This window comes from Lepeophtheirus salmonis, chromosome Z (genome assembly GCF_016086655.4).
Source record: "Lepeophtheirus salmonis chromosome Z, UVic_Lsal_1.4, whole genome shotgun sequence".
Classification (NCBI taxonomy): domain Eukaryota; kingdom Metazoa; phylum Arthropoda; class Copepoda; order Siphonostomatoida; family Caligidae; genus Lepeophtheirus; species Lepeophtheirus salmonis.
The window spans coordinates 749,000-893,178 of NC_092584.1; the positions used below are offsets into that span (position 1 = coordinate 749,000).

The 144,179-nt window shown below is 33.2% G+C and overlaps 4 protein-coding genes and 1 pseudogene across 8 annotated transcripts; 4 read left to right on the forward strand and 1 right to left on the reverse strand.

Moving 5' to 3' along the window:
- The first annotated feature begins 39,727 nt into the window (after positions 1 to 39,727).
- Positions 39,728 to 54,590, forward strand: LOC121130572 (ionotropic receptor 25a-like). Its single transcript, XM_040726319.2, is given in 5 exon segments — positions 39,728 to 39,905; positions 42,632 to 42,904; positions 42,907 to 44,781; positions 54,125 to 54,303; positions 54,359 to 54,590. Coding segments are annotated over 5 exon segments (2,652 nt in total). The 5' UTR covers positions 39,728 to 39,742; the 3' UTR covers positions 54,521 to 54,590.
- A 3,001-nt stretch (positions 54,591 to 57,591) lies between these two features.
- Positions 57,592 to 62,354, forward strand: LOC121130321 (carbonic anhydrase 12). Its single transcript, XM_040726079.1, has 8 exons — positions 57,592 to 57,726; positions 57,791 to 58,317; positions 58,377 to 58,402; positions 58,454 to 58,603; positions 60,622 to 60,695; positions 60,765 to 60,956; positions 61,896 to 62,138; positions 62,204 to 62,354. Exons 2-8 carry the CDS (start codon positions 58,208 to 58,210, stop codon positions 62,276 to 62,278), a joined length of 870 nt encoding a protein of 289 aa, XP_040582013.1. The 5' UTR covers positions 57,592 to 57,726; positions 57,791 to 58,207; the 3' UTR covers positions 62,279 to 62,354.
- A 6,438-nt stretch (positions 62,355 to 68,792) lies between these two features.
- LOC121130261 (uncharacterized) lies at positions 68,793 to 93,138 on the reverse strand. Of its 2 annotated transcripts, XR_005868645.2 has the most exons (4): positions 92,672 to 93,138; positions 71,103 to 71,347; positions 69,619 to 71,048; positions 68,793 to 69,326 (listed from the first exon to the last, which is right to left on the reverse strand). XR_005868645.2 is itself a non-coding variant. In XM_040726020.2 (3 exons), the coding sequence occupies exons 1-3, from the start codon at positions 92,899 to 92,901 to the stop codon at positions 69,691 to 69,693; spliced, it is 1,833 nt and encodes a 610-aa protein (XP_040581954.1). In that variant the 5' UTR covers positions 92,902 to 93,097; the 3' UTR covers positions 68,793 to 69,690. The 2 variants fall into 2 exon arrangements, 1 of the variants encoding a protein (XP_040581954.1); XM_040726020.2 differs by having other exon boundaries at positions 68,793 to 71,048; positions 92,672 to 93,097.
- Positions 93,139 to 95,920: 2,782 nt separating this feature from the next.
- LOC121130420 (BTB/POZ domain-containing protein 3) lies at positions 95,921 to 98,131 on the forward strand. 4 transcript variants are annotated; one of them, XM_071893738.1, is made up of 3 exons: positions 95,921 to 95,939; positions 96,488 to 97,565; positions 97,630 to 98,131. In XM_071893738.1, exons 2-3 carry the CDS (start codon positions 96,914 to 96,916, stop codon positions 98,064 to 98,066), a joined length of 1,089 nt encoding a protein of 362 aa, XP_071749839.1. In that variant the 5' UTR covers positions 95,921 to 95,939; positions 96,488 to 96,913; the 3' UTR covers positions 98,067 to 98,131. The 4 variants fall into 4 exon arrangements, with proteins under 4 accessions (XP_071749839.1, XP_071749838.1, XP_071749837.1 ...); XM_071893737.1 differs by lacking the exon at positions 95,921 to 95,939 and adding an exon at positions 95,950 to 96,279; XM_071893736.1 differs by lacking the exon at positions 95,921 to 95,939 and adding an exon at positions 96,299 to 96,425.
- Positions 98,132 to 115,987: 17,856 nt separating this feature from the next.
- Positions 115,988 to 120,486, forward strand: LOC121130429 ((3R)-3-hydroxyacyl-CoA dehydrogenase-like; annotated as a pseudogene).
- Positions 120,487 to 144,179: the final 23,693 nt, after the last annotated feature.

The window sequence follows — 144,179 nt, forward strand, 5'->3', positions numbered from 1 at the left end:
ATGTTATCCAAGCAAAATTTGTGTGTTCATCGACTCTAATAACTCCTGGCAATGCCGGGCACTACAGTAAGTTCAGTAGTAAAAGAAAATTCAATTAATTTAATGAGAGTTTTTATTCTTTAAAAGCTTCGCTAATATGTCGAAAACTCCATTTCTTCCGTAGTATGACAATAAATAGTTGTGATACAACACGCATAACAATTTAAAGACAATTCAATTAGACTTGAGAATCCTGTCCCTAAAAGTCTTCAAGGTCCTAGTGTATATAAGTCTTGTGCTTGCCTTGGTCTTGATTAAGGTAAATTGTAGTATTACACTCAAAACAGCCTGTAACCAAATCCCTTGAATATTTTTTTTTTTTGCTCCTTTGTAGTTTGCAATATTTGACATTTCAAATCTTCAACATTATATATATTGTGCCAACATATTAATTATTATTTCAAAAACCAACACGAATCATTCTTGTTTTTTGACCTATTCAAATGAAATACTCATATTAGAAAGATGATGAATCTTAGAATAATTATAACAAAGAAGAACAATTAGACTGGAATTTTTGTAAAAATGAATGGAAATAATCGAGTTTATCAATGAGTACAAAATCCAAAGAAAAATTACCCTTAAAACAATCCTCAGATTAAAAGTCGGGTTAATCAAAATTATGTCAATGTGTTTAGTATGAGTAAAAAGTGTTTTTATTGATTCTGCATCTTGTTTTGAACTCATTATATTTACATTTTTAGGCTGAAAAGTGATGAAAAACGACACTCTTCCTTAGATCCTTATATCTTTTTCATAATACATAGGGATGAGGAATATCATGTCCTATATTCTAGACAAATATTCAAGGTATAATTTAAAAAAATATGCATCTCTAAGGATTTTTGTTCCACTTTATAGTGATCCCATAAAGGAAGATCCAGGTAACCGAAGGAAGATACTTTTAACTTGATCATCCATCTTAAGGGATGTTCGAACTCTGATTTCGAATTCCACGAGGAGAATTCATCCGAGGAAACCTAACATACCTCATAAGGAAGAAAATGGGCTCCTTCCTTGGGAATGAGATACCAGGGTCGAAACAATAAAGAGAACCATTCACGACGAGTAGATAATCTTAATATTTCAAAATGACTTCAACCACTTGGGTATTGACAATTTTCGCTTTTACTTTCTGATACGCTACAAACTTCGCAAAACAGTCTCTAAGATCCACCCTGACCTCACTATCGTTTACCCTGATGTCTACCCTAGTTGTGCAACCATCTTTTGGTGGGATGCACAGATCAGGGATGACACTTTTAATCTCGAGAAAAGTTGTCCCATCAGGATGGCCACCGTAGCCAAAGATACCTAACAATATTGTCCAAGTCAAAGGGTTCAGCGGACTTTCCCTACTACTCACACCAGTTGTTAGAATCCTGACTGAATATATCTGCTTCAAAAGCCTCATCAGCGTTTCGGTAACCCAACCCATTCTCTCTCTACTACCAACAAGGAGGAGCGAGTTATGGGGGGGGGCAGTTCTTAACGCGGAGAAAGATTGAAAAATCAAACAGTGTCCCTACAGCCTGGATTTTAATATGTGTGATCAATTTCCCCTCCGTTAGGTGAAGTTCCTGCTCATGGATTACGATTTTGATAGCCATGAAGACCTCATACGTGGTGGCGTTTAGTTGTTGATGAACTAAGCGAAAGAAAATGAGCTCTTCAGGCATATGAGCGAGTGGGAGAATCATTGTCACGATGTTATTCGAGCCGGAGGGAACTAGGTGATATGATTGAGTACTTTAAAAAAAAAAATTGAATAACTGTTCATATGCGGAATTCCATGCTCCCTTGTCAGGGGTGTACGCAGGATCATATTGGTATTCAATTCATCTGATCCAAGATCAAGCCAAGTCCAGACTCAAACGTGCTCCTAATTAGTCTACGCCGTCAGCAAGTCTAAAACGTTGAAGAGGAAGGAAGCCTCTGTTAAAAAGGCCAAAATGAGCCCCGAGGACTTCAAGAAAATATCCCAGGCCAGTGCCCTCAAGTCCATGTGGACTATGCAAGAGATCTCAGGATTTCTCATCAGACTGTACAGAGAGCTACCAAAAAAGTGTGCGTAAAGAGACTCGTCAGAGTGGAGAGGTCACACTTGACACCAAAAGTATAACAAATCATATCATTTGATGAAAGACTCTTTGTAATGAATATTTAGTACTCTTTTTTGACACTTTTGGGACCCATACAGTCCTTTTACCAACGCTTTAGTTTATACTTTTTCGGTGCGTGTGCGGGGAAAGGCCTGCAGTATCTGTCATCCAAGCACCGAGCCCTTCAAAGGCACCGTCATCCAGCACTTGGACTCCATGACAAAGGACTACACCTACAACGGGAATCAAACCTTCTACCGCCATTTGGAAGCCATCATTGCCACTAAATGCGGCTACATTAATGATTAAGAGAGCACATACTCAAATCTATTTATCATATTAACTTTGTTGAAAGTTTACTGTTGACTAATAAATGATATCATGTTGAACTATCAAATTCAAAGTGCTCAAATTTTAAGTGACCACTTCGCTGGTCCAGTTCAGTCCGGCATACTATTCCTAAAAACTTAAACAAATAAGTCCTTGATGCCCCTGCTCAACTTCATTTCTTCTTTGTTAAATTATTTCTAGTACTGACGGTCCTAGGGGCCGCATAAAAACCAGATAAAAACTGTTCCTAAGGCTGGACTGAACAGAAGAAATTTGGACCAACAACACACTACTTATATCTCTCAAAAAATAATCATCAGCAGTACTCTCTGTCATTCATGTGCACACTACAAGTACAGGGTCGTTCAGGTAAATCTGAGCTATCTCTAACTATATCCCGAGCATTTTTTTTAGCGGAAATGGCAAACTAATTCAATGGACTTTTTTTGTATTATTAGAACTTTTAAATATAATTTCAAACCTTTACATGCCTCCTTTATTAATTAGGATGCATAAAGGTAGTTTGGATTTTACTTGAATGACCCAGTAGTAACTATATTTCTTAGAATTTACAACTCTCTCAATGATTGATTCAGAATTACTGTATCAAATCGGCTCATTTTTTAAATCATCTTTCAATTGCCTTGGAGCCCTTTTTATTCCGCAGATTTACTTGAAAATTGACTTGAATTGTAGAAATGAGTGACGACAAAGAATTTATATGATTTATCCCCCTCCAGCCTCAATCATGACCTGGACCAGATTCCTGGAAGGAGGAAAGGGCGTAGACAAGATCATTCCTTGGCAAATCGGTCATTGTCTTCTTTTTTGCATTATATGTTTGATTTTTTAAGATGCAACTTAGCCCAAACAAAATTATCTATCAGATTAAGATTCCAACTTCGGGAAAGGGGGTATATTTCCCTCCCAATGAAGTAATATCAATGTTCACTCAGCTACACCAGCGACCTAGCCATTACATGGCAAAGCAATGAGTCTTGTTGCCAGACCTCTAGTCACATTTGAGACCTCCCATTTTGAAATCTCCATGGGGTTGTGGACAAAAAAAAATATCACGATGTGACGACAATCCTCCCTTCTATGTATGGAGCAGCAGTCGCCGTCGGATACTCGATATTTCATACGAATATTTTGATACAACAACGTTCCTAGTGGGGAAAAAAGAAACACCATTAGACAGCTGAATCATAACAAAATCGTCGAATCGTCTTAAGACCATGTATGTAAAAAATACTAGAAGTCGGGGAAGTGTAAATATCTGTGATAAAATATTAACTATATATTCTAAAACTACTCTGAGCCCAAAGGCCAAATTAATATAACTCTTTATTCATATGATTCTGGGTCTGAATCAAGTATGAGTCTATATGGTTCCAAGTGCAATCTAAGTCTGGAGCAAAAATTTCTCACAAAATGTATCTGAAAAAATTGGTACTAAGTATTCAAAAACGACACTTAGCCCTAAGGCCAAATGAATATAACTCTGGCGTCATAAGATTCCAAGTCCCCCTCGGGTTCCGAATTCAACCCTAATCTGAGTCCGGACTCGTGTGCTACAGCTCCGCACATCATTACTAGGAGGAAGTTACTCCATATTTGCAAACGCGCTTTTCAAAATCACTTACTGTGACAGCGAAATGAGTAATGTAAGGAGAAACGGAAATGAAAAACTATTCCTTTGTCTAATTGGTAAATGGAAGGGATTTATTTTTGGTAAAAGTAAGTTTTTGTCATTGTTAACTTTTTACAATGGGCTAATTATTTATGGACAACGTTGTATGTAGATTTGAATCAAATGTATCAAAGATAAAAATGTAGCACTCTATTACAGGAAATAAATGGAGCATTTGAACAGGAGTAACAGATTGTGTAATAGTACACCAAAAGAAACGTCATACCATTTGTTAGTATTTTGATAACAATTTAAACTATTCAAACCATTTTCGTAGAAAAATTATACGTAGATTAGATCTTTAGCAGCGATTATTAAATTTTCCCTTAATTGACTTTCAATAATTAATCATTAGTTGGGATTGCTAAGAAAAACATTGTCTTAGTCGCCAGCATGCGCACGTTGTACGAGAGGAGGGTTGAGATCGCAGCGCTCCTCCGCGTAAGATTGCCCCAGACTGGTGCCTCGTAAAAGACAATTTACAATATCTCCATGCGATGGAAGGCCGAGGAGGACCTCAGATACTCTCCAGGAACATCCAGGAAAACCTACATGTCCATTAATCCCCTGAAGTTCCCCTTCAAGCAATAACATAATTCATCAATTGTTGACATGGCCAAGCAGATGAACAAGTATTCATCGGCTTTTTTCTGGGGCTATAAAAATGCAAGCAGAAAATCTCTGCGGCATTTGTTTACAAAACAGCAGAGAAAAGTCCTTGTGGTGAGTGATAAAAACCTCAAGACTCATTATGATCTTTTCTGAAGATAAGATCTTTACTGTCGACCTTGTTTCAACAAGCAGAATGATCGATTAGTGACAACTGAGGAAGTAGCAGAAGAGCACTGATATGTCTACACCAACAAACACCCTGTTTCTGTGATTATTCTTGGCCTGGTTACATCCAACAGAAAAACCATCAATCCCATGTGGTTCCCTTTAGGATACAGGCTGAAGTTGATGAGTTCGTCCAAATACTAGACACCAAAGTTCCTCTATGGATCAAATCCATCATTGGCAATTCTACCAGGATGTTCCATTAAGATGGATCACCTACCCATACTGCAAAAGAATCCCCAAGAGTGCCTGCAGGCCAATATATATTTCTGTGTAAATGACTTTTGACTGATACAGATCCCAGACCTCAATCCCTAGATTATACCATCCAGGTGCATGTAGAATCAAAGGGCCACATGACCTCTCTCAACATGGCCTGGCCCTCCAAGAGTGCCGAATACATCGAGATAGTCTAGCTTTTGCAACCCTCTGGAGCTCGCTATAATTTCTAAGGGGAGATACATTTACTAAAATATGGCCTTTGGGTGTCAGTTAATAGTTTGTAAACTTACTTTCTAATTCACCCAAGATCCTGCCATAGATGTCAATACATTGTATGTTAAAATGGGTAAATAATAACGGTTGGCCTGGTAGGTCCTTGTTGAACTTGGAGTAGAATTGAGGATCTACATCGGAGTAATCCCTGCCATCATTGACCTGGTAAGATACGGAGTGGTATTTGGATCCATTTCCTTGCTTGGAGCTAATCTAATAAAACGTCAATAAAGATATGCTACTCTTTTCCTAAACATTCTTCTAATTGTGTGGATTACCACGTTAATTTTCGGTATTTTATAATTTTATACACCCACAGGTGATATTTTATACAAATCTATACATAAATCACGGATCATATTTTTTTAATTCTAAACATTAGGTGGACATAGGTCAAAAAGGGATAAAAATAAAGTTTGACCCTTACTGATTAACAATTCTGTAGATTTCATCATTTTATACAAAATTCAAGTTATGCCTTGCAATACTTTTGATTAACAGGTTTAAAAGGGGCAGTTATATTTTAGAAAAACATGTCAAAATGTATGAACAACATATCTTATTTTATTATTGTTGTCGATGATTTGTTGATAAAATAAATTAGAAGTTGGGGATTTTGAAAAGATTTTAAAATGTTGGTTTTTCAACATATATCCAATTTCAAGGATCCAATTTGAACAAATTGAACTAATTTACCCCATGGCACCCATTTCTATTCACTATCATCATTATGCGTTGAGTTATTTGATTTCAAATAATATTGTACATCGTACAAATTATGAAAATGAATTGAAAAAATCGTGGAATCCCAGTACTGATTGACGGTGTCCATGAGGCTTTTGATATTTGGGTGACATACGGTGCAGGCCTTAGACTCAACATACACCCAAAAATGGAAGTCTATTGGGTTGGCATTTGGTGAGTATGGGGCCACATTTTCTTGGGCCAGAAAGGCAAGTTGTCCTCCAAACACTTCTGGGTCTTTTTGGACGTGTGTACAGGCGTACCATCTTACTAGAACACTGCATTCATGTCCGGATAGTTAGTCTGGGCCACAGATAACAATGCAATATCTGTTTGTTTTTTGTCCACGTCCAAAAGAGTGCGGACCAAAATTCGCTTCGGCTTCTAATGCACTTGGGAAGAGATAGTTTTAATTGATTATTTCGTTTTTGTTTTATTTTCTGTATTTGACCGGAAAGATTTTACGGAATTCCCAATAACCTTGATTTATGTAGAAAAAACCGAAAGGAAACGATTTATAACTATAACAATATACTATTGTAGAATTATATCAAATTATTCGGGGAAAAAAGAAAAATATATTTTTGACAGAAAACGCACGTTCCTCACTACTCCAAAGGATGATAGATCTGACATGTTTTCAAGAAAACATTATAACTCTAGAATGAAATTACGCCCACTCTAAAACTACATATACAGCCTGATTTCCAAGCCTTATAGATTATGCTGCTACACCATGTAAACAGCTCAGAGACATCCAAATTGTATTTCACGTTGTCGAGTCCCATCCAAGAAAATCAGAGATAACTTACTAAAAAAAGACTACAATCAACTGATATCTTTCATGTACTAATGTCTTCAATAATTGTATTAACACATTTTACACAAAATTTATATTTTATGTAAAAAAAAAGTAGGGTTTGTTTCCCCCCTTAAAACGATTTTCAAAGAAAGTGTAAATATCTTAGGTTCGACGTTCCAAATGGCGTTCAAATTCATAGCAATAATTCATCATTTTCATGAATAAAAAAGAAGGAAGGGATAGTATGTCTCCAAAATGGTCGACTTCCATAACATTATGGAAAAAAAAAAAAATATTAAAACGTAGATTTTTTCCTCACTTAAATAAGTTTTTCAATGAGAATCTAAGGATGTTATGTTTGTAGGTACAAATGGCGTTACAATACACGGCAATCATTCATCATTTTTATTAATAAAAAATGAAGCAAGTGTTGCTTTGCTTCCAAGATGGTCGATTTCCATATCACTATAAAAAGTATTTCTAAAAATATAGGTTTTTTGTCACTTAAAACCCATTTCCAATGAGAATCTAAGGATTTTATTATTGTATGTTCAAATGGCGATCAAATAAACGGGGAAAGTTCATCATTTTTTTATTAAAAAGAAGCAAGGGTTATTATGCGTCCAAAATGGTCGATTTCCATAATGAAACTTTACTAATAATACATATTTCAAGATTTAAAATAAATGCGCGAAATGCCCCTTCGCAGAATTTACCTTGCTTGTTCAGATACAATGGTGAAGTATATCCCTTTGCACTTTGGTTCTCAAATGCATATATATTATGACAAAATGGTATCTCCTTACTTGTAACTTAAGGTATAGAATGGGGGTTTCCTCCACTTGAAGTCATTTGTAATGCATTTTTGCATTTATGTGCGTAAAATGTGCCCATTTCATTCAATTTTAATATATTTTATATATGTTTTTAATAACAAACATGAATGTTGCACTTTTTTATAATGAGTGCAAACATACATGTAGATGAGTAGTTGCATATATTAAAGTTGATGTAATTGGACAGACTGTTTTTATTTGTTTGTGTTATTTCTTCCTTTTTTTCTTTCAGGTAAAGTACACCGGTAAAATAAAGGACATTAATGAATCATAATAAGAAACCACATTCATTTAATATTACCCCGTTCCAAAATGATTGAGACAGGTTCATTTAAAGGGAAATTTATCAGCATCTATTTTCTCTTGAATTATAAAGTAGGAAACGATTCCATAGATATTCAGAGACTAAATAACTAATGTCTACATAGCACATTCTCACATGTTTCTCCATTCCTCCCTGAATGTTCACCCCTACTTTTTGATACGCTATAAACTGGGCAAAACAGTGTCTTCTGAGATACACATTGAACGCACTATCGTTTACTCTGATGCAATCTTACGATGGGCTGGTGAGATCTGGGATGGCCCTTTTAACCTTGAGAAAGGTGTATCTCATTAGTAAGTCCCATGCAGACAAGGACGCAGAAGAACATCGTCTAAGTCAACTACCTGGGGAAGAACAACTCCAGATTGAACGTTCAAAGGGTCGTGCAGGACCTTTCTCTGCCACCCACAGTGGTTTTTAGAATCCTGACTCATGATCTCCGCTTCAAAAAACCTCCTCAGCCTGAGAGTACCCCATTCTCTCTCTCTTAAGCCAACACGGATAAGTGAGTGAAGTGCTATAGGGGCCTGATTCAGCTCTTCCAGGACCATGGGAAGTAGTTTTTGGAGTCTGACTTGTTTGTAATGGACGAGTGCTGGTTTAGGAGGAATGTCCGGGCCCGAAAGGAGGAGCAGGTGTTGACGAAGATGTTCTTTGGCATGTTGGTCATTGTTTCTTTGATGGAGACAATCAGAGTCCTTGATGCTATGAGATGTTCGATTTGCTTTAGATTCAACGTTCCCCCAGACAAATTGAATTAATATGTCTTCATTTCAAGCTATGACATGTAAAAAAAATAAAAAGTACAATGGACTTACCGTCAAGACCCACTTAAGCCCGAAAGAATCAGGTGAAGATATAGTAATGCTATAATGTATATGAGGGTGAAACTCCCCTGGGTGAAAATTCCTGGCACTAATCTTCCTGTTGTTTGTTGTAAGTTATGTAGTGGTATTCAAGTATACTAAACATCACTTCCTTGAACAAATATTGATCACATGGTGTTTCGTTTCGCTATTAGTTTTATAGCTGTAGTAAACAGCCGATTTAAGGACATTTTTGAGGTGGAATAGTGTTTTTAAAAATATATAAAAACTTTTATGGCATGGAATATTTCTTTATCAATTGCTACTCACTTTAATCTATCGTATTATTTATCCAATTTTAACCATATATGGTTCATTAACGACTTAAATGAAAATAACTGCAAATAAAGTCATACAATAGTATTTTATCTTCAATCATTAATACACCAATAAATGATAAGAATCAACAAATAATACGTTATAGCTATGTATACAAAATCCCAACTTGATAATAATAATCCATGTTAAAAATCCAGTATAATATGTTAGAACGAAATTGAGTACAGTACTTCACAGATGAGTAATTTATATTGCATCAGCCCATGACAAACCTAAGGTAAGCACGTGGTTAGTGAACGTTGATCAAGAAGGTGCATTTATGGTTGTAATAGATCAATTGAAATGTCTTGTTCCGTCCGACAACAACTTCTAGAATTGAATAAAATACAACCCATTGGTTCGTAAAAAATGAAAAGGGTGACCCTCTCAATTTTAATAACGTAGATCAGCTTAGCAGCCACACCGTTTAATTATATTAGCTGCAAGCACCTATGAGTTGAAAGACATGCACACAAACTCCAATCCGTATCTACCAATTATTTCAGCGGTATCTGCAGGGGAAGGGCTGGAGGGGCTGTATTCCTCTCCAAATAAAGAAATTTGTGCTTTTAACTAGAAAATTTAATATTTGAAGTTTAATTTTTCAAATATTTTTCCAAAAAAAATAATTTTCTGTGAATAGCTATAGATTTTTGACATTTTTCTCAAATAAATTTGTAACAACTGTAGATGTTAGAAATTTTATCTAGTTGAAATTTAATTTTTTGAGGAAAACTATGGCTTTTTGAAAATAAGGTACGCCAAATTTGATCAAATGTCAAAATTTTGCAAACTATTTTTTTCGACTACCGTGGTGTAGTACACCAGGAGTTCTTACCACTTGGTCGTACGGTGAATAAAGAGTGTTGTCTTAAAGTTATGCACCGCATGCGTGAAGCAATGCGAAGAAAACTTCTGGAATTACGGAAAAACAATTCATGGTCTTTGTATCTCCATAATCGGGAAAAATATCAAATATACGTTGCCTGCAAAATATAAAAATGTAAAATTACTTTTTGAATACACCTCATCAAAGGCCAAAATGTATAAGTTTTAGGCCTGATATGCTTAACTGAACTGGACTTGACGGACACTGAATTAGATGGGTCTTCCGTCCTAAATGAGGATTGACAAAATATTATAGAACAATATTTGCTGTGTACCACGTGACAACTTTTTCCGTGCATACATTAACACAGGCCAACTTTCCTTTATTTGTATAAATTAGATGCTACAATAATTCCTTCTTCTAAAAACTGTACTCTATAAGATCTGAGCCATATGAAGGTCCTAATAGTCATTTCAATAGTTGGAAAAATATAAATATATACAATATTGATAATATACGATTACACGTTGACATATTTTACAATATTTATCTTTTAAATCTTTTAGGCACAAATCCCTTGCATGGCCTTGACTAGAGTGTTCATCAAAAACCAGTTACGAGAAGCAATGTAACAATATTGAAAATTTTAGAGTCCATATCAATATTGATGATTTTCTTTATGTCCATATTTCAAAATAAGAACTAATATTTAGTTAAAATTTTATATGCGTTTTTTTAAGGAAGTTGAAATTAACTTTAAATTAGAAATTGACTATATAACATATAAATAGGTAATTAATTTGATTATTTCAGGGGTGTCCGCAAGGGGTGGGCTGGAAAGCCTTACGGCACCTCCCACAAAAAAAAAAGGAATATTTGTATTTTACTAAATAATTTAATATTTGAAATTTAATTCAATTTTTAAAAGTTTTTTTCCAAAAAATATAATTTTCATTAAATAACTATGGATTTTTGAAATTTTCCTCCAAAACATTAAATATTTGAAGTTGTTTTTTTGAAAACAACGTTAATTAGAATTTTTTTTTCTTTTTGAGAACACCTTTGAATTTTGAGATGTTTCACATAAAAATGTAATTTTTGAGAATAGCTAAGGATTTTTAATTTTTTTTAGAAAATGTAATATTTGAGAATATTTTTTTTTTTTCAAAAGCCAAGCCTCCCCCAAAAAAAAAAAAAATACAGACACCCTTGAATCCATTATAAAAATCGTATTTTTTTTTAATCTAGAAAATTTATTATGTTACTAATTCAAATTGATATTATTTATCTTACAACAAAATAAACTGGAATGGCCAATTTGTAGAGTGCAAAACTCCGTATAAAATCATTTTCTTATTAATAGTTTATTATAACACACTCTAAACTTTTTTTAGATATTGGGAGTTAAAATGCACCTCTCAAAATTTAATTTGAGTTACGAATCCCAATTCGTAACAAAAGTAAATTTTGCGTTCTTAACGTCTTGTGTGACCTGATCCTCTAGAAATTTAATGGCGTTGATGTGTGAACATAATTTATCTTCCTAAAAAGTTTTACCAAAATCGGTGAGTAGCTGTTTTAGCCATCCTGCATTTAAACAAACAATGTGAGACGGTGAAATATCCGACTGTTCGCCTTCGTTGGCTAAGGGAATTACATGAGTTATTATTTTTCCTTCTGGAATACTAACTTCAGAAGGCATTGGCTGCATTGAGAGTTATCCAATAGATGAATTTTTTATTCTGTACGGACTTCCCAGAAACCCATTTTAGATTCAAACATCGTTGGTCTTTAATGAACCTTAAACACTTAAGAGCTTTTAAAGGTTTTCTGGTTTTTTTAAATATTGCTGTAAAAATTAAAAAATTTTGAAATTTTGTTCGAAAAATTGAATTTCTTTGGAAAAAAAAATCGAAAAATTTAATTTTTTTTTTAATCTCAAAAATCTAAAGCTTTTCACAAAAAAATTAAAATTTTGGTAAAAAAAATTCAAATAGTAAATTTTTTAGTAAACAGCGAAAAAAAAAATTCAAAAACTTGTAATTTTTCGGGTTTTTTTAAAATATTGATTTAAAAGTAAAAATTTTTTGAAATTTTGTTAAAAAAATTTAATTTTTGGAAAAAAAAGTCCCAAAATCTACAGCTTTTCACAAAAAAAAAAAATTAAAAAAAATTTTTGTAAAAGAAAAAAAAAATTCAAATAGTAAAAAGAAAAAAAATTCAAATAGTAAAAAGAAAAAAAAAAATAGTAAAAACTTGTAATTTTTGAATTTTTCTTCAAAAAAAAAAAATCAATCCAATTCTATTTCATTTTTCTTTGAATAACGTTTCATTAAGACGTTTTAGAAGAATAATTAGTTTATAAAATAATATGAAAAATTTAAGCAGCAAAAAACAGTTTTATAATTTTGAATAACTAACTGATTTAAAAGTTAATATTTTGCAATGAACTAATTGTACCAATTTGGAACTTTTGCATGGTATGAAATCTGATAGCAATTTTTTAGCTCTTTAGAATCGATATTCGTCGTCAAATAATTTTGCCAATTTCAAATCAGCAATATAAATTGAAAAAATTGTTTTTTGTATATAAGAAATTAAAGAAATTGTGATGATCAAAACTCAGGAGGTAAATTGAAACTAATTTTATTTTGTAAAATATTATGTCAAATCATTTTTTCGGCCAATTTTTTCTATAGGTGCTAGGTAATATAATAGCGGTAGTCTCAGGCACTGCCCTGTGTAACTAGACCTGGGCTATAAGGCATACTTTCCTTAAGTGATATAGAAGATAACTCCCAAAGAATTCTTCAGTGTTACACTCTGTTTTCCATGATCCCACTCAAACGTAACTACTCAATACCTATATCAATTCATGTATATATTCTCCTCAAGAATAAAAGTATATTAATGAGAGTTTGAGGAAAAAGTGTAATATAATGTGATGAATAATGACCGCGGAGTACTTTATTCTCAAGAGCACTCACCAACAATAACAAAAAAAAAACAATGTCCCATGTATACATGCTCGATGCAGTATGCATCAGTCCTGAGATATTTCATTAATATGACTACATTGTTCTTTCTTAGAGCGCAAGTATATAAATATTCCATATTTTTATTCAAAGATGCATACAGAGTGCAGTTTTACAATGAGGAATTTTTTAAACCGATTTTTCTTAGGACCCCTTAGTTGTACAGCTTTAAAAACACGTTTATCAGATTCGACAGACAATTTTGTATAAGTTATGTTCACAAAGTGTTGAAAATATCCTTCGAGTACGACCGTTGTGCAGTGATCATTGTTGCCCTACCATACGATCCGTCATAAGAGATCTTCCACTTTCTCAATTTGTCCTTTCGCACCCTGTGCAAAGTTACAAAGGCGTTGAAGGAGTCTTGAGGGATGGAAACACTACCAAGAAGTAGGAAGATACGTACAAAATTGGTTTTTTCGACAATTTGGAGATATTCTGGTCTAAGGAAAGGTAGCCCCTAGCTCCCCGGACCGCAATCCTTTTGACTATTTCGTGTAGGGCGTCTTGGAAAGGGAGTCAACAATTTGTCTTCTCTGAGAGCCTCCATTATTGAGGCTGTGGACAATATGAATAAAGATCCCCTGATCAAGGGGTGCAGCATGGTCTGCGCCAGGTTGGAGGCCGTAGTTGAGGCTGAGGATGGTTAGACTGAATGATAAGATTCATGGAGGATCCCTACGTTTCCATATAAATGGATTTGTAAATATCTCTACTAATTTATGAAATAAAAAGGTTTATGTCCTTGACTCGAAAATTCTTAATTGTAAAACTGCACCCTGTACATTATTTTTTACTCTCTAGATAGCTCTTAGAAATAGCTAGATTTTGACGTAAAAAAAACCCCCAGAATGGATTGGAATTGTATCAGCTCACTGAAAACTCAAATAGTCAAATGGTTATTGAAATTATCTTTAGATTAAAAGAAGCAAGTGATGATGTTATTATCAATATCCAGGTGTGAAATTTAGATATAGCGTTAGAAAAAAGTTATTAATTATAATTAATGTCTTAACTCTAAGTCTTTTATTGCAAAAAAGGTGACCTTGAATGAACCAAAGGATGGCATTCAGTTAAGAGGCATACTTATTGCGTCGGCGTCATGATACATGGCTTTCAATTCAATATACCTAAGGACGATACATTGACATTCGATTTATCGTTGGATATTAGACGCTATTTTCCGGAAAACTCAATCAAATGCATTAAAATTTTATTATTAAGATATTCAGTAGACATAAAAATAGGAAAATCCTAGATACTTACTTTTGAATTTCCAATTTTTTGGTTATTTATTGTATAGATTTTTAGTGTGCTTTTGTAACTAAAGAGGTCTCTGTCACTGGGAACAAATTTTAAACTACAATGTTTATTTATATTTATAATAAAAATTATTAAAAAAACTAGAATGGTGACTCGGTAGACACAAAATCTCCCCCTAAAATCAAATTGAGTTATGAATCTCAATAAGTTCGAAGTAATGTTAGATTATTCATGTTTTTTGTTTTTTTTACGTTTTGTTTACCTTGATCTTGATTTTTGAGATTGCCAAATTTAAAGACCTTTTAGTGCTACTATATAAAGGGAGCGGGGATTAAATTGTCGCCAAAATATTTTTCTACAAAAAACAACACAAAATATACATTTTTTAACTTTTTTATTGAAAATTAAAACTATGAGGAGCATATAGGTATAGAGTAGCCATTCATTCGATATAATCACTGTTGGCATCAACTGCCTCAATACGACCTCTGAACCAGCCGCAGGCTCTTCTGACCATCTCATTGTCCATGTTGCCGAATACCTCCTTGATGGAGTCCATCAGGCTGGCCTTGGTGCTATGGGGATGTCTGTTGGTATGTTTCTCGACATAGCCCCAGACAAAATAGTCCAAAGGATTAAGGTCGGGAGAGTTAGGAGGCCACAAATCCTTGGTTACGACGTCATAACAGTTCTCGGTTAACCACTGCATGGAGATTTTGGACACATGGCAGGGTGCTGAGTCCTGTTGCCCCACCCAGGGCCTGTTTTTGGCCTTCTTGGACCTGGTAGGGTCATCCTTAACCATCTTCTTCACCTTGTCGACAAAGTCGGTGTCCCTGACCTTCCTGTCGGCGCCCTCCTCCTTGGGTGCCCTCTTTATGGTGGCATCAACATCCCAGGTGTCATCTAGCTTCTTAAGGATACGCTGAACAGTCTGTAAATTCACTCCTAAGGTTGAAAGAATCGTTGAATTGGAGATTTCACCTCTATTATTAACCAGTGCTATGACTACGGCGGACTTCGAAAGCTCCTCGCTCCACTTATAGCTCTTCATCTCCTCATATGATGACGGCATGATGCTAATTGAACTACGTATCGTCAGCTGAGGAAAATAGCTTTCCTATTTGGTAACCAGTTTTTTATTTGATAATGTCGTCTTCAAGTTATCAAGGTTTAAAGTAGGCGACAATTTGATCCTCGCTCCCTGTATAATCTTCGCAACAAGTTATATCAAAGTCCATCCCTAACTTTTGGTGTAATTCTGTAGACTAACAAAAAAATACATAAAGATACAAAAATGTGGAAAATATGCCTTGCTTAAAGATATACAAAGCCCTCTAATATATACGTGTTGGGTTCATTATCCTTTGATAACTAACTCTCTACCAACAAATAGTTGGATTAGCCAAAATGTGGCGGATCGCCTGAGACTGTGTAAGGCAGAGAGAAAAGATGCTATTCGTCTTTACCAGAAGTTTATTTAAACTAACAAAGCAAGAGAGAAGATATCTGAGATTTTAGGACGCCGCCTTGATGACTGGGCAACACGTTCAAGGGTACAAAATGCTCTGATCCTAAAATACACTGCAACGGTTTACATAATTATTTTACTAGGTAAGAAGACTTATGAATAAATTTTATCTAATTAAATGATGAAAAAAGATGTGTAAAAACCTATTTTTTTACTTTATCATTATATTATTGTGTGTTGGTTTAACATTTGTGGGCCCTTTTAAGAATTTAATATGTGAGATGTTGCAGTGTGTGATATTCCTTTTGTAAATAAATAAACTAATCAAAAATTTAAAAAAAAAAAACTAGAAATGGTAATCTCCTCCTGAAATCAAATTGAGTTATGAATCTCACCTATTAATCATAATGTAATTTACAACCGGTACATGAGCATCTGATTTCATAATTAATCAATTCGTCCCTAAAACGAGTTGATGTAATCATAAATATATATTTCCTACAACCCCCACAGGTTTCCAATTATGGAAATAAAGAACTTACTAAAAAACACGTTGACACTTTATTGAGTTGTTTTGATTCCTGATTCCTATTCATATTAATATCAAAACATACCCATGTACAAAAAGCCGTTGTGTTGTTGGCTTAAAATTGCAGTATGCGTAATTTTTTAGAGTCTGACCGTTAATATATTTTTTTCACATTTAAATACATGGACCAGACAATTTGTCTTGATCACATGTTGTTAAACAAGAAAATATATATGAACAGTAATTGTTACCATTCGTATCAGGAAAGAAAAATACAACTGGACATTGAGAGGTGTATAGAAATGTTCTACTTACGTTGATTTTTGGGAGAACTTACTCGATATTTCTGACACATACTAATTTTCTTTTCTTTTTTAATGTTATTTGGAGAATAAAGCAAATATTTATGAATAAGTTATTAGATAAATATGATTTTTTTTATTTTTGATATAGTTTTAATATTGAAAATATTTAAAAATATACTGAATCTTTAAACAACGACGTATCACAACACCACAGCAACTTAAATTGATTGATTTTTCTCCGAACTGTCTGAGGATTACAAAGGGCGTCCTTAGGGGTCGGCGACCCCTGAAAAAAAAAAAAATTGCTTTTTACTGGAAATTTTCATAGTTGAAATCTGATTTCATTTTTTCCCTTTTTTTCCTAAAAAGTTGTAATTTTTAAATTCCTTTCCTAAAAAATTAATTTTTTGAGCATAACAATGGATTTTTGAAATTTTTTTCTTAAAAATTTAATATTTGAGATTTAATTTTTCCAATTTTTTTCTAAAAAGTTTAATTTTATTTAAAATAATTATGGATGTCGGAAAAAAATTTCAAAAGTTTTTGAAACCAGGCTGCACCCCCCAACCCAAAAACAAAAAAATTAAGGAATTTTAATATTTGAGATTTTTTTTCGAATTTTAAAAATAAGATCCCCCCCCTCCTTACCAAAAAAAAATTAAGGAATTTTTTTGCTTTTTACTGGAAATTTTATATATGAAATTTGATTTTATTTTTCAAAAAAAATCTCCTTTCCAAAGAAAAATAATTTTATGAGAACAACTATGAATTTTTGAAATTTTTTCAAAAAGATTTCACATTTGAAATAAATTTTTTCAAATTTATTTCTAAAAACTTTAATTATTTGTCAATAACTATGGATTTATGAAAAAAAAATTAAAATTTTTAAAACCAAGCCCCCCAAAAAAAAAATATATATATGGTACTAGAAAGACACCACTTGAGAAAATTGTCAATGAGGAAAATTACCAGTTAGGAAAATTTCCTATGAGAATATTGCCTGTATTTTTTTCAAACTTCATGATGAATAATAACAAATTATAAATGACCTATAAGATTATAAAAATAAATTAGCGAACTATTTTTTGCAAATTATAAAAAGTGTATTACAAACTTTGTTGGTAATTTTTAAGGATCCAGGGTTACCCTCAAGTACCCCTCCTAACCCAAGGGCTTGAAACTATGTTTTGATATTAGAGGGATTTCTTGGATGTATATGATGTTTTGGAAGTGGATTTTAACTTTCCCACACTACCCCCGTTTCCCAGCCAATGCAAGGGGTTTTAACTAGTTTGGGGTTTTAAACGGGTTCTTTGAATGAATTGGCAGTATTGTTTAAGAATTTTATAGCCCAAGTTAGTCACATATTGTTGAAATTTTATTTAACTCTCCTTCATAGCAAATGCAATATAATCATTATGGAAATTTTTAAAGATTAAAATCGGAAGGTCCTGTTTGGAGTAAGGACAGTATTTTACATTTTTTACAATCCATATGATGGCTCTAACTACGGTACATGCAAATAACATTATTTTTATTTCAATAGTCAACTCAATAATAATTGTTTTTTCTTTAAATTTGTAAATCATAATGTGTAGTGATTCATTATGAAGTTTGAACAAAATACGATCAATTTTCCTCCATGGCTATTTTCTCAAGGGTAATCCTGCACGGGAAATTTTCCCGGAGGTAGTTTTCCGCGCACGATATGTATATATAATCCTGCGGACTCTCCTACATGTCTGGAAATGAAGTTTGTACATATATATTTGGCAATTTTCATTGATAGATATTGTTCCTTGCTGTATAGTGGACACCTAAGCAAAAAATCCACTCGAAGACACTTACCCCAAAAAATAATAACCTAACTATGATGATTCATCCTACTATGTTTTGTAACATGATTCCTTTTATTCATGTTATCCTTATTTTAGAAGATAAAATGTTTAAGTACTTGCCAATAATTGCAATGATTCAGGGTTTCATTAATTAAGCATTAATTCATTTCATTATGTGGATAGTTAAAGAGGTGTTTCGAACCACTATTAAACCCCGTCTAACAAAAGTCATGTCAACCCTCCAATAATTAAATAAATGAAATGGAAAGAGAAGAATCTTAATCAATAATGATTGAGATTCATTGAGCAGTCCCTGGTTCAGTCCGGATTGACACTCCTCTATCTGAAGAAGGTTGTCTTTGACTCTATAATCATTCAGATGTGTTTGTCAGTGGAGAATTCTACTGTATGCCATGTAAAATCCAACAACTAGGTAAACATTTGCAAGAATAAAAAGGACTAGAACATTCAGGCCTTATCACAGACTTCCTCATTTATAATCTTTCTATTTTTCAATATGATTTCCTTTAGTTTCTAACATTGCTTCTAACCTGGGCCTAAAGGTGCCGCAGTACTTCTTGATAAGGCCTCATATATGGTTAACTACTGTTGTTCGAATGAGGCCTTAAGATGGTCCTCCAAATTTTGGTGAGGTGTAGCACAGCCACTCTTCTCAGTCTGGAATGAGGGTGTACAAACTGACGACGACCAGAACGCCTTGAAATTTATGGCACACCACTCTCAAACCTTCTAAGCAAAATGACCAGCCCTGCCTTACTGCCACACATATTTGAAATCCATGAAGTTGGGATCAATTCAAAGATTTACGATCGTCTGCAAGACATCCACCCACTTTCTTTATCCAATTTTGAGTCCATTGGGAACCAGTATGGGGCATTTTTAGACCCAGTTTCCCTTTGTTGCTGTTGAAGGTGATTGTTGATGTCATTTTACGTAGAAGACCTTCTCCAAATCCTTCAGATAGCTCCTCACAGTCTAATCACTTACATATAGTATCCACGACCTCCGTGATCCCGATTTTCCGCCGTCTATCAATGCCAGAGGATTTCTCAAGGCTCTGACTCGAAGACATCATGCTTTTAATATCGTAAAATAATGATCCGTGAGTACACTACAACCTTTATGATCTTCTCAAAAATCATTTTGGTGTAGAGCAAATCAGATACCCTTTCTTTATCAAAAATGCAAGTCATCTGAAATATCACAGCTGCTTCAAAAACACATATTACATTTATTTAAAATACTGAGTTTTTGTGGAGTTTCTTAAACAGTTAGTGTAGTTTTTGTATACTTCAACTTTTGTGTTCGATTTAATTAATTACATATAATCAAACGAAACTTGTATATTGAAATAATTAAATGCTGTATTGCCCAATAATTTCCCGTGGGTATAAAACCCGGATAAATCCGGGTAAAACGGGATCCTATCAGGGAACCCCAAATATAAACATTACATCATTTTTCTCTTGACCAAATAAGAACAGTTCTTGACCACAAAGGTTTCTCATTCACGAAAGTTTATTCACCAAATTCTTCAGGTATGAATGAGCAATATGTAATTACGTTAGTTGCTAAAACAAAATTACCAGTTTCCTTATTTAAATAAACAGCTTTTGTGGTTATTAAACCTTCTTATTTTGTAAAGGAAAATTGTAAAGTCATAAAGCAAGAATTTAGCAACATGCATTATATCAAATGAATACAAATTTGATCTTCTTTGTCATCAAATCCATTAACGCCTAAAATAGATAATTACTATATATCTACATAAATACAGCACTCTTAGGAAAAGAGACTTGAATCAAATTGTGTACTGAGGGGTGAGGCCGGGACAGAGTCCAATGATTGTGTAATTCTACATAGAAACTTATTCCAGCCATTGTGGTCGATCAATATATTCTTCGCTCTGCGAAGTTATTTCCTGATTGATAAAAGGTTGCGAGGATTGAACTATTTGTGGTCGTTGTCTCTTGTTTTGAGATAAAATAGGGCACTTGGAAAACTATTACAAAGTAGCAATACATGTAATAGCAAATTACTTAGACCCTATCCACATGGTAATCTTTTTAAACTATTGCTGAATTTCTTTCCTTTGGATTACAAAAAAAGTTACAACTTATTAAGGTGATTCTGCCCCATCTGAACTGGTTAAGAATGTTGATGTATTGTATTCCACGTGTTACCTTTATTGTATCACACAACCTCCTCCTGAAAACAAAGTCCAAAATTAGGAGTAAGTTGTTTAGACAATTATTCTTAAATATTAATGATGGGACAATTCCTAAAAAAAAAATGCCAATTCCTACAGGATTAACTTATACGGAGATTTGATTTTAGAAAAGAAATTGAAAGATTAAATTTCAAATATAAAAAAATATTTATTTCAAAAATCAAGAGCTGCTTACAAAAAATAAATATTTTTTGAAACAAAAATCAAATATTAATTTTTTTGGAAAAAAATTTCAAATGTTAATTTTTTTGGAAAAAAATTTCAAAAATTGAAGCTTTAGGAAAGTAAAATACAAATTTTAAATTATTTGGAGAAACATTTCAGAAATACATACTTATTCAGAGAAAATTATAATTTATGCGAGAAATTTTTATATGCAATTAAATTTTCTAGTTTTTACATAGCTTAGAAAAGTCATAAATATTTAAATACCAGTAAAAAATAAGAATCCGAATCCCGAATTAAACCTTATTTTCCCGATTTCGATTCCAGAAATTATACCCCCGATCCTCAAAATTCCCGATTCCGATTAATAGTCCCATCACTAAAATTTATTCAAATCTTAACATATACTGAAAATACGTATAAATTGTGGTCTACACAAAGAGCAAAAACAAACAGAAACATTGCACCCAGTACACAGCTTGAACGATATTTGCACACACTCCAATATTTCATTTATACAGGGTCGATACAATATTTTTGACACATAAAAAATTTTACAAAACATGCTTGAAATCTTTAATAATTTATTCAATCAAAAAATTCAAAAACTATTTGAAAGGTGTGGCTTCTGGCTACGAATTTTACTCAAAGTAGATACTCTCAGTAGCAATGCCTTCTCCATCCTGGATCTGAACCTGTTGCAGGGGCGCTCAACCTGGGCATCTTGTTGAAAATCACGATGATGCGCTTCATTAACTCGGACTCTGAGTTGTACGTGGTTCGGTTGGTGTCCCGTTCAACTGCCCCACTGGTATAAGTACCAGGGATTGCAGTTGGGGCTGTTGGGAGGCCAGATGTTTGGGCGGGTGTTGTCTTCGAAGTTCTTGGACAGTCAAATCTGGGACTTGTGGGATAAAAAACTAATGACAAATGCCCCTGTTTGTCTACACTGTGTTCTTGACCATGCAGGCAATTGAATAGTTATAGTTTTTTGAAGAAAAATTCGGACAAAAATTCATATTTGAAATTTAATTATTGAAATTTTTATCCAAAAAAATATGTCATTTTTTTTTTTAACAGATGGGAATTTTTAAATTTTTTTGTAAACAACTGTTTTTTCAGAAAAATAAAAATATATATTTCTAATCTTGTGTACACCCTTGTATGTGTACATAAAATTCAATATTTTTTATTCACTTTTCGGTCAAATATAGGCTTTGTATTCAAATTACGAGTATGAGTTGTTAACCATAGTTAGAACCTTTTTTTTTTGTTTATAAGACTTTAGAACACAACAATTTGAACCCCTCCAAATAAAATAATTTTTTCCAACTGTAAGTTCAATTTGCAGCGTATTTAATAGTTTCGTAAGAAGAATCCTTGTTGAATGACGATAATGAATTCCACAATTAATATAGATGTAATCCAAACTCAATTTTGAGAAACATCATTCAAGCTTGTTTCTGTGCTGACAAAAAATCGTATGTACCGAGTGGTCCATTAAAGTCTGAGCTCTTTCAATCATTGGTCTTGTTCCTTTACATGTGTGTCTGTTTTTTTAAATCAAGTTTTTAGTGTTTAACTAAGATTCATTGCCATATTTACACATGAAAGAACTATATAGATTAAAATCAAAGTCAATAACAAATTGATACAAACATTTAGATGCAAGGGGATTAAAAAAGCTTATGGATGCTTCATATTCAAAATAATTCATTAATTGATGGATATAAACGCATAAACGATTTAATTTTCCCCCCGGAATATTATTGATATCTTTATTCAACGCAACCTAATTTATATGTATATAATATTTAAAACTAAACTGACCAAAAATTAATTAAAATCGACCTTTGTTAAAGGCTTTTTTTAAATTGTAATGTAAGGTCTGTTCTATAACTTCAGTGGGTATATGAAGTACTTGAAGAAGAATAAAAAAGATATTTGCTTCTAAGTAAAGTCCTTTATTTTACTCAATTTTTTGTTGGTTATAAACATTTCTTATTAATTGTAATCAAGAATGAGTAATACATAATTCCTTTTTTAAATGCTGAAATGTTTATATCAATTTATTATTTACTTTGATTTGCATCTATTTAGTTATTTCATGTCGAAATATCGGATTGAGTTATAGCTATACCCTAGAAACTTGATTTTTTTAAAAAGACTTCAAAGAGAAAACCTTTAAAAATTGAAAGTTTTAATGCTCATTCTCGTGTTCAACGTCTTAAATAACGATAATAAATGTGTGGTTTTCAGCCTGCGGGACAAAATGCTGATGCATTGTGTAATCTACCAACTTATATTTAATTTTAAAACATTTTTACACCGATTAAATCAGTCAACTGTTAGATCAGGTTTGACTCTATTTTCAATATATATGTGTATAATAATATAAGAAATAGACCAATGTTTTTTGAACTGTTTTTAAGAGGGGACCTTACATCAAATAATAGAAGAGTTTTTGATTATAGTTATATATTTGAATACCTGTTTCAATAGCTATAATGACCATAGATAGATTATTATTGTGTGATTCGTTTAAAAAAAGTTATTGAAGGCCCTATATAAAGCTTTTATTAAGCTCTCATAATTTAAACATTTCATAAACATGCAAACATGTTGGAGCTACGAACAATTCCCTTTACCAATGGGATAATATGTCCACTTTTTCTAAGTAGTATCAATCATCAAGGAATTTTTAACCCCGAGTCTCAAAAAATGAAAAAGAAGAGAGACCTTCACAGAGTGTTTTGTTTTTTAGAAGATGGATTATTAATATCCAAAAGGTTTTGAAATACAATCTGTACTATAGCAAAACCCAAATTTCTTGAAATTAAACGGAGTATTGCTGTAAGCAAGACTGGATTGACTGGAAATCTGTTTTTTGACAAATTCAACACTAACAATCACACAAAACATTATACAAATAGAAAACGGAGACGATATTTGCAAAGTTGTATCTTTATCGGTCTAGCGGTTTAAACTAGACCGACAAAGACGACCCGAAACCGCAATATATTGTTTATCGTTCTCAGTTGTTGTGCTTTGGTTCTTAAAAAGAAAAGACAATTAATTTGATAAAAAATAAATTAGCTTGAATCAATAAGTCAATTTCCTAAGTTTTTTTTTCCTTTTTTTTTGTGTATGTGTGTCGACAATTCCAGCGTTTTCAATGTTGTTGTTTTTTACATCCCCAGGTGATACAGTTGTATCTGATTTCCAAGTAGCTAAAAGCAGGAAGGGGTGGGGTAGATTATGGATCCAGGTCCGCTACTAAACTTTTGGTACCCCTAAAATATGATAGCTATAATATTTTTTAAACCAGGGTTTCCCAAACTTTACTATACCAAGGTCCTCCTACATTAATACATTTTAGTTGAAGCCCCCTTTAGACGAAACATGTGTACAATGTATGTGTAGACTGTCAGGAAATCTCAATTGTCCATCTTTCTGCGCCTCCCCCCTACCCGCCTTCCCTCACGTCCCCCTTTTGAAAAATATTGTCTTAAACAACCCTAGTTTTCGGGGACACTGCTGGAATTTTGGGGACTCTGCGTATAAGGTAGCTGCCTCCCTGTTTGTATCTAATATCATATCCTGGTCTCGAATTTTCTAGTGCCCCCCTCTGTTTTAATTGCCCGTCACCAAACTGAGTCGGTATAAAAGAGAACCGAGACCGAAGACCAGAAACAAGACCCAGACCGAAATCGTTGAAATGAAAGAAACAGGGCCGATAGAACCGCTGAACCAGAGCCGGGCATAACCTTGCCGATTACTAAATGGATGGGTTATAGGGATGGGATAATCGTTGGGAGATGTGTGTATAGAGTTACAATGAGACTATGTCGAAAAATAATATTAAAAAGTGTCTTGTACCTTTGTTAGGTCAGAACCTTTTAGGAGCACCCTCGTATATGTTCTTTGATGATACCCCTCAATATACATTTGTGCGTGTCTAAAACTGAACACTCTGAAATTTTTTAAAATAGTTAAATAATTCTGTAATTTTGAAAGTGGTCGACAAATTAATTTATTTAACATGAAAGATGAGAGTCTTAGACACATGTCTATTCAATATAGGCGCCCATGTTCTCCACTTCCAACTCCAGCCTGGACCGGAACTTGCTGCATGACTTGGGGATGAAGCTCTGGTCGAGGTTGGCTCAGGCATTCTTGAGGGCAGACTTCAGCTGGTCCTTGGACTTGTATTGGACTTCCGACAGCATCCCCTTTAAACGCCCAAACATTCAGAAGTCAAGTGGCGAACAATCAGGCGAGGGAGGCGGCTTTTTAAGCTTGTTGAGAAGAATCTTCGACCTTGCAAGGCGTGTTTCCTTGTCTACAGGCTTGAGGGCTTGACAAGGAGTTCTCTTGTAGACCTTAAGGGTAAGATCTTTCTTAACTAGCCGGTCCATGGTCCTTCTGCTGACGGTGAACTCCCTGGAGAGGCCACTGATGGGGGCATTGCCTCTCTTGTCCTCGACAGACTTTTTCACGGCAGCAACCATTTCGTCTGACCTTCGAGGCCTTGATTTAGATCTTGTGGTCGCCTCAGGAGTCCCTATGACTACCATGCTGTAAACGGTGGTGCAGTTCAGTACCTTGGCAATTTCAGTGGGAGTTTTTCCCCGCGCGGAAAGTTCCAAAATTGCGACTCGACGTCTCTTCATATTATCGGCTGTTGTTTCACTGTTGCTATTTAGATTTTTCTGGAGTTTTGTTTATAGCTAGTCAAGACCCTTGCCTCGAAGTAATAATCGGTTTCAACTCAATAAAATCAAAAATATGTGGATGGCATAAAATTTAAAGGAGAGTTCAGTTTTAGACGCGCACACCTGTATACATTTCTCTCTTTATTTCGTATATAAGAAAGAGGAATATTTCATTTTTAAACCAAAGATGCATATAAATAACTAAGTATATGAAGGTATTATGTACAATTATAGGCAGATACATCAAGGGATGGCCATGAAAAACTTGTTATTGTAAAATCCGACCAATTTCATATTTTGGGTCTGATATATTTTTTTCTCTGCTCTTAAATAAAATGAGTAATTAATTTAACGAAAAAAATAGATATTTTATTGATTCCTACTTACTTTGATATCATATATCAAAATACAGACAAAACTTGACCAACGAGCTCGTAATTCAATGCAATTTATCTCATAAATTGACTAATTTTGAGACTCGGACCCATTTTATTGCTCAGTTCTAATTTTAATGATTTTTTCTACACTAATTTGGACTGATGGATAAGTTCAGACCGCAATCACAGACCATAGAACGAGATTTAACAGTTTTCAAATTGTAGACGGATTAGAATCCAGATCATAGGCAAGTTGAGAACAGGAACAGACGCTGAAGACAAACGTGGTGAATCCAAAAAACCTACAGGAAAACAAACAAAAAAAAGTCTCTTGATACCAGGATCAAGAGCCTCTGAGGTTGACAAACAGGGAGTTGGCCTTAGACCTATTATGGATTACACCTGAACAAGCCTTCAAGTTTAAGTTTTAGATAACTGTTCTACGTTTTGTCCCTGCGCCCTAAAATTTACATTGTAGGGGCTCTGACATTCCTTTGCCATGTCTCGATCAGCTCGGGCAATTTTTTGCTGAAAACCAGGTCGTATCTCAAAACTCGTATATATACTCGTAAATCAAGTTATTCCTGTATATATGTATAAGAGAGTGGAATGTTTAGTTAGATAACTATTTTAAAAATAGCATTAAACTTTATTGAGTAATAATATAATTATCTTTGTAGTTCCTTCTTTAATATATAAATATATACATATATGATGAGGTAATTCAGTACAAAATATATTCGCAAACAAGAACTTTTCTTTAAATATTTATATGATAAATTATAACGAGTGGACTATTAAAATCTAAACACTTACTAATTCAATAATTAATGAAAGTTGAGTTATTTAAATTAATTCATATTTCGATATATTAAACCATAAACAATTAGTTACAAAAAAACTGAGCTTTTTAGCCTACGTACATGTCCAGAAAATAACTTTTGAACGTGATTAACACAGTTCTATTCGCACACTCCAAGCAATTGTTCGTCTCCAAGATCACCATCAATCCCGTCAGCAAGTCTGAAACATTGGAGAGGAAGAAGGCCTCTGTCAAAAAGACCAAATCCCATTGTTTCACAATGGTGTGTGAATAGAATCAATGAATTTGACATTGATTATGTATCAGAAAAGATTAGTATATATTTTTGCTAAATATATCATTAAAGAATGTGAGGCTACTTTCTTTTTTCTTTTCAAATGTGTACGTTTCAAGTTTCTACCCTGTACATTTGTAAAACCCTACTTAATTAAAATAAGATCCAGAGTAAGTTAACATTTTTACTGATTACTCATACGGAAACAATAAAACACACAATGATATTTCTAATACAACATAATTAATGTTTTAATAATATTGGACACACAGAGACTACACATATACCTAGAGTTCTAGCAACAGTCAAGCGCTATTGGCAAATGCGAGACCGTAGCGCACCCAAGCGGCCAGTGTGTATCAACAGGACAGATAAGTAAATAAATCTACAAAAAGTTAAATATTTCAACGAACATTAATTAGGGAAGTTGCTCCAACAATTGGAAAACCAACCCTTTGCATTTCTTTGGATTTATTCTTAAGTGTGATATTTGCAAAAGATGGATTCAGAATTCTAGTCAAGCCGATTTAAGAGGAAGCTCGAGTGAGTCATGCAACGTTAGTCTTATACTATGTGCTAAGCATTTTAAGTATGTACTGCATATTCATGAATGCCGCTTTTGAAAAAAATTACTAATACCTAATGCACCAAATCCTCCACCCAAAGTAACTCCTCAACGTTATCTTTTTATATGACGTATTCAAGATTAAATCCCGATTCGTTTGACTTTAGTTGAAAGACATTCAACGGATATGATTAGGATATATACTTATAAGAAGATCCCCAATGAAGGAATTTTCCCTTTTTAGTAGAATTTTTGGTACAGATGAAAAAGATTAACAATTTAATATTTGAAGTTTAATTTTTGAAATTTTTTTCCAAAAATTGATTTTTTTCTGAATAGCTGTGGATTTTTGAAATTTTGATTCTTTTTTTTTTTTTGTCAAAAAAAACAAGCTCCTTTCAAAATATAATCCTATCCTACAAACGTCCCTGAATACTTAACTGAGTACTTCAAACCCGGGTACAAGATCTGCCCTATCTCATAGCGTATTTATTAGTCTATACAATTTCTATTATATTATAGCTAAAACTAAAAAATAATTTGTAAAGTACTTATTAAAAAGATTTGCAATAAAAAAAAGGTTCCATTTTTATTGATTAATTAAGTTTAACTACTTACTTTTCTTATAGTATTTTTCATAAATATGCAATCTAGGATTGTGGGCAAATATTTCGAAGTCAAATATAATTAAGTCAATTATTTGATTAATTGTAAGAAGTATTGAATATTTTTGAGCAAAGAAAACTTTAAAAATTAAATTTGAATAAGTCTATTTGATTACTTACATCTATTCAATAAATACTAATCAAATACATTGTATATGAAACCTATTTAAATTGTGGTTAATCTTCCTATCTCTAATATATTAATTATTCATTACAATTTCTCAAATAATCGACTTAGTTGTAAGGACAAAATTTGACTTTATCTCCTTCAAGGCTTCAACGTTATGGTGACAAATGCTAAAGGCCCTCCTCTCAATTGAAAGAAAAGTCAAGGAGATTGACATCTGGAATGTATGTTGGTCAGATTTTCTTTTCTCGGAAAGGGATGTTGTTAGCTGAGAAGGTCTGAGTAATTTTCGCAATATGAGCAAAGCCTCATCTTGCTGAATGACAACGTTACCGTCGAGGAAACGTGCCTGGACCCAGGGAATGATGTTGGGCTTGAAAAACTTGATTTGCAAGGATGATGTGAGCCTGTAACCCTCTGAAAATCAGATCCTTGTGGCTATCAGTATTAATGAGCACCTCTTCTTCTTTATGGTCTCATTGTATTAAAATTTAGAAAAACTATTGCTCTAACCTCTTCTTAACGTTGTATATGATCTTACAACCCAACCCTGGGCCATCTTTGCTGGAGTTTAAGGCACAAAGAAGGGTTGATGCCCTAAACCTTGCATCCTCCTGCAATGAAATTTCTCGTCCGGCTTAAATAATTAAAAAAGTAGATTGTGTTTGAGATACATGCCTAACTATACAACTAATGGCAGCTCTGATTTTCTCACACAGAACCTCTCAAATACATCAAATACAAGTGTGTGAGTATCAAGTTTTGCCCTAGTTTGTCTAATTTTAGTTTGGTATATGGCTCTGAAAGTTTGGGTACTCCAATATTTAAGTATAAAGATCCGAACCTACTGATTTATATTCGCTTATTTGAATTTATTTGTGAAAGAAAGGTTTCGAGATTCAATACAAGTAAGAGCGTGATTAATGAACAATTTATTTTTAACAAATTATAAATAGCTTAAATGCAGTTATTTGGAATAAATCCATAATCCTATAATATTAAGGACCACGTATTTAGGTAATTGGTTTAACTGTGAAGCAAGTTTTATTCTTCTACTTTTTTTTATAGTATTATTTTTTGAAAAATTGAAAGGACCATATAGGTACTTATAAAGGGTGTATGTACTGATATTTAATATTGATATCTCTTCCGCAGAGCAGAGTAACAATAAACCCTCAAATTTGGATTGCAAATAATACTTTATAGTTGGGTTTTTTTTTTTTTTTTGTTGGTATCATTGTAAAAACTTTACAATGAATCTTAAATGAAGATTGAATTGAACAAATGATCGCCGTTTTTGTATGAGGCATTCCTGTTATATCATAAGGCATTACTCATCAGTCCTCTCTACTATATACGTATGATATATTGAAGCTTTATTAGAATCAAATGATAGATCAATATATGCACCGGGAGTGGCTAAAAAATCGACAGTGAAATGAAATAAAAATTTGACCTACTGTAAATAATTATTATGATGGATGTTTTTTTACCTTGGGAGTTCGAAAAGTAGTTCATTATCTTACACTTATTTGGCAAAATGATGTTATACAGAGTCGTGCAGGTAAATCTGGACAGCCTTTAATTACGTCCTCATCAATGAGGGGAGCAAGTAGATGTTTTAGATTCCTCTGTTTACAAGTTCTAATAACATCTTTGCAGATATTTGCCCCGATAAGAGGCCTAAAGGATTGTTTGCCCTTGACCACGACCAGTACTTTGTCCCAGTACTTGATGATGAAGGCCTTCAAGGAGTAGATGCTGATGTAAATTGGCAGAGACCTTCCTCTCTCACTCCTCCTAAATGAAGTAATCTATGGGGATTCATATGGGTGGGGGGGGGAGGGAGTTAGAGGGCCTGCATGTCCACAAATCTTCTCTTCTTGCAACAATTGTGAGGGTGGGTCGAGTCTTATTATAACAGGAACTTGACATTATTGGCCTCAGCTTTTATACAAGGTATCACTTGGTCTAACAGGGGTTCAAGATACCTATCGTATCCCACCCTCTCTTTTGGCTAAACGAGTATGGAGGCATGACAATGCCATTGTTTCCAATTACACAAGGGTGATGATACTGGCCGGAAACTTGTTTTGAAATACATGGTAGACATTAGCTATCTCTGTGGCTCTAGATGTTGCAGGATCTCTAGATAGTCCAGTGTTTCTCATCCGAATAAAAGATGATTCAGTTATCATAGGGGCTTCAAATCTTTCAGCAATTTTCTTCCGTGGGCAGCCTGGGATCCCTCATTTTGTCTTGAAGAGGCAATATGATTTCATTCTCAGGACAGTGTTTATGGCCCTGGAGACTGTTGCACGAACTTTGCACTTTTTGGAAAGAGGGTTCATCAGAGTCGCAACAGATGAACGTTTAAGGAATCCATACAAGGAATATTGGACTGCGTTTTTTATCACTCTGAAACTTCTAGGGGTTTCTCTAAAGCCCCCTCCTCCTTCCAGTGGTTGTTGATGTCGCAGACAGTGCTCTTTGGATACTCGAGGAACTTCTTCATATACACCAGGGTGTGTCCCGTGCAAGACAATTCGGGTTTCCTTCATCTTGAATACTTTTTTTCTATTATAAGTTTACTTGAAATTAGGGATCAACCTTTCACTTTAAAATTGGCATAAGCCAATAGAAATATACATGAAACTATGAATTTTTTGGCCTGCATACTTTTTGCCTCGCCACTTTCCTTATCGGAATCTTTTGTACTTTTTAATATATTGGCAAATAAAGTCCAAAACTTGTAGAGTTCCCCAGAGTAGCATCACCAACCTCAAAGCTTCTGTGGAGTCCCATGACAAGAGGATTTCTATGACTTACATCGCAAAATATGTACTCATAACTTCCAGCCTCGTCAGACTGTAATTGAAACTGGTGGAAATCAAATTCATAAATAATAATCTTCATATTACGAATAATAAATATTTTTAAGAACTTTCTGTAGAAACTCATTCTGATTTGTTATCCATGGTTTGACCCTTTTTCCGTTCATTTTTAGAAAATTTCCGTATGTCGTTCATTCGTTAACTATTTTACGTTCTTTTGTTGATTATGTGAACTGTGAAAGAAAAAAAAAACATGGAAGGAGATAAAGTTTTGTGGGAACGATAAAAACTAATGTTCCCACGACATTTTAGAAATCAAGTAACGTCAGAGCTTGTCAATATAAGGAAGCTAGAGCATATACTACTAGAAACTTGTAAGCAAAGGATCAAGCACGCCCACTACATATGAGGTAGAACAACAAAGAACTTACTAAAATGACGTAACATAAGTTCATAAGGCCATTTGTCATATTTTTATAGAAAAAAACACTCATGACTTGTATTCAAATCGTCGAATGTATGTTTATACTTTAAAAAAAAGGCCTGTGATTGGCTTGATATTGGGATTAAATAATTTCATAACAGCTATGATCTGTGAATTTCAAAGGTTTGATTTTTTTTATATAGGTATACGAGGGATTTTTGAAAAGTATGTGCAAAGTCCGAGAGATTCACTCCACTGTCATACATCCCCATATCGTGGATTTTATCAATGAATTCCGGAGTAGTAAGCTCAAGAGTGAGTCCAGAACGTTCAGCCACACTTGGGTCCATATGGCCACTCCAAAAAATTTAAAACCAATCCTCAGCTACTCTAATCGAAGGTACATAGTCCCCATAATGCTTATATACCTTCTTTTTAGTATCCTGAGGCGGCCTGCCTTTCGTACAGTAATGTTTAACCAACACACGAAATTCTTTTTTGTCCATTTTTTGAAAATCACTCCACTTCCTCGATTCAAACAAATGCCAAACAAAAAGAAGTAGACCAATCTGGATGAAAGTTGGACTGTGGTCTTCCAATATATACTACTAACTAAAGATAACCTCAATACCATAGTGCAATCTCTCAGACTTTTCAAACAATCTTCGTATGTTTGACTATTTAAATCTATTAAAGTCTTTTTTTCCATATAAATATCTCAAATGTTCGACAAATGACCTATTGAACTTATAGTTATGTCATTATCGTAATTTGGTTAGTTCATCTAACCATTTGTAGCGGGCGTGCTTGAGCCTTCACTAACAGGTTTCTAGAATTATATGACTGGAGAGAGTACCCTTCATTTGGTCGGAGTTATTAAGCGTCGATGGACTTTTCTTTAAAATGTCAATATGTAATCCCCTTTTTTTATAATTGTAATATGATAATCTTGGCCTTAGCTACACCCACTCGTTGGCAAATCTCATATAAAGTCATATTCATTATTTATTAAATTTTATATATATGGGCCGTTAAAAGAAAAGCAAGATTTTCACAAAATAGATTTTGAATTACATTATTCAAATTATTATTTTTGTTCAATATTGTTTTGATGTTGACGCACCAAATAAGTAATTCCCTTTTCTTGTTTAATATGAGGCGCTGAGCTATAGTGACATACATTCGTCAAAATGTGTTCTCCAAAGTGAGAGAGACGGACAAACTTTGCTTAAATTGTATATTCCTTTTTGTTGTTTAATATGAGGTGCTGAGCTTTAGTGACATTTATTCGTCAAAATTTGTTCTCCAAAGTCAGAGAGACGGACAAACTTTGCTTAATTTTAATATAGATAGTACTTATTAAAATGAAAGATAGAATTCTTGCTATAGGCTTTCCTTCAAAGTATATATATATATTTGCGCTCTGAGACCCCTGACTGTAAGGGTCCTGCACATTATGAGTAAGACTTGATAATGTATTGTACTAATGCAAAACAATTTTGGCCCATAGAATAAGCCCGTTTATATGACCCTCCCCCTCCCAAAAAATGGCACACTCCTCTTAGCCATACATGGTTCAAAAGAGTCATTCATGCAAAGTTTCAGCCTTCTATGTCCAAAGGTACGTCTACAAGACACAAACTGTATTTTATATATATCCAGATACTTCCACGTTGAATCAAATCATAAAGGATTTCATCATTATCTGGATACCCTCACGTAGCTTCTAGGGCCTCAATTTACATTATATCTAGACTATTTTTTAATGAGTATATTAATTGATGATTATCTCTTTGATTTATCACCTCATTTAATCCCCTTAATTACTACTTTTGAAAGGTAAACAATGTCATAGTTTGTCCAGTTAACGGCACACATAATTAAGCTGTATGCCTTTTCAATAAAGGGCCTTCAACGATTTACATCATGTTATTGAGGGATATATAAATTTAGAACTAAAATTACTCGGTGTAAATATATTTAGTACATATTTTATATTAATTAAACATTTTTGGAATTTGTATCTCTTGAATGTTTATTATTATCTAAAAACTTGATAATTTTATCTGACATAATGTACAACGAACATAAAACGCATATTTGATTCAATATGAAACCCTCTGGCTTCAATAAGGCCATTCAATCAGGGTCAAAATAATGAAGAAACCTTTTAATAATATAACATTGTTCAAGTTCCGTTCCTTTCGTAGTTATTTGTTCCTATTGAACAATCAAATTTGGTACACATAGAACACAGTCAAAGGCCACAATACACGCCCATATACTGTGATCAAGGGGATTGAGATCAGTGATCAAAAGTGTTTCGACTAATAAAAAAACATTTTTATCCGAAAGATTTGGGATGATTATATTCGTATGGGCATCAATATATATTGGGGACCAAGCTAAAAATAATATATTTATAATTTTTCAAATTAATAAAGTATGGTCTTAAGGTCATATTAAAGGTCCAAGGGGACAAAAAAGGTAAAAATATCCAAGAAAAATATTATAGTATACTGATAATCATTGCATGAATTGAGTCCTGTATAGCTACAAAACTGTTTATAATCCTCAGAGAGAAAATATTACTCATCCAAGCCCGACTATTTTGACATCAATGATTCAAAAAGGTCATCTACTCCCATAAAAATCATTTTATTCGATGCACAGTTGACCAGAATACGTTTAATTTCTAACAAATATTGAAGACTTTAACATTGGCGTGCAGAATGGAAGAGATCTTATTATAGCATATTTTATTTCGATTCTTCAAAATACCTGTTGAATATTTTTTGAAACGCAGAAAAATAACAGTTAAATAAAGATATAATTATGGAATTTTGATATTGTGATTCATAGAAAGATAGCCTAAAAAAGGATTGTCACAAATAAATATACACCCCGTAAAAATTATACGTTTTTTTTTAAGTTATCAGTTTTCTGTCCATCTAAAAAGTTGAGTTTTTGAATATGGATATACGTATGCTGAATTAAAAACCCTTATGTAGATTTTAAACAGGTTTTATTTTGGACCAAAATAAACTTACAAAAACTTTGTATTAAAACCAGCTTTGATTTTTATATACGTAATACCGGGGAGTTTAAACGTTTCATTATTAATTATTCATCACTTAAATATGCTGTTGACATTACAACATTTTATTGATTTTAGTACGATATGAGCAAAACCAAAATAAAAAATAACATTACTAGTATACTACAAAAATAAACAAGAGATATTTTTAAAAAAAGCTCCGAATTTAACGGGTAGACATCCAATAGCAAATTAGAAAATATACATTATCTGCTAAATAATGTGTCAGTCGGTTGGTCCTTGTTTGAAAAAAAAGGCTCATAGTGAGAATAATTTTCATAATGTCATCTATGTGAGTAATGTAACACATTCAAGGAAAAGTCCAGGTCTTAACAAAGAAAACTTTTTTTTTTTCAATTTTTTTCCGGGTACAAATTGAAAATGAGCTTAAACTAAAAAAAAAAATTGAGCCATTTATGTGTAAATGTAATTATACACGATTAATTAATTCCTTCAATTCAGTCTACAAACTTTGGCATGATATATGTATATATCGAAGTTGCTATAGCTGATTTTAAAACTTCTGATGGGAGATGATAGCTAAGAGTGTAAGCTGTTGATCTTTTTTATTTTGTTATTTCACAACTATGGAACAAGGAAATGCGTGTAAAAGTGGCTGCTTTGCTCCGTGCGGTAGTCACAAAACGAGACATTGTTAAACAGACTGGTCCGGATCACAAGACCGTATATAACGTTAAAAAAATTTCTGGAAGCTGAAGAATCACTGGACAAAAGCCTTGAGGTGGCCTTTCCATAAGAAAAGTCCTCATAAATGATCAATGAGACCGGTCATGCCTCCACCAAGGAAGTCCTGGAGATCAAATGCCTAGGACCTAAAGGTTTCACAGGAAACAATCATGAGGGGCTATCAAAAAGGATAATGTCTTTGGTGATGAAGAAGAAGCCTCTTCTCGCGGACAACACAAGTGCAAATATCATATTCATTATAAAAAGTTTCACAAAAATCTGAAATCAGCACCGGCCAATCAGGTATGTCACCCTCCCTGAATAAAAGACTTGGATATTGTAGATTGTATTTAATCGTCGAAATGATCGATGAATGTAAAAAAAAAAAAATAAGTGATCTTCCGGAGCATTTAAAAAAGTATTTCTCCACCAAAACAAGCTGGATACGCCCTTTTCAGCGTCACAGCTAATCATCTGTCGTTTGATATGAAAGATATGCTTATCGAATTTCCATAGTACAAAAAACACTGAAAAAAGATTTTGATTCTTTAAGAACTTGACAAATTATAGATTTCTGTCATGAGGAGGATTATATTCGACTTACTCTGTCCAAAATTATTCCTAGAATATACCCATGTATCAATACAGAGTTAACATCCGTCACATTAAGGGCTATGAATTGCATACAAACCTATTTGCACATCAACAGATTGTAATGTTTTTATGTTTACAATATATTCAAATATTTCATCAAATTTATTATAATCAAATAAGTTTTATGGCTATCCTATGGGTTGAACTTTATAGATTTGATATGGCCTTTAAGTCATCTACCGGATCCGGTGAAAAAATCTTTATACTTTAACATCTAGTACTTTATCATGATGTATTTCAGCAACGAGTTGTAATAGGGTAAGTTAATGAAATAAAAATAACTAATATTATGTCTTGGCTACTCTAATCATCGATGTAGCCCCCTTGGTAGCAATGATGGCTTCACGGCGGCAACGGAAGGCCTTGCGTCCGTTTCAAATTTGGAGTCCTCAGTCATTGCATCCCAGTGCTGGTTGACAGTGTCGTTGAGGTTTTTGATATTTGGGTAACGGACGGTGCCGGGTTTGGATTAAACATGCACCCAAAAATTGAAGTTCAATGGGCTGGCATCTGGCGAGTAAGGGACCACATTTTCTTAGGCCAGAATGGCAAGTTATCCTCCAACCACTTCTGAACCTTTTTGGACGAGTGAGCACTCTGCTATGAAGTCTCCGACTTAATAACAGCATTGATGGTTAGCCTGCAGATCCCCAAATGTTTTTCAATCTCCGTTAGTTATTTGCCAGCGTCGAAAAGTGCGGGGACCGAAATTCGTTTGTCCCGTTCAGATGGCATTTTCTCGGCTTCTAAGACACTTATGAAGATTTAACTTTTTAATTTTTTTGTGTTGGTATTTGTTTATTTTTAGTATTTGACCTGAACAATTTTATCACATTCACAAAACCTTGATTTATGTAGCAAAAACGAAGTGTTAAGATTTTTTCACCAAACCTGGTATTTGCATAAAATGAACTCTGAATTTCATATTCATATCTCACTGAGAGGTGCTGGTTTCCCACATTGTCTAGCCACCTATTTCAAAGGTCGAATTCAAAAACTTGTCACTTGTAGGTGACCTTTCGCCTATAATACTACCTTAACACTATACTTTATTAGTTTAAAATATCATGAATTTATCTTTTAAAATATAAAAGGTCTTTAAAGATTTTGGTGAAACATTCCAGGAAGATTGTACATATACAGAGTAAAATACTATTAAATTTTTATAGGTCAATATCATTTTTTTGTCTGTCTGTAAGTAGAATAACGGAAAAAGCTAATGATTACATTTTAGTAAAACATTGTAGAAAGATTATATTTGTACAGTCGAGTAGTTTGTAATTAAACAAAGCCCGCAAGGAGAAGACGAGAGTGAGACATATGGTACCCCTTGAATTAAGAGCATTGCTTATATCAGGATATTTTGGAGGGAGAAAAATAATTTCTACCATTTAGGTATAGGAAAACCTTCTACATTTATAATATACAGGGTTGATATTATTTAGGGGTAAAGATTGTATTATTTGTCAATCCGGAATGGCGTTGTAATGAAATCAAGGCCAACCAAAATTCGGGCAAAGTTTAGCTCTTTTCTGATGAAAAATTTTTCACCGTTGATGCCACTGTGAATAAACAGAACAGCCACTACATTAGAACTGAACATCCAGACAAAAAAGAAACATATCTTCAGAAAAAACAAAGTCGAGTCGGAACCATGATCTTGTGCCTTGTAGAGTAGGTCCTCCCATTTTTGTGGAGCGGAAAGAACGCCTCACTCAATGTAGATGCTTACATCGAACTCTTGGATAAGAAAATGCAACCATGGGCCAGAGAAAAGTCCCGGGACACCTTTGTTTATACTCAAGACGGAGTGACGTATCATTGTACCGCTAAGACCCAGGACTTCCAGAGAGACAACTTTTCGGACCTCAACATGTGACCACCCTTCTCTCCAAGCACGACCCCTTGGACTCAGACGCGTCTGGAGGAAAGGGTGTGTGTTATTCCTCACATAAGTGTCGAATCTCTGGAGGCAACTGTCAAGATGGAGTGTTGAGACTCGGTCCAGCACCGATTTTTTGTTTTTTTGGTTTGGTCTGAAGTGATATATTCTAGACTGATTTGGACCGATATTTTGGTCCATACTGTGGTCTCAGATTGTGGACCAATTTTTTTGGTCCCACTTTGTGGACCTATTTTTTTCGGTCTCAAATATTATAAGAGACCAAATTTATTTCTTTTTTATATATCAACCGTCATTGATTTTTTTCAAAAAATCTCAAAAGTACAATATATTCTCTAGAACAAATACTGTATACATATAATGTAATTGTATTCATTTCGATTATACAAGCTAATCAGTTGTTTAATATATAATAAGTAATAAGAATTAAGATCCCCCCGGCCGCTTTGTTAGGGCCAAATGTAGATAGAAGGAATTGACAAAATATATCAGAATTCTGTATTCCTCGAGAGACAACAGTTTAAAAATCATCTCGGCTGTCTCTGTTTAAACTTCGTATGACGTCATTGTACTTGAAAATTTCTGAATTTATCTTCCTTATTCAAATTTATAAGGAACTTATTATTGCTTCTAAATTTTATGTTATTTACATAGATATCAGTATGCCCAATATATATCCCATTGAATGCAAATTAATAATGATAGATATGTATTATTCTGACTATATTTATGTTGAAAGTAAGTAATTTTTTTGGTCTAAATACTTTTTTTTAGAAATAATAGTAAAATCCACCATGCACTACATGTTAAAGAAAACATGAGCATAAGTACCATTTTTCAACTACCACTTTCTTGGCTTTCAACCACGATCTCTATCACTTGACATGAGCATAAGTAATCCATTTTTCAACGCCAGTCATAATCTCCTTCAGAAATAGCACGGTCTTTATTTTTTTTCCCCCTTTCAGTTAGTAAAAATGTTAAATATGACGAATTTCTTCCTTAAAGAACTCCATACTGGACACACGATAATTTCCGACTGTATCGGCCTAGCATAATACTGTAATGTGTATACAGTCACACATTTACAACAGTTTATCGTATGATTCGATGAAACTCATAATGAGTAATATGGACTACGCAAAAAAGGTTGTAAAAAAAAAGAAATACGAAATTACTTTTTATGCCCGAGTCTTTTCAGGCCATTTGTGAAGAAAAACGTGGATTTTTTCTTCTTCAAACTTTGCTCTAATCCGATATTTTGTCAACATTATTCAAAAAAAAAAAAAAAACCGTCCTCAAACGCATTGCCACCATTGATAAAATGAGGAAACTCCTCTCTCCATATCTTTCTTTTTTCTATAGCGAGGTTCAACAATAACTTTTGAAAGAAAAAGGTCCTCCTAAATAAATAACCACCTCTAGAAACATTAATATTCATAAACCATACAATCAACACTCTCTCTGTCTCTTATTAAGTTTAGTACTCTACAATTTGTTCAACAGACAGAGTGTCAATGAGTAATGAGTAAAACAAGAGTATATTCATCTGCTATATTAGCTATTTTAGTGAGTCTCGTAGTCGGTCAAAATCCCAAAATTTTTGTAATCAATCGAGACAATTTGATGGATCTGGGTCTAAACCTCTCACAAATACTGTCTTCCGTAGCATCATCGTCCCAAAAAGGTACTGGAGTCATGTGGCGTCGCTACTCTCTTTTTTTTTTTAGGGGTGATTAAGTAATTATAAACGGTGTTGCTAATTTATGGGGCAAAGCCCACCAAATGATGGAAACTATCGCCACCTCTGCTTGAGTCATAGGCTCAATGCACTCTTTTTGAAAGTGGTGCATCAGGGGTGATCCCAGGGTGTGGGATGGAGGGGATTGATTCCACCAAATTGATAAATTTTTGTCCTTACCATAGAAAAAGTATCGAGCATCTGCTAGAAATATTTTCAAATGCAAAATATCTGAAAAAAGGTCATTATTTGCTTGATGTCTTTCTAAAAAAATCAATCCAGTTGCTAAAATAATAAGTAAAGTAAGAACCCAAAGGTAGTATAAAGGTAAACTTTAAAAAAAAAAGTTTAATCCTGAGATATAACTCACTAAAAACATCAAGCTTAAAACGCTCAGAATTTTTTTCTTGACCTATTAAATCCTGCTCACACCCCTAGGCAGTAATTGTAAAAAAAAAAAAGAACTTTTAATGTGGTATTGTTATAAATGATCAATCCATATTAACTAATGTTGGATTCGACTCAAAATTTTTGAAATTTTGAGGTATACATTTAGTTTAGTTCCTCTTGCCATAATAGGCAAAATTTTAGAGTTCGAATAAGATATTTCTTGGAGAATATCCACATATGTTGTTCGTGAATACAAAATCAACCTAGAATGATTTGTCTCAAAATCAAGTTTGGATTACATTTGTATTCATTGACGAATTAACATCAACTTTTATGAACAAATTATTTTTATTAAGCTTCTCTTAGTAAGCTGGGATATCATAGATCCCCTGATTTATATAAATACTTCTTATACCGTTGAACCTATCTACATTTTACCGCCCATACTTTTTTTCTGTATACCTCAGAAACATTAAATCCAAACATATATAAATATTTATTTATTTTAATGAAATGCTTAGAATTTATTCATATTTTTGACAAATTTTTAATAGGGCTTTAATAAATTGAATTAAATGTTTTGCTTAAAAGTCGTTCCTTTGTTTATTGTAGCTAATATTGTATATAATACTACCACATCAATAACTGTTAGGAAATAAATTGAAAATTTAAATCACGTAATTATAATAATCGTTCAACTTCGTTTATATTGGGGTTTCTTTTTACCAAGTTCGCTAACCGCGTGATAAAATGAAATGCATATTTAATAACAGAGTGTTGTCCTCATTGAATTGACGCCAATTTTATTTGAGAGGGGCCTGAGGTTCAATCTAAGTATCTGAAATCAAATAAATGGCCTAAACTAAAGATACAAATATTTTACATTGTTATCCCAAATACTACAAAGCATATTAAGTACTCAATATGATAATGAAATATTAGCCTATTAGTTAATATGAAGTTAAAATAAGTTGCCATTCTCTCCCTTTCTTGATTTTTGTTCAATATTGTTTTCATATTGTCGCACTGCATATTCTTGAGGTGTATTTGTATGAGATTTTGATTAGAATTCGAGTTCAAATAAATGCAGATTTAAAAAAAAAATTATTAATCCCAGAAAAATTCGAGTAATTCTTTGACAATTGTGAGTTTGAGTACATTCCAGTTTTCCCGGAGATGATTAATACTCGAATTCAACCTTTAATAGAAATTTAGCAATTAATTAGGAGCTGATTTGTTATTTGGTATATTGGACCATTTTGGCGATTAATAAGTAATCTGTAAATGACGCGAATTAAGTTATTTTGTTGTTCAGCTATTACTGATTTCGAAACTTTGATTGAAGGATAAATTTATGCAACAGTATTTTCGCACAACAGTCTAAATATATATACATTGTTCTTACTTAAGTCATACAACACGTAAATTACCTTTAAAATTTTCAATCGCAGTTGGTTTCCCCTTTTAATAAGGTAGTTAGACTAATTCTAACAAATAATTTATATTTCCAATATTTTTTGGAAAAAAATCAAAAATCCAAAGCTATTTACAAAAAAAAAAATCAAAAATTCTAGTAATTAGAAAGAATTCATTTATTTGAAATTATTTATAACATATTCAATGTTTCTGATTAGTATTTATTAATTAGATATCAGTAACCTAATCCATTTTTTTTATTTTGGTATGATTGGACCCATTTTGAGGGACTGTATTTAATATAACGTACTAAATAAATATTATCTTTTTAATCTTGGGAATATTTCTTATCAATTTTGACTACCTTCAATTATCAATTGAATGGTTATTTCATTTCGAAATATGTCTCTAAACAGAAGTTATAATCTAAAACATTGATTTAAAAAAAAAAGGCTTTGGAAATAAAAAAATTAAAGATCATTTACGTTTTCTATAGCTTAAAGATGTGGGTGTGAAGTTTTGGGCGTTCCAAGACTATAGTTTTGTTGCAAGTTCTGTTATCATTTAATAAGATATTAAAAGTCAATATGAATAATTTACTTTAATGCTAAAATATGTTAAGTAACGAGACATAACGTGCTGTGACAAGTGCCTCCCTTTACTTTAATGCTAAAATATGTTAAGTAACGAGACATGACGTGCTGTGTCATATTTTTTATTAATAAAAAAGATATAGATAATCGGTCAAATTGCTTATCTCAGCGTCCCTAAATACTAAAATAAACTATTTTATTGTGAGTTCTAACAAAAAGTGCGTGAGCCCAAATGTTCAATCAAATCTCTGATCCCATTTTTATTCTTTTTAGGCGTCACTTTTGAACAAATACAATGGAAAGAAAGTTTGAGCACCAAAGAGATTCGAGAGCTCATTTGTAACAAGATCAAGGAGGGCGGAAGCTCTTTGTATGGTATTGTAGATGCCCGAGTTCAAGGATCTACTAAGTCTCAACTCAGTTTCATGAGTGCATATGGTGTCCCTTACTTCAAGTTGGACCTAGCAAAAAACCTTCTGCTTAAGGCCATTGAAAGTCTTCTTTTCTACATGAAATTTACAGATATCTCATTCGTTGTGGAAGATGAAAAGCATTAAACGAAACAATTTTCTTTGTACTAGGTCAAACGAATCTACGAACCACGGGAACGGATTTAACGAATCCGAATGCTGCATTGAGACTTCAAAAAATGCGTCCCTCCTCCACCAATTATATTTCCTGGGGGAAAACATCTGAGCTTGTGGATATTTATAGACGTGCTTCATCAGCCAATATACTTAAAAATGACGTCACATGGGTATTTGTTCATACGGATTTTGATTATGATGATTTTAATCAAACAGAGCTTCTGAATATGGTAAGATTCTTTACTTTTGATAAAAATACTTGCTGCGGACTTGCAGATGAAGAGGGTTGTTCCTGTAAAAAATGGACCAAAGGAGCTGATGAGTATTTGGCCCATACATTTTTTGATATTATTGTCGAGGCTGTATCCCAAACTGACAAAAAAATAGTTCCACCATCCTGGGACTGCTCCTCAAATTTACCTAAACAATATTCGAAGCATTTTTACTCAGTAATAACCAACGTCACTGAGAAAACCAAGTATTTTGGTTTTAAACAGGGAAAATCCGAGGGCTCAAGTATATACTTTCCCTTGAAAATTGATATCAATGACAAAAATCAGAGTGATACCATGAATGTTGGGGAATGGAGAAACAAATTTAAGATTAACCCGGACTTTTCTATATCCAAATTAAATAAGATTTATCGTGTTGGCCTAGTCTTGGGTTTACCCTGGGCTTACTTTGAGTTCCCAAATGGAACTAAAACAGCCGATTTGAGCGTTCTAGATAACTCATTGGAGCCCAAACTTGAGGGATACTTCCCTTCACTCCTACAGGAGCTTCAAAAGAGAATGATCTTTAGATATGAGTTGGTGGTTAGTGAGAGATATGGGACACGACTGAACAATGGAACATGGACTGGTATTGTGAGCAAACTGGTCTCTGGGGAAATTGATATTTGCTTAGCTAATTTGATCATGACGACAGAACGGGAGGAAGTGATTGATTTTATCACACCTTATATTGATATGTCAGGGATCTCAATCATTATTCGAAAGAAGAAAACTGCGCAATCAATTTTTAAATTTATGACGGTTTTAAAGTTGGAGGTCTGGATTGGAACCCTCATTGCGGTGGGGGTTGTAACAATACTCATTTGGATACTGGAGAAATTTTCACCCTATTCATATTCTAACGCCAAACATTTATACCCTGAAGGAGGTAGAAACTTTTCGTTCGGAGAAAGTCTATGGTTTGCAGTTACGTCACTAACTCCTCAGGGTGGAGGGGAATGTCCTAAGGCATTAAGTGGAAGAATACTCGTTGCTGCTTACTGGTTATTCATAGTACTCATGCTTGCCACATTTACATCCAATTTGGCTGCCTTCCTCACAGTTGAACGTCTAGAAAAAACTATCCAATCCATGGAGGAGCTCATTCGTCATCCCAAAATAACCTATACCGTCTCCGACTCAACAATCGTACATCAACATTTTATCAACATGGCAAATGCGGAGCGGATTCTATTTGAGAAATGGAAGAACTTGACTCTCAACTCCGGAGCTCAAACGCAAAGCGAATTTCGTGTTTGGGATTATCCCATACAAGAGCAATATTTTCACATTCTACAGGTCATTAATCGAGTTGGAACTGTGACCAACCCCAAGGAGGGATTTGATCGTGTAGAAGCTGCAACGGATGGGGATTTTGCCTTTTTGCATGATACGCTGGAAGTCAAGTTTCATTACTATGAAAACTGTAATTTTATCCTTGTGGGTCAACCTCTGGCTGAGCAGCCGGTTAGCATTGCTGTTCAACAAGGGAGTCGATTGAAGCGCCCTCTGAGTAAGGCTATCCTCTCCTTACAGAAGGAAAGATACTTTGAAAAATTAACAAGTAAGTGACATATAAATATAAAAGTGTATGCAAATATAATTTGCATATACCTTAGCACAGTCGTTTTTATAGTTATATTAATATAAATATAACAAAGTCCATATTATAAACATGAAAACAAAGATATGTACATCGAAAAAACCATTTATTTAGCTATGAATAATGGATGTGTAATTCAGAGTTGGAAAAAGACAGTAAACCATTAAAATTCAATTGAAGGGGCACACGATAATCGGGCAAAATGGCAGGGGATAAAAGATAAAAAGTCAAAGTGAAAAAATGGCAGAATTCTTGTCCACTGATATACAAATTTTGGGAAAAAGTAATTTTGTAATCATCCGATTTAAGCAAAGTATGATCCGTTCTGTTTGATAACTTGTTGCTAACGAGAATCCAACTTCTTAATGGCATTTTTTGTATAAGCCCTTGACCCTACAGGCAAAAAAACTCGACCAACCTATTTTCAGAGGTCCCTATTGAGGCCAAATTTTTAACCCAAAGATTATTGACCATAGAAAGGAACAGGTATTAGTCACTTGGTGCCAAGTGCCGACGTCAGGGTGGATGTTGGCATTTTCGTGCTGATGTCTTCTATTCATCAATGCTGGCCGTTTCTATTCAATCACCAGCTTCAAACAGTCGAGTTCTTCACAGTAGATGGTAGAATAGATAAAAAAAAATTCCTCAAACCACTGTTGTGCTACACGAATCGTAAGAGTATTTGCCCACAATACACGCTACCGTTGTGTTTTTTTCTTTCATGTAGTAGATTTGTACAATATCACGAATTTCTTCCTTTGAGACCCCATACTGAGGACCTATAATTCACAACTGAACCGGACAAGTCCCACATTGGTCAAAAATTGTTTGTAGAATACATACATCTTTGCAATGCTTTATTGTATGATCCTATCTGATCAAAAATCAACAAGATATATTTAGTTTAAAAAGAGGATCAGAAATACGAAATTACTTTTTCCCCAACCTACTTTATAACATTTTTTTAAATTTTCTTTATGGATCCTAATCTCCATAACGCTTTTGAAGCCATTGCTGAACTTGAATGGAGTTTTTACCATTAAGAAGCAGTGCAAAATTAAAACAGGAAATTATTTTTGATCCATTCGTTTGAAAAGAACAAAAGTAGCTTCAGACTTAGCACAGTAACTCACAAACTTAAAAACAGATTGTCATGAAATTTTGGTAGTAGTCTTTTGAAGGTAGGTAATAATTGAAAATGGGGTAAATTAAAGTAATGGCCCCATCAAACCCGTACTTTTTAGCCCATGATTTAAGTAGCCTTTAAGAATCACTATTTATGGACATCTTTATTAAACCAATTGTCTACATTTCCATTAGAGTTGGGTATCAGTCAGAAAATCCTAGTTCAATCTGAGAACGTTTTGATTTTTAGTAGACTGAACTAATTCGGTCCTTTAACCCCTTAAAAGATTGGTCTATTTTTCAAATACATGTGAATTTATCAGGGAAACCAATTGTAGAAAATCACAGCATATAAGGATAAATCATTAAAATAATCAATGAATCCCGTTCGGTCATCCCCTATCGAAGATGATCCTGGATTCAAATCAATCAGATAGTTCATGAAATATATTAACTCCTCTCCGCTTCCTAGCCCCAGCCTAATCTAATGTGTCAGCTTGACATATTGAGTAATCATTATTTTCAATTCGATCAGAACCAAGTAATTATCTTTCAGAGAACTCGAATCCCAGTGCAAACTTCCTGAAATGATCTCTCTTTTATATTACCTATTTTTTTTTACATTTTATGACTGGATATCACATCTGCCGCAAAAATAAAAAAAAAGTCAGAGATTGGAGACGAAACATCTGGTTCAAAAGCAGTTAATAAGTTATAAAAGTTTGGTCGCGACTGCTCTCAAGGGAAAATTTGATCTGGATCCGTCTAACAAATAAATTGGTCTTGATCTGGATCTGTCCAACAAATAAATTGGTCTTGATCTGGATCTGTCCAACAAATAAATTGGTCTTGATCCGTCTCTTGTAAAATTCGGTCAAGTCCAATCTACAGATTAACTGAAAATGACGACAGTTGTGTTACAAAATTGGTAATATTGTGGAGGAAATTAATGTAATTTATTTTCTCCACAATAGCGTCATATGAAGTTTAATGATCAAATCGGTCTACAGATTGAGACTGAGCAAAATTGGTTTATATATTGAGACCAAAAATATCGTTCCACTATGTGAAAATGATTCAATTTGCTCTACGTTCTGAAATCGCGGTCTGGAAATATCGGAAATATCTAGTTACTAAATACCCCCTGGATGTACTTCTAAATCTCTCTTTAAATAAACATGTGTAAGAATACATTTCCAAGTCTATATCCTCTACCTAATTGTGAGAAAAGCTGGTGTATGCTGATATAAGGAATATGTTTTTGAAGGAAATTAAAAAGTCTTGTTAAGATATTTTTGTTGTAAAAAAATATTTTTGAAGTTTTTTCATTTATATTATATCCTGATGCCCATAAAAGTTTATACAAATGAGAATTTTCTTTTTAATTCATTAAATAAAATTCAGGCGGTAAAGGGTTTAGACCGAAATGGACAAAAATTCGGCCTGGAACTGCATTCAACACTAGTATTTACATATATACTATACATTTGTATTTCCTTAACTCAAAATTCAACCAGGTATATGGGGAATAACTTTTAATTTCTTATTCTGTTTTACTGGTAGGTTGTCGTTAACACGTCAGTTATTTTATCATGAAATAAGGTTCAAATGATTATTTCTTCGTAGATTCACTATTTTTAATACATTTTTAAATTTACTATTTAAAAAAATTGTCAATTGAATTTTTACTGTTCCGACTCACTCTGATCCATGGACAGACTATTCAAAGAAGAGAATCTAATGAAGGCCGATCCCTTCCCTCTTTATGATTATCTTTAGGTGTCAATAAAATAAGCTATAGGTCTTTCTTATAACTTACATCAGCTTAAAATAATGTTACCATTTAATACATTTTGTGCCTTTTCTCGTCTTTTTCCCTCTCCAATTTTGTCCACCCTTTGTACAACCTTATCACATCGTTATCTTTATTTTATCAAGCAACCTTTCCCCAAAAAAAGAGTAAAAAAAAGTCTGAAATAATCGGGTAGTTAGCCAAATAAGTCAATCATACCAACTGCTATTTATATCTAATATACTCACAGACTATCATTCTCATGTTATTTCTTCACAATTTTTAAAATAAATTACATATTATTAAAATCTACAAGGAATTTTATTCGATAGTGTATTACAATATTCCTCATTAATGTTTGATTAAAAGAGTATATATTATATATTATTTCTATGAAGAAATAGCCAAAATTTCTTCATAAAAATACAAAATGGCCGATAGATATATGATATACATAAATAACGAGGGATTATTAAGGAATTGTATTCCTGTTTTTTTGGAAGTGGAGCATTAGTAGTGAATAACTTGTTATTTTGTGTATCAAAAAGGCTTAATTATGAAATAGTTTTGACATATCAAGGGAGAAGAGGGAATCCACAGCTGGCGACAAAATTCATAGGGGATTTTTGTGTTAGCAAGGTAACGCCGTGTTAAATACACGCCCCCCTTGATATGCCCTCCCCCCACGGGGCTCCCCGCTTATTGCAGTTTCTGTAAGAAGAAAAATCCACGTTTTACGGGTTCACTTTTTGTACTAAGTCCCGTAAAATGAGAGAAATTATTTTTAAAAGTCCACTTTGTACAATTTTTGCTTTGTTTTTTTTTTGTTTTTTTTTTTGTAGTTTGGTTAGGACAATAAAAACCTTTTATTCATCATAAATTATTCAAAAAAGAATGTTTTTGCCAGATTTGTACATGTTAAATAATGACAAAATTTAATCTTAATCGGATATTTACTTGGTTTTTAGTCCGTTAATTTCAACACTGTAAAATTATAATAATCGAAACTCAATTAATATTTATTCAGGAACATTTTGAAGTGTACGTTTGAATGTTAAGTAAAAACCAAAAGTTTTAAGTCTAGGTATCAAATCAACCACTTACAGGAGATTTATTCTTCCGCCGATGTAAAATTATAGACTTATATTATATGAATTAGTGTTGAGCTTCGGTTTGGAAGTCCGTCACAGACGTTATATTTTTTGTTGGAAAAGTTATAGATTAAAAATTTGGTCTAGATCGGTCCATACGGTCTAGTTCAGTTTAAACAGATAAATTGTTTATAACATGACATCAAATGCAAGTACAATGAACTTTGATCCAGCTTAACTTTGATCCTGTCGTATCTTATACAGTTGATCTTGGAAAAATGTTATATCATAATATATGAGACCAAAACAAATCGGTAATCGGTTTGGACTGATTAATCAGAAAAAACCTCTTTAGAAAAAATTCACTTAAGACCGAACCGAAAAATAAATCTGTGCTTGACCGAGTCTCGAGAGTAATATGAATATATAGACAATAAGGCTGGGACAGTATGCTAAAACTAGCATCCGGTACTAACTACAGTACACCCTTCACGGTACGCAGTACGGTATTGTAAAATAGTAAAAGATTGGTTTTTTTTTAAATGGAATAAATTTTGTCTTCCAAATTTTTCGATATTTTATTCCTTAATAATTATGGATTTCTCTATAAATAAAAACGACTAAGAAGTATGTGCTGATTTTCGGCATATTTAATTTACTCATGAATTTAAGCTGGTGTCCCAAAAATGATCCAAATCTGAGAGAGGTGGGGCACCAAGTATTTATATATAGATATATATATACGAGGTATGCGCCTATGAAATGAGACTTTCGACTACTGGTCCATAGGTATCGCCAGTTAGACATTATAAACTGGTCCAAAAATCTAAATGCTTATTTTGACTTGTGCCAACAATATTTCATTCATTGTCTGTATAGTTTCATTCAACAGCGCACTTTTTTCACTCGTAAAAATGTCTAACTTTGTGCCCTCAAGCTACAATGTGCGGACATCATTGATTTTCTCTGTTACCAATTGAAGAAAACCCCTTTCAAGCCCATCAAATGCTTGTGGAAGCTTACGGTGGACATGCTCTAAGGAGAGCACAGTGCTTCAGGTGGTTTTGAAAAATTCCAAAATGTTGAAGTTGACGTGAGAAATGAAGAGTGGGGAAAGAAGGCGTGTGTGTTTGGGGACCAATGGAGTATCATATGGTATGACCTTCTACATCCCAGGCAAACCGTTAAGGGTGATCGCTACCAACAACAATTGGCCTATTTGAAGCCTGATATACGCCAAAAATGCCCAAAATAATGGCCACGCACTCAATGATTTATGCTTTGATTCTCACACTGGAGCCAAAAAATGGATTGATAGCTGCTGGTTTGCAGCCCCCCCCCCCTAAAAAAAACCGGTTTACTTTAAGTGATCCACAGTTCTTTTTCTTTTTTTTTTACCTATCCTAGTTAGCTAATTATGAATTATCAAGTGCCTATTCTTAAGTAGTAATTCTTCCTATCCATGTGTTAATTACGAATTCGTGAGTTGGGCACATCAATTGTGATGTTTATTTGTTGATTATTCCAAGCTTTACATGAATATACTAATATTCATGTACATTTTACATACGAAGATAAGCTGTAATTGTAATTAAATGATTCTTCAAATTTTTGGCCATAACTCTGTATTTGCCCCATTGATGCAGAAAATATGACCAGACGGTATTTAAAAATAAAAATGGCAATCAGAAGAATGATTTGTAGCTTAGCAAGCTACCCTGACGTTTTTACCTGCAGGCAGTCGTTAGAAAAATTAATCAAAAGAAAAACTAACTCTATGACGTCACAAGATATCGGTTTTACTTTCTTTAAGGACCGACAAATAGTACAAGACTAGACCACGGTCCTCGCGTCTAAAAATATGACTGACACGTCACTAGTCTGTAGCACAGATTGTAGAAACTTGCTAAAAATTGATGAACGTCAACACTTGCCTCTTGACCTCGTAGCAACCTCCCCCCCCCCATTCCACAAGCACACACAATATTATGAGATATCGGCAATTAAAATTTTCCATTTATTTGGACAACATTTCTGTCACGAATATTTCATTACAAACATTGAATAATTCCTTAATATGTTTTTCCAATATAAAGAATATTAATAATAGATGAATTTGTGCTAAAAAACCACATTTTTGACTAGCAATGTTACGTAAACAAGGATACGTTTCGGAAATGAGTCAAATTCAGATATGAGAAACAGTTCCTTTCCTTTTGATAAAAGGTTTGATTATACATTGATTATTTACATCCCTATTGGATTCGAACCCATACAACATTTAGTCCTATGCCTTACAACAAACTTCAGTTACCTATATTGGTTCTGGGGGGGTTTTGCCGTCCACATTTTGGCTGCTTGTAACCGCATGACATATTCGCCGCCTTTTTAGTTTATCGGTTCGAACTTTACGGGCGTATCTCCATCAGATTAATTATATAGCTAGGAAAAGAAGAAAACAGAAAATAATATCAATATGATTTACTTGAATTTTGATTTTGAATTGTGTAAATTTAGTGGTTTCGTCATTTTTTGGGACTTTAAATATTTGTCCAAATGGAAGGGTTTATTAAACAACCACATGATGCTGTTATAAAATTAAAACTACTACAAATATTATCTCTATATCATTGTACAAAGCTCATATGAATTGACCAACAGGAATTTCTCATCAGAAAAGTTGCCTGATTGGAGCTTTTGCCACTCCAGATAGTATAAAAACTTACTGATCATTCATTTTTTATTGTTATTTATTAATTATTTTCCTTTTTTCTTCCTCTCTTAATTATTTAATTAAAATGATTGAAATACAACAGTAAAGTTTGAACGGATAATATATAAAAAATAAATTGGGGGCCAAATTTTCTCGAAGAAAAATCACTGGCGGAAATAATGTTTGCTATAATATTTCCTTATGCAACGGCATGGTGTAATATATACTATTCAACAAATTCGAAATCAGATTGTATTTTGGGCATGTTAATAAAAGAAACTGAAAATCAACATGGTAACACGTGATGTAAATCGTGTGATTTTTTTAGCTGGCCCGTTTCTATGGTAATTTGAATATTAAATAGTAAACTTTCACCCCTAAATTGATTCAATTATATGTCAAACCTGATTGAACATTTGTGTGCGCTCATAAAAGACGGAGATTAACCTTGAGGATTTGTTGTGGAGTTATAATTGTAAATCCTTGTTGGACTCAGAGTAGAATTGAGGATCGAACTCTGAGTCATTCTTGCCAATGCCTTTGATTATTTCCTTCTCCCCCTCCTCCCTTGTCAAAGCAGACTGTAGCTGATCTCCTCTAAAACATTCTTCAAATTTTCAGGGTTACCATGTTGATTTTCGGTTTCTATTTTTTTAACATGCTCATCATACACATGATTTTCATCACTAATGGTAACAATCTGCTGTGCCTTGGGAGGAAGGGGGAGAACATGTGCAAGAATGTCGATCCTCCATTTTACTCTGAGTCCAACAAGTGCTTACAATTATAGATAACTCCTAGAGGTTACTCTCTGTCTTTTAGTAGAACACACGAATGGTCCATCAAGTTTTGAATATAATTGAATGTACAGCCATGTTGGCCTGTTACTTCTTGATGCTGGCCTTGAGTTCTCGGACATTTCTGTGTGATGTCTTCTCAATCTTGCTCTCTAAGACTGTTCACAAACAGAACGTCAAGGGGATTGAGATCAAGACAGGAAGGTTTTGTCTCAGAAGTCAGCAAAGTGATCCTCGTAGAAGTTCTGTGTCTTCAATGCCGTATGGCTATGGGCACCGTCTTTGGTACACACTTGGATTGTTTTTAGGATAGTTAGCCTTTAGCGAGGACAAGATTTTCTACCTAAGGACCTTATAGTCGGCCTCAGTCCCAATTGATTTTCTCATTGGGCTTGAAGAAGAAGAGATCCCGTTTCTTCCCATCAGAGGCCACGACTCCAAAGCATGTTGAATCGTCCATGATCTTGGCTTCTAGGGACTTTAGAAATGTTTCATCTCACTTTAAACCATTTCCTCCCCTTCCTACCTTCCTTTTGACCCATTTCTCATTCTCCCTAGCCACCCTGATGTTCTTTACTGTCCTCACAGTCACGCCGACAATGTTAGAAGTTATTTTTTATCAACATCCGGATCGAGTAGATCCGGAACCCTTTCACTTTTTGATTCCTCTTTTATCATTTTTCGTCCAAGGTTGATCAAATCAAAACCATGCGCAAGAAAAACAAAGCATGTATCGGCACATTGCTTGAGATGTCACCTGAAAACTTAATAACTGCAAAAAAGTCCATTTTAATGACGCTTAAAATTTCCCTGTAGCACTCTGTAGTGGGAATAGAAGTAGAAGTTCAAAACTTACTTAGGAGTTAAATAAAAATCACAATCGATTAGTAAAAAATATTTCACATTTTTAGAATACCAATTCAAAAAACAACAGGTGTGATCCATAAAATACATTCGATGTTCATCATATACTTGTAGGGTACGAGGATTAATATGTACGTTTTTGACAGATTATCTCTTAATTATATTTGTCAAATGAAGGTAAGGAGGATTTTTCAGAAGAGTGTGGCAGGAGCTTATGGTGTTACTCAGTTAATACCAGCCACCTTTTATATATCTTTGGGAGGATAGCTTGAAAATGAATTACATCAAGCTACAAAGAGGAGGAATTTCAACATTCAAAATAGAGTTGCTATTGGGAAAATATTATAATTATACATACATATAACGTGTTTTCAAACACAGGGGATTTTTCTGATGAGTTCGTTCATGCTATGACTATATATTCATATTGGAGACGAGTCCTGTAAGTATTTGATTTGATACTTAGATTTAAAACTTTTGGTTAATACTCGAGATATAAACTTGCTATTAACTAGGTTGGAGAATACGTCAATGTTTGATAAGTTCCGTATATTTAATTTCTACAATATCGAAAAAATAGATAAAAAACCAAGTAAATGTCCAATTAAGATTACATTTTAAAATTAATTTATACGGGTCAATTCTGTTATACATTATTTTAAATAGTGTATGATGATTAAAAAAAATTATTGCCTAAATATACTAAAATAAACAAAGGAAAAATTGTAAAAAGTTGACTTTGAAAGGTAATTTATTCTCAAAAAGTTCCCGTATAACCCGAATGTTTCTTGATCCCAAAAACCGTGATAAGAGTTAACTCCTGTAGATTACTTTAGTACGTATTTTTAAAGCAACTTACACAAAAGATTGGCGAAAATTTAAGATCTCATATGACTAAATCACTCTTATTTTTTCCGCTTAGAAAAGTACTGGAATATTGCGAAACGGGATTTATGCCCTGTTTTGGATGAATCACAAGGCATTACACTACGATCACTTGGTGGAATATTTCTAGCAGCCCTAGCTGGCTTGGCTTTATCCATGATTGTTTTGGCCGTGGAAGTTTGGAAACAAAAACAGCAAAGAGATCGACAAGAGATTGTTTGTTGATTAAATACAAATCATATTTATGTGTTAATTGTATATTTATTTACAGACGAAACCGCAAAAGGGTAATTCAAAGGATGATATTATGAAAGTTGGAACTAGAAAAATACGTGTGACCCCAATGAGCACTCCACTGGATACTATATCAAATAATGAGACTCGTAGCCGAAGAAAATCTCGATCAAACTATCCTTTTAATAATTATTATTAAAATATAAATGTGATTTATTTTCTAGAAAATAAATTGAGTAACAATTACTTTTGATGCTCAAAATTGTCTATTTTAATTAGAGTTATTTAAAAAAGTAGAGTTTATCTAGTGGTACATTTAATCTACTACTTAATAAATTGGAAATTTAGTGGTCCATTGTCTTCAAACTCGGTGAATGATAGGTTTTATGAGTCAAGATTACTTATGTTTTTTGAGAACAGCTGTGGATTTAAAAAAAGAAATTCTCAATTTATTTCTCAAAATTTACAATTTTGAAAATACTTATGGTTTTTTCCCCAGAATTTTATTTTTGAAAACAACTATGGATTTATTTTTTTTAAATCATAAAACTCCCCTCCCCTACCAAAATATAATCCAGCGAACGTCCCTGGATAGTGTATGTAATTCAACAACAAAAATAGACAATAAAGGTGAGGACATAATTAGACGGAAATATTAATAATTTTGTGGTCCATAATTTAGAAGAGTAATAAATAATTTCATAACAAGACCATAAACTTTGGTTTATTATTTATTACCATGCCCGGAAAACAGAAAATTGTTCATGGAAGATTGCCATGGAGGAAAATTGCCACTTAGGAAAATTGCCTGTATTTTTTATATTTATGACAAATATCTCCACATATTTGTTTGTTCCATCCCCCACCTTCAAGTGAGAGTAATATTATTGCAATATAGAAGGAGAATAGAATAAATCACTTAGGGCACCTTAAAATATGGTTGAATACTCTCCGTCCTCGGATTGGCAAGGGTTTAAGGTGTAGTGTGGGATTGATAAAAACCACCGCCAATACATCCAGCTCCTCTAACATTACAAACTAGTTCAAAGCCCTCGGGTTGTCCGGGGTCCCGTAGGTATTATGGGATAGACCGCCTCCAAAGTATCACATACATCCAAGGAACCCCTCTAATATCAATAGTTCCAAGCGCTCAGGTTGCGCGGAGTACTTGATCCAGGGTACCTCATGCAACTCAAGGGTTCAGAACTATTTTTTGTTATTAGAGGGGGTTCCTTGGATGCAGTGGATTAATTGGCGGGGGTTTTAAGGATCCAGGGGTATCCCCCTCCCCCATACTACGTCCAAACAAAGGGCTTGGAACTACTTTTTGTTATTACAAGGGAGTTTTTTGTATGTATTGGATGAATTGGCAGTGGGTTTTAAGGATCCAGGGTAACCTCCAAGCACCTCGCACAACCCGAGGGCTCGGAACTATTTTTGCTATAAGATGGATTCCTTGTATGTATTGGTGGTGCTTTTTAATGATTCAGAGGGACCCCCAAGTACCTTGCACAACCTGAAAGCTCTGAACTATATTTGGCATTAGAGAAATTCCTTGGATGTATTGGTGATGATTTTTAGTAATCCCAGAATACCCCTGGCCAATCCGAGGGTGGAGGGTAACCAACCATATTTTAAGAAGCCCTCAATTATGTATATCCCTCCCCCCTCTTAGAAGATTGGATAAATTTAAAAAATTGCAAGGAAATTCTATTGCAATAATATTACTTACACTTGAAGGTACTACCTTGGAGAATATAGAACAAACAAATATATTTAGATATTTGTCATAAATAATATTAAGTGAATTTATAATTTGTTATTATTCATCATGAAGTTTGAACAAAATACGGGCAATTTTCTCCCATGCAGTTTTCCTTATGCCCTTATTACATTTATAAACTTGTAAATTCAAAGGTTGCTGAATAAATATTAGTAAAGTTCCGATTATTTAAATTAATTTATGATTTTTAAATGTTTTTATGGTCCTACCCATAAGGAGGGACTCCTTGTACAATGTACATGTTCATGTCTTCAAGATACAAAGTTGAATTTGTGTTCATTTCCTTATTCACTGGGTTGATTGCAGTTAGCATAATAAAACGTCCTGAATGATATGATTTTCTCAAACTTTGTACTTTGTAAATAAGATGACAGAGAGTAGCACCGTATTGCAACAAAATATTAAGCTGGTGAAATAGTCATTTCGTACTTCCGCCTTCCTTTTTTAAATAAGTGTATCTTGATCATTATTGCTCACATCGTATCATACGATAAAGTGTTGTAAAGGTGTGATTGTATACTATAAACGCTTAATGGATAGTATCGCACTTGACTGGCTCAGTCCTGCGTCGAGTATGGAGGTATCAAAGGAAGAACTTCCCCTTATTTTAAATTTTTACTACCTGAAAGGGAAAAACACGTCGAAAGCTACCACGAAAATTTGCAATGTATACGGGGACGATGTTCTTTTGGTTCATGTTGGACAACAAAGGCTCCAATGATATTTTTTTTGGTCAATTCTGCCCTCTAATATGAACAAGTCGACCGTTTAAAACTGGTGATCGAACAGAAACGACCATCATTCGTGAATAGGAGACATCATCAAGATAACACCAGGCCGCATACTTCTTTGATGACGCGTCAGAAGCTGCGAGAGCTTGCATGGGAAGTTCTTATATCTACATTCACCCAACAGTCCAGATCGGGCACTAAGTGACTATCACCTGTTCCTGTCTATGATTAATGCGCTTGGGGGTACAAATTTGTCCTAGTTTTAGCCAATTGGGACAAGGGCTTCTACGAGTATGTCACTACGAACTTGGATTCTCGTTGGCAACAAGTTAACGACTAGAACGAGGGATATTTGGCTTAAATTGGAGGATTGTAGTACTTCTTATAAAGCATTGAAATAAAGAGAAAAAATACCAAATTAATTGTTCCCAAACAATTAATTCAACTCCCAGAATGATAATTATTATTATCCCATAGAGGAGCCACCTGCGCCTTCATGCAATCTATGCTTATATTAACTCGGACTACATATAGTCACACCACCTTGCGGATAAGATGTATTTTTTAGTTTGTTCATGCTCTAATGTCAGGATTTGAAAATTCTTAGAATTTACACCTCCATGCCTTTATTCTTTTGCCATTGTTCAAAGCAATTAAGGATCCTGAAAGTAAAGAAGGATCCAAACTTAATACAACTATTTATGAAAAATTATGAAGAAAGGTTCAAAGACTGATTATGTCCCTTATCTAAGTACAATAATTCAAAGATAAGGGAATAACTTAAATGTGTTTACTTAATATAACATTTTTTACTTTTTTAAGGTTCAGCTATGAAGTCAACATTCCTTCTATTTTGGTGCTTATTAGTCCTGGTTTCCGGAGATTCCTATGGTAAGTTGTAATATCCATAAAAAAACCATATTTCCTTTAACCTCCAAACATGTTCTATTCAAAGAGCAACTTCGTAGTTATGTAGAACCGATTGAGGGGGGATCTTCCAAGTCCTTGCAATTTTGGTGAATCGGCTGATATTGATCCTAGTAATGGACTAATAGAACCACCATCAAACCTAAATGCCCCTCCATCTTTACCTCACAATCCCTATCCACTAAATAATATTTACCAATACGATCAAAACACATTTCCTCAGTCTTTTGATAATTCTCTATCTTCATATGAAGATGGGTTCTATAATTCCCCAGAGTTTGATAATACTGACCCATTTGGGCCATATAATTCTCCATATCCACTCCCCTATGCTCCACAAGAAGACACTAACTACATTTATTCAGATGAAGATTCTAATTTTGATTATCTGGATTACGAAGTTGCATGTGATTTGGAAACTTGTATTTTTAAGTGTAGGGAATTCATGAAAAAGGATTCGGCAGTTGGGATTTGTCAAGATAATGCCTGTTACTGCAAGGACCATAATGAGGACATAGAGGAAAATGTGGAGATTGATCCAATATCTCCACAAAAGTAGGTTGAGTTTGTGGGATTATTGAAAATCTAATATTATTTTATTTGTTTATGATTAGGATATGGTCTTATGATGCTCAAGAGGGTTTGTATCTCACTATTGATCCCCATTGATACTAAATTTTTTCTTCATTAGAATGGCAAGAGGTATATCCAATGTGCAAAGGATCTCCTCAAAGTCCCATGAACATTAATTCCAAAGATATATCTGATTTAAAGAAGAATATGTTTTTCAAAAATTTCGACATTTCCGTCTCATTTATCGCCATCAATACAGGAAATGGAGGTATAGAAATTTGGTGCCGGTAATTTTGCATTAAATTATTTTTCCTTGGGACATTTTGCCTTAAAGTCATCTTGCATGAAGGATATTTTGCATTAAAATATACATAAACTAGATTTATTTAAATCAAAATATGCATTGAAGGTTTGTCTTCCATTGGAATAATAATGGAATTATGCTCTTGCCCCATACTATGGTTGTTCGTCAATCCATGAGTATTTTCTAATATCAATAATCCATCATGTCTATTGGTAATTACTAACAAAGAAGTGAGTAGAACTTCTTCTATTCGAATATTTGCTTTGTTTGTTTATTTTTGGTTTTCTTATTATCCTAATTTCATTAACAATTTTGTCTCCGTTTCGAATTCATTACTTAGTGATATTATTTCTTTGTATGCATTGAAAATTTGTGGCCTGATTCCACCATATTTTCAACAGAAAACAGCCATTTAATGCGTTTTATATTAATACACAGAACATATTTGGATTAAAAAATTCCAAGGGATCAGGAATTTTAACTAAAAATAAACAAAACCAAAGTATACATCTGATTTATTTATATATTAAGGTAAAATATCCTTGAGACAAAATGACTGTAAGTTGAAATGGTTTAAAGCAAAATGTCCCTAGGCAAAATCATTTAAGGGAAAAATACACATCTAGAAGTGGAAGAAAGTCTTTGTATTCCAATTTCCTAATATAGACTTAAGTGTTCGATCTCACCTATCAATTTCTTGTTCACTAGTCCATTAAGTCACGTCCATATGCTGCAACATTTTATTTTTCAAGTTCAGCTCAAATACTTAAATTTTAAAGGTGCAGTCATGGCCTGAAAAATCCCCCAAGTTTAGTCAGATTTTAATAACTTGTACTTACCCGTGGCATACCTATCATGGAATAACCATTAATCAAATGTGACTCCAATTGAGTTGTCCATAGTCTTGGATAAATCTAAAAAAATTAAAAAGTCTGCAGTTCTATTACTCCGGTCCTAATAAAAATTTGTCGGAACTAGGACTATGGGTCTTTTCTTGTAACTCATTCGGCTGAAATGGCGTGGTTACTAAGTTCCGAACGAGTTCAAGTTATAGTATGATAAATAGATTTAAGACATTTAAAAAAAAAAAATTGGCCCAAAATGACCATAAAAGAGCTGAAAAATGAGCACACAAAATATCAAAATGGAGCCATTTGTATTTAGAGATAATACAGTTTTATAAAGATAATTTAAAGTAATTAGAGTTGTTTATGTTTATCATAATTTATTCATAAATTTTGCTTTATCACATCGACAAATCAAGATTTTCGAAAGATTTTTCTTGTGTTAATTTTTTCCTTCGATGAGTATGGCTCGTTTTGAACATACGAAAGGACACTTCATTGCCCACATTAGTAGTTGGAGAAAATTGGAAGTTAACGTGATCTTCAGGAGACATGTTCTATGGACGCATCTTATCATTACCACCACTGATATACGTTCAACCTTTTTCATAGATAGAAGATCAGGATTTCACAATTTGGCGAATAAGTATTTCTCCTCTGTTGCATGATTCAATAATATTCAACAGTTAACTTTTTGTCAAATTCCTCGCCTATCCAATCATGTAATCATTACCCTGATTGAATCATATACATATTTCTACCTCTAAAAGAGAGCCTAATAAAAGAGGGTTTTGGCAACTGGATTTTCCCTCGAAAAAAAAAAAATCATCAAAAGTTATTGTGTAGAATCCAAATTTTATCTGTTTATTTCATGCCAGATTAGAAAAATGAGCAATATTTACACAAAAAAGTGCAGGATGGGCAGTTTTTCCCAAAAAAATATCAAAGAGAGCAATTTTGAGAAGGATTGACGGATCCCTCACAAATCCTAAGTCTAATCATCAAGGAAGTTTCAAGTATTATAATTATGTACTCTTATTCAAGTATCTTTCCACCTCTATTTATTAAATACTATTTAATTCTAAAGTTTTGCATGAAATTGAATATGATTGTAGTGTTTTTATGTTTGTTTTTCAGTACGATTACTACTTCAAAGTTCGAAACATTTAACACTGACTTTGGATTCTTTAAAAAGTACTGAAAAGAGTAAGGTAATAAGAGATCACAAATTGAATTCATTAAGTTTTTTTATATATACAAACATTATTTTTTTATCCAAGAACTTTTCCTTGTCACATATTGATCTTCATTGGCCATATGAGGAACACTCAATTGATAACATTAAATCCGGTGTAATGGAAATGCAATTGTATTTCTTTGACTCAAGAAAATTTTGTCATTATGAAGATGCGAACAAAAGCAACAACAAAGGATCTATTCCTTCAATCATGGCCATTTCACTCATTTTTAAGGTAAATATTTATATAAAACTTTTTCACTGACGACATAAATTGCAACATAATTGAAGGAAGTATCTTGCCATGTTATTTAGGACTGAAGACTGTAGTCCTGTCGAGTTCAATCCTGCATGTTAGTCTTAAAAACTTATAAAGTTCGGTCCTTCATAATTTTAATTAACTTTATTTATTTTTTCATTAATCAGTTCTAGTACTAACAGACCGAAGGACTGACAGTCTAAAGGACCTGTTTCTTAGGACTAATATGGCCGATCCTAAGACTGTACTGGACCAAATAAATAAAGACTGAGACAGCCCTAATTGAAGCCGACCCCTTGATATTTTTAGTAAATAAAATCGACCAAATTTCGAATAAATCCTGATGAAACTCCATCAAATGACTTTAAAAATATAAAAAAACTTAACACTTATAATTGAATACAATTGATGACAACGATAAACTTTTAATTTTAATTAAATGTAACTAAAAGGTAGAAAACATCCAAATAAAATGGCTAGATTTATTCATTTAGTTTTGTTATGGATCAATTAGGGACGAGAGAAGTAGGATAATTAGAGAAAAATATCGTAATATTTCCCTATAAATAGTTCATTTATGGTCGAGAATATGGAAATAAGATTCTAAAGAGATGTAATAACATATTTTTAATACATATAAAATGTAGTATATATAATAAAACTAGGCATTTGAGGGATATGAATATTTTTGATAGCAGTGAGGTATAAATCCTTTTATTTGTTGGTCCTATTTTGTCATTATAATAAAAAATTCACTTTTTAACGGAAAGCAAATAAAAAAAGTGTTTTTATTCGAATAAAAACTATATTGTTCAGCCCCCAAAATGGTCGATATCAATGATACTAATGTATCAGGAAAACGCTCAATTGTATACATCAAACTAAAAATACATATATTTTATATTCTCTCTTTAGCTCCATAACGAGAAAACAGATATTGATCAAGCATTGTTTAAAGCTCTAACGGATCTCTCTCCTAATAATAAAGTCGGTGTATCCGTGGAATCTAAATCCTATTTAAAATTTATTCAGCAAAAGATGAATTATAATTTCGGAAATTATAAAGGAACACTCACGCAACCTCCTTGTTCCAAGGATCTTTTGTGGTTTGTTAATCAACCATCTACGGATGATAACTATTATATATCCACTAATCAAGTATGTTATATATTCATCCTGTTAAGCTTGGTTCATAATTATGCATTATTTTCTTTTTTTTACAGCTCCATATTCTGCAGAATATTCGCAATATTAAGGGTGAAAGAATTATTAATAATGTGCGGCAAGTCCAGAAATGAGTTGAAAATTTACTCTTTTATAATATTTGATTTACAACTGACACATAATCTCACCAAATATAAATTATTATCATTATGGCTAATTTATTTTCTTTTACATTGAGAAGCAGTGGATCAAATTGAACATATCTGAACTTATTAACGAGTTTTTAATCAATGTTAAATTACAGACATGGAGTGAACGATGAATCGTATTTTTTTAGAAATTATATTTTTTTATCAGCGGAACTTTTTTTTTTTTTTTTTTGCTCTCTAAAACCTCTATTATGAATTATGATTAAAAATGTTTGATTAATGATCATAAAGATATGATACATAGTCATGATCAATGTTAATAGAACAAGGTTAGGCAACAAGCAAAGGGATGGGCATGCACAAAATATTTATTAAATAAATTTATCTCTCTTTTTATTTCTGGCGACGTCATTGGGACGAATCTTGGTTATTAATACTATATTTTTAAATTATATTACGAATATTTGATTCATTCTGTTTCATTTTGGACTGGCATATGCTCTTTCATTATTGTGATTCTTGTCAAGCGAGTAGAGAGACTTCAAAATCGTTCCTATTATTAGTTAAATAACTATTATTGGTCTGTATTAAAAAATATTCTAAGCTATATTAAAGTGAATTAGAGATAAGAAAAAACATTCTTGATCTGTCCCTTATAGTCTCTTGTGTTCCAGTATGATAGTATTTAAAAAGTTGCGAAGATATAACGCTACCTTTTCCTTTCATTTTGGTTCAAAATATTTCATGTCTTGAAAATATGTTTATCATCAAAAACATAATTGTTTATAAGTAAAAGATTTATATTTCTATCTTAATATGGACTATTTTATCCCTAAATCAAAAAAAAAAAATTAAGAATATAAAGTTAGGGGTTCATTTTTAGACATTTTTAAAAAGGACTTATTCACAAAATAACAGAACAGTAACAATAAGCCTTCTGTTTACGATTTAAAACACTCATAGCGACGTTATCTCCCTAACACAAGAATAACTTAAGTATTTCGTTGTCAGCTGTGGATTCCCTCTTCTCCCTTGATACGTCATGGCTATTTCATAATTTATTATTTCCCATTAATATACAAAATAATAAGTTATTCCCTACTTATACTCCGCTTCCAAAAAGAACAGGAATACAATTCCTTGTTAATCCCTCGTTGTTTATATTATATGTATATATCGGCCATTTTGTATTTTTATGAAGAAATTTTGGCTATTTCTTCATAGAAATAATATAATATATACTCTTTTAATCAAACATTAATGAGGAATATTGTAATACACTATCGAATAAAATACCTTGTAGATTTTAATAATATGTAATTTATTTTAAAAATGGTGTAGAAAAAATATGAGAGTGATAGTCTGTGAGTATATTAGATATAAATAGCGGTTGGTATGATTGACTTATTTGGCTAACTACCACATAATTTCGGGCCTTTTTTCTGTTTCTTTTTTGGGGAAAGGTTGCGTGATACAATAAAGATAACGACGTATAATAGCTTTAACTAATGATTGTTCCAAATTGAAGAATTTTTTTGGATACTAAAATAAGTATTTTCACCTTGGTCGTGGTCATACAGGAGAATGTATCAAATTTTCTCTTTTTTTCCAACCATTTTGGAACCCTCGAACACACAACTGGCTTCACTAAACACAAAACCAAAAAATGACCTTATTTTAATTTAATACTTAACCTTTAAACATACTTTTTAAACTTTTTTTGATGCAATGTATTATTAATCGTGAGATATAGCTTACTAAAGACATAGCGAAAAACGCTCAGAACTTTTTACTTAACCTAATTTATGCTGTAGTGCAAGAACTCTTCTACCATGAATTGTCTAACTTTGCTAAAAATAGTGTTTCTCTTTCTGAAACTAAATGTTAATTGAGCAATCTTTATGAAAACATCAAGAGTATCTTCGCTTCTTAAACATTATGACGTAATGATAGTTGGGAGAAGACCAAATTAATATATCCTCTGAAAGAAAATTCGAGTAATTTTCTATCTTAAACCTCATATTCTTAACTATTTGTGATTCAGGATAAGACCCATTCGGCTATTGGTCATGATGGAAGAGACAAAATGTCGAAGGAACTTGCTCAAGAATATTACACGTTATGATGTCAAACTATTTCTGCAACTATGTGAGCCCTGACAGAAAAACAAAACAAAAGGTGCCACAAGAGGTATTGTGGTTAAGCCAATAGTGTCTTCTGAGTTCAACACTCGCTGTCAAGTTGATCTCATCCATTTTCAATCCCATCCTTGTCGATAATACAAATTTATAATGGTGTATCAAGACTATGTCACTAAGTTTGTGCTTCTCTAGGTATTGAAAGCAAAGAGTGCGGAAGAAGTAGCCAATCAACTCATTGACATATTTACTTTGCTTGGTGCTCCATCTATTTTTTAGCCCGAGAATTTGTAAATAAAGTGGTAAATGGTCTAAGAGAGTACCGGCCGGCCTTAAAAATCGTCCACGAGAAGCCACAAAACTCACAGAGTCAGGAGAGCGTCGAACGAGCCAATCATGATATTGAAAATATGTTGTGCACTTGGATGCAAGATAAAAAAAACTGTTGGAGCGAGGGATTAAGATTCTTTCAGCTTATGAAGAAAAAATCCGTTCATTCTGGGATTAAGAGATCTCCATACGAAGCTCTATTCAGCTGAAAGGCAAGAGATGGCCTTTCGATGTCATTTCTACCAGATTACATTTTTCAAGATGTTGAGACTGAGGAAGAACTCGAAAATATAATAACCAGCATTTAAATAAATGGGGAGAAAAAAGTGATTGCAGATAAGCCAATACAATAGCTGCAGTCCCCAATAGAATTCATAGATGAGAATCCAACTTCTGACGGGAGAAACAAGATCAGCTTTGATTCTTTTTGTATCGAAAAGCATTCTAGTTCTGTAGATAAAAAAACACTAATTTATCCAAACATTTGCTGCGTACGTTTAAAAGAAACCAAGGATGCCGGCACATGTCAAAAGTGCGACCAAAACGTGCATACAATGTGCAAATGCTTGTGAAGAAGTCAAAGTTGGTGGGGTTAACATTGTATGGAATTTTTGCTTCAATATTGAGAAGGCCATCAATAATAAAATGCAATAAAAAAAAGAACCTCGAGATGCAGGCATAAAAAATGAAAAGAGAGTCGGACAAAAAAGAATCCTCCTGCGCCTTGGAATGCAACGTTACGAGATCCAATACCCGACCTAGACAAAAGGCGAAGTGAATCGCTGTTAGCTGTTGTTATGAACATGATGGAAGATGGATTTTACAAACTTGGAACTACGGAAAGAATCTTGAAACAACTATGGGCCCAAAGATCCCATTCCTTGTCGTTTGAAAATGAATTTTTCTAATTCAATGGAGGACTCTGCGTTGTCAAGATGTGGTAGATGGATTAAGGAATTAAATATATCTAGTAATTGGTTTATAGGAATATGTCCTCGACTTCCCGAATAGGTGATGAAAGAAAATTCACAGCTCAATTTCAAATAGCCACATAAATGTTGTTTTTCAGTACTCCATGTAAAGATTGTGGTAAATTAGTCAATACTATTAGACGCTTCTAGGAGAATTTGCCTTCAACATGTTCGCCTCGCTCTCTTTGTCCTTTTGCACATTCGCCGTCAAGCTTCTTGTCCGTCATACATGCTTGCCTCGAACATGGTTGCCGTTCTACATACTTGCCGGCCAGCACTTTTGCCCTCAAAAGTTATAAAATACATCTTACATAGTAAATATTGACATGTTATTGGTATTTTAAGAAATAAACAAATACTTTTTAGTTCTAAATTGAAGTCAGGGCTTGTGTATATGATAACGAATTGACTTCCATAATACTTATAAAATAAATAAATATCTTTATAAGCTTGAAATTTCTTCTTTTTTTTTTGACCGTTACATCACTATTCGAAGATACTAGAAGATACGTTCCAGAACGTTCACGTGTATATTGTTAAAATTCATACAAGGGATGTGAATTTCGGATCTATTTGACGAGTCAGACTCTTAACTGTATAAGATCTATTACATAACTATTCACGGCGGAAATATCGGACGGCAAGTATGTAGCACGGCAAATATGCGGCAATAAGCTGTATGACGGCAAAAAAATGACGCAAAGCACAAGGCAAAAGTTTGCAAAGCAAGCATGTTTGAGGCTGTCACCTAATAGACACGCTTATTCGGAATGTCCTCCTTTACATACTCTGAAATCATTTATTAGTTTAATCTAAGGGGTCTGGAGGACAATAACGCGTATATATTTACGGCGATAATTCTATTCGGCGTGTCATCAAGAAATAAAGAAAGTATTCCTGAAGCTAGGAGGTCAATAGGCAATGCTTTATTAAATGCTAAGAGTTACGTAGCAAAGAATATAAATGGCGGATTGAGAAGGATATTCGCGCTATTTTAATTTCGGTGCTTGCAAGATACGGAGCGTTTGAATTGAAGGTCCCTAGGACGATCGAGGGTGCTTAGGGATGGGGTTATGATATTATTAGTTATCATCCATCAAACGCATCAGTACATTTTTGAAAATACACAAACTTTCTAGAAAGAGGGGGAAAAAACAAGGTAGTTGCTTGTTTAAAAGCAAATTTGTTCTTAATTTTACTGTATTTGTATTTATTGATTTTACATACTACTGTTTTTAAATTTGATGTATGAATATTTTATGTTTGTAAGCCTTAATCTGGTGAAGAAATTTTAAACTATAATGTTTAGTTATATTTCCGTAAATGCACCAGAAAATTTTAAATAATTATCAATTATTTGCTGTCTAAATAAAGGTTTACAAAATCTATATAAAAGACAGTTCCTCATAACATAGTCTTCTTCCATGCAATAATTTTATAATATGTATTTGTCGATGAAAAATAAAAATGTTACAAGTCCTCAAATATGTCGCATATTTTGTAATGATTGACTTAATTTATCTAAATTAGTTCACAATGAATCTTTTTACAAAATCAAGTTGTAATTTTATTTATTTATTTTTTGCTCCTTCAAAATTACTCTTGATATTATTTTAATACAAAAAGTTGTAGTTTCACAGAACTATTTAAAGAAATACACTTTTTATTTGAATTCCTATTAAATAACCCTATATATACTTAGATATCTACTAAGTAGGTGCCACATTTTTCTTTAGCCAGAAAGGCAAATTTTCCTCCAACTCCTTTTAGGCCTCTTTAGACGTGTGTACAGGCGCACCCTCCCGGTGGAACACGACATTGATATCAGTGTAGTTGTTGTGGACCCATGGTAACAACTTTTCCTCCGTTGGTTTCTTGCCAGCGTTCAAAAGTGCGCAGACGGAAATTCGTTGGTCACGTAAGATGGCATTTTCTTTTGTTCTAAGAAAATTAGATAGATACTGGGTTAATAGAAACCCTGAGTAGATCTAGTTTTTTTGTTTATTTCATAAACTGTAACAATTTTACTGCATTCACAAAACCTTATTTTATGCTGTAAAAAGGAAGTGTAAATATTTTTTCGCCACACCCGGTATATATGGTTTAACCGGAACTAAAATCAGACGAAACATGAACTAGGGGAAAATAATCCTTTTGATCAACAAAGTTTCAAGATTTAATTAAAATAATCAATTATTGTTGCATGTATAAAATCCCAAAAACTTCGACACAATTTTACCACAACTCCTCTCTCGTGTAACGTCAATATTCCAAGATCTCGGGATAAATCCGGGTATAAGTTTGCCTTCACGTCATACTTTGTTTTTCTATCTCGAAATGGGAGACTGCAAGAGCGGAAAGATGAAATTAAAATATCGCAACCTTTTAATAATAAAGAAATAACTTCGAAGAACATATATTGTTGGAGTAAAAGAAGAGAGTGACATCATTGAAGTTTGTAATGTCTATTTCCAAGGTGAATAGAAATACAAGGTTATATCATAACGGGTGTAGAAACGATATTTGACTTCCACCAGTCCTTTAATATTGACGTCATAGTAGATGAGTGGTTGCGTGTTTTGTCAAAATCTGTTTTCCTTGCCCAGCAGTCGGTATGATCCAATAAATTGAAAATTCTAGTAATAGTGACGTCAAAGACCATGAGTGGTTGCGTGTTTTGCCAAAATTTGCCTGTCTTTCCCAGCAGACCTTACAATCCATCAGATTGAAAATTCTAGTAAGCCCGATTACATGACGGTCTAACCTTATATTTCTATTAAACTTGGTCTATTTCTATTTATGTATGTTTGTAGAAATTTTCTATTTAAGGAGTTAATGGATTTGATGACATAGAAGTGCATCTCCATGATAACTATTACGTTCATCCTGTAGTTATACTTAAATGGTTTATGGTAGACGCAGAAAAAAAGTCGTAGTGCCTGAACTATATTAACTATATTACAAGTCTTATGTCAAACCATTGATACTATTCAAAGTTTTTCCTACGATTTGGCAGGGCAAGTCACAAGTCATTAAATGAAAGTCAAATTAGTCCAAAACCACTGCTAAACGACTTTATATTTATTATAATCATTTATACATTCAACATTGTTATGTCTAACGGAAATGGATTATGGTGGAAATTTGATTGATGGTTAAACAAAGGTAATTTCCGTTGTATTTATTATTGCCACTGACTTAGGCGCAATAATAAAACACACAAATGACATAGATAATATGTAAACCAGCAATATTAAATTTTGTAAATATATTTGAACTGCACAATATATTTATAGAGCAGAGGGAAATGCAAAAATATATATAATATTATAATAATAGATTGTAAGGAATTTAACAAAAGTTCCTACAAGCGAAAGCTTCAATATTTCTGTGTTATTTTCAAATAATATAAAAAAAATTTTCGTAACATAAAAGGCGGTAAATTTAAAAAAAGAAAAGAATGGTGGAGTCAACGGTTAAATAATAATAAGAAATGTCTAAATAAAGGGAATTCTTTGGTGATAAAATAACAAATAAATAAGACCCCAAAATATATAGAGTAACATAGGTGGAAAAAGAGTCAGCAGAAGGGAACTAGAGGGGATGCAGATTTTAGAGCAAGGCAGGCATTAAATTATTATCAAAGATATATATTTACAAGGAAGCACCACTATTTCAGCAACAAATGAAAAGCGCTTAATTAAGAAAGAAGGAAAAATTGGGATCTGATATAGTTTTTTCTTGACTAAAAATTGAAATTTTAACATCATTTACTCCCATAACATTCTTTATAAAGTAATTCCTCATTTCTATGGACAATTATAGTGCGTGCTAGGTCAAATTGAGAATGGTTAGTACACAAAACCTGCATCGCCTCTTTACTCACTCGAACAAACAAAGTAATTTGTAACTAAATTAAAAAAATGAGATCAACATAGTAAAGTAAATCAACTGTAAGTTAGCTGAAGTAGGATCGAGCCACTTCTTCAAGTGCGCGATTTCTTGAGCATAGTCCTTCAAGTGGAACTCGACATTGAGGACAATGCACTAAGGCTGGATTCTCTTTACACTCTTCACATAGGATATGCCCTTCAGGGCATTGGAAGATCCGTAGCGGAGGTTTTAAAAGACACAAGCAAACAGGACATCCAAACCAATCCTGTTGTTGTCCAGTTCGCTCTCTTATGCGATGAGCTCTTCTCTCAGCATTCTCTAAATCCGTTTGCAGAAGTTTGAGTTCTGTTTCGTACTCTTTAATATAGTTGATCTTTCCTTTGGATGTATTGATCACTTCAACCTTGAGGATTTCAATTTTATCCTTTACAATCTGAACGTCTCGCAGGGATTTGGATTTAAAGCCCTCTATTTTTTCGTTTAAACGGCATTTTTCAACTTTAAGAAGGCAGATTTCTTCTTCATGTGCCTTTAATAGGTCATTGATTAATTTATTTTTATTGATTAAAATATTTGGAGAAATAGAGGATTCGGTACGGTTGCTTCTCAGCTGGAGAATTAAGTCAAGGTCTCTCTCATTTCTATCCAAAAGGGAATCAACAGCGTGTATAATTTGATCTGTGTCATATATTTTACACTCATATTTTGATATAATGTCCGGTATTTCATTTTCTAATTGCACTGCTGCGGATTGCAAAACTTCCTTTTGTTTATCAAATTTGAGGACAAGGATCGGATGATCATTGATTTTCCTAGTGATTGACTTTTTAATTTGATTCACTTCCTGAAATGAAATGTTGTCAAGTTGTCGCATAAGCTCAGATACTTCTTCCTTCAAAGATTTCCACTGAATCCTCAGTGTTCCCTCAGACGGTGAAGGATTAGTAACTTCAGACGTGGAGGAAGAATTCTCTCGTTTAGACTCTGAATCAAGCTCTGTAAAGTATTCTACAGACTCAAGTTGTTTTCGTATACGATCCTTCCATTCAGTGATAGATTCGTTATCTCCGCCTGAACTACTTAGTGTTTCAAATGCAGGGGCACTTGGTGGAGTTGGAGGAGGACTGGGAAGAACTGGAGGTTCTTGACCCTGAAACTCAGCTTCAAGGATCATTGCAACTATTCGTTGGTGGTTCTCTTTACGAGCAATATACAATGCCGTGTGTCCTTCTTCGTTTAATTTGAGTGTTGAAGCTCTTTTGTTGAGAAGTATTGAAGTAATGTCTGTGTGTCCGTTAAGGGAGGCTAAGTGAAGAGCAGTCCATCCTCGATTATCCGCATTGATATCTATACCATACTCTAACAGAGTACTAATTGTATCAGGTTGGCCATAGCGTACAGCAAGATGTAAAGCGTTCCAACCTAAAAAAAAAGTAGTCTATTAACTTCTAGTCAATAACCTAAAGTCAACATTACCTTGATTCTGGGTTTCTCCGATGCGTATGTCATGCTCCAAGAGAAGCCGTGCTTTTTCAGAATGACCGTTCCTGGCAGCTAGATGTAAACAATTCCATCCCTTATTTTCACAATGGTGAATATCAGCACCAAGGTCGAGAAGCAGTTGGACTGTAGGAAGACTAGCGTAGCGTACTGCATATTGAAAAACACTCCACCCATGTTTATCCAGTGCTTTAAGATTGGCTCCTTTTCCAATCAAAAACCTATATTAAAAGACGTGTAGAATTAATGAAAAGAAGGATATTACAAATGAGTTATAATATTTGACTATATGCAATTATAATAGATATATACAGAGTAGACTCATATTACCCTAAAATGAATAATCGTATTAAACTTTTATGTATGTCACAATAGAGATTGAAATCCAGTAGAATCGTTGATTCTCCTAGTAGAAACTACAATCCTATTCTCTTCTAGGACAAATTACAATTGTACTGATGGATATAATAGCATTGAATGTTTGAATGAATACCCTCTATGGTATTGTATATTGCAATATTGTACAAAAATTATTCTTTCTTTTAATTAATCAATTCTTTTGTTAAATAGTTGAGTTAAATGATATATTCTAGAAATATTTTGCTAGCCCCAGCATGATCCTATGAATGATGATGATTGTTATAACTTGTAGGATTAAATCCAGAGTTGAGCTCGAAGCAGGGGAGAGTAAGTTATCCTAGAGAAGGGGGCCCGAGCAATTTGCTTGGAGGCATTGTTTACGTAGATTTGAATTGTGAAAAGAGGACGGGAAGAGATAAGGGGATGATGAAATTGAGGATTGTCGATGGATGAGAAGAAGTGCGGAGCGTGTATTTACTGGAAGACGAAGAATGACGGGATTCTTCATAATCAACGGTTCTACTGGATTTGAATCTCTACTTTGACATATACAGTAATACACCAATGCTTGTCTGTATCTGAACGCATGTATCATATTCATATTTGTATCTAAGAAATAAGAATGTAGTCATATTAATTTTAAATTTAGGAGTCGTTTTAAATGTAGCATCAAGTGTGTCTACAGGATTCAATGTGTTTAGTGCTTCTTGATGTATATCATATTAGACCTATTCAAACGTAGACTTTTTTTAATTTTAATATGTTTCCTATGGTTTAAGATGTGAGAAGCTGGAAAATCATTTTTTTTTAGGGATCTAAGTATGGCCTACCTCATTCGCTTTAAAGTTCTTCCAAAATCCCTTTTTTAATTATTTTGCGTAGTTTTTCGTCAAAAAGTATAGATAAAATCTGCCATAGAATGACAAAAAAGACATAAAAATCAAATATAACCATTTTTGAATAATACTTTTTATGTATTTTACTATCGAAGTATCAAGATTGCCCAGTACAATGAAGGTAAAGAGAATCATTTAGGTGCACGGACCGCAGTACTAAAATGGTAAAATCAATGTTATTTTCTCTTATATTTAGGCATTTTTTTGCAGAAAACATATTAATATTTATATGCCTTTAATATTATTTTACATATTTTTTATTAACCTAAAAGTTTTTTTTGATAAATTTTAAATGTGGTCTTTAGCAGAAATTACAAGCGTTCGTCTGTTAGGGAAGGTATGGCAGCCAACATCGGTCTCCATAGAATTGCTGTCCAGATATCCCATTAGAGAGACATACATTGCATCCAAATTTGGATGCCGTTTCTATTCTACAGTGCGAATCTCACTTTTTTTTTTTGGCCAAAACTCGATTATGGAATCGTAGGGATCAAGATTTGTCATTGTACGGGTTATGGACTTATTCAGGACCTCCCCAAAACAATCATACTTGGTACAGGCCTCATTGTCAATCTTCCTTTAGAGATAGAAATCGTATACGTTTACGTCTGGACTATTTGCCGTCCAAAAATCCGGGCTCCAAAAATGAGTACATTTTATGGCCAATCCATCGTGCAATTTTTTCCCTTGTGGCCCCACTGCACTGTCTTGTTGGAAGGTGTAATTTATTCCTTTGGCTGCACAATTCATCCAGAGAATGTAAATTAAAAGTGCAACACCTGAACCAGTACAATACCAAAGCTGGCCGGACAAAGTATTTCAGTTAAACATCAATTTTCATGCGTCATAGTTATAAGCAAACAAATTTCCAGACAAATTTCTACAAACTTTAATTAATCTACAATTCCAGCATTTCCTTGGAAATCCATTTTCTTTTTTGTTTATTTTTTTCACCAAAAAGAATGGAACGGCAATTTTCACAGATATCTTTTTTTTACCCCTAACTTTCTTGATTTTGAACAAATTTAGAGAACGTTCTTTTTTGTAAACTTGTTTTTTTTAGACGGCAATCACTTTTGGATTTATAATTCAACAGTCATCTACTCTCATTGAGTTTTGAATGGAATAAGACCCCATAAAGGAAACACACACACAAACTCTATTTTATAAATAAACCAATTTTACTCTATATAAACAATTAAACGAAGTGGTTGGAAAGAACCTTGTGAGAGTGGACAGGCCACTTTTGACACCAGCAATGAAGGAACCCCATCTTCTACCCACCCTATCGACTACACCTTTTGGGTACGTGTCGAAGGGAAGGCCAGTAGGGTCCTTCATCCGAAACACCAAGGCCCACAAAGCCACTTTCAGCCATCACTGGGACTCAATGATAGAGGAATATATCTGCAGTGGGTACCAGGTCTTCTTCCCTCGCCTAGAAGCCATCATCGCCGCTAAGGACGGCCACATTAATAATGTAGAGAGCTCAAAAACACATCTATTTATAGTATTAATTTTATTGAAATTGTATTGTTAGTTAATAAATTATATCTCGTTAAGGTTTAAATGCAAAGTGTTTAAATTTGAATGAACCACTCGGTAAAAGAATTTAGGATCTACCCTATACACCCAGACAAATTAATTATAATTCTCCAGAAAACGGTCACAAAAGAACACAACTTCGTTGTAAATATGTAATTATCTGAGTTATATATATATATATATATTTTTTTTTTTTTTTTACAATTGACTGTTATTAAAGACATTTGCAAATATAATAAGTAGTATATTATTATATTCTTGAGAAATACAACAACGCCTTATTTAAATAAATTATGAATGAATCTCCACTTTGTGTCTGTCAGACACATTCAATAAGACATACAGCATATTATTCAACAGACACACGTTATTCTTTGTGCAAGATCAAATGATTCATACTTACATATCCGAATGATACATTAATTTAAGCTTCCGCTCAGCTATAGACAAGATATTTGTCTTAGTTATGACATATAAACGAAGAAAACATTCACATGAAGGATAACACGAACTCCAAATTTCTAGAAAACACGTGTTTCATTTTCAAAAAGTAAGACTTGCAAAAATATTTTTTCCAGCACCTCTTAAGATACTTAAATTTTACTTTCTTGTGTATCACTTATTTGGCCGGGGTTGTTTTTTTCCCCAATACTTTGAGGATCCTTTTGTTGCATCCCAAAAGTAGGACTAAAATTGAAATTGATTTTAACCTGTGTGGATCTTTGATACTGTTTTGCCCAGTTTGTAGGATATCAATAAGTACGAGGGACAATTGTGAGTCTCCATGCTCAGCGACGAATGAAGAAACATGTGGAAATGTGGTGTGAAGACATTATTAGCTATTTAGTCTATCCATGGAATGTTTTTCCATCGTAAAATCCAAGACAAAATCGATGCCGGTGGAATTATTTTGTAGCTAACTCTTCTCTTTTCCCATCAAATAAACCTGTCTCAATCATTTTGGAACAGGCTAATGGAAGAAATGGTAATCTATTCTGATTTATAAAACTTGTTTTAATACTTTTTGTAAAAAGTAAGTAATGTTCTGCACCCTGTGTGCACATATATATATATGTATACAAGTTGCGATTTCAAATAAACATAAAGAAGAGACATGAAATAAAAATAAAAAAACAAGTTTGCACTTTATTTGCAATGCTTAAGTTACTAGCAAATTATGCATATCCATGCATTTTGTTCACGTTTACATACACTACTAAACAATGCATGGATTAGATTAACGGTGCTAGGGTCTCCTCACATACTCGTGATCTCCTTATTAGACGATTCTTTTTTTTTTTTTTTTGACAATTTATTATTGTAAAAATCATATGGTGGATTTTTGTAAGTTTTGTTTAGATACAGAACCTGTTTTTTTGGTTTTTTTTCAATGGATTGACGTGTAACTTCTTCAAAAATATTGCACCTCGTCACTTTGATTGTATCACACAACCTTTCCTCTGAAAAGAAACAGAAAAAAAAGACCCAAAATCAGGTAGTAGTAGTCTAAAAATTCTTTCCACCATTGTTTTGTGTGCCCTTATTTAGGACTGAGGATCAAGATCCAGTCCAGTCTCACTTGTCGGTCCTTAAAGAAGGTAAAATAGATCCTTCGTGACGTCAATGTAGGTGTTTTACCTTTTTTTTTTTTTTAATTATTCTGTTATATAATGCAATAAATTATATATATTTAATAGTGATGGAACGAAAAATTAGAGTCGGGATCGGTATTAAGAAAATCATGTTTAATTAGTGATTCCGATTCTTATTTTACACTATTTATTAATTTTCTAAGCAATGCAAAACAATACCTCAATTAAGGAATTTTTGCTATTTAATAGAAAACTTAATATTTCAATATTTTTCAAATAATTTAATTTAATTTTTCAATTTCTGTGAATAACTACGTAAATTAAGAAATTTTCCTCAAAAATATATTAAAAAACGTTTTCCCGTAGGGATTTCTGAAATTTTTTCCTCAAAAATGTAATTTTTCAATTTTTTTTTCATAAAATATAATAAAATGTTTCAATATTTTTTTATCAAAGAAATATATTTTCTGTGAATAACTACGTAATTTAGAAAAATTTCCTCAAAAATATAATATTTGAATTTTTTTTTCCAAAAATATTTTTTTGAGAACTGGGAATTTTTGAAATTTAAAAAAATGTAATTTAACAATTTTTTTGATCCATAAAAAAATCCAAAAATCCAGCCTTCCCTAATATATAATCATGTGAACGCCTCTTATAGAAAAATTGTATTTTTTTAACTATTATTTGAAACATTAAAGAATGGGAATCGCTAGTTTTTACTAAAATTTCATCAGAATTGACATCTGGATTTTTTTTTAAATCGTTCCATCACTAATATTTAAGTAACAATATAATATGTTTGTATTATATTCTAATATTATGAAGAAAAAAAATTTTTTTTTTGCAAGATATGTGCAATAACTCTAATTACATATATTTTCTTTGACTTAATAAACTATCCATATTTCTATGAAAAATTCAAAGCACCGACATTTAAGGACCGGTCCCAATCAGTCCTATAAACCGGTCCTAATAATGGACTAGACAGAATAAATAGGGACGTACACAAATAGGGTCAAATAGTTAAAAATAGGAACATCGAAAAAAATCGTCCCGTATTTAGAAAAAAGACCCACATACCAACCCTGCCAATGACGTGACCCTTATTTATTTTTCAGAGAATTGACAACCTAACCCGAAGCTACCTCACATGACGTTCCTGGCGTTCCTCTTAAAATGGCGTTGGTCTCATTTTCAAAAAGGAGGAAAGAACAATATCGCAAACATTTGCGTCGTGATAAATCTTGAGTATTTATTGTTTGCATAATCAAGGTTGTGCCCGGTTCAGGTTATGCCGTTCTTTCAGTCCCGGTTCTTTAATTTCAACGGCTTCGGTCTCGTTTTAGCTTTATCAACCTCTGTTCTTTTTTATACAGGCTCAACTTGGTAACAGGCACTTAAAACAAGGGGCGTTGCTAGAACATTCGGGCCCAGGAAATGATAATAGACAATAGCCGTGAAAACTCGTATAGAGGGAGCCTCAGTTTAAAATATATTAGTGTAGGGGGGAGCTTGGGATAGGGAAGTTTGGCCAATCCTGGCTTAATAAATATTATAGTTATCATAGTATAGGGCCCGACAAGCTTAGTAGCGTACCTGAATAATAAAATCCTTCTTGTATTTACACTGTCTGGTGCCTAAAACTACTGTTCTATGGCTTCAGTAATCGGAACCGCTAGAACTACAAGACCGCTAAGGGCCCAACCTTGTGCCGTATTTAGTATTGCATGAAAAGTATGTCAAAGGTAATTACATTTATCTTTTGATTTTATCAATAATAAAATGGATTCATATATAACTGAGTTGTTCCATTTGTCATTTGAAAACATGACCTCACACGGTACATATATGCCTTGTGGGGCTTTAAATAGGCTGTAACCAAGGTTATTATAAATACAAGATTCTGCCATGGGGCTTGCCAAAATTTTCAATTTGCTGTACCGTACAGACTCCTGGGCAAGTCTGACAAATGTGGCGTCATAGACTATAACAGGGTTTCTCTAACAATACCAGTAAAGGGAGGTCATATATAGCTACTCTGGGTAACAGTCATACTCGTGTATATCACTATTAAAAATCCTGGATGAAGTCGAACATTTGTAGGAAAAACGTTTGTATATATATAACCCGTTATTTCTATTAACCTTGGCTGTAAAGTCCCTATTGTCAGAGCTCCGGTACGTCTATGTATAGTTCTAATTCAATCAATGCACATTCAGAACACTAACTGAGGGTGAGGGGGGGGAGTATAGAAAAGTTGAGAGTCGACGACAAAATACATGGTGAATTTTTGTGTTCGTAGGTAATTCTGTGTTCAAATGCAAAATTGGTTGACATAAACAATGTTCACGTAGCAAGAAAACCCTCTATAAAGTGTCCAGATTTTGTTATCATGAAGAAAATCTTTTCACAATACTAATCTGGTGTAGATATATGTGTGTGTAGCTATAACATAAAAGCAAGCTGGGATAATATGTTTCGCTATTGCGACAATATGATAAACGTATCCGTGGATATGTATGACGACATCAAAATTCTATTTAAAGTTCAAACTGACTAAATTTATATATAATATGTTATGTAAAAAATTACACAAATATCATTCATATTAATAACTTGTTCGAAAGTTTTTCAGTAGTTTAATATTGTATTTGACTCTTTCAAAGTTCCTCTTTGGTTTTTCATTCAAGTAAAAAACTTTAATGTTGTGTTTTTCTCTGTTTCATCTAAAAAATGGCTTACCTTCTTGTATATTATCAGCACACATATATATTTTAAGAAGCGTATCCCCTTATCCCCCTTCTTGTATCAGTTCTAACTTTAAATAACCTCTTTGTTAGATTACTTTGGATATGCAAAATACTTTATGGAGGAAAAAAATAATTGTTGGTAATTGAGTCAATATGTTGTATCTCACATTTGTTACTCAATATGGTTTACAACCATTTAAAATAACCGTAGATCCACTTTTTATCCACTCCCACATTTTATGATTGATATATCAACAAATTATTAAAAAACCTACAGGGTAGGTCAGCTAAACGTGGACTGTTTATGAATGTTTATTTTCTCATTATCATGAAAGGGTTTAGTGATAACTTTTTGATATACTATTTCCGCAATCCTTTTTAGAGATTTTTATGCAAGTATTGGGCCGTAGTAGCCAATGTATTATTATTACATAAATCCTTTTCATGAAGTAATGTAAATGTTTAATCGATATCCTTGCATTGTAAATATAATCTGTCAAAAAAATATATACAAATAACACACGGACTGTTATTTTGATATCATGTTTCACCCTTCCTTTCAATGTTAATTTGTAACAGAGTTACGTAATCTCAAGGCAATGACGATGTAAAGTCGATTGATGATTATTTATTTATAATAATAGTATGCTATTTGTAAAGTAAAATCATCATTCATTGATTTTCAATGAAAAAATTTCTAGTTCCTCTTTTTTTTCTCAAACATATTTGCGATCAATTATTATAATTAAATTATTTATCCGTAATTTTATTCGAAAGTTTGAAAGATTTTTGTATTTTTTTTGTGCATTGACTTTTGAACTCTTTTGAGGATGTATCCCCAAGATCCTTGTAAGAGCATCTTTTTTTAGTGTTGTGTCGATCCAGTTTAGTTAGAGATAGAACAAAGCCCGGATAAGAAAATTTTTTGTTATCTAAAGAATCCAAGATACAAACTGGCTTCAAGTACTCAAATTTTACGGATCTTAAAACAGATCTAAGGAATTTTTCGGATCTTAAAAGGCTTATAGTATCTGGAGCGTCCATAGGAGGTGGGCTAAAGGGGCTGTATCCCCCTCCCCCCAAATTAAGGAATTTAATTTTTTGAGAATAACTATCATTTTTGAATTTATTTTCCACAAAAAATTAATATTTATCATCTATTTTTTTGATTTTTTGATGATACGGTTCTTCTTCGTGATGCAATCAATGGTTTTGCCTAAAACATTGTTAGTTTACCCGTTATAGATGGCATCAAGGCTGAATAACTTTGTCCCTACTGTCTCTGCCCAAGTGCTTCTTTATCTCTGCCAAGTAATACGGCCAAAGTGTTACTATTACCAACTAAAGTCTTTTAAAATTAATTTATATTACAATTTGATCATTTTTGCAAAAGTTTATGCTAATTAATAAATTAGTAAACAAATATATATCTTCCTGAACGTATTTGTCACCCTCTATAGAGGAGTACCAACAGATATCATGCCATTGAATAGACTCGTTGCTCTTGGCTTAGTAGCATAATAATAAAAAATATAACTTCATAACTTCCGTTTCAAAAATCAAACATGTGTTTGCATGGAGGCAACAATGCAAATTATGTCTGATTTGCTGCACCCAAGTGACTGTCGAGGAATTCATGAAGGTCATAGGGTGTTCCCGGAGTTTTTTAAATGATTAAAAGCATGGTGGCTTCAGGTCGATTCCTTGAGAGGTCCCCGGTAGATGTACACGCCGGAAAATCTAGATCATGAATAAGGAAAAATACATCATCCTTGGGCTGTCCTCCGAATATGAAGGACGTAAAGAGTTTAGAGTACATAATTTAACTTAAATTAACTCACCCAGCCTTTAATAACTTAATTATTAATTACGATATTAAAAAATAACTGTTAAAGTTAGTAGATTGAAAGATTTATCAAGACATTAAAATATAGATTATTCTTCCGGTCTCTCTGGTGGAAATTTTCTCCACTTCCAATTGAACGATCAAGAAAAAAATACAGATTCAAGTTACTACTAAAATGGAAGTAAAAAAAAAACTGAAATTTTAGATTTTTAAGCTTCGGTCTAATTTTAAACTATATATAAAATTATAAAATATCAGAGTTAATATAAAAACAAAAATTTTCAACGACACTGACAATATATTCTTTTTATCGATTTGATGGGAAATGACCCAGTTCAAAAGTTTACTAAAATAGATAGTGTCAACACATTGTTGAACTAAATCCTCGGAGAACTAAAGGTTACTTAAAGACATTTTTGTTAGTATTTCAACTTGGAATAACAAAATTATTTTAACTTTATCATGTTAAAATTAAGAGATTGCAGTTTAAAAAATTAACAAGTTAAGCTAAAAATTTATTTTGATAAATTAAAGATTAAATAGGAAGTTAAAGTTAAAATAACGCTGTTTCAATATTTGACTAGTTAAGTTAATAAGTTAATTAACTTAACTTATTAACTTTTCTAAATTAAGTTAAGTAGTATTAACTAACCCAACTCTGTAAATAATTACTAAGATAATTATGCAATAGCAGATTTGTGTCATGTTAGTGTTTTCAATTGGTGCAGTTTTAACCGGATGTATTCCGGAAAACCTAAAAGTTTTAAGAGCTTTATATTTTAGCCAAAGTAAATGTGGTTTCCTAAATACCCAAAACTGAGCCCCTTAGACAACTATGAGTGAGATGTCTTGGAGATAAACGTGCACCTAACACCCTTGCCTCTTTGCGGGCTTCCATTCTTGAGGCAGTGGCCACCATGGGCCAGAAGTTCCTCAACACATGTGCCAAGTGGAAGGCTTTGGTTAAAGGTGAAGGTGGTTCATTCGAATGATTGACTTCACTATAATTGGTTGAGAAAAAAGTAATTTCGTTTTTCCCGCCCTTGATTGATCACATCGGATCATAGGATCAGGTGCTGTAAAAGGTGTGATTGTAAACTACAAGCACTTTCATATTGGCCGATCCAGTCGTAAATTATTGTGCGTCGAGTATGGAGGTCTCAAACGAAGAAATTCACCCTATTTTACATTTTTTCAACATAAAAGGGGAAAGTACATCGAAAGCGATCAAGAAAATTTGCGATGTACGCAGGGACAATATTCCTTCGGTTCGTGTTGCACAACAGTGGTTCGAGCGATTTTTCCCCCGCTCAATTATACCTTTCTACTGTAAACAACTCTACCGTTTGAAGCTGGTGATCGAACAGAAACGACCAGCATTGGTGAATAGGAGATAACAAGATATCCTCAAGACAACGCCAAGACGCACACATCTTTGATAAACCCGTCTTAAGCTCCAGGAGCTCGGATGGGATGTTTTTATGTATCTACCGCACAGTCCAGACCTGGACACAATTGACTACCACCTGTTCCGGTCTATGGTGAACGCGTTTGGGGGTACGATTTTGGACTTAATATAGGTCTGTATAAATTAGTTGTCAGAGTTTTTGCATATAGCGACAAGGCTTCTAAAAGAAAGGAATCATCAAGTTGGAAGTTATCGAAGAGAACAGGGCATACTGTGCTTAATTCGTCTGATTATTACACTTATTATAAAGCATTCAAAAATACAAATGACCTTTTTCTAAAACCTATTATTTTAGGATATAAATAAGTTCATACATTATCCTTAAATTTCCCGGATTGAAAATCCCCAGCCTGTTTATATATATGTATAAGAAAATAAATAAAAATTTTTAAGGCACGAATATTTCCATGAACTGATGCAAATTAGTTAGAAAATGATTGGAGAAAGAGAGGCGTGTGTCCCATTTGTAATTTTTAACCTTCGTGGTAAACAGATAATTTATTATCTGAAGTGTTATTCTAGACACAGTTATGGTATTGTACATAATTATACTTGTATGTAACTTGAAAAGAAAATTTGTGGTCAGAAGATTTGTAAGAGCATGTAACAAAGAAACCACTGATTTCACTTTTAAATAATATTTTTGACTCATTTTACATATGTAGAGAGTACGACCTGTATTGAACAGCCAACAAGATTTTTTGAGAATGTATTTTCACCTAAATTAATCGTCGGATTAAAAAACAAAACAATGACAAATGAAAACTGACTAATAAAAAAAAGATTATTATTCAATATAAAAACCTTTGGGGTCAAAGAACTCCTCGAAACAACCTAAGAAAACACGGGAGCAAGTCTTGATGACAGTCTCCATTTACAGATTCTGGGATTCCTCCTGGATCATGGACATCAGATCGGATTTCGTGTTAGAGGAGGATCACTTGGTGTGGTGCTCGTCTGCGTCCCACGCAAAGAAGTCGGTAGTGTTGAGGTCCAGTGAGCATGGAGGGAAAACACTGTGTCCTCTTGTGATCAGTACGCTTTACTGTTGATTTATAATCACCGCCAGAATCTGTCCAGGCTTGCAGTTTTACATTTCAACATTGTCTCGTCCGGCGAGGATCACAATAAGGATACTCTGTCTTTTACACTGTAGGAGCAGGGGTGGACTCTCAGAAATGTCCACCTCTTAGCCATGAAAAAGAGACTAAAATCTTCTATCATGATATTTGTACCAGGTGCGGATAAAAAATCATTACACTTTCAATCTAGAACTTTATCAAGATGTACCTCAGCCACCAGTTTTAATAGGGGATGTCAATAAAATAAAAATAACTAATATGTCTTGTACCCCTTAATCATCGATATATCCCCCCCTACATTTTTCAAAAATCCATAGTAATTAACAAAAAATTTAGTTTGTGGAATTTTTTTTTAAAAATCCATAGCTATTCACAGATTTTTTTTTTTTGTTTAAATTTCTAAAATTAAATTTGAACAATAAAATTTTTGGGGAAAAATTTCTAAAATCCACTGCTATTTACAAAAAATTACATTTTTTGTGCTACTATTTAGAAATCCATCATTCGTTCTCAACAATATGAATTTATTCCAAACCTACTTATAATAATTTCCTCTAGAGATGATGTCAGCATGATGAGTCAGCACTTTTTTTGGTTCAAGATATGATTACATTTTTTGTAAATAAAATTCAAAAATTAAATTTTTCGAAAAAAATTTCAGGTTGATCATTTTTTCGTTAAAATCATTGAAATTTTTTTCATTGAATCATTTTTTATACATAAAATTATTGAAACATTTTTCATTGAATCATTTTTTTTCGATATTTTGTCCTCTATGAAATATAATTTTATTACCTATATTAAAGTCAAAAATGTATGATGTTGAACACGTTGAATTTAATATAAATATATAGATATATATATTTTTTTTTTTTTTAGGGGGAGGGGAGATGGGAACTGGTTTTTTAAATTTTTCAAAAATCCATAGCTATTCATATAATTTTTTTTGTTGTTTTGTTAAAATTTCTAAAGTTTCATTTAAAATATAAAATTTTTCGGCAAAACTTTCAAAAATCCAGAAAATTAAATTTTTTGAAAAAAAATTAATCTGAAACTTTTGGAAAAAATTTCAAAAATCCATATCTATTCATAGAAATTTAAGTTTTTCAATCAAAAAAATTTTAAATATTAATTTTTTTAAACAAATTTCTAAAATCCAAAGCTATTTACAGAAAATTAACAGAAAGTATTCAACAATAATTAATTTGTTTTATTAAAAAGCAAAAATTCCTTAATTTTTGGAGTTGGTACTAAAGCCTCTCTTGCTGTGGGCATCCCTGGTTCTAAATGTATATATAATTAGATTAGACTGTATCGAACATACTACAGTATGGTGTAGATAAAAAACTTAAGATTATATTAGTACGTTCTATTGCAAAGAAAATAAACCCAACTCTAATATGGAACCAGACAAATAGCAGGTCATACAATTAGTTGTAAAATAAGTAATTACAGCATTATCTTGATCATATGGTTATATCAGACAAAAATTGAAATCCCTATTAATGAAACTAAGAAGAACTATTTTCAACAAATCAATCCTACAAATGAATAGAGTATTTTGAATCATTTAAATGACAATTTTTCTACTTCAAAATGATAAAAAGGTATGATATGTAGTGTAGGCATCAATGAGCTATGGAAGTTTGATACATATATATCACACATTTGGTATCAAAAAACAAGATTCAAATATTAAAAATGAAGAAAGAAATCAAAATACCTGCGCGTAATACCCAGTACCAAAAGAGTAGGTTGTATATTAATTTAATTGTGACATATTTAGAGGGAAATTTAAGCAAAGTTGTACAAATATTGTTGAAACATATACTTCTATTCTACAATACTGTATCGTATAGAAATCCTATATCTTGATTCAACTCGATAAATTTAAAAAAACAACATGAAAAAATCATTCTTTCTTCGATATTTAACAGATTTTCAATTCAATACGCGTCCATGAATGATCTTTTTGTGAGGATGAAAGTTTATTTCTTTTAAGGTGAACAAAATGGGGAATAAAAAGCGTTACGGAATTCCGTACTCTTTTTTCATTTCAGTAGAGTCTAATGTGCTACTATTTAGAAATCCATCATTCGTTCTCAACAATATGAATGTATTCCAAACCTACTTATAATAATAATAATAATTTCCTCGAGAGATGATGTCAGCATGATGAGTCAGCACTTTTTTTGGTTCAAGATATGATTTCAGCTCTATATCTCAGTGTGTTCAAAAGTGACGGTGGATATTGCGTTTTAGACCTTTTGTATGAGATTGACCTTGGATTTTTTGCTCTATGAAGCATTTTTATTAAACCTACATAATTACATCAATTTGAGCTCCGTGCCTTAACATGTTCCAAAATTACTGTCGAATATGTATTTTTAACGTTTTCTGCTACTTTTGACATCTCAAAATTTAATGGATTCTTACTGTGACCCTACCTAATCTTAGTACTTAGTTATTTTAAAATCAATTTGTTACTTTTGCAATAATCCTTTTTGCCAAATAAACGACGCAAAAAACATAATGGTACACTGTGCCCATGTATCTCTCTGTTATGGTCTCCCAGTGCTGGCTAACAGTTGCTTTGAGGGCCTTGGTGTTTGGATGAACTGCATGTGTAGTCGACATCAGGCATGCAAGGTGCGGGATCAAAACTGTCAAGAAAGAGTTCAAAAGAACTCAAGAGTATTATAGCGAAGTACTTTTTGGGTTTATTTCATTACTGGAGTCAAAAGTAGTCCCTTCACCCTCACAGGCCTCTTTCCACACACATTTTTTTGATAGATCTCTGCACTAACTGATGTTCAACAAACGAGATATCTTGGAAGGGGTTTCATGGAGGCGCCCAGGACTGTTTTATTAAACTCCTTCGGCTACAGTTTGGCTTTTTGACAGAGTATTTCTTCCTCTACAACGTTTTAGACTTGTTGACGGTGTAGAAAGTGGTTCTGGAGACGCTTAACTGCTTGGAGTGTGTAAATAAGAATTTGTCGATCCCGTTGAAGTGTTATTTTGTCGACTTGTACGTAAACTAGACTAGAGAGCTTAAGTTTGTTTTTGTTTGGTAACTAATTGTTTATGTTTTAATAAATGGAAATATGAATAAATTTTAATCTTTCAATCTTCATTAATTATTGAATTAGTAAGTATTCCGATTTCAATGGACCACCCAGTATTAAAAAGAAGCAAACTAAAATAAAATAAATATTCATTAATCTAAAAATCCAAAGCACACTCCTTAATCTTGCAGTAAGTGGATATACAAATTGGGCATCTTCTGAAGCAAGGCACAGGTAATATTTGTAATTATTAAATGAATTATTGTGAGGTCAAATAAAGATTGTTGATGGAATTTTATAATACCATGGCTTATTTGAAAGTTATTCCGTGGGAGTAAGACAAAAATGTGGGACCAAAAGAGATGATTACACAAGGCTCTTTCCCCCCACTTTTTTGGTAGCTCTCTCGACAGTCTAGTGTGAAATCCCAAGATCTCTTGCATGATCCCTCGCGGACTTGGCTGTTTTCTTTAACTCCCCCGGGTCCAGTTTGGCATTTTTAACAGAGCCCATCTTCAACGTTTCGGACTTACTGACGGTGTAGATAGTGGTCCTAGAGACGTCCAACTTCCTGGAGTGGCCGAATGGAAATTTATCAATCACGTTCAATTGTCATTTTCTCAACATGTACGTAATCCAGAGAGCTCAGTTTTTTGTGTTGTTACGTAACTAATTGTATATGCTTCAATAGATTGAAATATGAATTAATTACAATCAATCAACCTTCATTAATTATTGAATGAGTAAGTGTTTAGATTTCAATGGACCGCCCGGTATGACGTGTGTGCAAACAAGTAAACTTTACCCTTTGATTTTTGTTTAAGATTGTTTTTTCTGCTAACCTACTACATACTATGCCCAATCAACCCATAAATAAATTCGCAATATCATTGAGTTGCTCTGGTAGACAATATGTAGGTATGTAGTGTAACATCGTTTAAAATAAACCGTTAAAAAGTTGTTGTCGTTTTTTGTTAAAGGAAGGTAAATTCCACCTCAACAAGATTCTTTGAGCGACATTTTTATGATAGCTCATTCAGGGAATATATATATATGAAAGAATGTATCTCCAATACATAAAATATATAACTTTTGAAGGAAGTTAACACCATATTTTGACAATAAAAAAATTAAATTACAACAAAGCCATTTTAGAAATAACTCAGCGTGACAAAACTAAAAACAGTGATTTTTTTAAAAAATCAACCATGCAATTAAAATATTATTATGCAAAAGTAAGCAAGTATTCATGGAAAACATGTCAAACATGCTTAATAAATTTTATTAAAGGCATACCTACAGGGTGTCCACGATAAATTGGAACTATCTTAAAATTCAATCTGCTTGATAAAAATGGAATTTGGAGTGTATTTGTTAATATGAAAAAGTTAGACATGATATTAAACAATAAACTTATTCAACATGTCCTCCCTCAGCAGCCACCATCTTCTCCATCCTGCCCCTAAAGGATTTGCATGCCCTGATCACTTCCACGGAATCGACAGCATTCCACTCCCTCCTAATGGAGCCCTTCAGCGATGCTCTTGTGGCTGACCTTGCACACCTCCCTCTCCAACTTCCCCTACCAGTAGTAATCACACGGATTTAGGTCGGGTGAGTTGGAGGGCCAGGTGTTGCGATCCCAGAAAGTGATGTCGTGGGAGTTGAAGAGGTTAGTGGTCCTCATGGCGATGTGTGCAGGCGCTGAGTCTTGTAGGAATATGAACTCCCTCTCAGTGGCTGTATCCTTCATCCAGGGGATGACGAACTCATCCATGACTTTGCAGTACCTTATCACATTAACCCTTTCCTTGGGATTGAAGAAGAAAGGAGGCATCACCTCACCGGTGCTGCAGATGACACCCAGGGTCATCACGGAGGCCAGGAACTTTGTGGTGAAGACAACAGGGACCTCTTCTCTCTCCTTGGCAAGCCACCTGTCATTCTGGACGTTGTAGCTTCTGTCAACAGTCCAGTTCTTCTCGTCGGAGAAGAAGATGATCTCTTCAGTTGAGGAGACGCTTACCGTTGGTGAGCCTGGTGGCCTTCATGGATGTCGTGAGGATGTGTTGTTTGGCCATTCGGTATGACCTGTACCCAAGGTCCTCATTCACAGCCTTGGAGACCAGCTGCTTGCTCACTCCACGGTTCTTGGCCAACCTGGACAAGGAAGTCCCCGGCGAAGCCTTGATGGACTTCCAGAGGCCTTCAAGGAAGCGGGGAGTGCGGATTCGGTCACTTCTCATGTTGTGGGCCTTGCGGCAGACCTTCCCCTCAACCTCCCAGGCATTGAAGACCCGGTACACCGTGGTCTTGGGGTAGTTAAAAAGCTTGTAGATAGCAGAGGGCTTGTGTCCCGCGCGAGCCAATTCGAGGATGGCGTGACTCCTTGCTTGTTCCATAATGACTATTGGTTGTTGTCAAAACAATTGTGGGGGAAGTTATAGTGTATTGTTCACGCAACCTTTTATATTAGTATGATTTATCCCCGAATATCCATATTATGGATCTGGATGAAGGTTAAAGTGGTTCCAATTTATCGTGGGCACCCTGTATACAAATTTATGTCTATAGGATAGGCCAAAATTGGCAACATGTAAAAAATACGATGTCAGTATATATATTTGTATATACAATGAGGGATCAACAATAAATTGTATGCCGGACATTTTGGAAATGATGACAATATTTATAAAAAATAGTAAATTTTGAAATAGTCATGACCATACAGTTAAATCCGGGGTGTGTTAATGGCCCGTTAATCTGTAGTTGGTAGTATAAAGAACGAATTTTATTTTACTAAACAGTTGTCATTATTATTTAATTCCTGAGTAGTGAACATCCTTTTCTAAATATATAAATTATATTCCAACCCTGATGGAACGTTCATGTGTCCTCATAAAAGATGGAGCGTAACCCTGAGGATTTGGTGCGGAGTTTGTATTATTTTAATAAAAGTGGAGCTATACATTAGTATTTCTACATGATTTGATAGCCAAAATGTTATCATAGAAATAATAAAATGGCCAATATACCGGTAGTTGCATAAATATGCGGACTAATTTTTAAACGCTTATATCTCGAGGTTCCGTGACCGAAAATAAAAAATTCCAGCACAAGTAACTCAGTAAATCTTTTGGCTTTGTTTTTCTTACTCGCATCAAACAAAGTCGTTTACGATGAATGACGAGGCCAAACATCATATGGTTGCCACTCTCCTCCGCGCCGGTAGGTTGTCAAGGAGATAATCAAGGACACTGGACTATCCAGGACAACTGCGTTCAAGGTCCAGAAGCATGTCAAGGAGGGAAAAGACCTGCCCATACCTCTGGAATGACTCAGGATTGGCTCGCTGCCAAAATGCCATTTTGGAACATAAACATTTGGCCACCTCGATCACCTGATTTGAGTCCCCTTGACTACAGTGTTTGGTGGCAAATTGAGAAGAAGGCCTGTGCTACCCGCTACTCGAATTTGTGGACTCATTGAAGGCTAGCGTCAATGAGCAATGGGCAGCCATGGAAGACCATTAAATTATCAATGTGTGCAAGGCCTTCCACGGGCGCTTGGAGGGTGTCATTGCAGCTGATGGTGGTTATATTCAGTAATTATATTAAATTTTTTATACCAGAATAAATTATCTATTATATAATTCTTAAAAAAATACGTCATAATAATTTTATTTCACATTTAATTATTTGCCACAAATAGTCCGCGTATTTATGCAACTAGCGGGTATATATTGAATAACCGGCCAGGGATCTACGAGAAATTAGATCCCTGTTCTTTTGGAAACGGGGCATAAGTAATGAATAACTTATTACTTTGTTCATTTATTAAGAAGAATAAATAATGAAACATCCATGACGTATCAAACAAGTTGAGTGAATCGACAGATGAAAACAAAATACATAGTGTATTTTCGTGTTAGCGATGTAACGCCGTGATGGGAAGAAGAATAAAGGAAAATATAATTAATTAAACAGTTAAGTTCGAATCGATAATACCTAAAAGTTTAAAGGGGCCGAATATGTCATCGGTAAAATTAGCTATAGTAAAAATGCTTGCGGTTAAATTACCTAGAACAAATTTTAAAGTCATTTCATTAGGGGTATTCTGTGTAGAAATTTCGTTATCCAAGTTAGAAATATTGTGACATCTTTTTGTCAAATGAAGTTCCAGAATGGGGCAAAGGCAATTTTGTGTAATTTTGGCCTCCCTCTCACCTGATCTTAATCCCTTTAACTTCGTAATGGAAGGGATGGTCGAAGGGGAGACCAATGTAGCCTTCAGGCTGAGCAAAAATCCCTCATGGCAGCCGTGTGAACAAAAATGTCGGAAGACGTTGACTATACTAGCCGCTCATCAGTGGCTCTCTCCAGTTATTAACGATAACCTTCTTTATTCTGAGTGAACTAGCAAACATGCAAACCGATGAGCCTGAAGCAAGTACTTGACTACGTCTTTGGAAATCTAATAAATCAAAATTTGCCAATTTATAGCAATAAACCAGCCTTAAAATAGCAAATTATATTATTTTTTGGAGTTGTATTTTGAGAAGTGATCCAAAATTTTAATAAAATTAAGAGTAAAAGAGTGGATAAGACGACCTTATTTGTCAGTCCACATAACTACAAGGAGACTGTTAAAGGGTAAAATACGGTCCAGTTTAATCCCGCATTGATATTGACAAGTCTATCCTAGTATATAAGGACTGATACAATACTATTCAAAATTAGTGATGGGACGATTAAAAAAAATCAATGTCGATTCTAATGCAAATTCCCCATTCCAATACGATTTTACATCCGATTCCGACATTATTTATAACATTACTTTAAGTATTTACAGAGTGGCAGGGGCGTCCATAGGGGGGGGGCTGCAACCCCCTCCAAATTTAAGGAATTTTTGCTTTTTACTAGAATTTTTTTCCCTCATTCGGTCAAATTATGCAACAGAGTAAAAAAATTTAATATTCGAATTTTTTGTTCCAAAAAATTTAATTATTTGTGAATAGCTGTGGATTTTTGAATTTTTTTTCCAAAAAATTTAATTTTAAAATTTTTTTCCCCAAAAAAATTAAACTTTTCCTTTTCTTTTTTTTTAAAGAAAATTAATTTTTTTATTAATAACTGGATTTTTCCAATTTTTTTAGAAAAAAATTATTTTTTGAATTTCTTTGAATAACTAAGGATTTTGAAAAAAAAAAAATTAATTTATGGATTTCTTTCCCAAGAAAATTTCAAAAACCGCCCCCCAAAAAAATAAATATATATACAATCCTGGGGACGCCCCTGAGTGGGGGGCAAAAACTTGACCTAGTATTTAATTACGATTTTAACATTGTTATCTTAAGCCACAAACAACAGCTTAAACAAAATAAAAAAGTTATGGATCTTTTGTGTTGTCAATGATCACATGTTCTCATTCCAAGAAGAACAGTAAATCCTTCATTTAAATTGATTTTTTGGTTGCAACGGGTACAATTTGCTTATACAAGTTACAACCTGTATAAGTATTGACTCATTGAATTTTATTTTTAATGAGAAGTGAATCAAATTTTGTACGTATAATTATCACATTAGGAATACTTCCACTAAGAAATATGAATGACAATTAGACTTACATCATGGAACATGACATGGATTATTCAAATTCACAATCTAGTAAAACCTTTAACACAAACTAAATCATTGTTGTTGAAATATGTCAATTACTTTTATAACTAAAATTTCCATCAATAGTCATTCCAGTTCATTCCGATTCAGTCTCGATCCAGTTCAGTCCTAAAACTTATGAACTCCGGTCCTTGATGGCGTCAATCAACTTTATTTATTCTTTATTGAATCAGTTCAAGTACTGACAATCTTAACATATGAAGGATAAATTCCGCCTTGGGAAGTTTCGTACTCATATATATATTATAGGATGAATGTATCTTCGCGCTTATTCTTTAGGGATTAAAATGGGTCTTCCTTCTCTTGAAGTCCTTTTTAATTCATATTTTCAACTCTCATTATAGTCAAGAGGATTGACAAACACAATCAACCATCAAAGCCTAAAGTTTGTGAGGCCAAATCAAAGTTAAAACTTCACGCTTCAAACTCAGGGATTTCTTTGAGATGACTTATTTTTTAATGACTGCGTATTTGGATGAAAACACTTTAGCGTTACTCCCGAGCACTTTCAACTTGTCCAAGATTACAAACAATAATATGCTCAAGTATTATATTTGATATATATTTCCTCACAAAATGATTGAGGGACTCATTAGGAGTAGTCCTTATTTTCAAGAATTCCTTTAAATTGTCTTCCTAGTTCTGAGTTTTGAAGTTAAAACTTGTTAAATTATATGTGAAAGACTTTATTTTGGCATAATTATGAGGGCTAAAATATATTAGAACCGAATAACAACCTTTTTAATAGCGTAGGCTTCTAATTGAATTAAATGTAGATATAATTGCCCTTTCAAGCTTTGTTAATAAATAACAACTATGCAGTTTCAATTAAAGTTACTTATGAATTTTGTTATTCATTAACAATGATCTAGTTTGAATGAAGGTTAATATTTATTTTAAGAATGTTGATAATTCGTCAATAAATAAGGAATATATATGAATGGTTCAAGAACGCTAAAAATATCGTCTTCATATCCCAATATACCTAATGCCAATATTAAAATGGGCAAAGTACTTTTTATCTATATAGTTTAAGTAGCCCAGTAAATTATGTCACCCATTAAACGTTACAAAGTAACGACAATTATCAGTCTACTGTGGATAGCATCGTGCTATTTATGGAACATGAATAATGTATTATTAAATAATTTCCGGAAATTAAAGGTTTTTTTTTAAATAACCAACGTTTTAACATAAAATGAACTATTATAAAATTTCTAATGCTATAGATCACTATACACAATGATAGATTCATACTTGATCATGGGAAGATGAGAGTTCTTGGCGGCATAGTGAAGCGGACTGCAGTTCCGTTCATCCTTCTGGTTCACATCCTCCAATTTCTTAAAGAACGAATTCCTCATTTTCTTTTTTAAACTCCCAAAATCCCCATTTCGTGCATCCTGGATCAAGGAGCAGGACTCCTTTATCAGGACAGGGGATTTAAAATTAGATTCGCTATCGTGAGGACCACGACGACCTTTCATTGCATAACGGCTTGGAGTTATTTTAATAAAACACAAATAATAATATACAACTACACAAACAAATAACGTGGCTCACTCACAACCCCACGGACAAGTGTCACTTCCGAAACTAAGCAAACTCTTCTCCTTCAACATAACATAATAAAAATACAAAAGTTAACGATTCTTTGAGAAATAAGGAGACTTGGAACATAACAAAAAAAAAAGCGCGCCTTCGGTTTTTACTATATAGTACATGAACTTATGAATTGTATATCATTCGAGTCTAGCTACACACGATATTTCTCCAGCTATGTACCTTTCAAAAGCATACCTTGGAGTTAGACTTCGTTTGTAATAATAGGCGTAGTATTGTTGTATTTATTACTAATATGAACAACGGAAAACCATGCTTAATAATTAAATACTTACTATACAACAAACATGGTAGAACCAGTATGCGTGACCTAGCTATTAGCTATAATAATCAATTGCATTATTCTTTTAAAATCCATTCATTTTATTTACTTACTCAACCTATTGAATATATAAAACAAGAGTAAATAGTTACTAAATATTAGTGTTGGATCGGTCTGAAAAGACTTCAGTCCTACGACCGGTCCTAATCGTTCTTTTATGGAAGCTACAACAGCTGTCATGACGTAGTTACTACGTCATTTGTGTAGCTAAAGTTTCATGACAATTAGAGTAGTTTTTTCTCAGCGTTGCCCAGGATATTAAGAAATTTAAATTAATTAAAAGAGAAAAAATAAATAATAAAATAATTATTTCCAACTATGGAATGATTATAGCTATATAATAATAGTTTAGAAGAGTTTACAGCTCTTTAAAAAGAGCTCATTCTAATTCAACCAATATATGCACATTCAATGTCCATTATGGTTATGTTATGGGAGTTCTTCATAATAATGAAGCCACTCATTTATGAAAAGAGTATAATGGTTATTGTGATTTAAAAATTAAAAGGGAAATGGGATCTAAACAACAGGGGGAAAGGGACACTGAATCCCCACTTTTTTAGACCAAGGGTTGACAGGCCCTTGACTCAAGATTTATTGTATCAACATGTCCCCCTCCCCCAAAGATTAGTTTCAAACTCCACCTATGGGGTATGTCCCCCCTGGTCCCCGCAAACTTTCCCCATAGTGCAGGGGTTCCAGATATAATCCAAAAGTGGAAACGACGGTAATTTCATAATAATTAAATAATTGTCTTTTAAAAAGTGAAAGGGCAATGTTCATCTCATCCGACGCCTAAGGAGGGGATGCCTTATTATAACCAATATAAACTATTGGAACCCCTAGTACAAGTTACAAACTCCACCTATGGGACCTTCCTCCCCCACTCCTAAATTTATTTTGGCACGGCTTGGCAATAGTCACCTGTTTTGGGGCCCATGGAGGGAGGAGGGTTGCTTGCTAGAGCAAATTTGAAACTTTTGAACCCTCTAGAGTCTAGTATAAGTTTCAATCTTCACTATCCTGTCCTTTGGAGCCTGCCACAAACTTCACCTATGGTTTGGTTGTGCCAGATGGAATACAACCGTGACTAAAGACAGTAGTTTGATAATAATGACGTCATACATTGATGAAAACATAATCAGTAATCACGCAAATCTCATTTGTTTTTGGCACTTAAAAGATGAAAGGGCAGAACCATAAGGGGCACTTGATCCCTCATTTACGTTTTGTAGACTATGTGTTACCAGTCTCATCCTCCCTAACTCTCAATTTTGACAGTATGAACCTCCCAGCTCCGCCATTGAGGCCCTGTCCCCCATCATTCCCCCTGCAAACTCCGGGAGCTCGTTACAACAAATTTGAAAATATTGGCTCCATAGTTTTTAAGTTTTACAGGCAGGCAATCGGGACCATTGTCCCCCGCTCTTTTTATTAAGTGTTGCCAGTGCCACCCTAACTCTCAAAATGTGTTGTTTGAACCTGTTCCCCTCTCGCATACGTTTTAAACTATGTTTATGGGGCTTGTTCCAGATGTTATACCAACTTATACCAAAGTAGAGAACGCGGTAGTTTAATAATAATGAAGTCATTTGTTATAGTCTTTTAAAGAGTGAAACAGGAATTGTCATATATTTCGACCCCTATGGAGCTCGCTCTCCCATACTTTGAAAACCAATGAATTTAGGGATTATATTTCCCATAATTTTTATAAATATACAAGGGCTTTAATTGAATAAACAAGGGAAATTAATACATGACGCCATGTTATATTAACTAGCTTTGTCTACATGGCTAAATGAGTAATTTTTAAATTTGAATTCCAAGAATTCATAATATGCTCGTATTATGAGGACTTATCCCTTGTAATTCGGGTCCTAATATATTTTGTCATTCCTAAGACCAGTCATTATTGGTCTTTTGGATTAACGACAACAGCTTAAATGAACTAGAACTAACCACGTCATTTGAGACGCTGAAGTTACATCATAATTTATAACTTCTTTCGAAGAGACAAGATACCTGAAGGTAATGTGTTACTAGAACGTATTATGTTAGTATTTATTAGTTATTATGAATGTGTGTTTATACTATAGTTATAAATCCACCATCGTTTGCTATTCCCAAAAAATTGTATTATAAATCATGAAGACCACAAAAAATAACTTCATTCTCGAGACCAACAAAATTCTAAACACGTTATTTAAATTTATATACGTGACACATATTTACCAGAGTTTGATAAAAACGTAAATGATTTTTTTTTACTGCACTAGTAAAAATAGATTTTATATTAAATTGATAATTTATAATTTTCCTTCATTCATGTTAAAATGAAAAAATGGTTGCCATAGAATACGGAAAAAATATATATTTCCTAACCATTTTTGAATTGTGTTTATTCCAAGACACAAGTCCACGTCCAGTATAATCATTTTTCCATTAAATAAAGTATAATTTGTTTAAAATAAAATAAAAAAACCGTAAAAATAATTAATATAACTTTATTCATTAAAATTTTATTTTTATAGAATATCCTTTAATGGTCCAGTATATATTTTTTAATCACTGATAATTTAGGTAAAAGAATATTGAGTTTAGAAGATTTTTCTATGTTTTTGAAATGGGGGTTTTATAACAAAGGGATCAAAGCTTTGAATATGTTTAAAGTAGAAGAACTCATTTAAAAGCCTAATTCATGAGAGGAAGATCATAAAATATCCCACTCCATTTGGAAAATCATCCAAATTTTGTTTAGTGCATAGAACTTTACACTGGAAAAGTAATTCACTCTCAGTTCTCCATTACCAAGTCAATGGGGTCTTAATGCCATTCTTTTAAACATATCGTCAAGATATATCTTTTACATAATGAAGAGCAGATCAAGTTGAGCAGGAGTTGGCATTATCTGGATTAAAGTGTAATGTGTACTTTACATTAATAGTCAATATGCAACCTACAAATAAATAGTATTCAAAAATCAATAGGAATTTAGTTGCTTAAAGAGCTATACAGAAGAGGGACACTCCTGATCAACAGAGATCCAATTTTAATTTTATTTTCTCAGTCACGAGTCTTGAAGGCTTGCCTATTGAAAAATAAATATTAAGTAATTGTATAATTATTAGGCCATGGTTGGACGTGAGGAACTTGAAATGGATCATCCACCATCGAAGGAAGTTGAAGTTTCAGTAGATGAAGATATCAATTCCACTGAGAATTTTGATTGGCAATTAAATAAGAAGAACATGAATGAAAAGTGTACTTTTCTTTACCTAAACCCACATTTAGCGGATGTTACATTCAACGTTGGATCTAAAGGAAATGATTTCAATATAATTAATCATGACTCTTCACCCTATAATTTTTTTATTTCTTAAATCCCACTTAATTAAATATGCATTTGGATGTTAAAAGAGTGCCAATTGTATCAATATAATTACTGAGTTATCGTTTTTACTTGTTATTTAACAATTTCCAATTTGTATCTAGATTCTAAGGAAATCCCAGCGCATAAGTTCATTTTGTGTATTGGAAGTCCAGTGTTCGAGACAATGTTCCATGGTTCCTGTAAGGAGTCAGCGGTGGGAATGGTTCATATTGAAGTTCCAGATGTCGAGCCTGATACATTTGAGGCCCTTTTGGCACATCTCTACCTTGATAAGGTTTCCTTCAATGAAAGCATTGTATTTGAGCTCTTGTACTGCTCTAAAAAGTACATGTTGCCTTTTCTGACAAAGGAATGCATCATATATTTGTGCAGTATTGTAAAATCACACAACGCCATCCTCTTCATGAGCAAGACTCGAGTCTATGATTGTCCCGAGTTCTGGGATACATGTTGGAATGTTTTTTCAAGTAATCCGGATTTGTGTTATCAAGCTGATACATTTATAAATATCGATTTCGCTACACTTCATAATGTTCTAAGTAGAGAAAAGTTAAAACGTTCAGAAGCGGTTGTTTTTGACGCTGCCCTTAAATGGGCCACTCATCGATTAAATGCTAAAGGTGAAATTGATGAAGAAGAAGATGCTGCTATCTTGGGATCTAAAAAAAGGGAAGAGCTTGGAACAAGCTTTAATTACATATATTTTGAAAAGATGAGTGCCAAGGAAATATCAAAGTTGGTTGTACCATCCTGTGTCTTGAGTTCCAATGAGCTTGTCAACTTATTTATTAGTGAAAAATTGATTGATTGTAAAGGTAAATTAAGGGAATCATTAATTGGATAAATGTGTCTAATGCCTTCTTTCTTTCTTTTTTGTAGTTAAATCTCCGACTTGGAGATCTAAGGAATTTTCTCTATGTTCGATTAATAGCATTATCAGGAATGCAGATCTTACGCACACTTCATCAAGCTTAACTTTTGAGGTGACAAGTTCAGTCTTAATGACTGGGCTCACTGTATTATCTTCCAGAGGCTCTGATGCAGCCAAAGTTAGTATTCAAAAGGCCAGTTTGGTTTGTGGGAGCTCATCTGGTAATATACAATATAATGGGAAAAATATGGAACGTTGCTTCAAATTTCCAGCTCCATTCAGACTTGATCCTAAAGTACAATATACAGCCACTATAATTTCACCTAGTAGTTTTAGCTTTTATACATCTATTCAGACGCAAGTCTCTTCGTCCCAATTTACAATAACTACGTTGCCTTCAAATTATGGCTTTATAACACGCATAAAATATGATGCTTACGAATAAACCGTTATTTATGTCTTTCTTCAATTTTTGCTTTAAAAAATTAAATACACTTGTTTGTTGGATTATCTGCTTCGTTTACATAATTAATATTAATCTTGTATTTTTCTTTGGGCACATTATAACAACTATTTGAATAATAAATGTCATCTAGTTGCTATGTACATCTCATTAAATTAACTGGCCTGTCTAAATTTCTACTAGATTTTGTAATTTTTTGAAATCCCTTGTGCTACAAATGCTATACAAATCCTCTAGTTAAGTGGCTCCCATCATTATATCATTGGTAAATCAGGGGACTATGGAATAATCGTCTATGAAATAGGTATTCTAGGTTTGGTAAGAGTGCAATTTTCGAAATACCCATTCATTTCTTATTTTTATTCCTTAGTATTTCATTTAAGACAAGATGGGGAATGTAGTTTAAAATCCACCAAATCCAAGAGGATGCGTGATAACTTGTTAGGTAGCAATTTCTTGAGGCCCAAAAGAAATTGTTTTCGGATTATGTATCACCAGCGTAGTTGTTTAGGACCAAGACGGTGTTTCGCCATTTTAAAATATTTTTGGTTTCTCCTCTTATATAATTACACACTTTATGAATGAATTCACTGTCTCGTAGATTTAATATATTTTAATCTTTGTTGCTTTTTTTTGGGGATGAAGGGGTTCATATTGTAAGAAACATAATTAATAAAGTTAGGTTAGTAGCCACTAACATTCAATTAAGTAACTATCGTATCAAAATTAGTCTCAGATTCTGTTGCAGCTTTGAAACCCCCTGTATTACTAAAGGCTATATGGACCCTCAAATTAATTGGACAACAGCCATTTTATCGCTATGGAGTACCTAGATATAGTTAATTTTAGCTTGTATAAAATTAAGTCCAATGATTCTTTATAACCTTTTTAATTAAAGATATCTCTTTATACCCTCACGAACACTGTTTTTAATATGAGCTTGCTGTCAACCACTTCGAGAATGGAAGCTTGTAAGGAATTAACAATGTTATGTGCACGTTTATTGAACTCTCTCACAAAAATACCCCACATATTATTAGCCCATGTGGTTCAGATCCAGTGAGCTAGGAGGCCACATTTCCTTTACCTTAAACATAAAGTTATTAAATTTTTTGATTTTTCCGGAATAAGTCCGGTTCCAATTACTCCATTTGGACAAACGGCACCAATTTAAGATGTTAGGATGATACCGGATCTGTTAACATCAATTTGTGTACTTTACTATAATTATTTATGGAATTATTTGCGTCCTTGGGAGTGCGCTCGGAACTCAGATACACAATAATGACCACTTGGTGTAAGTATTGAAAGAGAGCGGGAAGGTTTTAATTATTATGTCATGTTCATTCTGCATCCAACGACTGGTGAACTCCCAGCTCCAGGGACAGATAAACAGCGTGCGGGGTCCCCATAGTGTAAGGCTAGAAGGATGCTGGATGTTTTGAGTAATTTCTCTGAGGAGGTTCAGGGGAAGCTGGACCTATTAAGCACTTTTTGTAGTAAGTGCAGTGTGGGGATCTAGGGTTTCCGCCCCTTGAGTTATTATGATAAATTCGACCCTATCACGGTGTCCTTTTATTTACTACTATTAGTACACTTACGATGTATCGTCAATTATTTACAATTATAACTATTTTTGATGATTGAGTCACACTTCACTATGGAGTCTTATGATGTTTTTATAACTCTGACTACGCAACTCTAAATGTATTGTTAATGATATATAATACTATCAATTTTTACTTATTAGATCTTACAAAATGCATTGGAGCTGTCCTGGTTGCAATTCAAGTACAAAGTCAAGCGATGATCTCTTGCTCATGAATTTGAGCTTGAGGATCCAAATATGAACAATGCTTCATGCTATTTGAGTAGTTATAGAGATGAAACAGAGTAATTCTTTATTTTAGAGGGTATCATAGATGCCACCGATAACTTCAAGGATAAAAGTAATCATTTTGAATTTATACAAGAACAGCTATTCCTTCATTCAAAAGCTTCATATGGCAGGATATATTCTCAACTAATCCTAGGAATGTCCATGCTATGGCAAAAAACAATTCCGACATTATATTGACAAGTAATTTCCTCTGGCTGAATTGTTTTGCCTTCAGAAAAACTCATCGAAGACTCACGCAGCATTTTATCAATGGAAGCCGGAATAGATAACTCAACATTTGATTATTTGATTTGTAAGATGATAAGGACAGAAACGTCTCTATGTCATCATAGACGAGGTGTATTCTGCCCAAAGGGTTGAATTATCCGGCAGAAAGCTCTACGGATATGAGGATAATAGTTGGACCAAGAGAATCTTGTATCATATGTTTAAAAGTGTCATTGACAAGTAGAACGACGTAGTTGCAATGGTTCCTCTATCGAAAATGGATTCAAAAGTCGTAAAGAAATGGTTCTTCAAAGTTTTTAAACTTGTTACTGACGTCGAGTATAGACCAGTTGTCATCCTGACTAATGGACTTTCGATTTTTTTTAAAGAATGAATTAGGAAATGGTTTTACCCCACTCCATATTGAAAATCCTTTATTCATCTTATTTGACTCCATCCATATTTTCAAAAGTTTCTTCAATACCCTAATAAATAGGAACCGTTTATTTTTTCCGTCTTTTGAAAACCATGATGAAAGCCACTTGGAAGTTCACTCTCACCATGTTCTCGAAATTTATTAAAAAGAAATGGGACTAGGAATCAAATATGCACATCAACTCTCTCACAAGTCTGATTTGCTCAACCTATTGAAAAGACCAAAGTGGGTACATCAATATATCATTGAAGTTATCTACGACATATATAAGCATTGAAACATTATGGAAATTGACATAAAACATTTTTAGCTTCAGTGACAGGGCGTCCGCAGGATTCTATTTTTTTAAGGGGGAATTGGTTATTGGAATTATTATAAAAACGAAATCCAAAAATTAAATTTTTGTCCAAGAAATTTTTGTCCAAAAGTTGAAAAAAATCATTTTTTCGAAAAAAATTTCTAATTATTAAATTAAAAAAAAAATCAACATCCACAGCTGTTGAGAAAAAATTAAATTTTTTCTCCGAAAAAATTCAATTATAATTTTTTTTTTTCAAATCTTTAATTTTTTGGAGAAAAATTTAAGGAAAATATAGATATTCACAGAAAATGAGTGAAATTTGATATATTAAGTAAATAAAAATATATCCTATATAAAATATAGTCCTAAACTCGGACTGAAGACTATACGGGACGTCCAGTTCAGTCTCAGTCCAGTTCCGTCGGTAAACTGATAAAGTTTGGTCCTCAATGAAGTGCTACCACTTTATTTCTCCTTTATTTAGTCAGTTTTTGTAATGAGAGTCCGAATGATCGATAACCTTAAGGTCCAATCCCAATGGCTTATAGGACCGATCCTAAGACTGCACTAGACCGAATAAATAATCACTGACACAACACCATCCATGGTCAAATCAACTATCAGCTGTCTTTGTTGTGTTTGTTTCGACATTGCTAATCCTATTGGAATATTCGAGAGCTGAGATCCAATGAAGTTAAATGAGACCCATTACTTTTAAAAAATATTCAAAACTAATCGTTTAACAACAAGGTTAAAACTAATTTATGAAGGGTGGAGATCATACTTATCTATGTTCACAGATCAACGGAAATGGTATTGAACAAAACCATATGCACTACTTCAAAGATTACTTCCGTTTTTGGTTCGTTCCTTAAAGAGAAAGAGAGATTTTATTCAATGACAAAAGTGCATTGCGCTTCCAAAATTATAAACATATTATTATATCAAAGGTACCTTTATTCACCCTGGTTCTAGGACATTGTTTGTTAGATGTCTAACTGTCTATTCCCTATCATTTATATGGCTCTTTGTATCAGTGGTCCTCAAATGGGGGTATTCGTACCCCTTGGGGTACTTGGAGGTACTCCAAGGGGCATTTGAGATTTTGAAAGAATATTACTAGGGCGTCCGCAAGTTGTGGGCTGTACCCCCCCCCAAATTAAGGATACTTTTATTTTTTAGTAGAAAACTTAATATTTGAATATATATTTTTTTATTTATTAAATATTACACTTCATTTTCTGTGAATATCTATAGATTTCTAAATTTTTCTCCAAAAAAAAATTCAAAAATTCACAACTATTCAGAAAGAGTTCTATTTTTGGAAAAACATTTAAAAATTTCATTTCAAATATTAAATGTTTTGAAAAAAAAAATTCAAAAATCTTTATTTATTAATAAAAAATTAAATTTTTTGGAAAAAAAATTCAAAAGTACATATCTGTTATCAAAAATTAAGTTTTTAAAACAAAAATAATTCAATATTTACAGCTGCTCACAAAAATGAAATTAAAAAAAAAAAATTCATAAATTAAATTTTCTAGTAGAAAATAAAACTGCTTAATTTGGGGGGCCTGAGTTAGTTACTACCTGTAAAATATTCTTTCCAAATCTCAAGTACCCCCTGAAGTGCCTCCAAGTACCCACAGTCGAATGCGTACCCCCATTTGAGAACCACTGCCATAGGGGAATGAGTCATAGTTTTACTTTACCAACTCTTCCATAAAAAAAAGACCCATTAATTCCTTATTCCATATTCATCCCGTGATTACTTCTCCATTGAAGTTTGACAACATTTTGTTGACACAGCGGGAATACATACAAAATAAGGTCATTTTTTTCTTGGATGGAGATTCTACAAACATATAGAGTACCAAAAAATAACGACTTAAAAAATCTTGGTTACATGAGTGGAGATGGCAAGTACTATGTGACTATTTTACAGTGACTATTAGCTCCAGTGATCTCTAATAAATAATATTAGCTTTAAACAAAAATAATTATAGCAATATTTTACTTCAATAGCGACATGTTCTCCTATACAATAACATTTTTAGTAATCTTTATCACCTCTTTGCATAATAAAATATTGTTTCATATTCTTGAAATGTAAATTATATTAATCATACAACCGAAAATGGAATGTAGAAGCTGTTATAGGGTTGAATTTCAGGTATTTTTCCTGCAAAAGTGTATAGTCCCGTAAGTGGATTGTATAAATTTGGGTTTTATAGCATAACAGTCTTTTAAAAGTATTACAAAAACTGACCATCTTGTGACTAGATCAGTGATCAGTGGTTTCTATTCAGACTGCCTAAAATCTCAACAAGTCCATTATAGCCCAATACAGAAAAAAAGAGCTGAAACTTCTGCAGCAATAATATGTCTGACGGCCAGCCTGTATCCTTGGGGTCCGGCTCCAGTCCGGACGTCAAACTTCTGGGCATTGCAGTTTGGACGTCTTGGAGAAGAGTGTATGTCGTAGCACTTTGGATTCTCTGGCGCTAGAGGTGGATCTGGCTAGAAAATATCAGGATTCGGGCTACGTTGGGGTAGGAGGTGACGGGGTTTAGGCCAGCTATCGGTCTTTCGAGCCAAAATAAGAGAATCATCACAATGAAAGTAACTCATGAGAGCCAAATATATTTAAAAGATCAGAATGTAATAAATAATTGATAAAGTCAAATATCCCACAACAGGGTTGTCCTCTGGATTATTATATATACTAAAAAATTCTTCGTTTGGGAGGAGGAAGAAGGCTCAAGCCCTTCCAGACCCCCCCTGCTGACACTTCTAAAAATGCATTAATTTTGAAGCTTTAAATATTGATAAATTTATTTCCATGTATTTGTGACTTTTTACATCTATTTTTTTATTTTATCTATTGGAGTTGAATTGATTATACATTTAATGTGTTAAACTGTGAGTATGAAAATTAAAAATAATGAATAACGTCAATTGAGCATAGGGTTTCAAATCCAAAATGATGTAAAGGAAATATTTTACATTAGAAATAAATGCCAGGGTGGAAGGTTCGGGCCACGGTCTTGACAAAATGATGTTAAGACGGTGGGCTTTCGAGCTAGGACTATAACGAATCCATCTCTACTCCAAGCTGCCATCATGAAAGTGTAGTTAGCCAAGAATACATAAAAATTATTTATCTTTAAAGTGGTTCTTTCTACATTGTTCCCAAAATTGACCCAGAAATGTCCATTTTTATTGATGATATGAATATATGAAAGTGTCTGCAGGATGATATTTTGTGAAGAGTTTAATTTTTTGAATTTTTTTTTCACAAAAAAAAAAAAAAAAAAAAAAATCCAACTCTTTTTATCAAAAATTTAATTATTTGGAGAAAAATTTCAAAAAACAAACAATTTTAAAAAAAAATTACATAATTCAAATTTATTTATACAAAATTACAAAAAATCGATAGCTATTTTGAAAAAAATTCAAATATATTAAATTTAAAAAAAAAAAAATTCTAATTTTTGTATCTATTTATAAAAATTAAATTTCTAGAAGAAAAATTTCTAAAATAATTGATTATTTTGTAAAAAAATTATAAAATTCAGATTTATTCATAAAAATTCCAAAAATCTAAAGCTATTTTCAAAAATTTTTTAATCAAATTATTAAATTTTGTTAGAAAGAAATTTCAAAAATCCCCTGCTGTTCACAAAAAATAAATTTTAAATAAAAATTTTTTGAGAAATTTTTTCAAAAATCCACTCTTGTACACAAAAAATAAAACAATTAAATATCAAATATAAAATTTTTAGGATATTTTGTCAAAAATTCCTACCTATTCACCATAAAATAAATGTTTTGATTAAAAATTTCAATTATCCAATTTAAAAAAAAAAAAAAAAAAGAATACAAAAATCCATTGTTTTTCACAGGAAGTTAATTTTTTGGAAATAAAAATTAAAAAATTCAATTTGAAATATAAAGTTTATTCATAAAAAAGTTCTCATATCACATTTTCAGAGGAAACATTTCAAAAGTCCAAAGATATTCACAAAAAATTAAATTTTTGTAAAAATATGTGAAATTTTTTTACGAATAAGAATTTGAAATATTCTATTCAATTTAAAATATTACATTTTCTAGTAAAAAGCAAAAATATCTTCTTTTTTTTTTTTTTTTTGGGGGGGGACGCTCCTGGAAAAATTAATGAGTTTTTCGGTCCCCACTATTTACATTATACGTACCTACATCTATTAATGCCCCTTACAGGAACTCCATTGGTTCACTTACGTCCTACACACTGATAAACATGAATCTTTACTTACTTTGCATACAATTATTCGTAATAATTGTATGTAAGGATTGCAGTTAATGACTTGTAATCAATGTCAGTATAATAATAATTCGGTTATTATCTTTTAATAATAAAATATACTTCATGAAATATAATGAATTATGCTGTATATTATGAAATATAGGAATTTAAATATGATTTGCTTAAAAACATATGGCAGAAAATTTAATGGTTAAATAATACCACAAAATCCAACACGATTTCTTTGCATGTCATTGATAATAATTAATTAACAGGGATGGAAAAATAAATGGAGTCCGGATGAGTATGCATAAAAACCACAGAGCTATTTTATAAGGTGATTTCATTCCTAGTCAATTCATCCCCGGACTTTTCACTCCCACTTTGAAGAGGGATATTTAGTGGCGTCATATAGTGTATGTTTCTAAACTACTTGGTAGCTTTTGTGTAGGGCTGGACAGCCGTTGTGTTGTGTCGGTCCCTATTTTTCCGGCCTAGTCCAGTCTCAGGATCAGTCCTTTTGGTCCTAAGAACTGTCGGTCCTTGGAATTGTCCATAAAAATAACGATGGTTATAATACAATGTAATACGAACATATTCTCTTGTTACTTGGTTCCATAATTTATTATTATATAAGGGAATACTTAAAAAGAGGAAAAATACTCTCATTGACGTCACGAGGGATCGATTTTACATTCTTTAAGGAACGACAAGTGAGACTGGACTAGACCTTCGTCCTAAATAAAAACTAATACAACACTAGACGGTGCTTGAACAAAACGTTGACCGTCAATACGTCAACTGACAGCACGTCGACTGACAAAATGTCGTATAGACAAAACGTCGACTGACAGAAGGTCGACGGTAGAATATAAATAAAAGGCTACTCCAAATGGTGTTGCGATATATCCCATTAAGCCATTTCCCGCCTGAAACATAATCCAGCAGCACTATTTATATATAAACTACCAGTAAGGGGCCCTCTCAATCTCTCTTTTACATGATGGGTGTGTTTTCAGTCACTACCGTATCCCAAAATGGAATGAAACCCAACGGCACTATTTAAGCAACCATTAAGAGCCCCACACAATACATATGTACCCCCTTTTGTTTGAACTATTTTAGGGTACGGACTGGCCCCAAAATGGGATGAAACCCACCACCACTATTTAAATTTACCCCAACTCGATTTACACCCCGAAAGGGTCCCCGAAATTTGAGACTGTTTCGGCTTTCATCTAATTTTTAGGGCCTGCAGTACCCGAAATAGCCACAAATTTTGAAGTATAAAGATGGTTTAGTGCGGGTCCTTACTATTAGTTTATGTATGGGTGGTGGGGTAAATATCTTGGGCTGGAAATGTCTTTGCGTGAAATGTCGTAGAAACAGTTTTCATATTTTGAAATGTAATATTTTCTGGTCGACGTTCTATCGGTGGACGTTTTTTACAGTCAACATTTTGTCCATTCGATATTTTGTCGGTCTACGTTCTGTCGTTCAATATTTTTTCTGTCGACGTTTCGACCTACTACCATCATTTATATCCGTCTTTCACTAGTTATCACTCATCTCCTGTGTCGACTGCCCAGCCTTCCCTCTAAAGCCCTACACAAAACTACTAAGTAGTTTCAAAACATAAACAGTATGACGTCACAAAATATCCCTCTTCAAAGTGGGAATGAAAAGACAGATAAATAATTTACTTGGAAGGAAATTACCGCTCACAATTTTATAAATATATAAACTAGTCGTGTTTGTAAAATAATGATGCACTGTTAATTAATATTAACCTTCCTTTTTAATATTAATTAACAATTTTAATTCTAGAATACGAGAGGTATAATCTATTTTAATGTTCACTGGAGAAAATTTCCTTCTTTCCCTCATCAAATCAAAGTGTAGGTGATCTAATTAAACGTCGTGACAGCTAAGATGATCTCCTCCAAAGGAAATATTCCTCACATTGTCATGGTTATCTTGTTGATTTTTCGTTTCTTTTTTTTTTTTTAACATGTCCATTATACACCAGATTGGCATCACTGCTTATACGATGTACCCTATATGAGACCCTTTTTCAAAGACTAAAGGACATCAATAATGATTAAAGATCGACTGAAATAAGATCCTTGGAATCCTACTCTGATACAACACATAAAAACAACACTATCAGAGAGAATCCGCTTCCGTTACATACATTATGATAATGTGAGTAGATAAAATCTTGACAACGAAGGTAGTGAAGCATATTATACATATGTCAAGTATAATATTTGTAAAGAGAGGATTGTTATTTCTTTCTCTTTGACGGAAATGCTCGTTATGATTATATAGTATACACACGTAGTAACCCTCAGTAATTTAAATTGTAGATTAAAAATAAATCCTTCATAGATACTATATGTGATTTAGCACGTATTTTCCTGAAGGAATAATAGAGCCTTACCTACATTCTCTTAAAAAAAGTACCGGGAATTGTTGAATAAAACACAATTTTTAAATTTAATCCTTAAAATTTATTTTCTCACCTTCAAAGTAATCTCCATTGGATAAAATACACACATGCTAACGTTTTTTTCCCAATTCTCGTAACATTTTTTATAGGCCCTTTTTGGCATGTCCTTTTGCTCCATCCACGATTTTTGTTTCATGGATTCAATTGACTCAAATCGAGTTCCACAGAGTGGCAATTTAAGTTTGAGAAACAAAAAAAAAGAGTCACACGGAGCGAAATAAGGTGAATATGGTAATTGATCGATGGTGTTTGGCTTAGAATTATCTCACAATCTTGGTTCGTTACGATGGCGCGTTATCGTCGTGTTAAATCCACGAGTTGTTTTCAGATAATTCTGGCCATTTTTTGACGGATTTTTTCGCGCAAACGCCGTAGCACACCTAAATAACGCCAAATTCTTATTGACCGTATTCCTTTTGAACGCATTGAAATTCAGTTCGGTTCGGTTTTCGAGGACGAAGGCTGTCCAGAACGGGGCATGTCTTCGAGGATCTCACGGCACTCCTGGAACGCTCTTTACCACTTATATGCACGGCTTTTTTTTATAAAAGTGATTCACCAAAAACTTTTTCGAACATTTTGAATGCGTGAGCACATGAAATTTGGTTCGCAACACAATAATAAGGCAAATAATTTCGTTCATTGTAAAAATCGTGGAGCTCTGGTGAGCTAGACTGAATTATCCAGCTGTTATAAGCAAACTTTTCTACAAATCGCGCTCAAACTTAGCGTCATAATGAAAGACAGTACTGCTGAGATAGAAAAAAAGAATTTTTCATTAAATCCCTTTAGCGTGGCCAATTTAAATTAACAATTCCCAGTATTTTTTTTTGACTACTTTTAACTATTCTATTGCTAGGAAGTGTAAATTATAGGTTGTCATAGTAAATGGACTACTAATAATTCTCAACCATCCAAGACATAAACAAATTTTGTAGATATTTATGTGTTGATTTATATTGTAACCCGGAATATTCAAATATGAAGAGATTTTAATCATAAAAACCTAGTCATTTGTGCACATTAAAATAGATAAATAAGTAGTAGTTTTAATACTGGTTTTCTTTGGAGAATACTTAGAAACATATACTTTTATTTATTAACCTTATGATACATATCTGTTGATGCTAAATTTTATTAGTATTTCTAAACATTTAATAAGAGAAAATAAATATCCCAATCCAAAAAAATTTATTAACAAAAATTTTATTCCATTAAATTTGAAGAATCAATTAGAGGGTTTCAACTTTTTTCTTACAGTTTATATTTTTGAAAATGTAATTAATATGTATTAGTAGGTTATAGAGGGCTTGCTTCAAGCCATTCTTTGACATCTCTCTCCTACTGGCCTTCTGAGTCCCAATTGCTCTATCTCTCTTTTCTTGAGAGAAACTTTCTAAAGAAGCTGGTGTGACCATTTTAAAAACCCTCTCACAACTTTGTGTATGGCATGGCCATTTCAACACTTCATTGGTTTTTGGATAGAGTTCTTCAACTTGGAAGTTGTTGTAAAACAGTTAAGAGGCGGCTTTGATACTCTTTCTGACCAGTTGATCAGATCAATGATGCTAGAAGGCCCACTGTTTACAGGAGGCGTTTTTCTAATACTGGCAGATAGGCTACCCGATTGTCCGTTTGTTCCACCCTCTTCCCTGATAGCCAGGATTCTTTCTACCCCTAAAATTACGTCTTTCTAGTAATCAGAGCAAACTAGAGCTTATAAGCATACCCGCATTTCTGTTCTCTGTTGGCATCATGAGTTCACACACCTCTCTTATTTAACTATTTAAATCTAAACTTTTCAATATCTACGGGGTGGGAGTCTTTCTTATTTGCCTTCTCTAGTATAAAGTGGAACAATTAATTACCCAGAGGTTCACTAACAACACTATTGTTCTCTTGCTTGATCCTATACATAAATGACTGCCCATTGCTTCCATCATCCCATTGACCATTAGTCAAGTAGGCAATTGTTGTGTCTGGACGAGGTTGAGGAGACACAAACTATTTAAACCAAGGAATCCAGGATGACGGAGAGAAATGAGGAGAAGAAAGACGTGGAGGAATAAAACAAAGGTTCTCTAATAGGAACAATTATATTCTTATTAATACAATACCCTACTCTGATACATACATAAAATACACGACTATTTATACTTAAAACGAGGTAAAAGACTGTACTTTACACATGATAAGTGACACTTTATACATACAAGAAAATAAGAGAAGTAAGAGAACAAGGGGGAAGGAAACACAAATACATTACAGCAATTCCATCAAGGAGACGACAAAAGATTGGCCCCTCCTCTCTTCCAGTCGTATTTTTGTCAATGATTTGCGTTAACGTTTTATTCAATTAATTCATGATTTTGTTATTAAGTTTGTTAACTAATATAAAGTCGATGTAAATTATGTCGAAATAGATTTTGGCCATGGATTTATAAAGTATTTAAAAGTTAACTTAAACTACCCATTGGATTCAATTATGACTTTTATATCTACAGTATTATAGCATCATCAAATCTTAAACTTACTTAACTTAATGTTAAGTTAGTATTAACATTTCTTTATTTTTGAACTCTTGTAACCTTTTTAGTAAAATAACAATACAAAGTAAAACTGGTTCTTCATTAAATGACATGAATGTGTAAATAACTTATTTCAAATACATGGAGAAGCGTAGATACAATTTATCTACGTATTTAAACTGATATACAACTCGTGGACATTATATCATGGGCATTCAATAGAACGATGTGATTATATATCAACAATAATAAAGGTTTTATGATCAAATGACCTTGGACTTAGTTAACTTTGAGTCCCTGATTCTATAGCTTGATACTCGACCTCACAATTTCTAATAGAGTTGTACGTATAAATAAACTACTACTCTAAATTCGACTCGAATTCGATATTTGAATTTGTATTTTGATGGTTTTATTATAGCGGGTTGTCCGTTAAAATCTGCACACTTACTTATTCAATAACTAATTAACGTTGAGTGATTGAAATTCATTCATATTTCGATATATTAAAGTATAAACAATCACATACAAAACAACCCTGAGCTCCCTAGTGTACGTACAAGTCGAGAAAATGATGCTTCCACGTGATGGACGAATTTCCATTCGCATCCTCCATTGACACTGGCTGTTTTCAGGATCAGCGTTTACACCTTGAGAAATTCAGAAACATTGGAGAGGAAAATGCTCTGGCAAAAAGGTCAGAGGACCTAGAATAGTTAAAGAAAACAGCACAGGCTAATCCATCGAATCCTTAAGGGCCCTTCAAGAGATCTCGTGGTTCCACACCAGACTGTCTAGAGAGCTATGCAAATAGTTGGTGAACAGAGCCTTGTGAGGATGGAGAGTCCACTTTTGACACCAACAATGAAAAAAAAACCATCTCTTCCGTTTTAAAACTCTTTTGAATGAGTTTTAGATGAGCCTTTGAGTTCTTTTCAACTCTTTTTTGAACTTATATTTTTGTGAAGAAGCAACCCCTGTTATTGCCCTGGGTTGTGAAACAGGTTATCCAGGTTATGAAAAAACGGATAATATAGGATGCCACCTCTTATTAATAACCAGCACGATTTAAAAAAAATGGATTTTCTTCTAAATTAATCATTCGATTTTAATAATAAGAAATGCCTATTAAAAGCTAAATAAATATTATTATTCAATACAATCGCCTTTGACGTCACTTATGGCCTCAAATTGACCTCTCAAACAGGAGCAGGTCTTGATGACAGTCTCCTTTTCCATATTCCAGAATTCCTCCTGGATCCTGTACATCAACTCGGATTTATTGTTGCAAGAGGTGCAGAATGGAAGGATATGTCAATACAAGATCTTTTATAATCTCAAAATTACAAACAGTGTGTTGAATTAGACAAATCAATTCAAATTCATAGCGAAACTTTCTTGGCATTAAACCATACATTTAAAAATAGTACGAAGGATCGTCATCATATTACTACAAATTAATATACTTTTCATTAAAACCAAAGCCTCTGGAAGTGAAAAATAGTCTTATAATATTTACAAAATTGGATGAAGGCTTTACGCAGATTTTATTCTTCGAATTTAATGTCAAAGTTACCGTTGGATGAACAGAAAAGATATCTAGATAACCGACTTTCTTCGTCTTGTCGGGATAATCTCGAACAGTTTTTAGACATGGGCGACATTCAAAGTACTGAGGCTTATTTGGATGCGTTGAATGCCTTTTAACAAGAAAATACTACGTCTTGAATCGAAGAGTTGACTTCAATAAATGTATTCAGTCGGGAGAAAAAAAATTTGCTTTATTTATTAACCGAGCTAAAATACTAGCACAGGAAGCAGAGCTCCAAAATTACAATAATTTACAAAAATTACAAAATTCTCGTCTTGTAGTAGGACTACAAGACAAGAGTCTTCTAAATGAAATACTTAAATTGAAGATGCGTTAATGATCGGTGCGTTAAGAGATCACATGACAATATTTGGAATTACAAACCGTTTGAGAACCGATGGGGGCTCCTCAATACAAATTTGTAGAGTTCAAATAAATCTGTAATTATTCTAAAATTCAACGAAGGCGCACAATAATATCTACAGAGTGTTTGCATTTGGAGGACATCTCAAGGTATTTGTACTTTTTCTGTTATAGTTTTGTCAGTTGAATCGGATGAGCACACTTTTGTAAATATATATCTCAGGGTTTACCAAGATATTGAGGTCTAAACTTCTTCCGGAATTAAAATCCCCAGCATGTACATATACCTAATCGGAAAATCACGGATATAATTATTTAAAACTATTTTTTTTTGTAAATTTCTATGGACGACTTGACATTGTATATTACAGAGAGTCCTTGTAAAGGATCGGTGTGTGGATCTCAATTGTTATAACGATAACATTCTAGAGTTCACACAAACGTTTATCTTCAAAATGGTACATAATTATTTACTTATTTATTAGTGAAAATGATTTTTTTTTTTGCTTCTATTCAGAAATTTGGGTCTACCTTTGCAAAGTTAATAGGAATACAATGTTAGACCATGATGTAATCGGGATTGCTAGAATTATCATTTTGATGTATCGTACCGCCTGCTGGGCAAGACACACATATTTTGGCAAACCACGCAACCACTCATAGTCTATGACGTCACTATTGCTAGAATTTTCACCTTGTATTTTTATTAATTTTGTACCTACTCCCACATAGTATTTAAGTGGTTTCGAATACATATCTCTAAAAACTTATTGTATATCTCTAAGGCATATTACAAATTAACAATTGAAAATTGACATGTTTCATTTTTTTTTTTAGTTCAAAATATTGGCCTCGTGACCTTCGGTATAAAAGCTCATTTTGTTGACTTCTACAATAAAAAGATAAGAAAATTAAAAAATAACTTTTTTTTAATCTAGATTGAAATCTTCAAAAACATTCAAAATACAGCTATTTAAAAATATGGTAGGTGGTGTCGAGGGCGAAACTTTAAAAGCCTCAAAATCCTGAACTGGAGGATAAATTTTGCTGAAATTTTGACTTTGAAGTTTTTAAGTAATATTAAAATATGTGACAAATTTAAAAAAAAATCAAAGATGATGCTATGAAAAATGTCCTTTTTTATTGATTTGACTTGGAATGCCACTTTGATTTTTGTTGGACCGAATTAATTCAGTCATTTAATAAAGTTCTCTAGTGTTCGATCTCATTAAATAATTCGGTCTGGACCGAAACAAATGAAAACTTCGGTCTAAATCGGTCCAAAGGAATACGTCGATCAAGTTTAGCTCTAAATGAACGGTTGTTTTTTAAAATTCCAGTTAGGCCGATTTTGACAAGGAAAAAAAAAAAGAGCTGAGGATTTCTATATTTTTTAGGCGAGCGGAGGTTAGAGCATAGCATTTTTGTAAAATGGAAGTCCTAAAACACAATAAGGTCCCTCTTGAGCCTTCAAATTGCCTAGTATCAACTTTGCCCATGTTCAAAGACACTTTTAAAATTGAATCTATTATTACGGGGATCCAAAATATTATTTGGAGGATAAAAAATAGAAACAAACCTATTCCAGATAGTCTCGAGAGTCTGGTTTTGATAAGAATGGAGGCCTTTTACAGATTATTAAGTGATGGAAGGACGTTTCAACGTTTATAAGCAAAGGACTTAGTAAACCTTTTGATCCAGAAAAAGATGAAAACCATAACGTTCGTCCCCTTGTTATCTACATACTTTAATATGCAGGAATGTTGTATTCTCTCCTTAGTTTTTATACACGACATAGGTAGCTAGGAGGAGACATGGTACAGGGTAGGATTATGCATATAGCAACAGTAGGAACTGCCATTTGTTATATTCAAGCAATTTTTTTATTACAGTTTTTCAGCATAAATGAAATACTTATAATTACATATATAAGATAAACAAATAAAACATTTACAGAAATAGAGTATTGTTAATATTGAAATTAATAAAATACTTTTTTTACTATTTACTGGGATAGATAATTAAATTATACCTCAAAAAAACAACAAAAAATGGGATGTAACAAGTCTCCTCCATAGTGTTGGAAACAGAATAAATGATGTGAAATGAATATTGAATGTATTAGTATTTTCTTCCCCCTTGTTCTCTTCTCTTATTTTCTTGTATATATATATATATATGTAAAGTACAGTCTTTTACCTCGTTTTAAGTATAAAGAGTCGTGTATTTTATATATTTGTCAGAGTATGTTCTTGTAACAAAAAGAATAAAGATGTTCTTTTAAATAAGCCTTGTATTATCTAACCTAAATAGCAACAGTGAAACAACAGCCGATAATATGGAGAGACGTTGAGTCACAATTTTGGAACTTTCCGTGCGAGGAAAAACTCCAACTGAAATTGCCAAGGTTCTGAACTGCAGCCGCACCACCGTTTACAGCATGGTAGCCGAAGGGACTCCTGAGGTGAACACAAGATCTAAGTCAAAGCCTCGAAGGTCGGACGAAATGGCTGCTGCCGTGAAAAAGTCTGTCGAGGACAAGAGAGGCAAGGTAACCGTCAGCGGCCTCTCCAGGGAGTTCAACGTCAGCAAAAGGACCATGGGCAGGCTAGTTAAGAAATATCTTGGCCTTAAGGTCTACAAGAGAACCCCTCGTCAAGCCCTCAAGCCTGTAGGTATGGAAAAACGCCTCGCAAGGTCGAAAATTCTTCTCAACTAGCTTAAGAGAAAGGCCTCACTCGCCTGATTGTTCGCCACTTGACCTTGCAGTGTTTGGGCGTTTAAAGGGGATGTTGTCAGAAGTCTAATACAAGTCCAAGGACCAGCTGAAGTCTACCGTCAAGAATACCTGAGCCAACCTCGACCAGATCTTCATCACCAAGTCATGCAGCAAGTTCCAGTCCAGGCTGGAGTTGGTAGTGGAGAATATGGGTGGCTATATTGAATAGACATGGGTCTAAGACTCTCATCTTTCATGTTAAATAAATTAATTCGTCGACCACTTTAAAAATTACAGAATTATTTAACTATTTTTAAAAATTTCAGAGTGTTCAGTTTCAGACGCGCACACCTGTATAAATAAGTTTTATTTATGACAAATTAGAATAATTTTGGTAGTTGTAGGCGGAGTCCGTATAAATCTTGGTACTTCCTACTCCCTTCACCAAAAAAGTACGAACTCCGACCTTGCAGCCCTACCACTGATTCCATTATTTTTTTGCTTCCAACAATGACCTCAAAAACAAAAAGGAACGAATTGAAAATAGGCACAGATGTTGTAGAGTGTTGCATCAACTTTTGACCCTTTTACTTTTTATGAACAAAAGAGGTTCCAATATCAAATTGCTACATCAGCAATGGGGAATAAATATTCCACTTTGACTGCCTTGGCGACTGAAAATTCCGAGCACCTCTTCTTCATATTCCCGTTCGTGCGGCAATTAATTAACAGAGTGGATGAGACAGTGAAAATAAAAATGGAACTGCAAAATTACGAGTGTGATTGGGTAGTGTCAAGGGCTTCAAGTCACCCACGAAAATTCAAAATAGTGGCCTTGATAGCAAAAATACAGTCAGTCATCTACAGTGCAAGCACTAAATGTAATACATTAAGGGATGGATAAAATTGTCAAGATATCAATATAAATGACGGAGAGTTTTGATGAAGCAACTAGCTCCGACTACACCAAAGAAGGAACTTACTCCAAATCTGCAGATCTTCCTCAGACGGCATTTTTTATTTGATGTTTGAGGAGGTTTGTCTATTGCTGTATTCGAATGGAATTAAACTTCTTTGAAAATGATCCATCATCCATGAAAAACAATGCATTTCCCGGAGGGGATTTTGTTGTTGCTGTTTTGGAGGGGGGTATTTCTGTAGTTTTGGTTTTATAGACTTAGTTTTGGGGGTTTTTTGAAAAAAAAAAAAAATTTTATGCAAGAAAATTTCAAAAATCCACAGCTGTTTCCAAAAAAATATATTTTTGATAAATTTTTTCAAAAAATCTACAGATGTTGACAAAAAAATTTCAGATATTAAATTTTTTGGAAAAAAAATTGTTTTTTTCAAAAATCCACAGTTGTATACAGAAAATTAAATTTTTTCCCAAAAATTTACAAAAAAATTCAGATATTAAATTTTTTGAAATTTTTTTTTCAAAAATCCACAGCTGTATACAGAAAATTAAATTTTTGTAAATTTTTTTCCAAAAAATCTACAGATGTTTACAAAAAAATTTCAAATATTAAATTTCAAAATACAAAAAATTCAAAAATTCACAGCTGTTTACAGAAAATTAAATTTTTTGGAAACATGTTTGAAATATTAAATTTTTTTGAGAAAAATTTCCAAAATCGATAGCTTTTAACAGAAAATTAATGTTTGCAAAAAATATTGAATTTTTTTAATTTTTTTAATACAAAATTCAAATATTGAATTTTGTAGAAGGGGTTATACAGCCCCTCCAGCCTACGCCCTGCGGACGTCCCTGATTTTGACTCCAGATTCGACGCAAATCAGTCAATAAGAATCCATTAAGGGCGACCTGAAAAGTGTATCGGTCTCGAAGCAAGTTTCAACTCTAATATATGAATGTCTAACATACAATATAAATATTTAAGATATTGTAACATGACAGTGTAAGATTGAAAATAAAGATTATGTGTAGTTGGAACTAAAACTGAGTTATTTTGCTATGTTTAACTTCTTACAATAAGAAATGATGAAATCTATTTATAAGCGTTTTTATTTTGAGTTGTGCATTAGGCCGGTTTGTTTTTCAACTTTTATCAAAATTTCCTTTTCCGATGATGTCATCTTTAAGTAGCACATCCAGGTGCAAGTTTGATAGATGACAAAAGTGTTATTATCTAAATATTTTAAAGGGGAATGTTTGTGTGTTTTTGTATGTTTGTTCTTCAATCACGACCACATCAATGGATGGATTTTCCTGAAGTTTTTCATGTAGGTTTATAAGGCTCCAGACCGGCTTCGGTAACATGTTTTTGGCCTTCAAAAGCGGTCTTTCAATAGTATTATTTAGCACTTCACCTGTACAATCTGAGTACCGGTGTATATTTCGGATATTAGAAGGGTTCTTTGATGCTCAGGGATGGGATGGTGGAAGAATTTAACCTGGTTCAGGGATCAATAGCCCACAAAACGTGGACGAGTGTGTATTTTGGCATATGAGAAGGGGTTTTTGGTGCTTAAAATGTGGTAGCAGTGCATTTTAAACTGCCTGGAGGCCCAGTACCTCACCTGTACAACCTGAGAGCCGGGTTGTTTTTTGGGATATTAGATGGTTCCTTGGTACTAAGGGAAGAACTGGTGCAGAAATTTAACTTGCTTTGAGCCAGTAGTTCACCTGCAAACCCCGTGGGCTGGAGTGTACTATAGAATATTGGAAGAGTTCCTTGGTGCCTGGAAACATGGCGCCGGTAGAGTTTAAACTATACCCTGCCCAGCATTTTATCTCTACAACATATGAGCTAAAAAATCATTTTGGGATATGAGGAGAGTTCCTAATTTTACGGTCATTCATTTTTATTTTTATTTTAAATTCAGCGGAAGAGTTCTTAATTCATTTTAATTACCTAATGCCCCAGGCAACGCCGGGAAAACCTACTCTAGTTTGTCATTAAAGATTAAAATACAGATTTAATCATTAGTTTGCATTTATTAGTTATGATAGACATTATTCCAACATATAAAAATATTAAATTTACTTTTTTATAAAGCTACCCTATGGAGCAAAAAACGAGAATATCATTTACCTATTATTCACGCTATACGCAAATTCCCTATTTTTTTTTGCTCAATAACACACTTTTTTTTTTAAATAACAAAAAAACTTGTAAAATACTTTTTATACTTTAGAAAAATCTTGCTCAAAAATGATTAATAATGCAAACTAAACTAAAAATCTATTCTGCGAAAAAAAATTCAAAAAGTAAAAAGTGTTAACCTTTTTTCTTAATTTGATCGAGATGTGAGACCTAAAGATCACCTCGTAGGACAATGCAATTTTGCATAGGTCATTTTCATACAATAGGACATCTTTTCCGTCCTACCCGTAATCGAAATTCGATCAGAGTTGAAAATCAAACCGCTCTATTGTACCTACAACATAAATTGAAGGCTTATTAAGACCAAGCCTATTACATACATTTATTCTTGTGTATTAGGAAGGTCTGTGTTTTAATTTTATTTTTTGTGAATTTGGATTACGGCTAGTACAGAAAATTTGATAAAATGCATAATTTTTGTTTCTCCGTTATTTATTTCGGGGTAAATTGCTTTGACCTGCAAACTTCGTCACAGAAGGAAATTAAACTCGCATATCTAGATATTCCAGTATATTATTTTATCTCTGGTAGGTAAAGTGTATCATAATTTCAAGGTCAGCTAAAGGAAAGAAGTTGATTGGTTAAGTTTTTATTACACCATCAGCGGATCCAATTAGAGTTGAATATCATTTCTATTGTTGGAATTGCGAATTATTACTGTAAGAAAAAAAGACAAATGTGACGTCATGCCATTTTCTTCTCGATACATTTGCTTATATTATGAAGGAATGCATATAAAGAAAACACTAAGTATAAGGAAAGTTTATGAATATGCCCTTTCTTCTATTTTGTAAAGTCGAGGGTGTGTTAATATCTCCTCTAAAAGAAGAATTATCGCCTATTTTTGGTGTAAATTAATTTAAAAATGCATAATGAGATAAATATATTCTAATTGAAATAGAAATACAATTTATAGCAGTAATTCATTTTCCCAACCCCAAAAAAAAGTATAAAAAACAGCTGATATGAATAATAGTCTTAATTAAGAAATACCATTTGTCTCGCTCCCGCCTTCTCCTCAACCTCTTACACAAATCCTTAGTACTAATTATAATGTTTCCTTGATCCGTACTAATTATAATCAATACACATTTCCCATCTCTAGTTACACATATTAATTATAGGTACTTTTTAGTACTATAGATAAGAAGGACCATATTTTTTCAAATATAAGTTGGTTCGCTTATTTAGATATAAATATTCGAGGAAATTTTAGGTAGCGAAACTTCAGATCCGAAACCAAAATTAGAAGGTTGATTAGTTCGAATTTTTTGAAGCATTTACCCAAAACTCGGACAAATAGAAAATGCGATCCTGATATTTATACTGATAACCCATAGTTGTAGATAGATTTGACATACTTTTATTTACGAGTGCTTCCATCTTTACGTTGAGTTTGGAAACTTTTCAGATCGCTCTTGTATAGATGAGTTTAAATACAATTGTAATATTTTCTCATGCCTAATGCTATTTTAAATACTGAATTATCTCCTCTATTTGACAATAATTTATTTTCTCTCACCTCCCCCCAACAAAAATCATATAACAGGCAGCTAATATTACCAAGGCTCATAATTCAGTGGTACTATCTGTTTTGCTCCCGCCTTATCTTCGCCCTCTTTTTTCTATAACAAGGATACCAACTCTAGTATTAAGCAAATTTTGATTAGCAGACTGCATTCATTTATTATAGAAAATTTATTAAAATGTCACTTGTTGGTGGATTGGCGCTTGTACCGGAGTCAATCAATATGTCGTGTTTTATCAAGAAATGGATGTTCCGTGATTGGAACCAGAATGAACCCTGAGAAAGAGGGCGTTGTTCTATCCGCCTGGCTCCATGAATTGAAGGATCAAAAGCATGCATCTTATACGATGGATGTGTCCAATACTGGATAAGTTAATACTCTTTTTCCTAACGTCTTAAAGGGGCATAGAAGGCCTCCAGATATTATTCTTAACAACACGGGTATCGTTCAGGATGGATATTTATTGAAAATGAAGGATTAAGACTTTCATAAGGTTAATGATATCAATTTGAAAGGTACTTACCTCAAGACCAAAATGCGAGTCAGGCTCTGAAAGGAACCCAAAAAGTAGGCTCTATTGTCAATATATCGAGTGTGGTGGAGAAGATAGGCAGTGTTGGCCAAACAAAGTACTCTGCCTCAAATGGTGGTCTCATTTCCTTTACCAAAAATGCAGCACAGGAACATGCAAAGTTCCATTATAGTGAGTGTCTAGGATTCTTTGATACTCCATTGACCAAGGATCTACATGAGCATGTCAAACAGATGGCATTGTTCGAAATTCCTATGGGTTGTTATGGCGAGCCGTAGGATATTGCGGAAACCGTTAAATTTTTTGCAGCATCCAAGGTGAAATATATTACGGGTACATCCGTTGATGTGAATGGAGGGATGTTATGAAGAAAAGGACAACCAAGATATTTATTTATTTGTCAAAAAGCTTATTTTTTTAATAAGTTTTTTTATTCGATCTTAGGCCTCTAGATCGTGTTCCAAAAAGGTATATTTATAAATAAAGGGAGCGGGGATCAAATTGTCGCCAAAATATTTTTCTACAAAAAACAACACAAAAAATACATTTTTTAACTTTTTTATTGAAAATCAAAACTATGACGAGCATATAGATATACAGTAGCCATTCATTCGATATAATCACCATTGGCATCAATAACGGCCTCAATACGGCCTCTGAACCAGGCGCAGGCTCTTCTGACCATCTCATTGCCCATCTGCCGAATACCTCCTTAATGGAGTCCATCAGGCTGGCCTTGGTGCTATGGGGATGTCTGTTGGTATGTCTCGACATAGCCCCAGACAAAATAGTCCAAAGAATTAAGGTCGGGAGAGTTAGGAGGACACAAATCCTTGGTTACGACGGCATAACAGTTCTCGGTTAACCACTGCATGGAGATTTAGGACACATGGCAGGGTGCTGAGTCCTGTTGCTACACCCAGGGCCTGTCTCCGGCCTTCATGGACCTGGTAGGGTCATGCTCAACCATCTTCTTCACCTTGTCGACAAAGTCGGTGTCCCTGAACTTCCTGTTGGCGCCCTCCTCCTTGGGTGCCCTCTTTATGGTGGCATCAACATCCCAGGTGTCCTCTAGCTTCTTACAGATACGCTGAACAGTCCGTAAATTCACTCCTAAGATTGAAACAATCGTTGAATTGGAGATTTCACTTCCATAATTAACCAATGGCATGACTACGTCGGACCTCGAAAGCTCCTTGTTCCACTTATAGCTCTTTATCTCCTCATATGATGACGGCATGATGCTAACTAAACTACGTATCATCAGCTGACAAGAATAGCTTTCCTATTTGGTAACCGGTTTTTTATTTGATAATGTCGTCTTCAAGTTATCAAGGTTTAAAGTAGGCGACAATTTGATCCCCGCTCTCTGTATATAAATATTATGTATTTAAAAAAAAAACTCTTGTATTAAGCAATGGCATATAAGTTATTAAAGGTCTGACAAATCCTACGGATTTTTGTCATGATTCAGAAAAGTTCGAGTATCTGAAGCCGGTTCGGATCTTGGATCCAGCTGGAAGGATCGCCTTTCTCTACTTCTAACTGTATCTGTGACGTAATTAGTTCCATCAAATGTTAACACATTTGCTTTTAAGGAAAAATCAATCAGTTTACCAGTGTATTTTCAAATCAACCACTTCTTTAACATAAATTATGATCGTAATTCCGGGAATGACTGTATTCTATTGTTAAGGGTGTGATAATAGTTATTGGCATTTAACAGAGGCATTCTAATTATGGATTTAAATAATGGATGACTTCCCTTTACCCAATATTGGAAAAGTAATAAACTATACAAAATAAAGTTTAAAAAAAACAAAACATATGAAGGTGTTGTTAACCAAATACGGAGTATGAAACACCTCAAGGTCTAACTTTGATTCCAAGTTACGACCTGGATCAAGGACTTCAATTATTAATAGAGAACATAAATCTCAAGTTTTAAATATGATTTCAATCATTTTCTTTGCCAAGAGTAAAAAAAAGCATAAAAATTGTGAAACGAATCAATTGTCACGATGAATTTGATAGTAATTTACGAGGAGTTGTAAAAATAAATCACGTTGAATTAAGTTGCATAGTCAATTATTACGTCATATCTTTAAACTGTATTATGCCATATTAATATGTATTTGGTTGTCCGTTGTTCATTTTGCTAGTGGGTGGTCCATTGAGATCTGAACACTTACTAATTCAATAGTTAATAAAGGTCTTGTGATTGAAATTAATCCATATTTCGATACAGTCATGCATAAGAAATTAGATCTAAAACAATACAAATCTCAGCCCTTTACCTTACGTACAAGTCGAGAAAATGATAGTTGAACGTGAAGAAGAATTTCTGTTCACGCACTAAAAGCAGTTGGATGTCTCCCGGACCACTGTCTATACCGTCAGTAAGTCCTAACGTTGAAGAGGAAGAATGTCTTTATCAAAAAGACCAAACTGCGTCCGGATGAGTTTAAGTAAACAGCTCCGGCCAATCCCCTGAACTACACTTTTTGGGGCATATCGAAGGGAAGGACTGCAGGGATTGTCAACCAAACGACAAGGCCCTGAAAGCCACTGTCTGTCAGCACTGGGTCGCCATGACAGATGATTACATCTGTAGCCGTTGCCAGGCCTTCCACCGCCTGGAAGCTATCAATAAGAGAAAGGGTTGCTACATTAATGATTCAGAGAGCTCAAACACTTTATTAGTATTAATGTATTTGCTTTGTTGACATTATATTGTTAATTAATAAACTACATCCTCTTTAAGCTTAAAATTCAAAGTGTTCAGTTGTTATTGGATAAGGGATCTTTCACGAGTGTAAGAAGAAGCACGTTTCTATTTCCAATTGCGCACTCTAAGCAGTTGGGCGTCTCAAGGACCACCGTCTATGCCATCAGTAAGTCCAAAATGTTGGAGAAAAAGAAGGGCTCTTTCAAAAAGGCGAAACTAGATCCGGAGGAGTTTAAGTAAGCAGCCCAGGCCAATCCCCTCAAGTCCATAAGGACCCATACAAGAGATCTCAGGGTTTAACACCAGACTGTTCCGAAAGTTATTAAAAAAGTGGGCGAAAAGAGCCTTATGAGGATGGAGAGGCCACTTTTGACACCAAGAATAAAATATACCCATCTTCTCCGATGCAAGACTCTTTTGACTGAGTATTATGAGTTCTTCTTGAACTCTTTTTGACAATTGTGGCCCTGATGTAAGTCCCTTCGACTATAGCGTTTGGGTGTATGTCAAGGGGAAGACTTCAGTGTCCATCATCCAAACAAAGAGGCCATCAAAGCCACGGTCAGTAAGCACTGGGACGTCATGGAAGAGGAATACATCTGTGGTGGGTACAAGGCCTTCCCGAAGCCATCATTGCCGCTAAAGGTGACTACATGAATGATTCAGAGAAGTCAGACATACATCTATTTATATTATTAAAATTCTATTGCTAATAAATAAATTATATCTTGTTATATATCTTATATCATGGATCGCTCAATCACTCAAAAAAATCGTTCATTTTGGTCTTATTGGTATGAAAATTGTTCATTTTTCTAGTCTGGTATGAAATAAATAAAGAAAGATTCCATTCTAATTGGATCCTAAGATTATATTTTTGGGGAGAAAATCCCCTTGCAAAACTCTCCTTCATTATGTGGGAAAAAAATAGAGAACACCTTTTCACTTTTTGGAGAAAAAACAATGTATTTGAGACAATCAAATTTAGGATTACATGGTGAAATTTTGAGGGAGATTGATTCCAACATCAGCCTATAAGAGGAAGGGGGCATTTGACCACATGTTTACTCTTGAATCTTGCAATATATAAGAAATATGCCAAATTCCAAAATCCTGATCTTCCATTAATGCTAAAGGTTAGACGAATAAGCATCAGTGATGGTGTTGACGGGATGGTATTTTAGTATCTTTAAAACTACCAATACTCATTGAACGTAAAATTAAAATGAGGAAATATTTCTGAAATCTTGATTTGTCGATTTAATAAAGTAAATTTTATCAATAAATTATGATATATTAAAAAAAAAAAACTAATTACGTTAAATTATTTTTAAAAACTGTATTTTTCTTTGAATAAAAATTGCCCATTTTTTGATATTTTTGGTGCTCTTTTCTCAAAATTTTAGCGCTATTTTTTTGCTCATTTTGATCTAAAAATCGATCTAAAATCCCTAGTTTACTGACGAGTAATTTAGTTTCTCAGTCACTCACTAACAAGAACAAACAAATCAGTGTTCGTGCGTATGCTATATACAAAATGTCTGCAAGAGCCAATTCATTTTTAGAAACCAGCGTTTATATTTTATTCAAATCTTAACAAATATTAAAATGTACAAATTATAACAAAAAAAAAAAAGATCGGAAACAGTGCTACATATTAAATGCCACATACACACGCCTGAACTATTTGATGAATACTACGACATTATTATTTCTAGAAAAAAAAATGTGAATATAATATACATCAGGAAGCACTATATACACGTTCGTAGCCCCTCCCCCAATTAAGGAAATTTTGTTTTTTACTAGAAAATTTAATGTTTGAATTTTTTTCAAAAAATTGAAGTTTAATATAATTTTCTATGAATATCTACGGATTTTAAAATTTCTCTCCTTCAAATTTAAAATTTGAAATTTTTCGAAAAACAAATAATATTTAAAAAAATTTCTAACAATTTTGTAATTGAATTTTTTTTTTTGCAAAACTTTTTATTTATTTTTATTATATACATTTATTTTCTTAATAACCAAAATAAAATTAAATTATGACTGTCGTTTTAATTTAATTAAGGTTATAAACAAAGTAAATGCCCCCTCAACATTTCGAAAAAGAAAACAAAATAACCACTCTACTATAGACCTTTTCTTCTCTATGCTTCGCACTTGTCATTTAAGCATGTATACAAATCCTTGTTGTGTTAACATTTAGAAAATTTCTTCAAAAACCACAACTTTACTTCTTCAATATTATATGATTCATTGCACTCTGAGCACTCTTCATAAACAAAGTTAGGAGAGAAAGTGCAGTTGTGAAATCGATAACTTTTACAGGATTATATAAAATATCTATTTATGGATATCAACCACTTTATTTATCTTTACTTTATTTTATTGATATTTAAGGGGTTCTTCTTTCTAAATCATTGAGTGATTCGCAGTGTTGGGTAATAGGTCTTGATTGAGTAGTAACTAGACTTAGGATTTTTGAACGATTTTTTGGCCAAAATGAGGAAAAAAAGAGGACTCAAGTTTTGAAAAATGATCACCCAAATGATCAAAATTGAGACATTTTGATTTAAAGTAAAGTGCAGTTATAAAAGAACAATTTAAAGCAATTAAAGTTGTTTTATATTTGTTATAAAGGATTCATGAATTTTGCTTCATTTCCTTGACAAATCAAGATTTTTGAAAGATTTTCTTCTCATTTGTTTTCGTCTTTGATTATTATTGGTAGTTTTAAACATACTAAAATACAGTTTAATGTCCACATTAGTAGCTGGAGCAGATTTGAGGTTGACGAGAGGTTCAGGAGTCTTGTTTGATGGAGGCATCTCATTATCACCACCACTGATTATAATACGTCCCAACCTTTTGCATAAATGGAAGATCAGGATTTCGTAATTTGGCTCAAAAAAAGTATTTCTTCTTTGTTGCAAGATCCAAGGGTGATTATTCGATTCTCAACTTTTACCCAAAGCGGGTTTCCTCTAATTAACTGTTGTCGGAATCTGTCTGTCTCACAAATCCGATCATGTAATCATAACTTCAATGGCATCATTTAGATATTTTTACCTAAAAAAGAGAGCCTGATAAAGGATTTTTTTTTTGGTAAGTGGATTTTCACTGTAAAAATATCATCAAAAGCTGTTTTTTTTTGTCTAACTAGATCCTAAAGTTTCTTTATAAACTTCAGTTTAGAAAAATGAGTAGTTTTTTGAGCAATCTCTACAAATCCAAAGTAAGAAGTTCCCAATTTTTCTGTTTAATTATCCAATTCATTGAATATATATTTGTCATTACATCAATGAAGTTTTTGATTTAAAAAGAAAAGTCAAACTGCTCAAATTCAAGCCTCACCTCAAAACTCATGTATCAAATATTATACGCATGGTGTTTTAGGTATAAATGATTTATGGACATAATATTCGACAATTCATAAAAATATTCGGTAGTGCTTTTTAGCAATTTATATCCTAATTTATAGATTTTTCTTTCTATAAATAGAATCCTATTTTAACCATCGTTCGACATTGAAAAGTAAACAAATTTAAAGTGGACAACTTTTCAGGTGTTCTATGATTATACGTCCAAAATTTACATGAATTTATAAGGTTTTTTGCAATTTCTTGCAAGATTCAAAGATGATTATTCAACAGTCAATGTTATGCTAATTGTCACTTTGCAGAATCTGGCTCCCTCATATAGCCGATCATATAATTAATTGTACGCTTTACCTCCAAAAAGAGTCCCTAATGAAAAAGTGTTTTTGCAGGGAAATGTTCTCTCGAAAAATATCATCAAAGAATCATGAAAAGGTGTTCTTTAATTAAACTAAAATCCAAACTGTTGTTAGTTTTGCCAAATTGTAATCATGATTTTGAGAGAATTATCAGTTTAGTGCGTTGCATCAACGCTTGTGAACGTTATTATGTATTGTAAAGTCAACAAATTCAATGATTGCAATATATGCAGCATATTTTATTAGCCTCCAAAAGTCACGTATATATATATATATATATAGGACCACATATACGTCCCTCTTTTGTCTGCATATTATGTTAAGAGGGGGAGGGGTGTCTCCAACGTTTCGAACCGGAAATGAGAGTATTCTGGCTGGTTATATATCATTTCCATTATGTCCAGCGATGCGTTAGATATAATATTGTAGATACTATGTAGATAATATTGAAATAGAAGGGATCATCAGATTAAAAAAGAAACCATGATTCATTTCATACGTTGTCCGAATGTCGAGTCTTTATGAAAATTCTGGAGTACGACTCTTAAGTCTCACACTTTTGAAAAGAGCTGTAGATGAGCTGAGAATTATGGTGACAAGGATCTAGTAAAATCCGTACCCCATGTTTTACCTATTTTTTTTTTTTTATATAAATAAAAGAATTAATTTCAATTAAAATCAAATCACATGGCATCCCTAGAAGTATCCAATTATTGAATCATGGAATTAACATCCAAACCCTGATTTATTTACTTCTTTAAATTCAAAGATGGATTCAAGGTGGTGTGTCAGTCCGTAGCAAGGGAACGTATAAGATATCTTTTATCTTAAATAATATTATGCTATAATGAGTTATATTATTTGTCCACAAGACGGCGCCACTCTAAAATAAGTTAACAATGCATATAACCCATTGTCTAACTACCTAACTTTACGGAAGTAAGATATATATACAAAAAAGGATAATTACTAGGATTGACACTCGGTCAGCACAGATTTTTCGGTCCAAACAGCGATCTCTGACTGTGGATCGATCTTTTTCGTTCTCTCTTTATGGGGGATTTTTTTGGGTCATATATATTATTGAGAGATCAATTTCTTTTTTCCAGATCAACTGTCATTGATGTTTTGATTATCACAAAAAAAAAGAAATTATAAATATCTGGATAACCTTGGAAATCTAAAAATTAAATTATATGTTCTAGAACAGGGGTTCTCAAATGGGGGTAAGCGTATCCCTTGGGATACTTGTTGGGACTCCAGGGGGTACCTGAGATTTTAAAAGAATATTGTACAAGTGGTAGATAACTCAAGGCGTCCGCTGGAGGTGGGTTGGAGGGGCTGTATCCCCTCCCCAAAGAAAGGAAATTTTGTTTTTTACTAGAAAATTTAAGGTTTGATTTTTTTTCAAAAAAATCAATCACATCTCTGTCTAATGATTCCTCTTCTCTCCTTCTCTTTGGGGGTGCTATGTTAGCGTGTTTACGAAGCTAGATTACTAACGCAGTTAAACTTTGGAGCTGAGGAGGCCCTGCCTCCACATCAATCTTCTCTCTTCTCGGCCAACCTTGTCCATTTGAACTCATTTAGTGCATCCAAGGCTAAATTACTCGTGGGAAAACAATATGGGCCTGTGCTACAGACAACGAACACTGCAAATGATTACAACTTTCGAGGCCGCTCTCTCAAGATCGTTGGATCCCCCAAAACCATACAAAAGTTCGGAGTTTAATGTCTTCCTACCCAATTTGGACTACACACCTTGGGTACTTTCTTGTATTATCTACTTCAGTACGCTGCAATCTCTGAAATTATGTGTTGTTGTCTTTTTTTTTTACAACATTCCTTACAGATTGCCCGGTCGTCCTTGAAGATCCCTTCTGTGAAAAAGAACCGAGACAAGATATGGTATTTCAAGTACATCTGTTTTGGTGTAAAGCATGGATCCCAAACACGCTTGAGGAAGTCTTGAACTCTTTTTGTTTCACTTGCAGCCTCTATAAATTTCTCTGTGTGGTCTTGCCAAGAGATGTTGTCCCTAATAGTCGATGTGGCCACTTTGAAGATGTCCCCGTCTTTTTCCTTTTTGAATTAAATGAGTACTGTTGGAGTTGATTCTTGAACTTTTATTTTTTGTGAACAGCTCTAGGTTTTGATTTTTTTTCCAAAATAAAAAAACCAAAAAACTTAACCGTTTTATAATGGATACGGATTTTTGAAATTTCCAATAAATTAAATTTTTTGGGAATAGCTGTGGATTTTGTTTTATTATTCACATCCATTAATAAAAAAATAACATTTTGATAAAACTTTTTCCAAAAAAAGTTCCAAAATGCTTTTCACCGTGCTGTGGAAAAGTAATTGAGTGCTTTCACTTTATTTCAATGCTTTACCAAACGTGTTACATTTACAATCATCCGGTGTTAGCCATAAATGTCCCTTTCTGTTCAAAAACAGAAATTCTTGCCAACAAGAATCCATCTTCATAATACCCTTTTCGTAGAAGCCCTTGTCCCTAATGGCAAAAACTCAGACAAAAATTTCCAAGGCTTTATTGAGCCCAAATTTATGTCCTAAAGAGCAATGCCCGTAGGAAGGAACAGATGGTATTCACATGGTAGCAGGTTCAAACTTTAGAGCGGATGTATAAAAACTTACCATAGGAACTCCAGGAGCTTTTGGCGTGTCACTAAAGATCTGAGCGCCCTGGCGTTGTCTTGATAAAATTCCCTTCCTACATTTAGTTTCTTTTTGTATCCAGCCTTTTGCAAATGGTTCAAAACGGTTTTATGATCAATGTTCACCTCGTGGACGATGCCTCGACTTCTAACATGACAGTCTAGCTCGACATTTTCCATGATTTTTTTGACATTTTCGACGACAGGCCTACCACTGCGCGGGGAAACCTTCACGTTCACTACACCGGAACAAAATCACTCGAACCGGCGTTGTACAATACGAACATAAAGGGAAAGGCCCCGTATAAATTGCAAATTTTATTGGTTGCATTTCCTGCATTTTTGTCTTTCAGCTAGTAAAAAATGTAAAATATGGTGTATTTCTTCCTTAGAGACCTTAAAACTCGACGCACGATAATTCACGACTGAACTTGCAATACTATCCCAAATCGTTTGTAGTATATACTTACACCTTTACAATACTTTTTCGTATGGTCTGATATGACCTATAGTGAACAAGATCCAGGTACTTGGTTTAAATAAAATGGGCGGGAAAAAGGAGAATCCCTTCTTCTTTTTTTTCAACCTAATATAATATACACAAAATCAAATAACAACCTCTTGCAATTGGTGAGATTACCCTGTTTGGAAACCACTGTTTAGACCAAATTTTATAAAATACCATTTTTTTGGGATCAAATTTTTCCTTTGGACGGATATAAACGGAACTTTTTTATTATTAAATGACCAAATTAGTTTGGAAGAAACTAAAATCATTTTGCTCTCTGACAGGTGGAGGAAAGAAGACCGAAACCCGACACCAATAACTAAGTCTTCGTGAGGTGGTTTAAAAATTTGGGTACTTTTCAAGAATCGAATACATATATAGGATGGATTTTAACTTTCTTTTATGTCATTGAATAAAAACCCTCTCCAATTTAAATGTTCCATGAATACTCCTGTACAAGGGCTTTAAATTCAAGGTAAAGTGTGTTTGTTTGTAAGGGCGTTGTATTTATCAGCCTTATTTGCATATATATTGGTAACCACAAACCAAAGGATTAAATGATAACCCTGCCATTTAAGTACATACAATATATATATAACGTTGCTTTGATTAAATGCATTGCAAAAAAAGTTGACTTGGTTAAAAAAACAAAGGAAAAAGTCAATTTAGTTGTTTGCTATATATATCATGGATTCAGATTGTAGGAATGATTAACTTATGGGTATTTTGCATGTATTTGAAAGATCTTATTACATATTGGGCGTAGGTAAGTTCTTATTTCATTCATAACATGACGTCACATTGACCTGATATTTGGGGCAACTAACTGTACATCATCCAATAGTATAAAGAGTGTTTGGGATTAATAGAGATGTCTGCAGGGGTAGGCTCTAGGGGGATATAGACCCTTCCCCCAAATTCAGATTTTTTTTATTTTTCCCTAAAAAATTAATGTTTAAATGTTTTTTGAAAGGCTATAGATTAAATTTGAAATTCAATTTTTGAATCTTTTTGCCAAGAACCTTAATATTTGAATTTGATTTTTGAAAAAATTTAATATTTTTGATTGAATTTTGAATTAATTTTTTGTTGAATAGTTGTGAATTTTTGAATTTTTTTGTTGAAAAAAATGACTTTTTGAATTTGTTTGTTCAAAAAAATGAATTTTTTTAAATTTCATTTTTGAATTTTTTTAGATTTTTTTTTTGTTTTTGATTTATTATTATTACATATTACATTTAAGATCTACAATAAAAATATGAAAGAAAATACCTGGAGAAATTGCATGAAAACAATATTAATAAATATTTTGGTTTAAAATTAGTCTCCAGAGATAGAAATTTTTTGTTTTTTTTTTGTATGAATTTCAAAAATCAGTACATTTTTGAAAAATTTCCCAAAAAAATCAAGTTTAATTTTTCAAATGTTTTTCCAAAAAGTTTAATTATATTTGAATAGCTTTATATGTTTGAAACTTTATTCCAAAAAAATAGATACTTGAAATTTTTGTTACAATAATTTAATAGTTGCAATTTTGTCCAAAAAATTTAAATTTTTGGTAATAACTTTGGATTTGGAAATCTTTGTCAAAAATTTTATTTTATGTTGGTTTAATTTTTCACACTACGTTATTTCTCAGACAGGTCGCTAAAGTGTCAGAGTGAGGACTTTTATTGGGATTGAAAAATGCCTCCTAGCAGTCAGGATTTGTATTCGATTTGTCTGGAGTTACGTTGAATTTTATACCGATCGAACATCTCATATCATCACGGAATCTCTGATTACCTCAATCAAGGTGAAAAAGACAAACATGCCAAGATTCAAGCCGTAATTGATGGTAGATGTGGATGAATGAAATGATCATTATGGACAACAGCATAGAAATTATCACATTTGGGAGGTCTCAAATGTAACTGGTGTCCGGATCTTTCATCAGCCGCACAAAAGTCGACTGTGAAAGTGAGGGCAAACGAATTCGAAAAGTTCGTAGCATGATCTATGATGACCCACTCAGAAGCTTCAACATCATTTCTGAGGAGTTGAGGACCAACAATGGGGCTGTGAGATCAATCACTGAGAAGTAATATGCCCCCTAGCAGTCAGTTATTAATTCGATAGAATATTTTGTCTGGGGCTACGTTAAATGTAAAAGAAATTGAACATTCAGTCCATTTATGACTCTCAGGAACTACCTTTACTACGTCTTCTCGTCCTTCCGGGCGCGCGTATTTGATACTTGAGACGGATACATTAAATGAACCCTTTTTCAACATTTATATGTTTCATTCAACCCTATTTTCAAATAAATCTCCCAAAAAATGGGGCCTCAGTGACAATTTCAGGGTTCTTTAAAAGTGCGCCGATATGATCTAAACACCCGGTTAATAAAGTAAAAATAAGTAACTCCATACGACATAAATTGCAATATTCGTCACAGTTGTTACGATATTGCATCAAATTTCTCCTCAACATGTGAGTTTATAATTTTGATAAAAACCCATCAACTGATAGAAAAGGAACCATTATAAGCGATCTCAAAAACAATGAATAACTGATTGCATTACTATAAAAAATAATGACTAATAAAAAAGTTACTTTACTCTTCAAAAACAGGTTGTTTTTTTCCCCCCCTCTTCATTTTGCATTAGTAAATATCAATTAAATGTTATCAACACTTGTATGAATATAAGAGATTGAGAAGAATTAAAAACTTATTTTTGCATCATCATCAAAACATGAATTTGAGGGGTTCAAGAAATTATAGTTTGTTATTCTAATAATAAAAATATTACCTTTTAATTTTGTTTAATATATGCTTAGTCCTCAAATAAAAAAAAATATAAAAAAAGAGAAGAACCCAATATATAAAAAGGAAAAACAAACAAAGGACTTTTAAGGTAAACAGTTAATTAAATTCACTAAACTTCGACTTGTTATTATTTTTTTTTTTCGTCACAAGTTTAAAATCTATATTATTAAACGAAAATGTATCTGTATGAATGTATATTTAAATTTAAAAAAATCCATTTTTAATCTAAGAAATAGCAACGTAGTCATTTAAATACAATCTGGCAGGCGTTTTACATGTAGCATTAAATTTGTATACAAGGTACACCGTAGAGAATGATCCCTGATGTATATTATATACATATTTTCCATCGAAGAAATATCTATGTTGTCATATTTAGTGATGATAATTGGAACCTTTATGAATAAAATAAAAATCGAGAGGGTATCCCTGAGAAATTGGAGAGTGTTTTAAAGGATAGCAGATTCTCAATTCTAATATATGTAAAAAAGGCTAATCAAAGTAAGAAGTACTTACAATTATGACTTTGGAACAAATCCTCAGGGGTAATCTCTCTCTTTTTTGTGCTCACATACAAAGTTTAAATCCAGCCTCTCTTAAAATAGTAAACTAAGTTCATTGATTTTTTAAAGAAATAATTAACAACGTATACACCTTTCAACATAGAAGCAAGTTAAAGGGATTTCTTTTTATCTAAATGGTGTCCAGAATACATGTGTATTCTTTGACAAATGATCATTAATTTATATGAGTAAGGATTATCCTTAATACTCCTTTGAATGCGTTGCAAATTCCACTTAAAGTAGTCATTAGCTCGATTTTGTTTTTCTCCTTTTTTCGAATTTTGATTATGGCTAGTGGGGGAAAGTTGTGATATGGAATGAAATTACCTATGTAAAATAGCATTGTTCTACGAGGTCATCTTTAGGTCAGACATCTTCATCAGCTTATGGAAAATACATGAATTCTTTACCTATTAATTATATATAGTAAGAATACATTTGTACTTATTTTGTATTTAATAATTTTGATAGACATTTTTGTAAGCTATAAATTCTATCCTTTTCTTTAAAATTCTTTTATGGAGCAAAAATTTTAAGAAGAAAAAGTCAAGGAAAATTTGATAATTCTCATACAGGGTGCAAAATTATCTGATGTTATACTCACTTATTGATCCATAGGGTAGTTTTAAAAGGAAAGTTTAGCAATATATTTTATAGGTTATTATAATGTTTATCATAACTAAAATATGCAAAACAATGATTAAAGATTTATTTTAAACATTTATTGAATAAATAAATAACTTTGTGTCCTTTTAAACTTTGAGCGAGATGTGCTACCTAATGGTCACATAATGAGGCATTGAAAGTTTGCATAAGTAATTTTCTTAACATATCAGAACCGTTGGTGAAATTTGAAAAAGTTGAGAAACAACCACTCTAGTAGCCATAATTAATTAATAATCACATTTAAAGAATAAGGAATGGATATTAAACCGCCTTAATTTTCAATTTGTAAATCGAATTTCGATTACGAATAGTAGGTAAAAGTTATCAAATGCTATGAAAATGACCTATGCAAAATTGCATTGTCCTACAAAGTTATTTTTATGTTGCACATCTCGATCAAATTATGCAAAAAGACAACAGCTCTTTACTTAGTTCCTATAAATACTAAGAGAAAATTTATAGTTAATTTGAATTAAATAATTTTGATAAACATTTTTCTAACGTATAAAAAGTGTTTAAAAAGTTGTTTTTGTCTAAAATTGTTCAATGGAACAAAACAAAAAAATCAAACCAGTATATATTTTATGTTTAAAAGGGGACGATTGGGCCACATATAAGTCCCTTAAACCAAACAAAGATTGGTAATATTATTTTGTCCCAGAAATAAACCTATAAAGGGAGCGAGGATCAAATTGTCGCCAAAATATTTTTCTACAAAAAGCAACACAAAATATACATTTTTAACTTTTTTATTGAAAATCAAAACTATGACGAGCATATATGTAAGTATAGAGTAGCCATTTATTCGATATAATCACCGTTGGCATCAATAACGGCCTCAATACGGCCTCTGAACCGGCCGCAGGCTCTTCTGACTATCTCATTGTCCATGTTGCCAAATACCTCCTTGATGAAGTCCATCAGGCTGGCCTTGGTGCTATGGGGATGTCTGTTGGTATGTCTCTCGACATAGCCCCAGACAAAATAGTCCAAAGAATTAAGGTCGGGAGAGTTAGGAGGCCACAAATCTTTGGTTACGACGTCATAACAGTTCTCGGTTAACCCCTGCATGGAGATTTTGGACACATGGCAGGGTGCTGAGTCCTGTTGCCACACCCAGGGCCTGTCTCCGGCCTTCATGGACCTGGTAGGGTCATCCTCAACCATCTTCTTCACCTTGTCGACAAAGTCGGTGTCCCTGACCTTCCTGTTGGTGCCCTCATCCTTGGGTGCCCTCTTTATGGTGGCATCAACATCGAAGGTGTCCTCTAGCTCCTTATGGATACGCTGAACAGTCCGTAAATTCACTCCTAAGGTTGAAACAATCGTTGAATTGGAGATTTCACCTCCATTATTAACCAATGCCATGCCTACGGCAGACCTCGAAAGCTCCTCGTTCAACTTATAGCTCTTTATCTCCTCATATGATGACGGCATGGCGCTAACGGAACTACGTATCGTCAGCTGACGAAAATAGCTTTACTATTTGGTAACCGGTTTTTTATTTGATAATGTCGTCTTCAAGTTATCAAGGTTTAAAGTAGGCGACGACTTGATCCCCGCTCCCTCTAATTAACTCAAATATGTTATGAGATATTGGGGTTTAATGTATGTTATCAATGAAATAAAAAAATACATTTAGATAATTTTGTTATCTTGATTTTTCTTAATGATTTTTTTTATGTTGAAACAAAACATACTATACAATTGTGCTGCAATTTTTCAAACTGGGGTTTTTTTGATGTTTGAGAAAAAGGGGTCGTTGCAACAGTCCAGTGTTGTCGCTCTCTCCCAACAGATTAAACAGCTAATTTCCCTTTTTGATCATGACATGAATTAAAGTTTGAATGAATGTTCTTTTAATCACGCTATAATTTTAAAGAAAGTCTCATAATATAATGTTTTTGTATGTACTGATACATGAGAGTAGCGTGTCTTTCTGTAAACTGTTTTCAAAATAGACATTTTAATAATGTTTCTTTAAATATAAGTGGAAAAAATATGGAGTCATTGACATACCGAGTGATCCATTAAAATATGAACACTTTGAATTTTAAACTTCAACAAGAAATAATAATGTATTAATTAACCATAGAATTTCAACAAAATTAATACTATAAATAGATGTGTTTCTAAGCTCTCATAATAATTAATATAATCACCCTAAGCGGCAATGATGGCTTCCAGCCGGCGGTGGAAGGTATGGCACCCGCTGCAGATGTTTTTCTCTGTAATAGCGTCCCATTGCTGGATAGCAGTGGCTTTGAGGGCGTCTGTGTTTGGCTGAAAGAGACTAAAGGCTTTTCCTTGGACATTCATCCAATTGGCGTAGTCGAGGGTTTGGCATCTGGGCTCTAGGGTTGCAAAAAGTGCCAAAAAAGATTTCAATAGACTAATTCAAAAGAGTTTTGCAACACAAGAGATGGGTTTCTTTCATTGCTGGTATTAATATTGGCGTCTCCACCCTCACAAGGCTCTTTTTTTTTATTGCTCTCCACGATCTGGTGTGAAACGCAGAGTTCTCTTGCATGGACCCTCATTCATTTGGGTAGATTGTCCTGAGATATTTTCTTTATCTCCTCCACCGAATCCAGTTTGTCCTTTTTGACAGACATCCTTTTTCTCTTCAACGTTTTGAACCTGCTGATGGTGTAGACGGTGGTCCTGGAGATGCACAACTTCATGGAGTGCTCGAATGGAAATTCGTGGATTACGTTCAAGAGCCATTTTGTCGACATGTACCTAAGCTAGAGAGTTTGGGTTTATTTTGTTTTGTAAATAATTGCTTAGGCTTTAAAAAATCGAAATGTGAATTAATTTCAATCACTCAACCTTCATTAATTATTGAACTAGTAAGCGTTCAGATGTTAATGGAACACCCCGTACTACATATAACCTCACAATGTAAATATAATACTCGAAGTTGGATCTATTTCATAAGGAAACTAAATTTGCCACAAATAACTAATAATATATGTGTCCCATTGGCACAAAAGTAAGTTGAAAATATGCTTCTTAAAGTAGAGAGTTAATTCAATTGTATTTTTCCACGAATTATCGTCTATTTCTATCAACAAATTGTTTGTATGACTTACAGGTGGATTTCCTATAGGCACAAGCTATTAAGCCCGCCGTCTGAACCTCATTTTTCCAAACCGGAAAAGCCCATGGGACGAACCTTCAAGCCCGAAATTTATAAATATAAAGAAATAATATGATAAAGCGGTATTTTCATCTTTAAATTACAATATAATCGATCTCTTGGCCTCTTGTTTTCTACTCGACAGTATAGAATATCAAGAATTTGCATCTAATAGCAAAAATTCGTATAATTCTATGGAAATAGTTGGATATCAAAATATAAGTTAAAACCTCATCATCATGAAAACGTCTCTTTTCATCTGTATGTAATTATTATTATTTTTTTTAGAGAGAGTTTGAACTGCTGGGATCAATAAAACAGTAAGATGTAAAATATACTCCAGGCAATACCACATCCAAAAGGGAAATTCGTCCACACTATGGAAACATGGCAAGAAAGTATATACGAAAGAGCTGGAGAGATCTAAGGAAAAATTGAGTCAATCAACACTGAAATACCTTCTCAACATTATAGATTCTCATATCTTGGCCCGAAAGCCCACTGACTGACCATAAAAATCCAACATCTTGTAGCCTGACTTAGCTCAAATCCCGATATTTTTCAACCCCGTTCATCTCTAAGTATGAATCCTTTGGCTGTGATGCAAATTGCACTGGAAGTAGCCAAATTTTTATCCTCACAATAAATAATAATAACTTGATAGGTTATATTACAAGGTCCATATCGGGTCTCTGGAATCAAACAGAGATTTTAAACTATGACTAACAGTCTAGGGTATGCTAATTCATACCCCTAATTAAAATACAAAACCGATAATAGTCCAAAATATATCTATGAAAAATTGGTATATATATCTTACATAGTATTAAAATAATTTATCATGTCTGGGTCTGATGTACTACAGGGTGTCCACGATAAATTGGAACTACTTTAAACTTCATCCAGATCCATAATTTGGATATTCGGGGTTAAATCTTACAAATATAAAAGGTTGCGTGAACAATACACATTAACTTCCACCACAATTGTTTTGACAACAACCAATAGTCATCATGGAACAAGCAAGGAGAGATACCATCTTCGAATTGGCTCTCGCGGGACACAAGCCCTCTGCTATCTACAAGCTTCTTAACTACCCCAACACCACGGTGTACCGGGTCTTCAATGCCTGGGAGGTTGAGGGGAAGATCTACCGCAAGGCCCACAAGATGAGAAGTGACTGAATCCGCACTCCTCGCTTCGTTGAAGGCCTATGGGATGCCCGTCAAGGCTTCGCCGGGGACTTCCTTTACCAGGTTGGCCAAGAACCGAGAAGTGAGCAAACAGCTGGTCTCCAAGGCTGTGAATGTGGACCTCGGGTACAAGTCATACCGAATGGCCAAACAACACATCCTCACGGCATCCATGAAGGCCACCAGCCTCACCAACGGTAAGCGTCTCCTCAATGACCTGAAGAGCCATGGAGGAAGAATCATCTTCTTCTCCAACGAGAAGAACTGTACTGTCGACCGAAGCTACAACGTTCAGAATGACAATTAGCTTGCCAAGGAGAGAGAAGAGGTCCCTGCGGTCTTCACCACAAAGTTCCCGGTCTCCGTGATGACCCTGGATGTCATCTGCAGCATCGGTGAGGTGATGCCTCTTTTTTCTTCCATCCCAAGGAAGGGTTAATGTGATAAGGTACTGCAAAGTCATGGAGGAGTTCGTCATCCCCTGGATGAAGGATACAGCTGCTGGGAGGGAGTTCATATTCCAACAAGTCTCAGCGCCCGTACACAGGTCCATGAGGACCACAAACCTCTTCAACTCCCACGACATCACTTCTGGGATCGCAACACCTGGCCCTCCAACTCACCCGACCTCAATCCGTGTGATTACTACTCGTAGGGGAAGTTGGAGAGGGAGGTGTGCAAGGTCAGCCACACGAGCATCGCGGCCCTGAAGGGCTTCATTACGAGGGAGTGGAATGCTGTCGATTCCGCAGAAGTCATCAGGGGATTCAAATCCTTTAGGGGCAGGATGGAGAAGATGGTGGGTGCTGAGGGAGGATATGTTGAATAAATTTATTGTTTAATATCATGTCTAACTTTTTCATATTAACAAATACACTCCAAATTCCATTTTTATCAAGCAGGTTGAATTTTAAGATAGTTCCAATTTATCGTGGACACCCTGTATTCACTAAGGAAGACAATCATAAAAACGCCTTTATTTCATAAGCAAAGACAGATACAGACTTTAAGCATACAATAAAAGTTGTTCAAAATTGTCAGTACGTAGGTAGATTATGTTTTACTCTGATCAGACTAGATTCCTGGGCTCTGGAGAGAAAGTTTCTTTTTTTTTTTGCAAATAAGAAGATTTTTTTTCATAAAACAAGATTGATTTTCCGTGTCTCAAAGTTTTTTTTTAAAGGTATGGAATGTCAAATTAAAAAATGCACCAAAAAAATAAAAATGATTCCAAAAACGAATTATTGAACAAACAGAAAAAAGGAGAACGTATATTCAGTACGAATTAAAAAAAAGGAAAAATGTATATGAGGGAAGAAAAGGATTAGCGAGTTCGTCTTAGTAGGTATCTTTATTATGGTAGAAGAAGGAATATGGCAAGTCAGGAATGCCAATGAGAATAAATAAATTAGAAGGGCAACCATTAGAAAAATTGACCAAAATCAGTATTTTCACATGACCAATTAAATGAAACACTTTCAAGAGTGTCAAAAGGGGGTGCAGGTTTGATGATATTTACATCAAATGGACAGAGACAACAAAAAATGTTGTATACAAGGAGGTTTACAATAGAAATTTACCTTTTACATATTTGTAGTTTATAGTAGATCGATTTAGTGTAGAATTTTAACATCAACAAACTAAATATCAATACACTCTGTTTATGTTTTTCATTGGCTATCTGTAAGATAGCATGTTGAGCATGGTATAAATTTAAAAAATAATAATTGGGGGGTTCACCTTTTTTTTTTTTTTTTTGTTCAAGATTGTTTTTATATTGATGCACCACAGTTAAATTTTGAGCTTTAGATGGATTATTTTCCAAATCTTAATTCTAAGTTGTTCATTTACTACATTGATTATTTATAAATAAATACATTTGTAATCCTTAAATTTTTTATCTTGGTTATTCAATACAAAAGCTTTCTAAAATGACTCCTGGATTGCAATCCGAAGAAAAATCTGGAATATTGAAAAAAAAAAAAAAAAGTAAATAAATAACTACTTGTGAAAATATATTTAAAGATTTTTTCATAATAAATTAACAATTGCATTAATTCAGGATTTTTCTAATTGCAAATCACAAATACAATGTCACACTCGTTTTATGTCATATTTTCTACAATTCTACACATTTTCGTACAAAATTTTCTTTTTACTTATTAAGACGTACTCGTATTTTATTAATGCTTTACCTAACTCCAGAATTTTAGTAAAACTTGTATGTAGACAACATAATAATTAGAAAAATGTTCATCCTTGAATCATAATGAAGATAAATACTAAAACTAACTCGCTAATCCTCTCCTAATTCCCTATTTTAATTCATACTCAATATACGTTCCTCCATTTTGGATTTTTTTGTGGTGCATTTTCGACCTGACAACCCATACCTTAAAAATAACTTTGAGGAACTGGGAAAATATCTTGTTTTATGAAAAAAAAAAAAACTTATTAGCCAAAAAATAAACTTGCCCACCATAGCCTGGGAATCTGGTCTGATCAGACTGAAAAAATAGGCTTATATACGTAACTTAGAAATACCCTGGATATGTGCTTTCATCAGGGAACCCACAAATTTACAATGGTCGTACCTTTGTTTGTAGAATCACTGAGGGAAATTTCAAACATAATTAAGTAAAGTCGATTATTTACGTTTCCCATTGTTTTTTTTGTTTTCTTTCATTCATTAATAAAAGTACTAGTGTTGGGCTTCGGTCTGAAATCCTAGACCGGACTGAGAACGTTATCTATTTTTTTGTACCGAATTAGTTCGATACAACAAAAAAGCTTGGTATGGACCGGTTTCAATTAAAAATTCGATCTAGATCAGCCCAAAACAAAAGTTCGGTCCAGTTTGGACCGAAAAAAATCGTTTTAGATCAATTTTTCTGATAAATTGTTTATAACATGACATCATATTTTTTCCCAAGTGCAATGACGTTATACGAAGTTTAAACTGAGATAGCTCGGATTAATTTTGATCCCGCCGTCCCTAATGAGTGTACAGTATTTGTTCTAAAATTTATATCGTACTTTTGACATTTTTTTTGGAAAAAAAATGAAGGACAGTTGATCTAGAAAAAAAAATTGGTTTTCTCATAATATATGAGGCCCATAAATAGGGACACAATAAAAATGTGTCTACAAAGTGAGACCGAATAAAATCGGTCCACTGTCTGAGACCCCAGTTTGAACAGAAAAATCTGTTCAAATCGGTCTAGAAAAAAAAAAGTATCAACTCTAAAAAGTACATTGCATATCATAAAATAAATAATATTTGGTGGATCTTTATCGATCCATCTCAGGGGTATTTTATGACGCATACTCAGTAAATGTGTGCTTTTAAAAATAACAATAATATTAATGTATACTAGCATGTAGGTAGATTTTCTCACAGGTTTGGAAACAATAAAATATGTACATTCACGAGAGGTGAGGGTGAACTCTCTTTGTAAGGTCCACAATCAATATATTGATTTTTCTTACACTACAAATGGCACCCTAGGGTTTACCTAATTGACAGTAGCCATGAAAAATGCTTCCTTTTATTTTATAAATGGATGAAAGGACGTCCATTAACTGAATATTAAATAACTCTTTATTATTCTTGGGATCATTGATAAGTATTATTACTATTTGTTTTGAGGGGGTATTGGTTTTTGGAATTTTTTTGAAATTAATTATAAATATTAATTTTTATAGAAAAAAATTTCAAAAATCCGGACTAGTAATAAAAATTTAAAAATCTACACCAATTAAAAAAAAAAAAATTTGTAAACAAATTTTAAGATTATATTTCAAATGATAATAGTCTTTTTAAGATTATATTTCAAATGATAAAGTCTTTTTTAAGAAATTTCAAAACTCCTAGCTATTCACAAACAATTTAAAAAACTATAGCAATGCTAAGAAAATTAAACTGTTTAAAAGTATTTAAGATTAAATTTCAAATATTAAATTTTCTCTAAAAAAAATTTAAAATTAAAATTCAATTATTAATTTTTTTCTAAACAAATTCAGAAGTCTACAGCTATTCACAAAACATTAATTATAAATATTAATATTTTTGGTAAATAATTTCAAAAATCCTGACTATTAACAAAACATTTAAAAATCTATAGCCATTCAAAAGAAATTAAACTAAAAAAAAAAAAAAATTTAAGATTATATTTCAAATATTAAATTTTTTCGACAAAATTTCAAATATTAAATTTTTCGGCAAAATTTCAAATATTAAATTTTTCGACAAAATTTTCAAAAGTCCACAGCTATTCTCAAAAAAAATAATTTTTTTCTAAAAAAAAATTTCAAAACTTCTAACTATTCACAAAAAAATTACAAAACTATAGAAATGCTAAGAAAATTAAACTGTTTAAAAGTATTTAATATTAAATTTCAAATATTAAATTTTCTCTAAAAAATTTTAAAATTAAAATTCAATTATTATTTTTTTCTAAAAAAATTTCAGAAGTTTAAAGCTATTCACAAAACATTAATTATAAATATTCATATTTTGGTAAATAAATTCAAAATCCTGACTATTAACAGAAAATGTAAAAATCTATAGCCATTCAAAAAAAATTAAACTTTTAAAAAAAAAAAATTAAGATTATATTTCAAATATTAAATTTTTCTACAAAATTTTAAAATTAAATTTCAAATATTAAATTTTTCTAAAAATTTTCAAAAGTCCATAGTTATTCCCAAAAAATTTCAAAACTCCTAGCTATTCACAAAAAATTTAAAAATTTATCGCAATTCTAAGAAAATGTATTTGCTAAAAAAAAAAAATTAAGACTAAATTTCAAATATTAAATTTACTCTAAAAAATTTTGAAATTAAATTTTATTTTTTAATTTTTTCTAAAAAAAAATTCAAAAGTCTACATCTATTCACAAAAAGTTATTCTTTTTGAAAAAATGTTTCAAAAATCCCCAGCTTTTTATAAAAAATTTCACAAATCATTTGCTCTTGATCAAAAATATACTTTGAAATATTATTTTTTTTTTCGAAAAAAACTTAAAAATACACAGCTTTTCTCATTAAATAATTTTTTTGGAAAAAAAAATCAAAAAATCTACAGCTCATCACAAAAAGTTTCAAAAATTAAACTGGTTAATGGATATTTTTGACCCAAAAATGTCATTTTTTCTATCTTATGTGCCATACAAAAAATGACCTGGGATTCATCAAACTTTAGAAAATCAGTTTTTTGAATATCCTTAACACAAAACGTATGATTGCAGGGAAAAAATATGTTTTTTCGAACACGGGACACCCTACTCTGATGAGATAAAAGCCCTGTAGCCGATCAAACGTGATGAAGAACACTGACCACTTTAACGTACATATAATACAATCTTAATTATAGGTTATTTGCATATAATAACGTCTTACCATATCATAACTTACGCATATTCTGTAGATTGTGGATGCATCAATGAGATCATTTTAACTATGAATGAGATTCAAAGTGGTCATTATCAACTTATAACCAAATTTTATAATAATATTAAATTATCCATAATTATTGACTGCAAGTGGTCAATATACAAAATTCAACTCATATTAAATCCACGAGGGCAACACAGTTCAATATGCAGGTGAAGAGACTACGTATTTATTAGTTGAGATACAGACATTAAATGATATCCATCCTATTTCGATATAGTGTTGGGGCTCAGTCTGAACTGTTATGATTTTTTGTGGATCAGTCTAACTAACTAAGTAAGGGTCCAAACTTTTCAGAAAGTTTGGCTATGAGTTATTCGATTTTGACCGTTCATGACTTTTCCAAAATAACCTGGTTCTGTATGTGTGAGCGGTAATTTTTGCTTTCCGCTTTAAAAGGACTGCGAAAGATCACATTTCTCCTCCAAAATGGCATTTGAAAATGTTACATTCGAGGGATTGTAAGAATAATGTTCAACTAAGATACTTGAGAATTCAGATCCTTACAATCTTTATACCGGGTGGTCCATTCAAATCTGAACACTTACTTACTAATTCTTTAATTAGTAAGATTTGATTGA

Coding starts and splice junctions, on each gene's coding strand:
- LOC121130321 (XM_040726079.1), top strand. CDS start 58,208: ATGAAAAAGGATTCGGCAGTTGGGATTTGTCAAGATAATGCCTGTTAC. Junction 58,403..58,453: donor GTCTTATGATGCTCAAGAGG/GTTTGTATCTCA, acceptor TTTCTTCATTAG/AATGGCAAGAGGTATATCCA. Junction 60,696..60,764: donor AAAGTACTGAAAAGAGTAAG/GTAATAAGAGAT, acceptor TTTTTATCCAAG/AACTTTTCCTTGTCACATAT.
- LOC121130261 (XM_040726020.2), bottom strand. CDS start 92,901: ATGAAAGGTCGTCGTGGTCCTCACGATAGCGAATCTAATTTTAAATCC. Junction 71,348..92,671: donor TCTCATCTTCCCATGATCAA/GTATGAATCTAT, acceptor CTTTTAATATAG/GTTTTTGATTGGAAAAGGAG. Junction 71,049..71,102: donor CGGAGAAACCCAGAATCAAG/GTAATGTTGACT, acceptor CTTTTTTTTTAG/GTTGGAACGCTTTACATCTT.
- LOC121130420 (XM_071893738.1), top strand. CDS start 96,914: ATGTTCCATGGTTCCTGTAAGGAGTCAGCGGTGGGAATGGTTCATATT. Junction 97,566..97,629: donor AAAATTGATTGATTGTAAAG/GTAAATTAAGGG, acceptor TCTTTTTTGTAG/TTAAATCTCCGACTTGGAGA.